Source organism: Macaca fascicularis, chromosome X (assembly GCF_037993035.2).
Source record: "Macaca fascicularis isolate 582-1 chromosome X, T2T-MFA8v1.1".
In the NCBI taxonomy this organism is placed as follows: domain Eukaryota; kingdom Metazoa; phylum Chordata; class Mammalia; order Primates; family Cercopithecidae; genus Macaca; species Macaca fascicularis.
In genome coordinates, this window is record NC_088395.1 from 47,518,155 (window position 1) to 47,662,333 (window position 144,179).

The 144,179-nt window shown below is 44.5% G+C and overlaps 2 protein-coding genes, 1 long non-coding RNA gene and 1 pseudogene across 28 annotated transcripts in view; 3 read left to right on the plus strand and 1 right to left on the minus strand.

Moving 5' to 3' along the window:
• Positions 1-19,087: 19,087 nt before the first annotated feature.
• Positions 19,088-61,274, minus strand: ZNF41 (zinc finger protein 41). 23 transcript variants are annotated; one of them, XM_074029957.1, is made up of 5 exons: positions 61,188-61,274; positions 42,518-42,864; positions 29,842-30,008; positions 29,491-29,586; positions 19,088-23,630 (listed from the first exon to the last, which is right to left on the minus strand). In XM_074029957.1, exons 2-5 carry the CDS (start codon positions 42,673-42,675, stop codon positions 21,586-21,588), a joined length of 2,466 nt encoding a protein of 821 aa, XP_073886058.1. In that variant the 5' UTR covers positions 42,676-42,864; positions 61,188-61,274; the 3' UTR covers positions 19,088-21,585. The 23 variants fall into 23 exon arrangements, with proteins under 23 accessions (XP_073886058.1, XP_045239488.2, XP_073886051.1 ...); XM_045383553.2 differs by having other exon boundaries at positions 19,188-23,630; positions 29,842-29,968; positions 42,604-42,770; XM_074029950.1 differs by having other exon boundaries at positions 19,188-23,630; positions 29,842-29,984; positions 42,604-42,770.
• Positions 52,952-53,123, plus strand: LOC123571496 (small nucleolar RNA SNORA51; annotated as a pseudogene).
• LOC123571053 (uncharacterized) lies at positions 60,751-68,081 on the plus strand. 2 transcript variants are annotated; one of them, XR_012430319.1, is made up of 2 exons: positions 60,751-60,840; positions 67,048-68,081. It is a non-coding gene; the product is annotated as an uncharacterized lncRNA (long non-coding RNA). The 2 variants fall into 2 exon arrangements; XR_010584391.2 differs by lacking the exon at positions 60,751-60,840 and adding an exon at positions 61,370-61,414 and having other exon boundaries at positions 67,048-67,139.
• A 72,315-nt stretch (positions 68,082-140,396) lies between these two features.
• The window catches only part of ARAF (A-Raf proto-oncogene, serine/threonine kinase), a 10,921-nt gene continuing 7,138 nt past the window's right edge, over positions 140,397-144,179 (plus strand). For all 3 annotated transcript variants that reach the window (XM_065538529.2, XM_005593428.5, XM_074029958.1), the window contains exons 1-3: positions 140,397-140,454; positions 142,093-142,247; positions 142,411-142,514. In XM_065538529.2, the coding sequence (XP_065394601.1) occupies positions 142,152-142,247; positions 142,411-142,514 (200 nt within the window). In that variant the 5' untranslated portion in view covers positions 140,397-140,454; positions 142,093-142,151. The remainder of the gene's footprint in view (positions 140,455-142,092; positions 142,248-142,410; positions 142,515-144,179) is intronic.

Here is a 144,179-nt window from a genome sequence, read left to right on the forward strand (position 1 = left end):
GCACCATCACGCCTGGCTAATTTTGTATTTTTAGTAGAGATGGGGTTTCTCCATGTTGGTCAGGCTAGTCTCGAACTCCTGACCTCAGGTGATCTGCCCACCTCAGCCTCCCAAAGTGTTGTGGATACAGGCGTGAGCCACCTCGCCTGGCCTAATTTTTGTATTTTTAGTAGAGATGGGGTTTCGCCATGTCATTCAGGTTGGTGTCGGACTCCTGGCCCCAAGTGATCTGCCCACCTTGGCCTCCCAAAGTTCTGGGATTACAGGCGTGAGCCACTGGGCCCAGCCTGTAATGTTTTCATTCTTATTATGATGCTTGTACACTAATTTTTAGTGTGAACATCTCCCCACTGACAAGTAGCAACATTTCAAAGACTTCTGAGGACAGTTATTCTCCCGGTGATAATGTGCCTGTTTTCACATTCTAAAGTATTGGGGGTTAGGACTTCAATGCATCTTTTGGGGAGACACAGTTGAACCCATAACAGTTCCTCAGTATGCAGTCCTCACATGATAAGTCTCCAGGTTTAAAAATCTCTACTGGGCTCGGCACAGTCTAATCCCACCACTTTGGGAGGCCAAGGTGGGAGGATTGCTTGAGACAAGGAGTTGGAAACCAGCCTGGGCAATAGGGAGATCCCCATCTCTTCAAAAAGTAAATAAATGAAGATCTGTACTATTGCCAACTATTGCCAAGACTATAACTTGCAAATCCCTAAGCCCTTGGTAAACAATTATCTTAAAGAGCCCCCTCTCCTCAGTGTGACATATGTCCTCTTTTACAAATACCCAACTGGCAAATACTAACTGTATTAGTTTTCTTTTTCTTTCTTTCTTCCCTTTTTCTTTTCTTTTTTTTTTTTTTTGAGACAGAGTCTCATTCTGTCACCCAGGCTGCAGTGTAGTGGTACAATCTCAGCTCACTGCCACCTCCGCCTCCCAGATTCAAGCAATTCTCATGTCTCAACCTCCCAAGTAGCTGGGATTACAGGCACGCACCACCACACCTGGCTAATTTTTGTATTTTTAGAGATACGGGGTTTTGCCATGTTGGCCAGGCAAGTCTCAAACTCCTGGCCTCAAGTGATCCGCCCTCCCAAAGTGCTAGGATTACAGGCATAAGCCACCTCGCCTGACCAACTGTATTAGTTTTCTATTGATGTATAACAAATTACCACAAACTTAGCAGCTTAAAACAATACCCATTTATTATCTCACAATTCTGTAGGTCAGAAGTCCAGGCAGGTTGTATTGGGTTCTCTCCTTAATGGTCTCACAAGGCCAAGGTCAAAGTATTTGTTACCCTGGACTCTTATCTGGAGGTTCTCAGAAAGGACCCACTTTTAACCTTGTTCAGGTTATTGGCAGACTTCAGCTCCTTGCCGTAAGTAGGACTGATATCCCCATTTCCTTGCTGGCTGTCAGCCAGTGGCTGTTTTCTGCTCCTAGAGGCTGACTGAGTTCCTCACCGTGTGGGCCTCTTCATCTTCGAAGCCAGCTAGGACGTGTCAAATGCTTCTCATGCTTCCAATCTCTCTGACTTCCTCTTCTGCCGCCAGCAGGAGAAAATTCTGCTTTTGTGATGGACTCATGTGCTTATATTAGGCTCACCTGAATAATCTCCCTATTTTAAGGTCAACTGATGAGCAACCTTAGTTATATCTGCAAGATCCCTTTTTTATATAATGTAATATAACCACAAGTGAGATCTCATCATATTCACAGATTCTACCTGCAATCAAGGAGTTTATATAGGGGTGAGGGATATGGGGGCACATTTCTAGAATTCTGCCTACTGTGGCCACTTCTGAGCCTTTCCTTTTCATGAATATCCCACCGACATATCCCCACTGATGACCCCCTGACTGGCAAATATCCCCTTTCAGAGATATCTACCCATTGGCAAATCTTTCATTCACGAACCTGTTGCGGAAAAAAAATCACCCCATTCAAAAACATCTATCAAAATATCCCATTCATGACGCCTCTTAACAAATCTCCCCATTTAGAAATAAGCACATTGACATACGGCCTATAGATGACTTCCACTGAAAACTCTTGTTAATAAACGCCATTTGGCGTATTTCTTATTTGTAATTTCTTTCTTTCTTTCTTTCTTTCTTTTTCTTTTCCCTCCCTCCCTCCCTCCCTCCCTCCCTCCCTCCCTCCCTCCCTCCCTTCCTTCCTTCCTTCCTTCCTTCCTTCCTTCCTTCCTTCCTTCCTTCCTTCCTTCCTTCCTTCCTTCCTTCCTTCCTTCCTTCCTTCCTTTTGAGATGCAGTCTCAGTCTGTCACCCAGCCTGGAGTGCAGTGGCGTAATCACAGCTCACTGCAGTCTTCACCTCCCGAACTCAAGTGATCCTCCCGCCTCAGCCTCCCAAGTAGAAAACAGGACACAATTGAGAATAGTCTATCAATCAATAAACTGACCCAGAGCTGACACAAATGTTAAAATTAGTAGACAAGGATATTAAAAGTTATTGTAACTTTTGCATGTGCTCACAAAGTTAGTAGAGACATGGGAAATGTTTGTAAAAGACCCAAATCAACTTTATAAGACTTCTACTCCTGGGAAAATGAGGTAGATGCATTTTTTTCTGTTCCTCCCACTAAGTACAACTAAAAATCCTAGATTGATGTTTCTAAAACAAACATAAGAAGATTCTGGGCTGAGCGCAGTGGCTCACACCTGTAATCCTTGCACTTTGGGAAGCTGAGGCAGGTGGATCACCTGGGGTCAGGAGTTCAAGACCAGCCTGGCCAACATGACGAAACCCCGTCTCTACTAAATATACAAAAAGTAGCCGGGCGTAGTGGCAGGTGCCTGTAATCCCAGGTACTTAGGAGGCTGAGGCAGGGAGAATCGCTTGAACCCGGGAGGTGGAGGTTGCAGTGAGCCAAGATCACACCACTGCACTCCAGCCTGGGCAATGGAGTGAGACTCCATCTCAAAAAGAATAAAGTAAAATAAAAATAAAAGTGTGGCACTTCCCCCTGCTTGGCTCCTGCTCTGGCTATGTGTTGCACCTGCTCCCCCTTCGCCTTCTGGCATGATTGTAAGTTTCCTGAGGCCTCCCCAGACGCTGAGCAGATGCCAGCACTATGCTTCCTGTACAGCCTGCAGAACTGTGAACCAATCAAACTTCTTTTCTTTTTTTTTTTGTTTTTTAGACAGGGTGTTGCTCTGTCACCCAGGCTGGAGTGCAGTGGCATGACCTCAGTTCGTTGCAATCTCTGCCTCCCGGGTTCAAGCAATTCTCTGTCTCAGCCTCCCAAGTAGCTGGGATTACAGGCACCTGCCACCATGCCCAGCTAATTTTTGTAGTTTTAGTACAGATGGGGTTTCACCATCTTGGCCAGGCTGGTCTTGAACTCCTGACCTCGTGATCCACCCCCTTGGCCTCTCAAAGTGCTGGGATTGCAGGCATGAGCCACTGCACCCTGTGCTAATTTTGTATTTTTAGTAGACATGGTTTCACCATGTTTGTCAGGCTGGTCTCAAACGCCTGACCTCAAGTGATCCACCCACCTTGGTCTCCCAAAGTGTTGGGATTATAGGTGTGAGCCACTGTGCCTGGCCTTCCTCTTCTTTTTATCTTTAAAAAAAAAAAATATATATATATATATATATATATATATAATTAATTAACTGAATGCTTGCCACAATCTTCCTCTTATAAGGACATCAGTCCTATTGGATTAGGGCTCCACCCTTTTTTTTTTTTTTTTTTTGAGACGGAGTCTCGCTGTGTCACCCAGGCTGGAGTGCAGTGGCGCGATCTCGGCTCACTGCAAGCTCCGCCTCCCGGGTTTACGCCATTCTCCTGTCTCAGCCTCCGAGTAGCTGGGACTACAGGCGCCCGCCACCACGCCCGGCTAGTTTTTTTTTTTGTATTTTTAGTAGAGACGGGGTTTCACCATGTTAGCCAGGATGGTCTCAATCTCCTGACTTCGTGATCCACCCGCCTCGGCCTCCCAAAGTACTGGGATTACAGGCTTGAGCCACCGCGCCCGGCCAGGGCTCCACCCTTTTAACCTAATTTAACCCAAATTATCTCCTTCAAGGCTCTATCTCTTTCAGTCACATTGAGGGTTAGGGCTTCAACATATGAATTTGAGAGGGCACAATTCAGTCTGTATCAACAACCCTCGACTGGGTGTGTTGGCCCACGCCTTTAATCCCAGCACTTTGGGAGGCCAAGGCAGGTGGATTGCTTGAGGTCAGGAGTTCAAGACCAACCTGGCCAACAGGGTGAAACCCCGTCTCTACTAAAAATACAAAAATTAGCCGATCATGGTGGCACATGCCTGTATCCCCAGCTACTTGGGTGGCTGAGAAAGAAGAATCGCTTGAACCTGGGAGGCAGAGGTTGCAGTAAGCCAATATCATGCTGTTGCATGATATTGCAACATGATATTGTTGCAGTAAGCCAATATCATGCTGTTGCGTGATATTGCAACATGATATTGCAACATGATATTGTAGCATGATATTGGCTACAGAGCCAAACTCCGTCTCAAAAACAACAACAACAACAACAACAACAACAAAAAACAAAAGAAAAACACAAACAAAAAGCTGGGGGCAATAAAGGCATGAAGGGCTAATGTACACGCCTTCACAATTGTGTGCTCACCATCAAAATGAGGAGGGCCAAGGGAGGGTCTCCACCAGATGGATTCATTCGCTTTATAGAAGGATCTGGGGAAGAGGAAGTCAGAAGGGATGCTGGTACAATATACAGTTTCCTCCCACACTACCCCATCTTTCTGTTTTCCCCTGCCTGACACAGTAGTGTCAGGACCAGAACTGCAACTGTCGCTTCCAGAAGCAGGGATAAACCCTAACCAAGAAACTTTAACTGTACTTTTACATGTTTGTGTCAGAAATCCTAAGGGCTTGATATAGTTTGAATATTTGTCCCTGCCCAAATCTGTTTTTTTGTTTGTTTGTTTTTGTTTTTGTTTTTTTCAGTAGAGACGGGATTTCGCTGTGTTGACCAGGCTAGTCTGAAACTCCTGGGCTTAAGTGATCCAGCCACCTTGGCCTCCCAAAGTGCTGGGATTACAGGCGTGAGCCACCACACCAGGCCTCAAATCTCATGTTGAAATGTAATTGCCAGTATTGGAGGTGGGGCCTGGTGGAGGGTGTTTGGTTCACGGAGGTGGATCCCTTGTGGCTTGGTGCTGTCCTCACCATAGTGAGTGAGTTCCCCTGAGATCTGGTTGGTAAGTGTGTGGCATCTCCCCATGCCATGCTGTCTCTTGCTCTCCTGCTCCCACCAGATGAGACGCCTGCTCCCGCTTTGCCTTCCGCCATGATTGGAAGCTTCCTGAGACCTCCCCAGAAGCTGAGCAGACATCAACACCATGCTTCCTGTAAAGCTTGTAGAACTAGACCGGGTGTGGTGGCTCACACCTGTAATCCTAGTACTTTGGGAGGCCAAGGTTGGGCAGATTCCTTGAGCTCAGGACTTTGCGACCAGCCTGGACAACATGGTGAGACCCCATCTGTATTAAAAATACAAAAAAATAGCCAGGTGTGGTGGTGTGCGTCTGGGTCCCAGGTACTTGAGAGGCTGAGGTGAGAGGATCGCTTGAACGCGGGGATTGGAGGTTGCAGTGAGCCGAGATTTCACCACTACCCTCCAGCCTGGATGACAGAGTGAGACCTTGTCTCAAAACAAAATGAAACAAAACAAAAGCCCACAGAATTGTGAGCCAATTAAACCTCCTTTCTTTATAAATTACCCGGTCTCATGTATTTCTTTATAGCAATGCAAGAACAGCCTAACACAGGGCCTGATGTGATAGACTGCACCTTCACCTCATCTGGCAAATTAGGGTTGACACTGAATGTATGCAGCTGTGTTACCTAATGACTGAGGTAGCCCACTGGTTCCATACCTATGTAACTATACCCTACATGGATGGGGGTAGACCGAGGCGGAAGCATTTGCTAGACTGGTATTGCTGCTGATAATCTAGACTAGCACAGAGGCTGAACCTAATGTCCCTTCCAAAGGTGGAAAAGTAGGGTCAAATTCAACCATAAATGGAGAGAAAGAGGAATGGTACCTGAGAGTAAAAGAATGAAGAAGTGTGTTGTGCAATAAGAAAAGTCATTACACTGATGCCCTGAAAGAGGCTGAGAATAAGAGGTGACTTTATTTATTGGCTCAGTTATACCGGATATCTGAAAGAATGAAGTGACCAGGCATGGTGGCTCAAGCCTGTACTCCCAGCACTTTGGGAGGCTGAGGTGGGAGGATCGTTTGAGGTCAGGAGTTCAAGACCAGCCTGGGAAACCTGGCGAAATCCCATCGCTACAAAAATTACCAAAATTAGCCAGGCATGGTGGTGCATGCCTGTAGTCCCAGTTACTCAGGAGGCTGAGGTGGGAGGATTGCTTGAGCCCAGGAGGTTGAGGCTGCAGTGAGCTGAGATTGAGTCCACTGCACTCCAGCCTGGGCAACAGAGCAAAACTCCATCTCAAAAAAAAAAAAAAAAAAAAAAGATTGAAACCCTGTGTTGCGAAAACTAACCTCAACATGTATAACCTAACAAGGTTGATGCCTGTAAACCTCAGTGGCATTGCTCTGGGAGATTAACTGGACCAACTGTTAACGGAACTCCACTAAATGTATTTTTTGACTCTTACTCTGCAGGTTACATTTACTACTATAGCATGATATAATGTAACACTGGCATTGTTGCTAAGATCATAATATCTACATTGATGGTCAAACATATTGGTAAGTTGAGTTAAAGCCTTTTCAAGATATAATACTAATAGAAAATGACTGCCTTGTGGAAAAACTGGTTTTGGCTAACCATCAGCTAATTTCTATGCTAAATAGTTTTTTTTTTTAATTTTATTTATTTATTTATTTATTTATTTATTTATTTTAAAGACGGAGTCTCACCCTGGAACTCTGGAGTGCAATGGCATGATCTCGGCTCACTGCACCCTCCACCTCCTGGGTTCAAGCGATTCTCAAACCTCAGGCTCCCAAGTAGCTGGGATTACAGGCACACGCCACCATGTCGGGCTAATTTTGTGTTTTAGTAGAATTTCACCATGTTGGCCAGGCTGGTCTCAAACTCCTGATCTTGGATAATCTGCCCGCCTTGGCCTCCCAAAGTGCTGGGATTACAGGCGTGAGCCCCCACGCCCAGCCTGCTAAACAGTTTTATACAAGTTTATATAAGATACAAATAGAAGGAGATCAAAGAGGAAGAATAATCAAATTAGCCACCGGCCTAGCCTCTAGTGAATTGTTGAACTTGAGGGTCTTGGAGACCTTTGAGTTGGTGTCAGAAGTGGATACAGTCTTGTATGGTGATTATTCCCTCTAACTTTTGCACAAGGTAAACATACAAACATCCATTTATTGTCCATAGACTAGCAATTAACAATAAGAAATTGAACTTAAAAATGAATACCACACAATAAAGTGGAAATAGAACAATACCAAGTAAAACAGCATAAAAATATGAAATATGTAGGGAATAATTTGTCAAAATATGTGAAAGATCTGTACACTGAAAAATACAAAATATTACTGAGATAAATTACAGAAATGGAGAGGGGGCTGGGCATGGTGGCTCTTACCTGTAAGCCCAGTGCTTTGGGAGGCTGAGGTGGGAGGATTGCTTGAGGCCAGGATTTTGAGACCAGCCTGGGCAATATAGCAAGATGCCCATCTCCACAAAAAATAATTTTTAAAAAATTAGCCAGGTATAGTGGCACATGCCTGTAGTCCCAGCTACTCTCAAGGCTGAGGCAGGAGAATTGCTTGAGCCCAGGAGTTGGACGCTGCAGTGGGCTATGATCATGCCACTGTACTCCAGCCTGAATGACAGTGAAACTCTGTCTCAAAAAAAAAAAAAAAAAAAAAAAAAAACCAAAAAAAACCAAAAACAGAAAAGAAAGAAAGAAAGAAATGGAGAGGCATCCTGATTTATGAGTCAGAAAATTCAATATTGGCCAGGTGCAGTGGCTCACGCCTGTAATCCCAGCACTTTGGGAGGTCGAGGTGGGTGAATCACCTGAGGTCAGGAGTTCGAGACCAGCCTGGCCAACATAGTGAAACCCCATCTCTATTAAAAATACAAAAAATTAGCTGGGCATGGTCATGGGCATCTGTAATCCTAGCTACTTGGGAGGTAGGAGAATCGCTTGAACCAGGGAGGTGGAGGTTACAGTGAACTGAGATCACGCCATTGCACTCCAGGCTGGGCAACAAGAGTGAAACTCCATTTCAAAAAAAAAAAGAAATCCAAAAAAAAGAAAACTCAATATTGTTAAGATTTCAATTCTGGTCAGGTGCAGTGGCTCACACCTGTAATCCTAGCCCTTTGGGAGGCTGAGGTGGGTGAATCACTTGAACCCAAGAGTTTGAGACCAACCTGGGCAACATGGCAAAACCCCATCTCTACAATAAATACAAAAGTTAGCTGGGCATGGTGGTTCACTCCTGTAATCCCAGTTACTCAGGAGGCTGCGGTGGGAGGATCATCTGAGCCTGGAAAGGTTGAGGCTGCAGTGAGCTGAGATCAAGTCACTGCACTCCAGCCTGGGCGACAGCGAGACCCTGTCTCAAAAACAAAAAAAGATTTCAAATAAATCTCTCCAATTGATCTATGGATTCAAACCAATCCCCAAAAAAATCACAGCAGCCTTTTTTTTTTTGGCAGAATTGGATAAACTTATCTTACAATTCATATGGAAATGTAAAGGATCTACAATAGCCAACACAGCTCTGACTTTATTAAATTTACCTACTTGTGCAACCGTCACTACATTCAAGTTCTAAAACATTTATGTAGTCCCAATAAGATCTCTTTTGCTATTTTTTTTTTTTTTTTTGAGACAGGGTCTTGGTCTCTCACCCAGGCTGGAGTGCAGTGGAACGATCACGATTCACCACAGCCTCCACCTCCTGGGCTCTAGCGATCCTCCCACCTCAGCCTCCCGAGTAGCTGGGACAGCAGCCATTATGTATCACCATGCTCAGCTAATTTAAATTTTTTTTTTAATAGAGACGGGGTCTTGCTTTGTTGCCCAAGCTGGTCTTGAAGACCTGGGTTCCAATAATCCTCTCACCTCAGCCTCCCAAAACACTGAGATTTTAGGCGTGAACTACTGTGCCTGGCACCTGGTGTTAATTTAGTTAATATCCATTAATTGCAATTCCCACCTTCAGACAACCACTAATCTACATATCACTATAGGTTTTTTTTTTTTTTTTTTCTTAGAAGGTCTTGCTCTGTCGCCCAGGCTGGAGTGCAGTGGCACGATCTCGGCTCACCACAACCTTCACCTCTCGGGTTGAAGCAATTCTCCTGCCTCAGCCTCCTGTGTATCTGGGATTACAGGCACACGCCACCATGCCTGGCTAATTTTTGTATTTTTAGTCACTTAGTATGTTTTTGAGGTTCATCTCTGTTGTATTTCCCAACATTTTATTCCTTTTTCTTGGTGATTGTACCACATTTTGTTTATTCATTTGCCAATTGACAGGCTTTTGGGTTCTCTCCTTTTAGCTAGTTTGAATAATGCTGTTCCAAAGATTCAAGTGCAAGTGTTTGTGTGAACATTTGTCACATTTCTTTTGGATAGATATCTCGGAGTAGCACTGCTGGGTTGTATATATGATCAACTTTCTTTGTTTTTTGAGACAGTCTCGCTCTGTCACCCAGGTTGGAGTGCAGTGGCGTGATCTCAGCTCACTACAACCTCTGCCTCCTGGGCTCAAGCGATTCTCATGCCTCAGCCTCCCAAGTAGCTGGGACTACAGGCACCTGCCCCATGCCCAGCTAATTTTTGTATTTTTTAGTAGAGACGGGGTTTCGCCATGTTGGTCAGGCTGGTCTTGAACTCCCAACCTCAGGTGATCCACCCACCTTGGCCTCCCAAAGTGCTGGGATTACAAGTGTGAGCCACTGGGCTCGGTTAAATTTTTGATCAATTTTCTAAGAAGCTGCTAAACTTTTCCAAAGTGGCTATTACATTTTACATTCACAGCAGAAATGTATGAAGGTTTCTTATTCTCCACATCCTTGCCAACATTTCTTATAATTGACTTTTTAATTACAGCTACTTTAGTGAATATCAAGTATTTCATTGTATTTCATTGTGGTTTTAATTAGAATTTCCCTAATGACTTATGATGCTATGCATCTTTTCATGTGTTATAGGTTGTTGTTGTTTTGAAATGAGGTCTCTCTTTGTCACCCAGGCTGGAGTGCAGTGGCTCCATCACAGCTCACTGCAGCCTCGATCTCCTGGGCTCAAGGGATCCTTTCGCCTCAGCCTCCCAAGTAGCTGGGACTACAGGCTTGTGCCATTGAGCCCAGCTAATTTTGTTTTTTTTTTTTTTTTTTTGAGACGGAGTCTCGCTCTGTCACCCAGGCTGGAGTGCAGTGCCCGGATCTCAGCTCACTGCAAGCTCCGCCTCCCGGGCTCAAGCCATTCTCCTGCCTCAGCCTCCCGAGTAGCTGAGACTACAGGCGCCCACCACCACGCCCGGCTAGTTTTTTGTATTTTTTAGTAGAGACGGGGTTTCACCATGTTAACCAGGATGGTCTCGATCTCCTGACCTCGTGATCCGCCCGTCTCGGCCTCCCAAAGTGCTGGGATTACAGGCTTGAGCCACCGCGCCCGGCCCCAGCTAATTTTTAAATTAGTTTGTGTAGAGCCAGGGTCTCGCTTTGTTGCCCAGGCTGGTCTCGAACTCCTGGGCTTGAGCAATCTTCCTGCGTCAGCCTCTCAAAGTATCATGTGTTTATTTGTATATTTTCTTTGGTGAAATGTTTTTGCAATATTTTTGCCCATTTAAAAACATTTTGGAATTTTCTTAATTTTTTTTTTGTTTCAACAATGAAAGTAATATGAACCATTTTAATAAAAGGGGGGATTTAAACAGTATAGAAATTGGCCAAGCATGGTGGCTCACATCTGTAATTGCGGCACTTTGGGAAGCTGAGGCAGATGGATCACCTGAGGTCAGGAGCTTGAGACCAGCCTGGCCAACATGGTGAAACCCCGTCTCTACTAAAAATACCAAAATTAGCTGGGCCTTGTCGCGCGTGCCTATAATCCCAGCTACTCGGGAGGCTGAGGCAGGAGAATCGCTTGAACCCAGGAGGCGAAGGCTGCAGTAAGCCGAGATCACACCACTGCACTCCAACCTGGGTGACAGAGCAAGACTCCGTCTAAAATAAATAAATAAAAAAAATAAGACAGTATAGAAATATATAAAGAGAAGCACTTCCTTCCTCAGCGCATTTGCATACTCTTCCCATTAACAGTCTGATATGACTTTCCAAACTTTTCACTGTGCATTTATAGAAACAAACATCAAAAACTGTGTTTGTTGTGTGTTTTTACATAAATGAGGTCTTGCTGCGCATACTATCTTGTAATTTGGTTTTTCCTCCTGGCAATGTTTCTTCGTTAGCGTCACTGTGCACCCCTGCCATATGGATGTGCCCCAGTTTCTCAACCAATACCCAAGTTATGCATTCAGGATGTTTCCAGTTCTTCTCTACTACACGCTAAACACTTTGTTTTCTTATTCTTCTGGTATAAGGTATGCCACACTATTCTCATCCTCTAGTGACTGAGGAGGAGTCTCAGCTCAGAGAGGACTAGGACAGACCAGGATCGCTCAGCAGGACCCTAGCAGGCAGGAACCTGACCTGGCCAGAGACATGCCTGCTTGGAGCTGAGCGGGTGGCAAGGCAGGCAGGGGCCTGCAGGAATATCTGCCTGGGACAGAGTGGGCGTGAGGGGCGCAGGGGCAACCTGGCATTTCCCTGCCCTATGCACTCCCTTTAGCCTCAGCATGGGGACACTGACACCTACACCCATCCTCTGTTGCCCATTTTTTAACTGGGTTGTCTTCTTTTTAAATTCTTTTAATTAGAGACCAGGTCTCCCTAATGTTGCCCAGGCTGGTCTCCATCTCCTGGGCTCAAGTGATTCTCCTGCCTTCACCTCCCAAATTGCTGGGATTACAGCGTGAGCTACTGCGCCCAGCCTGAGTTGTGTTCTTTATAGATTCTGGATACAAGTCCTTTATCAGATACATGATTTGCCAGTGTTTTCTCCCCGTCTGCGTTTTGTTTAATCTTTTTTTTTTTTTTTGAGACAGAGTCTCGCTCTGTCACCCAGGCTGGAGTGCATTGGTGTGATCATAGCTCAATGCAGCCTTGAACTCCTGGGCTCAAGCGATCCTCCCGTCTTGGCTTCCCAGAGTGCTGGGATTACATGTGTGAGCCACCGCACCCGGTCAAATTTTTGCTTTAATGTCTTCTATAGTACTGGGTCCTGTCAATGTTTTAGGAGGTTTTTTCCTGTTTTTGGAAGGATTCTTGACTTCTGATCTTGGTGTTGATGGTAGTGAGTCATTTTCATCTCGTTTGATTTTTGTGCATTTTTGGCTGGAGTACCTCGGATAGATTTCTCCACTGGGGCTTTTTCTTCAGTTTCCTCATTATGTTCATCATCTTCATCATCTTCCTCATCATATTCATCAGTAGCAAGTTTCAGTTTTTTAATGTGGAAACTTGCTACGGCTCCCGGGGCAGATTCCTTTCCAGACAGACTTAGGGATTTGACATCCTCCTCTTCATCTGACTCCTCCACAGCTGCTAAGTGGTACTAATATGCATAGGCCCTAGACCACACTTCAATTGTAAGACAACAGCCAGTGTTATTTCCAAGCCCCCAAGAGAAGCTGTTGGCTGTACAAACATTTGCAAAGTTGCCAGTGTTACTTTTTTTTTCAGAGACAGTCTTGCTCTGCCGCCAGGTTGGAGTGCAGTGGCGCGACTGTGGCTCACTGCAGTGAGTGGCATTACCTTGGCTTACTAAAACCTCTGACTCCCAGGTTCAAGCAATTCTCCCGCCTCAGCCTCCTGAGTAACTGAGATTACAGTCACCCGCTACCGCGCCTGGTTAATTTTTGTATTATTAGTAGAGATGGGTTTCACCATGTTGGCCAGGCTGGTCTCGAACTCCTCGCCTCAGGTGATCCATCTGCCCTCGGCCTTCCAAAGTGCTGAGATTACAGGCATGAGCCATTGTGCCTGGCCAACCAGTGTTACTTTTAATTGGACTGCTTTCATATCCATTGCCTCTGCTTCAGCAATGTGCAATTCACCCTTTGCACCAGCCTCTAAACTGTCCTTTCTGAAAGATAACTGGTGCTCATTTTCATCATTATCCACTTTAAAGTGATCAATCTTTGTCTGCCTTTAGTTTGCAACCAAAAAGATACTTCTGGGAGCTCAGGGGGCTCATATCCATGTCCACTGAATCTTCCATGGGGTGGTGGCATGCACTTAGATGGGAGGGAAGGTGGATGGAGCTAAATGGCTACTGTTCCAGAGAACGGCCACACAGAATTACGTCGGTGCAAGCTACTTTGATTCAATTTTGAATGTTGGCTGGGTGCACACACCTGTAATTCCAGCACTTTGGGAGGCTGAGGCAGGTGAATTGCTTGAACTCAGGAATTCAGACCAGCCTGGATAACATGATGAAATCCTGTCTCTACAAAAAATACAAAAATCAGCTGGGCGTGGTGGCGTGTGCCTGTGTTCCCGTCTACTTGGGAGGCTGAGGTGGATTACTTGAACCCAGGAGGTTGAGGCTGCAGTAAGCCTGGTGATCACCCCACTGCACTCCAGCCTGAGCGACAGAATGAGATACTGTCTCAAAAAAAAAAAAAAAGTTCAAACAGCCTTGAATCACTGGATTAAACCTCACTTAGTCATTATGTATAATTCTTGATAGGTTGCTAAATTTAATTTGCTAGTTTTCTCGTGATGTGTTTGTTTGGCTTACATCTCAGAGGTCTCTTAGGTCTCAATACTGGCTTCATAGGGTTGTAGAGTGTTCATTCCTCCTCTCTCTTCTGAAAGATTTTGTAGTGTTGGTATTATTTCTCCTGTAAATGTTTAATAAAATTAATCAGTTAAACTATCTGGCTTTGGGTTTTTCTTGTGTGAACAGATTTTAACTTACTTATTACAACTCTTTTCATATTTTCTTTCTTTCTTTTCTATTTCTTTTTCCTTTTCTTTTTTTTCCTGAGACGGAGTCTCCCTCTGTTGCTAGGCTGGTGTGCAGTGGCGAGATCTCGGCTCACTGCAACCTCTGCCTCCTGGATTTAAGCGATTCTCCTGCCTCAGCCTCCCGAGTAGCGGGGATTACAGGCGCCTGCCACCACGCCCGGCTAATTTTTGTGTTTTTAGTAGAGACGGGGTTTCACCATGTTGGCCAGGATGGTCTCAATTTCCTGACCTCATGATCTGCCCACCTCGGCCTCCCAAAGTGCTGGGATTACAGGCATGAGCCACCACGCCTGGATCTGTCCACATTTTCTATGACTTCTTGAGTCAGTTTTGATAATTGGTGTACATTTACAAATTTGTCCATTTTGTCCAAGTTGTCTAATTCATTAGCATAAAGTTTTTATAGAATTATCTTGTCATCCTTTTCCTTTCCATAGGGTCAGTGGTCTTGCCTCCTAATTTTGGTGATGTGTCTTCTCTCTTCTTGGTCCATCTAAATATTTGTCAATTGTTTGATCTTTTCAAAGAATCAACTTTGGTTTCACGAATTTTCTTTATTGTTTTTTAAATTTTTCCATTGCAATGATTTCCATTCAAATCTTTATCATTTCCTTACCTCTGCTTGCTTTAAGTGTAGATTGCTACATTTCTACATTCTTTTTTTTTTTTTGAGACGGAGTCTTGCTCTGTCGCCCGGGCTGGAGTGCAGTGGCCGGATCTCAGCTCACTGCAAGCTCCGCCTCCCAGGTTTACGCCATTCTCCTGCCTCAGCCTCCCGTGTAGCTGGGACTACAGGCGCCCGTCACCTCGCCCGGCTAGTTTTTTGTATTTTTTAGTAGAGACGGGGTTTCACCGTATAAGCCAGGATGGTCTCGATCTCCTGACCTCGTGATCCGCCCGTCTCGGCCTCCCAAAGTGCTGGGATTACAGGCTTGAGCCACCGCGCGCGGCCCATTTCTACATTTTTAAGGTGGGAGCTTAGATTATTGGTTTCAAATCTTTCTCCGTTTTTCTTTTCTTTCTTTTTGAGACAGAGTCTCGCTCTGTCACCCAGGCTGGAGTGCAGTGGCACAACCTCTGCCTCCTGGACTCTAGTGATCCTTCCGCTTCAGCATCCCAAGTAGCTGGGACTACAGGCACGTGCCACCACGCCTGGCTAATTTTTGTAGAGACGGGTTTTGCCATTGTTGCCCAGGCTCATCTCCGGCTCCTGAGCTCAAGCAATCTGCCCGCCTTGACCTCCTAAAGGGCTGGGATTACAGGCAGGAGCTACCGTGCCACCCTCTCCTTTTCTAATATAGGCATTTAAAGCTATACATTTCCCTTTAAGCACTGCTTTAGTCGTATTCCATAAATTCCTGTATGTTGTTTTCATTTTCGTGCAGTACTTTCTAATTTCCTTTGTGATTTATTCTTGATTCATGGCTTATTTAGAAATGTGTTAAATTCTGGCCGAGCCCGCTGGCTCACGCCTGTAATCCGAGCACTTTGGGAGGCCGAGGCGGGTGGATCACCTGAGGTCAGGAGTTCAAGACCAGCCTGACCAACATGGTGAAACCCTGTCTCTACTAAAACTACAAAAATAAGCCGGGTGTGTTGGCAAGCGCCTGTAATCCCAGTTACTCAGGAGGCTGAGGCAGGAGAATTGCTTGAGCCCAGGAGGCGGAGGTTGCAGTGAGCCGAGATCAGGCCATTGCACTCCAGCCTGGCCGACAGAGCGAGACTCTGTCTCAAAAACAAAAAACAAAAAACAAAAACAAAAACAAAAACCAAACGAAACAAAACAAAAATGTGTTAATTTCTAAATATTTGTGGGTTTCCCCAATTTCATTCTCTTGTCGATTTCTAGTTGTTATAGTAAGAAAATATATTTTGTAGAATTTAAGCCCTTTAAAATTTTTTGAAACATGTTTTATGGTCTAGCATAGATCTATGCCTGGAGTGTGTTCCATATGTGTTTGAAAATAATGTGTATTCTGCTGTTGTTGACTGCAGTGTTCTATTGATGTCAGCTAGGTCACATCAGGTTTATGGTGTCCAAGTCTTCTATATCCTTGATGATTTCATTTCCAGTTGTTCTACTAATTCCTGAGAATGGTTATTGAATTCTCCAACTGCTATTTCTGAATTGTCTATTTTTCCCTTTGTTTCTGTCAGATTTTTGCTCTGTGTGTTTCGAGGCTCCTTTGTTAGAGGTGTGTGTGTATATATATATACACACCAGGTCCCAAATTGACACCAGGGTCTATGTGGACACTCAGGTCCCAGATAGAAAACAGGCCCAAGGTGGACACTAGACTGGACATCAGTCTAGTATATATATATATATATATATATATATATATATATATATACACACACACACACACACAGTTTTATAAATATATATTAAATATATTTTTAAATAAAATAAACATTTATATAAAATTTTATACATTTATATAAAATTTAAAAATATATTTTTCTGATGAATTGACCATTGTATCATTATAAAATGACCCTTTTGTGTTTAGTAACATTTTCCAACTAAATTTCTATTTTGCCAGAAATCAGTATAGCCACTCCAGCTCATTTATGTTACTCTTTGCATGTTAGATATTTTTCTATCATTTTACTTTCAATGTATTCGTAACTTTGAATCTAAAGTGTGGCTTTTATAGGTAGCATACGGTTGGATCCTCTCTTTATCCTAATTTGAGAGCCTCTGCCTTTTGATTGGAGAATTTAGTCAATTTATTTCTGGTATAATTATTGATATGGTTAGATTTACATCTGCCATTTTGAGATGTTTTCCTTAGTTCTTATATCTTTTTTGTTCTCTTTTTTTTTTTTTTGTTAGATATTTTATTTTATTTTTTATTTTTGAGACAGTGTCTTGCTCTGTAGCCCAGGCTAGAGTTCAGCGGCACTATCATGGCTTACTGCAGTTTCTAATTCCTGGGCTCAGGCGATCTTTTTGCTTCAGCCTCCTGATTAGCTGGGACTGCAGGCATGTACCACCACACCTGGCTATTGAATACATAAAGACACCAAGTCTTTATCTATTAAATGCAACATGTGGACATCCTCAGAGACAGTTTCTAGTGGACTGGTACTTTTTTTTTCCTGTGTATGGACCAGAATTCTCTGTGTGTGCAGTTTGTTTTGCATGTCTCATAATTGTTAAAAAGTTGACACTATAGATAATATATTTTAGTAATACTGGATTATGATCCCACCCTCCACAGTTATTATTTTTGCTGTTGTTTTTTGTTTAGGGACTTGTGGGGACTAATTCTGTAGTTTTTTTCTTCCCTCAGTGTGCAGCTACTGATGTCTCTTAGTTTTTTTTTTTTTTTTAGACGGAGTTTCACTCTTGTTGCCCAGGCTGGAGTGCAGTTGTATGATCTCCGCTCACTGCAACCTCCACTTCCCAGGTTCAAGAGATTCTCCTGCCTCAGCCACCCATGTAGCTAGAATTACAGGCATGTGCCACCACACCTGGCTAATTTTGTATTTTTAGTAGAGATGGGGTTTTACCATGTTGGCCAGGCTGGTCTCGAACTCCTGATCTCAGGTGATCTGCCTGCCTCAGCCTCCCAAAGTGCTGGGATTACAGGTGTGAGCTGCCACACCTGGCTGGTTTTTAAATAATTCTTTCTGTTTTTATACCTGGCTTCCTTGGGGTCACCTGTGGGTCTGCATAGCTTATTTTTATCCAATGATTGCTTAAAAGTTGTGGTTATACACCTCAAACCAGTATGGCTTCCACTAAGGGGGTAAATGTGTGAGTTTGAGTACACATATTAAGTTCAGGCTGCTTGTAAGCCTGTGCTGGCATTCATTTCAGCTTGCATAGGGTCTCACATTCATCCAGGGACCTGATATTTTGTGGTCATGTACACAGCCTTCCACATCCTCATGCATATGCGTGGGCTTATCAATTCCCACTATTGCTGTCTTATTTTCCATATCCCCTTAATTTGTTGTCTGGTCTGCTGCTCACCCAAACAATGCTGCAGCCTCAGGCAGTTGTGAGGTTGGCCTTCCCCAGTTACTTGCTACCAACATTGTTGTTGTTTTTGACAATACCCCTAAGCATGGAGCTTTTCTCTGGAGCTCAGAGTCAGGTCAGCTCCCTCCATTTACAGTGAGGCTTCCATTCCTCATGGCTACCATGCCCACAGAGCTAAGGACGGGAGCAGCTCCAAGTAAATGCCACAGACCCCACTATTCTTATCAAGGTTTGGTAGTTTTTCCATCAATAAACACTTTTCAATTTGACACATGCTTTTGGTGAATTGCCAGCGTTCTAAAATGCTCATTTTTGACCATTTAAAAAATGTTTTATAGTTGCTTTTGGGGGAGGGGTTTTGATGAGCTCTTCACCCTACCATTCCAGAAGCTCTACCTCTGGACAAGTGATTGTTTTTTTCTTTTTTAAGAGACTGGGTCTCACTCTGTCACCCAGGCTGGAGTGCAGTGGTGTGGATCATAGCTCCCTGCAGCCTCTAGCTCCTGGGCTCAAGCGATCCTCCCACCCTAGCCTTCTGAGTAGCTGGGACTATAGGCATGCACCACTACCTGGCTAATGTAAAAAAATTTTTTTTAGAGACAGGATCTTGCCATGTTGCCCAGGCTGGTCTTGAACTCCTGGCCTCAAGTGATTCCCCCCTCATCAGCCCTGCAAAACACTGGGATTACAGGCATAAGCCACCATGTCTGGCCTGGACAGGTGACTTTTGACAAAAGTCAAAATATTGAGAAAGGGTATTTTTAAACAAATGGTGTGGAAACATTTGAATATCCATAAGCAAAAACAAAACAAAAACAAAAAAGAGCTTGGATCCATATTTCACACCATATAACTCAAAATAGATGCCAGACCTGGATGTAAAACTTAAAACCTTTGGAAGAAAACACAGGAAAAAAATCACTGTAATCTTTGGTTAGGCAAGGATTTCTTAGATACAGCACTCAAAGCACAACCCAGAAGTGAACAAATGGAAAGACTGGACTTCTTCAAAATGAGCAGTTGTGTTCTTCAAAAGACACTCTTAAGAGAATGAAAAGACAATCCAGAGACCGGGAGAAAACCTTTGCAAGGATAATGGACTGATAATGAAGTTATACCCAGAATATATTTTTAAAAACTCTCAGTGTTCAACAGTAAAAAAAACAACCCGGTTGATAATGGGCAAAAGATTTGAACAGACACTTCATCAAAGATTCTCAATAAAACATGATCAATATTATTAATCATTAGGGCAATGTAAATTAATATCACAATATCACTTCACATGTACTAGGATAGCTATAATAAAAAAGACTGATAATAATAAGAGTTGGTAAGGATGTGAAGAAACCGGAACCCTCATACATTGATAGAATGTAAAATGGTACAGTCATGTGAGGAACAGGCCTAGGTCTCAGGTCTCAGCCATCACTCATCTAACCTGGGGAGATACTACAATGGTTTGGAGGACAAGAAAATAAAAACGAAAATCTGTTTGGAGGACAAGAAAAAAAAAAACGAAAAACGAAAACTGACATATCACTATATGCCCACCACTAATAGCTATAGTAAAAAAGATGGAAAATGCCAAATGTTGGCAAGTATGTGGAGCACTAGAACTCACATACTGTGTTGCTGGGAGTGTACATTGGTACAACCACTTGAAAACTGGTTTTATAACATATAGCTGAACATATGGATACACTTAGGTACATACCTAACAGGAATACACACATATGTTCACCAATACACAGCAGCACAATTCCTAATAGCCCAAGCTGCAAACAACCCAAATGTCTACAAACAGTAGAATGGATAAATTATATTGCAGCATATTCACAGAATGGGATACAACATGACAATGAGAATGAATTATCTACAACTATATGCAACATATGGATGACTCTCACATACATAACGTGAATGACAGAAGACAGATGCCAAAGAGTATATTGCTCAATTATATGATATATAATTGTTTGGCTCAATTTATATAAAATACAAAACAGGCAAAATGAATCTATGCTGTGAGAAGCCAAGGTAGTGTGTACCCTTGGGGGCTTGCCCGGAAGGGAAAGTGGGGAAGGCTTCTGGGGTGTGGTCATGTTCTGTTTCTTGACCTGAGTATGTTCATTTTTGAGAATGCATTGAGCTGTATGTTTATGATATATGCATTTTCTATATACAGTTGAATAAAAATATTTTAAAATAAAATAAAAATACAATTGCATGCTAGAAAGAAAGTTCCTTTTTATGAGTGTTGTAAAAAAAAGTTTAAGGGAAAATGAGAAAGTGTCTATATATCAGTGTTAAAAAAGAGCAGTGATCTTTCTTGAGAAGTCTTCCAGTTATTCAACTATGATAAACTGTAATTATGTTTTAGAATAACTAATTGCAATGCAACATGACTTTATCCCATAGCAGTCTACACAAAACTACCCTTAATGTGCATGTAGGAAATGAAATGAATATACCTTAACCAAATAGGAAGAAAAACAAAATATTAGGAAGTGAAACCTAATTTTTCAACCATTCTTTTTCAAACAGGAATCCCAAGGAAAGCAGGGGTGTTGGTGGGTGAGCCTGAAAATCTAGAGCGCTGTGGATCAGTTCCATTGTTGTAGGGTCAGTTACTGAGGGGATAAGGAATCTATGGCCTGCAGCTTATGCAAATGACAGCTTTGGGGAAACAGGTTAGAAGGCATGCATACCTCTTATAGGGTATGACTCACCTGCTCTCCCAGCAGGGGATTAATAATGAGACAACTACTACCTTTATATGTCTGTATCATTCAATGACTATGTTTCTGTAACACAGGCTAGAGCTAGGCCTAATTTCCCAATTCATAAAGTTATACCTTTAAATTTAAAAATTCTGTTGCACTTAAAATACATATACCATGAGGACTTCCCAAGGGAAGGGAAAAAAGTTTTTCATGGGAATCTTTTCTGTGACTGAAGTGCCAATGATCACAAAAACAGATATCTGCATTCCCAAGTAGATTTCCTGCCTTGATGTCAGTGCCCTGCCAGTGTTTGGACAATGAAAACTCTTCTCCCCAACCTAGAAATTTGAAAAAGTGTTTCCCAGTAGTGAGTACTTTTATGTCCCCGGATATGCTGAACTAATCAGTACTGAATTTAAAAAGTTCTTTATCCAAAAAGTGAAGCATAGGAGATGACAAGTCATCTCCTCGGGTCTTAATTCTACTATTTCCAGAAGCTCAAGAGGTCTGTATGAATCATGTCACCAAACATGACTATCGCTCAAATGCTTTCTCTAAAGGCTCTTCCTATGCGTTGAATTGCATATACACTGTGGTGATGCAGGAACTTGTCTTTCCAGTGGACTGAAGGATACTTGGCTCTGTTTGCCCTCAGTTCACTCAAGCCTCAGTCTCATATCCATTTCCCCCTGCACAACAATTGCAGCATCAGGCCTTCCTCGTCCCTACTATTAGATACCTGATGCATACCCAGTTGTGATTTCCAGGTGAAGATTTTCTCAGTCACTGGCTTTATAGCGTTTTTCTCCACTATGCGTTTTCTGGTGTTTAATGAGATTCGATCTGTCGGTAAAGGCCTTCTGACATTCTGTACAAGCATAAGGTTTCTTTCCTGTGTGAATTATCTGATGCATACTTAGTGTGGCTTTCTGGATGAAAGCTTTCCCACATTTACTACATTCATAGTGTCTTTCTCCAGTATGAGACTTCTGATGTATATTGAGGCGTGACTTCCAGGTGAAGGTTTTCCCGCAGTCACCACATTTATAGGGTTTCTCCCTAGTGTGGATTTTCTGATGCGTTATGAGATTTGATCGGTCAGTGAAGGCCTTCCCACATTCAGCACATATATTGGGCTTCTCACCTGTGTGGATTTTCTGATGCACACGGAGTTGTGACTTCTTAGTGAAGCATTTCCCACAGTCGCTGCATTCATAAGGCTTCTCTCCAGTATGGATTCTATGATGCGCAATGAAGTGTGATTTCTGGATAAAGGCCTTCCCGCATTCAGGACAAACGTAGGGTTTCTCTCCTGTATGGATTCTCTGATGCACACTTAGTGTTGATTTCTGGATAAAGGCTTTCCCGCAGTCCTTGCATTCATAGTGTCTCTCTCCAATATGAGATTTCTGATGTATTTTGAGGCGTGACTTCCATATGAAGGCTTTTCCACAGCCATTGCACTTATAGGGTTTCTCTCCAGTGTGAGTTTTCTGGTGTTTAATGAGATTTGACTGGTCAGTAAAAGCCTTTCCACATTCAGCACACATATAGGGTTTCTCCCCAGTATGAGTTTTCTGATGTGTGGTGAGGTTTGTCCTGTGAGTGAAGACCTTTCCACATTCTGTACATATATAGGGTTTCTCTCCGGTGTGAATTCTTTGATGCACATGGAGTTGTGACTTCTTAGTGAAGGATTTCCTGCAGTCGCTGCATTCATACGGCTTTTCTCCAGTGTGAATTCTCTGATGTGTGTTGAAATGTGATTTCTGGATGAAGGCCTTCCCGCAGTCAGCGCATACATAAGGTTTCTCTCCTGTGTGGATTCTCTGATGCATCCTGAGTGCTGATTTTCTTGTGAAAGCCTTCCCACATTCATTGCATTCATAGTGTTTCTCTCCGGTATGAGTTTTCTGATGTATACTGAGGTCTGAGTTCTGGGAGAAGCCTTTTCCACATTCACTGCATTCATAAGGTTTTTCTCCTGTATGAATTCTCAGATGTCTAAAGAGGTCTGATCTCTGGATAAAGGCTTTTCCACATTCACTGCATTTGTAGGGTTTCTGGCCGGTATGAATTTTTTGATGTGTAACGAGGCTTGATTTGAAGGTAAAGACTTTTCCACATTGAGTACACAGATAGGGTTTTTCTGCTGTATAAACACTCAGATGTGCATCAACCTGGGGTTTCTGGGGGAAGACTTTGTTGCTCTTGTCACATTCACGGGACTTTTCTCCAGCATGAATTCTCTGATGCTCAAACAGATGTGACTTCTGAGTGAAGCCTGTTACACATTCAGTACACACATAAAGCTTCTCCTCAGGATGAATTTTCTGATGGTAGGTGAGAGCTTGTTTGTGGCTGAGATGTTTTTCATAGTGATCATGTTCACAGGAATTTGCTCCTGTCTTAGCATTCTCATTCTTAGTAGAGGAAGGGCTATGGGGGAAATTGTTACCATTTCCAAAAATCTTGCCAAGGTTCTTTGTTGCACTGTTTCTACTATGATTATGTAAGTTTAAAGTATGCTTCAAAATTGTGTCACAGTTACGGAGTCTTTTAATTGAAGGAACAAACTTGGTAGTCACATGAATTATTTTTTCAATGTTTTTACGTTCATAGCCCCTCTCCTTAATCAATACTTTCACATGACTTAAAAGGTTATTCTGGTTTTCCTGACATCGCTCTAACTGGTCATTATCTTGCCACAGTGCTTCTAAAATAGAACACAATGAATCTTCTCCTATGGGTTGATCAAATCTCTCACAGTGGAAGAAAATTTCTCCAGGAATTCCCTGTTGCTGCATTTTCTCAATAGCCTCACCTAAAAAGAAAAAGAAATGAAAATGACACAAAGAACAATTAGCAGAGGCTACAGGGGACATGTAGTTCAGACAAGATGAACACAGATAAATGGAAGAGCCCACAGAACAATATAGTAGCAATCATGTAGCAACACAACATTTTTATAGAACACTTAATAAATGCAAAACAACTATATACCATTTATGATGCACAGGGACCGTTACAAGTGCTTTACATGAAACAGCTCATTTAATCCTCACTAAACCCTATGAGGTAGCTACGATTATCAATTGTTTTACAATTGAGAAAACAGGCACAGAGAAGTCATGCAACTTGCTGAATATCGAATAGCTAAATAAGTGGGAGAGATGGGATTTGAACCCTCGGAGTCCAGCTCCACTATGTAAGAGGCCTAGATTGTGAGTAGAGTAACCAGAAGAAACTGCAGCCTGTGAAGGGGAAGCCTGGCATGGAAGAAATATTTCAGAAGGTATGTTCTTAATACATATCAGCTTCACCACTTTACTAAACTCCCTGCTTCTTCTTCCTTTTCCCTCTATACCATTATGAGTGGAGCTCTTCAAATTTAATGTGAATTTGAACATTAAATCTATATGCCTCAAACACCAATTTCTTTATATCTATAGGAAAACCAGTTGCAACACGCCATCCTGACACAGACAAACAGTAAATAGATATCTGCACTCCAACTCTATAACCAGCTGCAAGTTTCTTTTTTTCTTTTTTTGTTTTTTGAACTGGAGTCTCGCTCTGCAGCCCAGGCTGGAGTGCAGTGGTGCAATCTTGGCTTACTGCAACCTCCGCCTCCCGGGTTCAAGCGGTTCTCCTGCCTCAGCCTCCCGAGTAGCTGGGATTACAGGCGCCTGCCACCACACCCAGCTAATTTTTGTAGTTTTAGTAGAGACGGGGTTTCACAATGTTGGCCAGGCTGGTCTTGAACTCCTGACCTCAAGTGATCTGCCCACCTCGGGCTCCCAAAGTGCTGGGATTACAGGCGTGAGTCACTGCGCCGGCCCCAGGTGCAAGTTTCTATTGGTTCCAGGAATACATGCTTATAGCAAGAAGTATAAAAGAGGAAAGGAAAAGCTATCTGTGGCAGAATCTGCAGGCCCTCCCCTGAGATCTATTCTCCCCATCTTTCACAGGAATAGAATGTGGCTGGGACTTAACATCCACTGGCCTCACTGCGTTCTCACCAGTAGAATACGAGCAGAAGTGATATATGCTACTTGCAGGCCAGCCTTAAGACAGTGGGCAAATCTCCTCTATTTCCTCTTCCCTCTTCCCACTGGACTCCACAGTGACCCATCATTAACCAGGTAGGTGACAACGATGCCCCAGGAGATGCCAGAGGAGTGACTTAGAACATGGTCCCTGAATGACCCGTCAGGATTAGAGTTAACTTATTGAACTGGACCCATTCACCTTAGAATTTTCATGTAGGGGAAGATATACATCTATATTTAGCCTCTTGTTTTGTTCCTCCATGCATATCCAAAACGTATTGTCTTTCTAAATATTAGTTCTAATTTTGGTATACTTCTAGGGTGCTTATGTTTGCTATGAATTTGTAAAGCAGACACTGTACCATTCATATTGATACTTAGTTTGGCACAGTTTTATAACAGAAAGGACAAATACACAAAGGGTGAGAGTGTTAACATTTCATGCAGTCATCTTCCCTTTCCAAATATAATGTATGTTCCTTTGAATTCCTCTGAGCAGACACTTGAAAATTTCATCTGAAAGAGAAAAAATCTCCTCCTCTGCCTCTATCCCCAAATTCAATAAATTCATTTACTAAATATTTTCTACATGCTCCACTTCAGAAAAGTGAAGAATAAGTGTGCTGGTTATCAATGTTTTGCCTCTCAGTTCCAAATTCACCCTTCCTTGCCTGCTCAACAAAAACGGATCTGGCCCCATTTACCCTGATGTGATTATTACACATTGTATACCTGTATCAAAATATCCCATGCAGGCTGGGTGCAGTGGCTCTTGTCTGTAATCCTCAGTACTTCGGGAGGCCGAGGTGGGTGGATCACTTGAGGCCAGGAGTTTGAGACATGGAAAAACCCCATCTCTACTAAAGATACAAAAATTAGCTGGGCATGGTGGTATATGCCTGTAATTCCAGCACTTTGCGAGGCTGAGGTGGGCGGATCACCTGAGGTCAGGAGTTTGAGACCAGCCTGGCCAACATGGCAAAACCCCGTCTCTACTGAAAATATAAAAATTAGCCAGGCATGGTGGCATGCACCTGTAATCCCAGCTACTCAGGAGGCTGAGGCAGGAGAATCGCTTGAACCCGGGAGGTGGAGGTTGCAGTGAGCTGAGATTGCACCACTGCACTCCAGCCCGGGTGACAGAGTGAGACTCTTTCTCAAAAATAAAAAACTCCAAAACCCCCAAATATCCCATGTACCCCATAAATATATATACCTATGTACCCATAAAAATTAAAAATTTAAAAAGTGGATCTCAGTCTCTTTAAATATTTTTTTCTTCTGCCAGCTGGCATGATATTAAACTTTGTCAGTGTAAGATGCTAGAGAGACACTGCAGGAGGAGGGAGGCTTGCTTCCTGGTTCTAGGGTGCTCACTCAACAGGCTCATCCAGCAGAGGCAGCCTGTCCAGCACCAGGCTCATGTAGTGTGGGCATCTTTGCCAACACTTGGCTCCTGATGCACATGTAGTGTCCCCAGTACCCAGAGCTCATGGTCTTCTCTAGAGCTCGGCTCCTGCAGTGTGGGTGACTTCTCCAGCACCCAGCTCCTGCAGCTCATATGGATTCCCAAGCACCTAGTTCCTGCAGGCCCCCGCAGCACTGTACAGTCAGCAGCACCCAACACCCCCTAGTTTACTCTCAGATGATCTGTAGTGGAATAGCTCCAGTGAGTCACCTCTGTATCAACAGTTTTCTCGGGAATCCTAGAGGGCAGGTTTCCAACAAGTTCCACCAGGACAGCACCATAGCAAGTATTCTACCTGTCTCAAGCCATGGTTGTGCCCTCCCTACAAGGTCTGAATCTCATCCCTGGGAAGTAGGGAGCCTCTTCCTTGGGTACTCGCTCACAACCCTAGAAGAACCTGCTGTGCTTTCTATCTGCTATTCCTTTATTCTTCAGAGTTTCTTTTTTTGCTAGCAAATCCCTCATTATTCCAGTCCCACGGCTCACTGCAACCTCGACCTCCTGGGTTCAAGTGATTCTCCTGCTTCAGCCACCCGATAACTGGGATTACAGGCGTGGGCCACCATACCCAGCTAATTTTTGTATTTTTAGTAGAGATGGGGTTTCACCATGTTGGCCAGGCTGGTCTTCAACTCTTGACCTCAGGTGATCCACCTGCCTTGTCCTCCCAAAGTGCTGGGATTATAGGTGTGAGCCACCATGCCCGGCTGCAAAGAATCTTTATGTTAACCACTCTCTGTTCCCATTAGTCTGTGGTTTCTCCCTTGGTAAGACCCTGAGTTATACTATAAGAAATAGGCTCTTCATGTATGCATATTTCAAAACATCATGTTGCACTATATAAATACATACAATTCTTTTTTGTCAAATTAATAGATTTTTCTATAAAAAGAAACAGGCTCTTTTTTCTTAAAATTTTTTTTTTAAATAGAAATGGAACCTTGTTGTGTTGCCCAGGCTAGTCTTGAACTCCTGGCCTCAAGTGATCCTCCTGCCTCAGCCTCCCAAAGTTCTGGGTTTACAGACGTGAGCTACCACACTCAGCCTGAAATAGGCTCTTAATTCCAGAGACCTTCTGAAAACATAGAGGTAAAAGCCTCAGTTACCCTATATGCTAAAATCCTGTGATTTTCTCAGAATTCTTGTGCGATGGAGGATGAGAAAAAGGAAAGAGCCATATAGGCTGGAATAATTAAGAGCCATTTTGTGAGACAGGTGAGAACTGATCACAAGGTGGAAAATGTCTCATCTGAATAGAGCACAGAATAAACAGTCAGATTCAGGGAGGACTATCAGATATGGTCAACGTTAACAAATATTAAAAATGGAGTTAAGCAGAGGTTACAGAAAATATACAGATATGAGTTGAATTGGAAATATGTGGCCATGTTTTTTTATCTCCTTGAAAGAAGAGTTTAATTGTTATATACTAGGTAATGGAGAACAATTGTAGGTTTGTTTCATAATGCTCATGACAAGAGAAATAGAATGTTTTAGGTAAAGATATCTGTCATTAGCATCTAATATGAAGTAGTAAAAACAATGGAATCAGCAAATCAAATCAGGAATAGAATAATTGCAATTCAGGCAGCAGAAAATATGGAGCTGGCTGGGCGCAGTGGGTCACACCTATAATCCCAGCACTTTGGGAGGCCAAGGCAGGCAGAAACACTGAGGAAGCCAGAACCCTTGTACAGTGCAGCTAATCTGAGAATAATATGGTGGTACTCAGTCCTATTCTGGATGAGATACTCCATGATTAGGCGCAAATCCTCTCTTCTCTACACATCCCTGAGAAATTCTCACACCCTGTAAGGAAATGTTTATGTAGAAGTTGATTGCAGAATTGTTTGTATTAGATGGGACTTGGACACAACGCCCAGCATCCATGACTAGGTGAGTGGTTAAGTATGATGTGGTGCTGGGGACATTGTGAAATACTATGTAGCAATTTAAAGAATAAAGTCAGACAAACATACTAAAATATGGAGAGACCATAGGAATGAGTGGGAAAAAAAAGGAACAGAATTGAGAAACATAGTATAATGTGTTTTATATATACTAAAAATACATACTCATAAACCAATACTTCAGGCTTTAAGAGAATATCACACAATTTCAAGGTTCAAACACATTAGACCAGCTGCTCATAGGAGGAGGCATAAAGAACGGATATGGAGAATTGGAATAAAAGAAAAGACCTGGCTGGGCGTGGTGGTTCATGCCTGTAATCCCAGCACTTTGGGAGGCCGAGGCGGGCAGATCACCTGAGGTTGGGAGTTCGAGACCAGCCTGACCAACATGGAGAAATCCCATCTCTACTAAAAATACAAAATTAGCCGGGCGTGGTGGCACAGGCCTGTAATCGCAGCTACTAGGGAGGCTGAGGCAGGAGAATCGCTTGAACCTGGGAGGTGGAGGTTGCGGTGAGACGAGATTGTGCCATTGCACTCCAGCCTGAGCAACAAGAGCAAAACTCCGTCTCAAAATAAATAAATAAATAAATAAATAAATAAATAAATAAAAATTAAAATTAAAATTAAAAGACCTATAATCCCAGCAAAGACCTATAATCCCAGCACTCTGGGAGGCCGAGTCAGGCAGATCAGTTGAGCCCAGGAGTTCGAGACCAGCCTGGCCAACTTGGTGAAATCATGTCTCTACAAAAAATACAAAAATTAGCTGGGCCATGGTGGCGTGTGCCTGTAGTCCCCACTACTTGGGAGGCTGAGGTGGGAGGATCACTTGAACCTGGGAGGTGGAGGTTGCACTGAGCCGAGATCATGTCACTGCACTCCAGCCTGGGCAACAGAAATTTTAAAACACTTGGATGTACAAGAAAAGACTAAGATGGGGGGCAGGGGTAGAGTAGGAAGAACAAAAAGGTACTAGATAAGACAGGGTGGTATGTGGTACAGAGTACAGAGACTAGAGATAGTTCTCTTGCCAAAAGGCCAATCAAAGAAGACAATAATGTGGCAAGGATCATACATGGAAACGGCATTTAGGTATTTGAGGGCTATTGTCAACTATCTCCAATTGACTCCAAAAGTTTAGAACTTTCAAGATGGGTTATCTTCAGAATGTTTCAAAGGCATCAGGTTTTCCTAGGGAAAGTGAGACTGACTTCCATGTCCCTGTCTGTCTGGGTCACACCCACTCACCTGAACAGCTCTGATGTGGGGCTTCCCCCGCCAGCGTCCATGGCCCCTCTCCTTGCTCCAACTTGAAGGCGGCCTCTGACTTGGGAACTTGGTACCCTGTTAACAGGACATGAAAAATGATTGGGTCCAGCTGACTGGATTTCAGGGGCCTTTCACTGACAGTTTCCCTTCACTTTTCAGAAAAATAAACACATTTCACTGGGAACAGAGTAATAATCACAGAGGTGAAAAGGAACTGAATCCCAGACACATCCAGGATGACACCATCACATAGTTTAGGTGTCGGGCAGCACTCAGCAGCTGAGAATGGAAATACCCTCACTAGCAGATGCATAGGGCGGCTGTGCTTACCCACTGAGAGCAGGTGGCTGTAGTTCTCTAGTGTCACATCCCAGTACAGGCGTCTCTGGGCAGGATCCAAGTGCTGCCACTCCTCCCTGCTGAAGTCCACAGTCACATCCTCAAATGACACTGAAGCCTGTAACGACACAATCCTGTTCAAGGCAGCATGGTCAGCACTGGGGGATGGAAGAAGGTAGATAGCAAGCTGTTTTTAATGCTTTTTACCATAATGTATCATGTAGGGTTTTCACTAAGTACCTAGTTTTGTATTTTATTTTGTGAGAGTTAAAAAACTTATTCAGGCCGGGCGCGGTGGCTCAAGCCTGTAATCCCAGCACTGTGGGAGGCCGAGACGGGAGGATCACAAGGTCAGGAGATCGAGACCATCCTGGCTAACACTGTGAAACCCCGTCTCTACTACAAAATACAAAAAACTAGCCGGGCGAGGTGGCGGGCGCCTGTAATCCCAGCTACTCCGGAGGCTGAGGCAGGAGAATGGCGTAAACCCGGGAGGCGGAGCTTGCAGTGAGCTGAGATCTGGCCACTGCACTCCAGCCTGGGCGACAGAGCAAGACTCCATCTCAAAAACAAAAAACAAAAAACAAAAAACAAAAAAACTTATTCAAGTATCTTGACATTTGTTGTGTACTACATTCATTAGTTTATTCATTCATTCTCTTTTCAAAATGAGGATTTTAAATGAGCTCTCTTTAAGTCCTCTAGCTAACTTAAAAACAAGATACTGGCCGATTATGTGTCAGATGATGTGCTAGGCAATGGTGATAAAGAGTTGAGTAAAATATAAAGCAACTTAAAGACTTGGATAACCAACAGAAGAAGACACAAAGGGAGCTTTAGGAATTTGGAAGAAAAGTATAGGAGGTATAAGGTTAGACTTCATAGAGACAGTGGGGCGAGAGTTATCTAGAAGGGAGAAGCATGAGCAAAAGTATGGAGAAAGGGAAATAGAAAAATACATGGTGGATTCTGAGAACTGCAAGTAGTTCCATATAAAGGAAAGGAGTCTGTGTAGTATATTGAGAAGGTGACTATGAGGAAAATCCAGTAGAGATATACTAACATCAGAACAAGGAACAAGTCTTTTTTTCTAATAGAGAATGGACTGCAATTTATATGCAGGAAAAGACATGATCGTAATTGTGTGATTTCAAACAGTATTCAACATGCATCACGCTGGGCACGGTGGCTCACTCCTGTAATTTCAGCACTTTGGGAGGCCGAGGCGGGTGGATCACCTGAGGTCAGGAGTTCGAGACCAGCATGACCAATATGGTGAAGCCCCGACTCTACTAAAAATACAAAAGTTAGCTGGTCGTGGTGGCACACACCTGTAATCCCAGCTACTTGAGAGGCTGAGACAGGAGAATTGCTTGAACCCGGAGGCAGAGGTTGCAGTGAGCCGAGTTTGTACCACTGCACTTCAGCCTGGGTGACACAGAGTGAGACTCCTTCTTAAAAAAAAAAAAAAAAAAAAAAAGGATAGATCACGAGGAATGTTTGAAATGGGTGAGTCCAGATCGATCTGGAGATGCACTACAGAGTTTATGTGAAAGAATAAGACAATCTGGACTTAAGGCAGTAGTTGTCATGGGCAAGTAAAAGAAGGTGTTGGCGGGCGTGGTGGTTCACGCCTGTAATCCCAGCACTTTGGGAGGCTGAGGCAGGCAGATCACCTGAGGTCAGGAGTTCGAGACCAGCCTCGCCAACATGGCAGAACCCCCGTCTCTACCAAAAATACAAAAATTAGCCAGGCATGGTGGGTGTCTGTAATCCCAGCTACTCAGGAGGCTGAGGCAGGAGAATCACTTGAACTCAGGAGGCAGAGGTTGCAGTGAGCTGAGATCATGCCACTGTACTCTAGCCTGGGTGACAGAGTGAGACTCCATCTCAAAAACAAACAAACAAATAAACAAAAAGAAGGTGTTGATACTGTGTTTTAAAGAGGCTGAATTATGGGAGTGAGAAAAAGAAAGAATTCTAGGGCAATTCTCAGTTATTGGTTTTGTACAACCATGCAGAGGGTGGTGTTACATACTGAGAGGGGCTAGTAGATTAGGAAGGGAGTGGGGAAGAGAATGAAACATAATGTTACATTTTGTCCATGTTGAAATAAAGGTGAAACAAAGAATGAAACATAATGTTACATTTTGTCCATGTTGAAATAAAACATGCAGGGAGTTATACAATAGGATGTTGGGCTAGAATAGAGGTAAGATCTGGGAGTTCTCATATAGAGCTGGGAAACAGATGAGATGGCCCAGGAAGGGCACACAGATAGAGAAGATACAAAAACCATCTCTTACAGACCATCTCTAAACCAAGTGTATTTAAGTCAGAAATCAGTAATAAGATGAAACTTTTCAGAAATCATCATTTTAAAGTTTAAAAATACAGTTCAAAATAACTGATCTTCTAAGAAGATACACTAAATATCAATGTAATCAGTACATGTAAGAATTTATTGGATTAAGAAATGGTAACTAAAGTGGAAATTAGGGTCTTCAGTGCTTATATTACAAAAGAATAAAGTCCAAAATTCCATGCATTAAGCATTGAAATAAAGATGTTATAAAAATAACAATAGAGGCCGGGCGCGGTGGCTCAAGCCTGTAATCCCAGCACTTTGGGAGGCCGAGACGGGCGGATCATGAGGTCAGGAGATCGAGACCATGCTGGTTAATACGGTGAAATCCCGTCTCTACTAAAAAGTACAAAAAACTAGCCGGGCAAGGTGGCGGGCGCCTGTAGTCCCAGCTACTCTGGAGGCTGAGGCAGGAGAATGGCGTGAACCCGGGAGGCGGAGCTTGCAGTGAGCTGAGATCCGGCCACTGCACTCCAGCCTGGGCGGCAGAGCGAGACTCCGTCTCAAAAAAAAAAAAAAAAAAAAAAAAAAAAAAAAAAATTATTTTGTATCTTGTTTTCAGAGACACAGTCTCACTTTGTCACCCAGGCTAGGGTGCAATGGCACAACCACAGCCCAATGCAGCCTCAACTACAGGCGTACGCCACCATACCCTGCTTCGTTTTTTTTTTTTTTTTTTTGTATTGTGTAGAGATGGGGGTCTCCCTAGGTTGCCTAGTCTGGTCTAGAACTCCTGGCCTCAAGTGATCCTCCTGCCTCAGCCTCCTAAAGCAGTGGGATTGCAGGCGTGAGTCACTGTGCTCGGCCTGCCAGGACACTCTTGAATAATTAAAGCAATGTGGGAGGACATGCTTTACAAGACCTCAAGACTTACAAAGCAATGGAAATTTAAGACATTGTTGTCCTGGTGCTAGGACAGACAAATAATCCATTGCAACAGAATATAGAGTACAGGTCGGGTGCAGTGGCTCACACCTGTAATCCTAGCACTTTGGGAGGCTGAGGCATGTGGATCATCTGAAGTCAGGAGTTGGTGACCAGCCTGGCCAACATGGAGAAATCTCGTCTCCACTAAAAATACAAAAATTAGCTGGGCGTGGTGGCACGTGACTGTAGTCTCAGCTACTTGGGAGGCTGAAGCAGGAGGATCGCTAGAATCCAGAAGGCGGAGGTTGCAGTGAGCCGAGACCAGGCCACTGCACTCCAGCTTGGGCGACAGAGCGAGACTCAGTCTAAAAAAAAAAAAAAAGTCAATTCCAAGGCCAGGTGCTGTGGCTCATGCCTGTAATCCCAGCACTTTGGGAGGCCGAGGCAGGAGGATTGCTTGAGTCCAGATTTAAAACCAGTCTGGGCAATATGGCGAGACTCTGTCTCTACAAAAAAAATAAAATATATAGCACATACATAAAAATTAGCTAAGTGGGGTGGCATGCACCTGTAGTCTCAGATACTCAGGAGGCTAGGTGGGACGATCTCTTGAATCTGGAAGGTGGAGGCTGCAGTGAACCATGTTTGTGCCACTGTACTCCAGTCTGGGTGACTGAGTGAAATCTCATTTCAAAAATATATATAAATTCCAGATGTATTATAGACTTAAATGTGAAAGGCAAAAACTATAAAGCCTTTAGAAGATAATACGGATGGCTATCTTCATGACCTTGAATTAGGAAAATAGTTCTCAAACATGAACCATGAAAATTGATAAGTCTTTCTACAACAAAGCTTAGAACTACTATTCATTTAAAAGACAGCATTAAAAGAGAACAAAGGCAAAGTCACAGAGTAGAAGATATCTCCAACATACATTATCAACAAAAGGCTCAGAGCTAGAAGATGTAAAGAACTTGTACAAACCAGTAAGAAAAAAAGAGACCACCTAGTAGAAAAATGGGTGAAGCATTCATTTTACAAAAGAGGAAATCCAAGGCTTTAATAAACGAATAAAAAAAGATTTAACCTTCTTAGTAGCAAGGGAATACAAATTAAAACCACAATGGATACCACTACACAACCTCTAGAAAGTCTTAAATGAAAAAGACTGATAGTACCAAGTGTTGAAGAGAATATGGTGCAAGGAGAACTCTCATATTGCTGATGGAGGAGGTAGGAATTGCTACAATCACGCTGGAAAGTATTTTGGCCCTAAGTGGCAATGTTGAAGACATGCAAGCAATATGACACAGTGAGTCCACTCATGGAAATATATACACCCACGTGGAATATATGCACATGTACAACAGGAGATGCATTCAAGAATATTTCTAGTGGCATTATTCAAAATATATATAATATTTCATGATAAAAAGGTTTAAAAACAGTGATTTAAAAAATCAGTATTCAAAAAAATCAGTATTCAATATATGTACAGTATCTATTGTCTTTGTAAAAAAAATATTAAGGATATTTTCTTTTTCTTTTCTTTTTTTTTTTTTTTTTTTTGAGACAGGGTCTTACTCTGTCACCCAGGCTGCAGTGCAGTAGCTTGATCTTGGTTCACTGCAACCTCCACCTCCTGGGTTCAAGTGATTCTCCTGCCTCAGCCTCCCTAGTAAGCTGGGATTACAGGCGCCCACCATCATGCCTAACCAATTTTTGTATTTTTAGTAGAGACAGGGTTTCACTATGTTGGCCAGGCTGGTCTTGAACTCCTGACCTCAGGTGATCCACCCGGCTCGGCCTCCCAAAGTGCTGGGATTATAGGCTTGAGCCACCACGCCTGGCCAGGATATTTTCTTTTTTTCCTTTTTTTTGTTTTTTGAGATGGAATCTCACTCTGTCGCCCAGGCTGGAGTGCAGTGGTGCAGTCTTGGCTCACTGCAACCTCTGCCTCCTGGGTTCAAGCAATTCTTGTGCCTCAGCCTCCTGAGTAGCTGGGATTATAGATGCCTGCCACCATGCCTGGCTAATTTTGTATTTTTAGTAGAGATGGGGTTTCACCATGTTGGTCAGGCTCGTCTAGAATTCCTGGCCTCAAGTGATCTGCCCACTAGACTCCGAAAGTTCTGCTATGACAGGTGTGAGCCACCATGCCTGGCCTCTTTTTTTATTTTTTTGAGACAGGATGTTGCTCTGTTGCCCAGACTGGAATGCAGTGGTACAATCATGGCTCACTGCAGCCTCAAACTCCTGGGCTCAAGGGATCCTTCCTGCTTCAGCCTCCTTAGTAGCTGAGACTACAGGTGCACACCACCGTGCCCAGCTAATTTTTAAATTTTATTTTTACTTTTTTAAAGAGATGGTGGTGGGGGAGGGTATCTCACAGTGTTGCCCAGGCTGGCCTCCCTCCTGGGCTCAAGCGACCCTCTTGCCTCTTAAGTAGTTGGGATTACAGGCATGAGCCACAGCCCCTGGCTGTAAAAACTTTTATTATATGCACTGGGAGCTGGTAGACAAAAAACCACTTCACCTGTCTCTCCCTCCCTGGAAGTCATGAAGGTCACATTAACAATGCCACATTCACATGCACAAACACCATGCCAGGCATTACAAGCATTGACAGATGCAACAGAAATACAGACAAGGTACACTGCCCTGTTTGGTCCCTTCCCCCACCAAAATAGAAGCTTTGGACTCCACCATGGCTGGGAAGGAATGTGTAGGGTGGTGAAAGAGGGCTCTGGAGAGATTTGGGGAGAAAGCTGATAACACAGACACACCCAGATTCCAGCCTCACCTGCCACATATGAAAAGGTGTCATTTTTCTGGGCAGTATCTACCATGGAGGATGGTGTGTGTCCCTACCACCACAAGGACTCCTACAAGGACTTCCTCATACTAGGTAAGGGCCCCCATCCCAGAGCCTAATGGCTCTCCAGCTAGTCATGCAGCTATGTCTCCATTCAGGGTCATCTCAGTCCCAGCACATTCTGCACCCTCACCCCTGGGAGTATACTCTGCTGCCAGGACTGGCTGCCGACTGCCCAGTCTGTCCCTGATCCCTTAGGCACCTGCTCTGTCCCACCCTGCAGCTGGCTGGGGGCTCAGGCCTCCTGCTTCAGGGCTGCTCTCACTCCTGCCTCAGGATACTTCTGTCACCTCCTGGTGTGATCTTGCCCTTTCACTCTGCCCCAGGCCTAGCAGAAGGGCTTCCAGGGCACATAGGAGCATGGCTGGAAGTGAGCCTGGGGCGAGGGACCCAGCTGCTCTGCAGGTTCCCCCTGGGCTGGGGGCGCCCTGGTCTTTGCAGGATAATTTTCTGGGTGGCCCTGGACCAACCCAGTTGTCTCCTCTTTCTTGCTTGCAGTTCTCAAGAATAACTGTAGAATGTGCTGGAAATGGAACATCGTGAGCTGTGGAGGGACTAGTCCAAACAGGAGAGAGAGCTGGGGGCTCTCCTGGAAACAGGATGTCCAGTGCTTTAGCCCTGAACGTTGGGTTGTCCTAGGGTATAAAACCCCACGCGGGCTGCTTTCTGGGATCCCTCAGCTGTGGCGCAAGTGGGGCATGCGCAGATGAGACTCCAGCTGCACCGAGCAGCTTTCATGAGCCTTGGGGGACCAGCTTGCAATGAATCGTAGGCTTTTGCTGTCCCTGACTGCCTACCTGTAAGTAATAAGCCTGCTCCCTGTAACTTGTGTGCATGGGTGTTTCTGTCTCATGGGACGTAGACAAGCTGGTAGCCAGTACGCAGAGACCCTGCTTCGGTCTTTGTGAAAAAAACATGAAGGATATTTTCTTTTTTTTTTTTACTTTTTTGAGACAAGGTCTTGCTCTGTTGCCCAGGCTGGAGGGCAGTGGTGCAATCATGGCTCACTGCAGCCTCAAACTCCCGGGCTCAAGGGATCCTTCCGGCCTCAGCCTCCTGAATAGCTGAGACTACAGGTGCACCCCACCATGCCCAGCTAATTTTTAAATTGTATTTTTACTTTACTCCTCCCTGTCCATCTGAGTGTTTCCTGTTCCCCGGGACTGTTCTCTGTGGCCCTGCAACTGTTCTTCCCTCCTTCTGGCTTTCCCCCGCTTCCCTTGTTGCTTCCTGTACAGCTGTTTTCTGCCTGCCCAGATCTGTCCCTGCTCCCTCTGCTGGTTCTTGTTCCCTCTGACTTTTCCTTGGTCCCTCTCTTTCCTATTCCCTCTAAATGGCTCTTGTTCCTTCTGAGTACCCCCGTTCTTTTATTGCTTTCTTTGACTCTACCTGGATCCCTCTAACTATTCATGCCTCCTGTTTCTTGTTCTGACTGCCCTGTGCTCCCTTTGTTGTCCCTCCAGCTGATCCTTGTTCTGTGGCACCATTCTGATTGTGTGCTAGTCTACCTGACTGTTCCCTGGTCCCTAAGGGCCTTTCTTGTTCCTTCCAGCTGTTCCTGGCTCACACAGACTGACTGCTGTTGGATTCTGCTGACTAATCTCTAGTCTCCTGATTCTTCCCTGTCCTTGGACAGTTCCTTGAGTATATTTCTTTCTTTCCATTCTTTCCTTCCCTTCTTCCTCTTCTTTCTGAGACGGGGCGTCACTCTGCCACCCAGGCTAGAGTACAGTGGCACAATCACAGCTCACTACAGCCTCCACCTCCCGGGCTCAGATGATCCTCCCACCTCAGTACCACCCTACCTGGCTAGTTTTTTTGATATATATATATATATATGTGTGTGTGTGTGTGTGTGTGTGTGTGTGTGTGTGTATATGTAGACATGGGGTTTCACCATGTTGCCCAGGCTGGTCTTGAACTCCTGGCCTCAAACAATCCTCCTGCTTTGGCCTCCCAAAGTGTTGGGATTACCACCGTGCCTGGCCATTGAATAATTTCTACTATGCTCTCCCGTGATGTTCACGCATCTGGTCCGTGGACCACACTTTGAGCAGTGCCTAACTAGCTAGCTTATGCCCTTACCCATTAAAATGCACTACTGCGTGTTCTATGCCACGGCTGGATTCTGTACTTGCACTGTCTCCATTACTCACATTACATTTAACTATTGGCTGGTTCCTCTGATTCCTTCCTGGGTAGGGTGGCCAAGTGTCTCAGTTTGCCCAGGAATGTTCCTGTTTTAGCACTGGAAGTCCCATGTCCCCTCAGTCACAGGCAAACCAGCATGGTCCTGGGAACTCTGGCTGTTTCCCAGCCTCTCCAACTGTGCCTTCACGCCAGTAACTACTGTTTGGGCCCTCGGGCTGTTAACTCGCTTCAGTTATACCATTCTTTCTGGTTCTCCTCTGGTCTCTCTAGCTGGCCACTGGTCAATCAGGCTGCTACCCCACACTGGATACATGTTTAATGCTCACTTGACCTGTTCCCTAGTTCCTCTGGTTACTTCCCAGGGCCTCTGGTGGATCCTCAGCCCCAAGCACATTTTGGCTGCTCCCTCTGGCTGCCCCCCAGCCTCAGTGACCGTTCCTTGCTCCAGGTGTTCCACAGTACTCTAGGCCATTCTACAGCTTCAGAGGTTCCACAGTACTCTAGGCCATTCTACAGCTTCAGAGGCTCTTCTCTCATCTTTCCACCTGTTCCACGGACTCTGTCCCTTCCCTGATCCCTCTGCCCATTCTACAGCCTCAGCAATTGTCTCCTGGTTCCTCTGGCTGCAATCCATTCTCTGGGTCATATTTCCCATTTCTTGTTCCCTAGTATCTCTGTCTTTTGCCTATACCCTCAAGCTCTCTTCTAAACCAAGAACTGCTTCCTGGTTCCTCGGGAAGTTGCTTGTCCCTCAGGCTCATACCCAGTTCCTTGGATATGTCTGCTTTTTCCATTTTATCTGATTCTTCTGCTTCCTCACCCCTCTGGATACTGACTGCTCTGTCTGGCTGCTTTCTGGTTCCTCTATTTCCTGGTACCTCCTCCTATTTCATGATCCTTCTCACTGTTCTTTAATCCTCGGCTCTTCCCTGCTCCCCAGTGATTACCACTTCTCCAGCCTCAGCAACTGTTTCTTGGTCTCTGGCTCCAGCGTCTGACTCATGTCCTGCTTGTTTCATTATTCTTCTACCTGTATCCTGGACCCGTTGGCTATTCTTCATCTCTAGTAAGTGCACCATGGTCCCTGTTCCTTATTCCCTTGTGGCTCCCTCCAGCTCTCTTTACCTTACTGATCCCTCTGCTTATTCTCCATCTTCAGCCACTGTTTCTTGGTACAACTGGCTGCTCCTCAAACCCTGGGGACATTTTTATTGGTTCCTAGGTATCTCTGCCTATACCCTGCTCCCTGATGTTTAATGAAAACACCAAGACCCTAACCAATTAAATAAGTCAATAAATAATATTCCCCCCAGGGTCTCAGTCATTTCCATCTCTTCTTGAGGTGGGTCAGAGATCTGTGGTTAGGAAGGAAGAGATGAATGGAGAAATGTGCCTTTCAGAATCGTTCTTCTAGAAATCCCCACTGTTGGCTGGGCAAGAGGCCATGTGCAAGAGTGGGGAGGACCACATTGTCATGGCCCTAATCTGTGGGTCCGTGACTGACATGACTGAGCAGAGCTTAGACAAGGTGGAAGTGTACTACTGTCGAGCACTGATTCACTTGCTATTTAATGCCCCTATACCTTTGACTGAAAAATATAATTTCAATGACTTGGCAGAAAGATGTATTAATTTATTTACTTATTTATTTATTTTGAGACAGAGTCTCGCTCTGTCACCCAGGCTGGTGTGCAGTGGTGTGATCTTGGCTTACTGTAGCCTCAACCTCCTGGGCTCAAGTGATTCTCTCACCTCAGTCTCCCAAGTACATGGGACTACAGGTGCACACTACCACACCCGGCTAATTTTTGTATTTTTGTTGAGACAGAGTCTTACTATATTGCCCAGGCTGGTCTCAAACTCCTGAGCTCAAGCGATCTGCCCGCCTTGGCCTCCCAAAATGCTGGGATTACAGGCATGAGCCACCATGCCCAGCTGGCAAAAAGATTTAAATGTAGGAATTTTATCATAGTAGTTTAATCACAATAGAAAACCTCAAATACCCTAAATGCACATTATTAGTGGACTGGTTGTAGGGGGATGGGGAGACACTGGTCAAAGTATACAAAGTTTTTGTTAGAGGGAATAAGTTTTTGAGACCTATTCCAGTTTGGTGGCTAGTTAATAATGATGTAATGTTATTTCAAAATTGCAAAGAGAGCAGATTTTTTTTTTTTTCTTTGAGACAGAGTCTTGCTCTGTCGCCCAGGCTGGAGTGCAGTGGCACGATCTCGGCTCACTGCAAGCTCCGCCTCCCGGGTTCATGCCATTCTCCTGCCTCAGCCTCCCGAGTAGCTGGGACTACAGGCACCCACCACCACGCCCGGCTAATTTTTTTGTATTTTTAGTAGAGACAGGGTTTCACCGTGTTCGCCAGGATGGTCTCGATCTCCTGACCTCGTGATCCGCCCACCTCGGCCTCCCAAAGTGCTGGGATTACAGGCGTGAGCCACCTCACCCGGCCAAGAGCAGATTTTAAATGTTCACATCATGAAAGAAATAAGTCTTTGAGGTAATGGATATGTTAATTAGGTTGATTTAAATATTCTACAATGTATACAAATATCAAAACATCACATTGTACCCCATAAATATACACAATTATTATTCGTCAATTAAAAATAAAATTTGCGGGGCATGGTGGTGACTCACGCCTGTAATCTCAGCACTCTGGGAGACCAAGGCAGGAAGATTACTTGACCCCAGGAGCTTGAGACCAGCTGGGTGTGGTGCCATGTGCCTGTAGTCCCAGCTACTTAGGAGGCTACAGTGGGAGGATCGCCTGAGCCCAGGAGATTGAGGCTGTAGTGAGCTGAGATTGCAACACTGCACTCTAGCCTGGGCAACAGAGGGAGACTGCCTCAGAGGAAAAAACATTAAAATAAATAAATAAAATTAAAAAAATAGCAAACTGGCTAAATTATGGGCATCATAAGTGTATAAAGAAAAATACTTGCTGCCTAGCAAACCATGTTAAACTGCCCAGTTAAAAATGAGGTAACCAAAGAGTATGATTCTGTTTTAAAACTTTAGCTATATATGTGTATGTGTACAGTATGCATGCACACTCAGGCCCCACATGTATACTCACACACATGCACACATGCACACACAAAGGAAAAAACCACTGAAAGGAAATACAGCTAAATGTTAACACTGGTTAGCTTTGGGTAATGTTGGAACGACAAGTAATTTTTTAGTTTCTTCTATTTGCTAAACTATACTTTCTAATATTTTATTATGAAGTTATAAAATGACCAAAAAAAATAATATTTACAAGTTTAATGTTATCCTAATGACCACATGACCCTGAGCCCCTGAGACAATGAACCCTTCTAGAGTCAACAGCATCCACAGGCAGGTCTGAAAGGAGGGAGCTGTCGGGCAGGGTCTGGCTCGCTCGTGGTCCTCCTCGGCTTACAGAATCTCAATGGGAACTCTGATCTGAACGGGAGCTCTGAGCAGGAAACCTGATCTCAGCTGTGGTGCGGTGAGGGTGGAAGACACAGTCAGGAGACCTGACTCCAGTCTAGTGTTGTCACCGCCAACCTGAGAGGCCTGGGCGAGTCATGTGTCTTCTGGGGCATTTTATTCATCTTTTTTTTTTTTGTTTTTGAGACGGAGTCTCACTCTGTCACTCAGGCTGGAGTGCAGTGGTGTGATCTCAGCTCACTGCAACCTCTACCTCCCAGGTTCAAGCGATTCTCCTGCCTCAGCCTCCCAAGTAGCTGGGATTACAGGCATGCGCCACCAAGCTCAGCTAACTTTTTGTATTTTTAGTAGAGACGGGGGTTCGCCATATTGGTCAGGCTGGTCTTGAACTCCTGACCTCAAGCAATCCACCCGCCTCAGCCTCCCAAAGGTGCTGGGATTATAGGCGTGAGCCACTGTGCCTGGCCATTTTATTCATCTTTGAAAGGAGGAGGGAAAGCCAGAAGGGTTCCAGAGACTATGGTGGTCCTACTACCCTGCCAGTCTCTAAGTTCCAAAGAAAAAGGATTTTTCTCTACCTAAATCAGGATAGAGGAGAAACTGCCAGATCCCCAGAGACCCGGGGGAAGTGGGCACTGGTGGGGATCAGCTGACGTCTATAAAGAGCCGACAGAGAGGGAAGGGTTGGTGCTGGGGTGGGGGATGGAGTCTCCCTGGCTATGGATAGTGGCTGCTTCCACCTGGACCTCACCCTCATTTGCCCTGCAGGGAGCTGCCCCCACTCCCTAGGTTGTGGGGCTCACCCTCCACATCCTCCCTCTCCTCTAGTGTAATCAGCCACATTACCCTGTCCACTGAAACACGTGGGGCTCTGGATGTGGCCGCATCAGTCAAGTGGTGCTCACTCTCAGTGGGAGGACCCTGATCTGTCTCCAGGGCAGCAGGTCTGGAATCTGCCGCTTCCTCTGACTCACCTGCTCCTGCCCTGAGGCCCTGGGGACAGGTCAGGGTATCTCCTCACTGAATGAATTACTGCCTCTGGGGTCCTCTCCCTCCTCACCTCACATGAGCTGCCACGTCCCTCTGCAGCCACGACCGGGTACCACGGGGGAGAGTCCCCATTAGCTGCCATGTTCACGCTGGGCCTCAGCCCTCAGGCTCTCCTGCTGACAACCCCACTCTTTCCCAAGCTGGAAGCTGAGCTGGCGTCTGCGGACTCAACTGGAGCTGCTGGGGCGAGGCAAGCAGGAGTCAGAAGGAAGATCCTGCAGTTTCCACTAAGGAGCCTGGCCCCCAGACTCTGCAGAGGCTCCAAGAAACCCTGGAAAGACAGTGTCCATATGGTCATCACTCCACGTTCACCCACAAATATTTTCTGGTAGTGCCCAGGGGAGGCTCACTGTGCTGGATGCTGCAGAAGAGAAAAGTTCGGTAAAACCCACACCAAGTATTAAAGCAAAACATGGGGAAAATTCACAAGATCTGGTGTAAAATGAATGAGCATTTGTATTCAAGCTCTTCTATGTTCTAGCTAGAATCTGAGGAAGTCACTTTATGTGAAGTTTCTTCATCTTAAAACAGGATGAAAATACTTATCTCATAGGGTTGTTAGAATTAAACGAAATGATGCTTCTACGCACACCTACTTGGTACCTGGAACATGCTCAACTCATTTTAAATAGTGCTATTATTACAAGGTGCAAGGCATGTTTTATTAGGTACCTCATTTAATTTTCACACTCATCCTGTGGACTAGGCATTATTATTATTACTAATCCCATTTACCATCAGATAGAGCTGTTCAGAAATATTAAGAAATTTGCCCCAAGATCACTCAGATGAGGGAGAAGGACAAGGATTCAAACTCAGGTATGCCTGGCTCCAAAGCATACTTTCTTAACTACTGAGCCATTTGGTACTCTATTCAAGGCAGAATCACAATAAACACTGTGGTTCCTGCTACCTTCAAAGTGCTCTGGCTGAGCAGTGACCATGCCACTTGAGCATAAACTGAGCTTCTGTGTAATTCAGTGTACATTCTATGCAAAGAACAGAGCCCACCCTCTTCTGTCAAAGATGAAAACTCAAACTTGTCCCTTCTCTTCTGCAATTCCCATCAGGCCCTGAAAACCAGCAGGTCTGCACAGGCTCCTAAATCCCTATAGCCCACAGTGCTTAACAAAAACTGTGTACCAAATGGTGTCATCAACTGGTTTCCACAGGCTCCTCAAATTATCACCAACCCAGGCAGCACACCATCAATAGGATCAATGACTCCCATAAAACCCTCAGTAATAGAAGTTCCAGTTCATCACAGAGCAACTCACACGGTACTATAATAACCAATGTCCATAGGTCCCAATCCAGGACTGCCACAGGCCCCCCAAAACTGACTTGTAATCCCTGTGAATCCCAGACTTGCAATCATTCACCACCTTAGCACCCCAATCAATAAACTCTCATGGACTGAATCGATGACCTCAGATACTGACATTTCCAACACTTCCAGGCAGAACCAACACGTCATTTACAAGGAAAAGGGATCACAGTGGCACTAGATGTATTTGCAAAAACAGAAGCCATGTTAGAAGAAAACTCTACAAATTATTGCGAGAGAAGGTCTGAGATCCAAGAATTCTAAACCCACCCTAGCTAGATACCATTCTATTGTCAGAGCAAAAGACAATTTTAGACATAAAAGCATTTCTAGCATTTTATGCCAATATTCCAATCTCAGGAGAACACTCAAGGGAATAGTCTAAACAATGGTAAACGGAATAGAAACAAAAAACCTCAAAACAGGAAAGCAGTTTTGAGATAGGATTCTTGCAATTGATATATAATTACATCTGGATAAAGAAAAGCAATGTAATTGGGCATCTGTAGTAAATAAGGCTGTTACTATTAACTATGTGGAAATTTAAAAATTCCCTGGCCGGGTACGGTGGCTCACACCTGTAATTCCAGCACTTTGGGAGGCCGAGGCGAGCAGATCACGAAGTCAGGAGATCAAGACCATCGTGGCTAACACTGTGAAACATTAAAAATACAAAAAATTAGCCGGGCGTGGTGGCATGCACCTGTAGTCCCAGCTACTCGGGAGGCTGAAGCAGGAGAATCGCTTGAACTCAGGAGGCGGAGGTTGCAGTGAGCCGAGATCATGCCACTGCACTCCAATCTGGGTGACAGAGACTGTCTCAAAAAAACACAAAAAAACAAACAAACAAAAAAATTCCCTGGGAAAATTTACTGAACAAAATGAGAAGAAGGCAAATTACAAATTTCCACGGGCAGATATCGGTACAATATTATTTGGATTTAGTAATATAGAAAAGATATACAATCATATTTGTAAGGAAGGTAAAGGCAACTACTAACAGAAATTCATTAAAAAAATCAAAATTCCAAACAATCAAAACTCAAAAGTAATAAAAACCTAAAAGAGGATTAAGAGAAACATGAATGAGGCCAGGCACAGTGGCTCACACCTGTAATCCCAGCACTTTGGGAGGCCAAGGCGAGCGAATCACAAGGTCAGGAATTCGAGACCACCCTGGCCAACGTGGTGAAACCCCGTTTCTACTAAAAATACAAAAATTAGCTGGGTGTGGTGGTGCATGCCTATAATCCCACCTACTCAGGAGGTTGAAGCAGGGGAATTGCTTGAGCCCAGGAGGCGGAGGTTGCAGTGAGCCAAGATCTTGCCACTGCACTCCAGCCTGGGTGACAGAGCGAGACTCCATCTCAAAAAAAAAAAAAAGAGAAACATGACCAGCCAGGCACAGTGGCTCACACCTGTAATCCCAGCACTTTGGGAGGCCAAGGCGGGCGGATCACCTGAGGTCAGGAGTTTGACACCAGCCTGGCCAATATGGTGAAACCCTATCTCTACTAAAAACACATAAATTAGCCGGGCGTGGTGGCAGGCGCCTGTATTCCTAGCTACTTGGGAGGCTAAGGCATGAGAATCGCTTGAACCCAGGAGGCGGAGGTTGCAGTGAGCCGAGATCGTGCCATTGTACTCTGGCCTGGGGGGACACAGTGAGACTCTGTTTAAAAAAAAAAAAAAAAGCAAATGAAAGATAATAGGAGAAAAAAGGAAAAAAATAATAGGAGGCATAAAATCAAGTATGTTAAAACAAAATGATGAAGATGTGAAATGAAGCACTTGATAGAAATACACCATATCATTGATCATTCTTTCCTTTATGGTTGGCATGCATTATGTCTTGTTAGGAAACCTTCGCCTACCTCAGGGTCATGTAAAGGTTTTATCATTTTAGCTTTCACATTTAGATCCACAGTCCATCTGGGAAGGATTTTAGCGTGTGGTATATGTTAGAGTCAAGATTCATTTCTTTCATACGGAAGCAAGATAATCCAGCACCATTTATTGAAAAGCCTACCCATGTCCAGGCACAGTGGCTCATGTCTGTAATCCCAACACTTTGGGAGACCGAGGTGGGAGGATCACCTGAGCTCAGGAGTTCGAGGTCAGCCTGGCCAATATGGCGAAACCCTATCTCTACTAAAAATACAAAAATTAGTCAGGCATGGTGGCAGACGCCTATAATCGCAGCTACTCGGGAGGCTGAGGCAGGAGAATCGCTTGAATCCGGGAGGTGGGGGTTACAGTGAGCTGAGATCTCACCACTGCATTCCAGCCTGGGGGGATAGAGTGAGACTCTGTCCCCAAAAAAGAAAAAAAAGAAGACTATCCTTTCTCCATTGCTCTGTAGTGTCTCCTTGTGATCATATATGTGGGGGTCATTCTTGAACTCTGTATTTTCATTAGTTTATTTGTCTATTCTTGGACCAGTGTTATAGTCTTAATTAATGTGCTTTATATTAAGTCCTGATAAAGGATACCTAAATTGGACTACATTAAAATTAAGGACTTCTGTTAATCAGAAGATAAAATTAAAAATGTAAAGGCAAATGCTACAGTGGGAGAAGGTAACTGTAATACCTATATTTGACAAATGATTAATATCTCAAATATATCAAGAATGTCTAGAAATCACTAACAGCCACAGAAAAAGGGCAAAAGGAACAGGCATTTCACAAAGAAAATATCCAAATAGCAAATAAGCTTATAAAAAGATGCTTGACTTCACCAGTTAGCAAGGAAATAGAAGTTCAACTATAATAAGATAATCCTCCACACAATCCTCCATATCTACAATAAGATAATCCCACTAGAAATTGCCAAAATGAAAAAGATGGGAAATAAACAAGAGCAGGCAAGGATGTGGAGCAGCCAAAACTCAGATTGCTTGTTAGGAGCATAAACTAGTACATAAACTTTGAAAAACTGTTTGGTAGTCTCTATTAATGGTGAATACATGCAATATCCTATGACCCTGCTGTTTGACTCCAGTTCTCTCTCACTCAAGAGAAATGCAAATATATGTTTACTAAAAGAGATGATAATGTTCATGGTAGCTTTATTCAAAACTAAAAATTATGTAAATGCCCATCAACATCAGAATGGATAGACAAGTTGTGTTATATTTATGCAAGGAAATACTATACAGCAATGAGAAAGAATAAATTGCTATACTCAACATGCATGAGTCTCGTCCCATGAACACTCTGTTAAGCTAAAGAAGCCAGACTCAAAAGAGCAATGAAGCAATGCCATATGATTACGTTTATATACATTTCAAAAACATGGCTTCTTTTTTTTTTTTTTTTTGAGACAGAGTCTCGCTCTGTCTCCAGCCTGTCGTACAGTGGTGAGATTTTGGCTCACTGCAACCTCCACCTCCCGGGTTCAAGTGATTCTCCTGCTTCAGCCTCCCAAGTAGCTAGGACTACAGGTGTGCGCCACCATGCCCAGCTAATGTTTGTATTTTTAGTAGAGATGGGGTTTCACCATGTTGGGAAGGATGGTCTTGATCTCTTGACCTTGTGATCTGCCTGCCTCAGCCTCTCAAAGAAACATGGCTTCTTTAAAACTGTTTTTTTTTTTTTTTTTTCTTTTTTTTCAGAAGGAGTCTTGCTTTGTAGCCCAGGCTGGAGTGTAGTGGTGTGATCTCGGCTCACTGCAACCTCTGCCTCCCGGGTTCAAGCGATTCTCCTGCTTCAGCCTCCCAAGTAGCTAGGACTCTAGGTGTGCGTCACCATGCCCAGCTAATTTTTGTATTTTTAGTAGAGATGGGGTTTCACCATGTTGGGCAGGATGGTCTCGATCTCTTGACCTCGTGATCCACCTGCCTTGGCCCCCCAAAGAAACATGGCTTCTTTAAATTTTTGTTGTTGTTGTTGTTGAGACAGAGTCTTGCTCTGTCACCCAGGCTGGAGTGCAGTGGTGTGATCTCCGATCACTGCAACCTCTGCTTCCCGAGTTCAAGCGACTCTCCTGTCTCAGCCTCCCAAGTAGCTGGGATTACAGGCGCCCGCCACCACGCCCGACTAATTTTTATATTTTTAGTAGAGACGGGGTTTCACCATATTGGCCAGGCTGGTCTCGAACTCCTGACCTCGTGATCCGTCCGTCTCGGCCTCCCAAAGTGCTGGGATTACAGGCATGAGCTACTGCACCTGGCCTTACAAAAAAAAATTTTTTTAGAGACGGCGTCCTGCTCTGTCACCCAGCCAGGAGTGCAGTAGCACGATCATAGCTCACTGCAGTTGCACGATCATAGCTCACTGCAGCCTCAAACTCCTGAGCTCAAGTAATCGTCCTGCCTCAGCCTCCTAAGTCGCTGGGACCATAGGTGCATGCCACCACACCCAGCTAAAAAACATGACTTCTTGAGAGATAGTAACATTTCTTCATCTAGGTGGTGGCTATGCAAGTTTGTCTGGTCTGTTAAAAAATCATCAAGCTAAATATGTACAATGTGTGCACTTTTCTGTATTATGTAATATTTCAATGAGGATTTAAAAGCTATACAATTTACTAGGCAAATACCAAGAAAATGAAAGGAGGTCTGAAAATATAATTATCGTGGGGGAAATTAAGGTCCAAAGCATTCAACAGATTAACAAAAAAGGGGAATATATTTTAATAATAATAAAAGAAACAATAAAGAAGTACTAACTAGCATAAGCCCTCAGGATCATTCAACACATACAAATAAAACCAGCACAAATGCATTAAACCACATGAAGTCTTAAAAGTCATATTTGTTTTTGTATTATATTTAACAAGTGTTGCTATTAAGGTTATGCCAGTTTTTAAAAGGAACTCAGGAAATTTATTTTTATGTGTTAAAATGGCATAGATACTATCTTCTTTAAAGCTTAGCTATAAACACATTTAGAACTGGTGCCTTTTAAAAATGGCACATTTTAACTATTTTCCTTTCTTTGAATATTGGTCTTTACCAAATGTTGGAGAGGACTCAGAGAAACTGGATTCCTAACACATTGCCAGCAGGAATGTAAAGTGGCACAGCCACTCTGGAAAACAGTTTGGCAGCCTCTTTAAAAACTAAAATACTTACCACATGATCCAGCAATTCCACTTCTTGGCATTCATCCCAGAGAAAGGAAATCTTATGTGTACACAAAAACCTGTACACGATTGTTCATTACAGCTTTATATGTAATAGCCTCAGACTGGAAACAAGCAAAATGGCTCTCAATAGGTGAATGGCTAAACAAACTGTGGTAAATCTATAATATGGAATACTACTCAGCAACAAAAAGAAATGAATTATTGTTCTAGTAACAGTTTGGATGGTTTTCAAGGACATTATGCTGAGTGAAAAAACCAACCTCAAAAGATCACACACATTGGGCCAGGCGCGGTGGCTCACACCTGTAATCCCAGCAGTTTGGGAGGCCCAGGCGGGCAGATCACCTCAGATCAGGAGTTTGAGACCAGCCTGGCCAACATGGTGAAACCCCATCTCTACTAAAAATACAAAAATTAGCTGGGTGTGGTGGCAGGCGCCTGTAATCCCAGCTACTCAGGACGCTGAGGTGGGAGAACTGCTTGAACCCAGGAGGAGGTTGCAGCGAGCCAAGATTGTGCCACTGCACTCCAGCCTGGGTGACAGAGTGAAACTCCGTCTCAAAAAAATAAATAAATAAATAAAATAAATCACAGTCTGTATGGTTCCATTTATATAACATTCTCAAAATGGCAAAACTAGAGAGATGAAAAACAGATGGTTGGTTGCCAGGGGTTAGGGATGGTGGTGGGAGTAAAGACTATAAAAGGTCTGGGCACAGTGGTTCGTGCCTGCAATCCCAGCACTTTGGGAGGCCAAGGTGGGAGGATCGCTTGAGGCCAGGAGTTTGAGACCAGCCTGGGCAACATGGTGAGACCCTCATCTCTACAAAAAATTTAGAAAGTAGCCAGGCATTGTGGCATGCGCCTATAGTCTCAGCTACTCAGGAGGTCGAGGCGGGAGGATCACTTGAACCCAAGAGTTCGAGGTTGCAGTGAGTGATGATGGTACTACTGTACTTCAGCCTGGGTAACACAGTGAGAACCTGTCTTAAAAAAAAAAGACTAGGCCGGGCACGGTGGCTCACACCTGTAATCCCAGCACTTTGGGAGGCCGAGACAGGCGGATCACGAGATCAGGAGATTGAGACCATCCTGGCTAACACGGTGAAACCCTGTCTCTACTAAAAATACAAAAAATTAGCCAGGCGTGGTGGTGGCGGGTGCCTATAGTCCCAGCTACTTGGGAGGCTGAGGCAGGAGAATGGTGTGAACCCAGGAGGCGGAGCTTGCAGTGAGTCGAGATTGCGCCACTGCACTCCAGCCTGGGTAACAGAGCGAGACTCCGTCTCACAAGAAAAAAAAAAAAGACTATAAAGGAGTAGTAGTTCTGTATCTTGTGGTGGCTGTTACATTAATCTATGCACATGACAAAATGACGTAGACTATGCACACACTAGGCTTGGTGCAGTGACTCACACCTATAATCCCAGCACTTTGGGAGGCCGAAGCAGGTGGATCATGAGGTCAGGAGTTCGAGACCAGCCTGGCCAACACAGTGAAACCCCGTCTCTACTAAAAATACAAAAATTAGCCGGGCATGATGGCGCATGCTTGTAATTCCAGCTACTTGGGAGGCCAAGGCAGGGGAATTGCTTGAACCCGGGAGGTGGAGGTTGCAGTGAGCAGAGATCACACCATTGCACTCCAGCCTGGGCAACAGAGCAAGACTCTGTCTCAGAAAAAAAAAAAAACACAAAAAAACAAAAAAGAACTACGCACACACCTTGTACCAATGTCAAATTCTACATTTTTATATTGTATTGTGATTTTATAAGATGTAATCACTGGAGAAAACTGGGTGAGCGTATACAGGGCTCTGTGCTATGTTTGCAACTTCCTATGAATCTATAATTATTTCAAAATAAAAAGTTTAAGAAAAATCATAATTATGCCAGGAGATTTTATTGTATCTCTTCTATGATATAATGGATCAAGTAAACAAACAAACAAAAAGCAAGTAAAGCAGATTTGAGAAATACAATCAACAAGCTAGGCTCAAGACACATAACTTAACTTTACCTAATGAATATACTCTCTTCTCTTAGACCCATGGCATAGTTTACAAAAATTTTTTAAAATAATGTAACTTGGACTCGAAGAAAAAATCTTTTTTTTTTTTTTTTTTTTTTTTTTTGAGACGGAGTCTTGCTCTGTAGCCCGGGCTGGAGTGCAGTGGCCAGATCTCAGCTCACTGCAAGCTCCGCCTCCCGGGTTTAGGCCATTCTCCTGCCTCAGCCTCCGGAGTAGCTGGGACTACAGGCGCCCGCCACCTCGCCCGGCTAGTTTTTTGTATTTTTAGTAGAGACGGGGTTTCACGGTGTTAGCCAGGATGGTCTCGATCTCCTGACCTCGTGATCCGCCCGTCTCGGCCTCCCAAAGTGCTGGGATTACAGGCTTGAGCCACCGCGCCCGGCCAGAAAAAATCTTGATACATTTAAAAATTAGAGTTTTGGCAGGCTAAATTGACTATAATCCTGTAAAATCATAGATAATAAAACGACAAACTACCAAATCCAGATTTCGATGAAGAAATATTCTCTAAACATATACAAATTGAAGATGGCATTTGATAACAAAATTTTAGACTTCATAACAAATCTTGAGACATAGCTAAAGGTATATTTAAAGAATATTTTATCTTTGGCTAGAGTCACAGAGGAAAAAAAGAATATTTTGGCCAAATTATTTTTAATGTTTAAAAATAAAAGCTAAAGGTAAATGAACTAAATGTTCAATCTATTAAAAAAGAAAAAAGAAAAAAAAAAAAAAAAAAGGCCAGGTACGGTGGCTCATGCCTGTAATTCCAGGACTTTGGGAGGCCGAGGTGGATGGATCACTTGAGGTCAGGAGTTCCAGACCAGCCTGGCCAGCATGGTGAAACCCTGTCTCTACTAAAAAAACAAAAATTAGCCAGGCATGGTGGCACACACTTGTAATCCCAGCTACTCAGGAGGCTGAGGGGGGAGAATTGCTTGAAACTGGGAGGCAGAGGTTGAGGTGAGTCGAGATTGTGCCACTGTATTCCAGCCTAGGCAACAGAGCAAGACTCCATCTCAAAAAACAAACAAACAAACAGACAACAACAACAAAAATTAGCCGGACTGCTTGAGCCTAGGAGGTGCAGGTTGCAGTAAGCCGAGATCGCACCACTGCACTCCAGCCTGGATGACAGAGGGAGACCTTGTCTCAAAAAAAAGGAAAAAAAAAGTCAGGGCACAGTAGCTCACACCTGTAATCCCAGCACTTTGGGAGGCCTACTGGGCGGATCACGAGGTCAGAAGTTCGAGACCAGTCTGGCCAACACAGTGAAACTCCATCTCTACTAAAAATACAAAAAATTAGCCGGGTATGGTGGTGTGCGCCTGTAATCCCAGCTACCCAGGAGGCTCGAAAAAAAAAAAAAAAAAAGAAATTAAAAGAAGACAACAAAATATTCATGAGAAACCTGATCAAGGTAAAAGAGAAAGGAAATATATATATATGTATAAATATATATATATATTTCTATATATATCCACACACATCAGAAGCATGCACACAGTTTTAGGAATGAAAAAAGAAGCTATTGCCACAGGTATGGAAATGATCAAGGTAAATTAATGAAGCATTATGCACAAATGCACAAAAACGTAACATCCCTAGCAAACATACACTATCAAAATTAATCCCCCCCACTAGAAATCTGTAGAGCAATAATCAGAGAAAATAAAATAGTTAAAAATTGCCATTTCAAAAAAGGCATTAGTTCTAAATGCATATCTAGTTGAACTTAAGAGAATGTCTATGCTATTTTAACACATAAAAAATGGAAATCTCCTGATTTCCTTTTAATACCTGGCATAACCTTAATACCAACACTTGTTAAATATAGTAAAAACAAGAAAACTATAAGCAAATTTTTTATAGTGGCAAAAATTCTAAATAAAATATTACTAACTGAGGCCTCCTGGTGCTTACCACAGGCTGTGTTCTGACACTGACTGCATAGAAAAAGAAGGGGGCCTGCCTTCTCTGTTCTTATATTGACTGTACAGAAAAAGAAGAGATCCTACCCTATATACGTCTCTGCCTAGGCCCTAGTCCTGGTCTGAACTGTGAATGGGGGGCCATGGAGTTGAAGAAAAATAAAAAAATACATTACTAACTCAAATACGACCATGACTCATAAGAAAAATTGCCCTTGACCAACAGAATTACCCCAGGAAGGCAAGGATGGATCCGCCTTATATATCAGTATCATTCATTACAACAACCAATTTAGGAAAGTAACACCATTAGGCTATTACATCAAAAAGGCATCTGACATAATTCAAGAGCCATTCCTAAGAAAAATACAAATCAAGATAGGAACATATGAAAACTATAAGGACACCATTGGGAAAGTGAAAAGACACAGAGGCTGGGCGCGGTGGCTCACGCCTGTAATCCCAGTACTTTGGGAGGTCGAGGCAGGCGGAGCACTTGAGGCCAGGAGTTTGAGACCAGCCTGACTGAAATGGCGAAACCCTGTCTCTACTAAAAATACAAACATTAGCTGAGTGTGGTGGTGCGCACCTCTAATCCCAGCTACTTGGGAGGCTGAGGAAGATTGCTTGAACCTGGGAGGCAGAGGTTGCAGTGAGCCGATATGGCACCACTGCGCTCCAGCCTGGACAATAGAGTGAGACTCTGTCTCAGAAAACAAACAAACAACAACAACAAAAAACCCCCACAGAATGAAGGGAAATACACGCAAATCACATATGTGACAAAGGACTTCTATCGAGATTATCTAAAGAACTCTTACAACTTGATTAAAACAAAGACAATTCAATTTAAAAATAGGTCGAGGATTTGAATAGATATTTCTTCAAAGAAGATATACAGATGGGCAATAAGTACAGGAAAAGATGCTCAACATCAGTGGCCACTGGAGAAATGGAAATCAAAACCAGAAGATACCACTTCACACCTACTAGGAAGGCTAGAATTAAAAAGACAATAAACGTTAGCAAGGATGTGATAAACTGGAACCCTCATACATTGCTGCTGGAATATAAAGTGATGCAGCCATTTTGGAAAATGGTTTGGCAATTCTTTAAAATGTTAAACATAGAAGGCTGAGCACAGGGGCTCATGCCTGTAATCCCAGCACTTTGGGAGGCTGAGGCAGGTGGATCGCTTGAGTTCAGGAGTTTGAAACCAGCCTGGCCAACATGGTGAAACCCTGTCTCTACTAAAAGTACAAAAATTAGCTGGGCGTGGTGGTGGGTGCCTGTAATCCCAGCTACTTGGGAGACTGAGGCAGAAGAATTGCTTGAACCCGGGAGGTGGAGCTTGCAGTGAGTGGAGTTAGCGCCACTGCACTCCAGCCTGGGTGACAGAGTGAGACTCCATCTCAAAAAAAAAAAAAAAGTTAAACATAGGGGTATGCCATGTGATCCAGTGAAGGAGTTAAAAATATGCCACTCTGGCTGGGTACGGTGGCTCAAGCCTGTAATCCCAGCATTTTACGAGGCCAAGGTAGGTGGATCACCTGAGGTCAGGAGTTCGAGACCAACCTGACCAACATAGAGAAACCCTGTCTCTACTAAAAATACAAAATTAGCCAGGCGTGATGGTGTATGCCTGTAATCCCAGCTACTCGGGAGGCTGAGGCAGGAGAATCGCTTGAATCTGGGAGGTGGAGGTTGTGGTGAGCCACGATCGCACCATTGCACTCCAGCCTGGGCAATAAGAGTGAAACGCCATCTAAAAAAAAAAAAAAAATACACACACACACCACTCTGGAATACTGGCTATTTTGAGTCACAGGCGCTTGAAAAGCAGCAGGTGCAGGAAGATCATGCTGACCTTCCCTTTGTTTCTTAAAAGTGGGAGATGAAATTCCCATGTGAAAGATGCCCTCGCTCTACTAGAAGGAACGCCACATTCTTTTTTTGTTTTTGTTTTTGAGACAAAGTCTCGCTCTGTCGCCCAGGCTGGAGTGCAGTGGCGCAATCTTGGCTCACTGCAGCTTCTATTTCCCGGGTTCAAGCGATTCTCCTGTCTCAGCCTCCTGAGTAGCTGGGACTACAGGCACGCGCCACCATGCCCAGCTAATTTTTATATTTTTAGTAGAGATGGGGTTTCACCATGTTGGCCAGGATGGTCTCGATCTCCCGGCCTCATGATCCACACACCTCGTCCTCCCAAAGTGCCGGGATTACAGGCGTGAGCCACAGCACCTGGCCGTTTTTGGAGACAGAGTCTCGCTCTGTCACCCAGTCTGGAGTGCAGTGGCACGATCTCTGCTCACTGCAACCTCCGCCTCCCCAGCTCAAGCAATTCTCCTGCCTCAGCCTCCCAAGCAGCTGGGATTACAGGCGCCTGCCACCACGCCCAGCTAGTTTTTGTATTTTTAGAGATGGTGTTTCACCATGTTGGTCAGGCTGGTCTCAAACTCCTGACCTCAGGTGATCCACCCACCTCGGCCTCCCAAAGTGCTGGGATTACAGGCGTGAGCCACCGTGCCCAGCTAGAATGCCACATTCTTACTATCAAGGTCAGGAAATTGAGAGCAAGACAATTACGTACAGATCTTATGAAAAATAACTTTTTTTCTTGGAGAAATAAGCCAAAAGAAATTTTAAAAAACTCTTATGTTTTAAGCCTCCCCACATAACTGAGTTGCTTTTTCACAACTTAAGTATTCTTTGTCCAATCCAGTATATAAGTGATTGACTCTAACTACTACTTTGGGTCTTCATTTCTTTATGAAGGCGCCTGTGCCACATAAAACTTGTATTAAATAAATCTGTACATTTTTCTCTGTTGATCTGTCTTATGTCAATTTAACTTTCAGGCCCAGCGAAAAGAAATCCTAAAAGGGAAGAGGTAAATTTCTACCTCACTCCTTATACCAGTCATTCCACTCCTGGGTATCCACCCAAGAGAAATGAAAACATATGTCCACACAAAAACTTGTACGCAAATGCCCATAGCAGCATTATTCATAATAGCTAAAAAGTGGAAACAACCCAAATGTCCATTGACTGATGAGTGGATAAACAAAATGTGGTCCATCCATACAATGAAATATCATTCAGGAATAAAAAGACATGAAGTGCTTCTAAAATAAACAGATAGAAACATATAGTAGAATGGTGGTTGCCAGGGGCTGAGAGGAGGGGGTAATGAGAAGTTGCTATTCAACGGGTATAAAGTTTCAGGTATACAAGATGAATAAGCTCTAGAGATTGGCTGTACATGGCACCTGTAGTTAACAGTACTGTACTGTGCACTTAAAAATTTAAGAGGATACACCACGTGCGGTGGCTCACACCTGTAATCCCAGCACTTTGGGAGGCCGAGGCAGGTGGATTACCTGAGGTCAGGAGTTCGAGACCAGCCTGACCAATATGTTGAAATCCTGTCTCTACTAAAAATTAGCCAGGTGTGGTGGCACACACCTATAGTCCCAGCTACGTGGGAGGCTGAGGCAGGAGAACTGCTTGAACCTGGGAGGTGGAGGTTGCAATGAGCCGAGATTGCGCCACTGCACTCCAGCCTGGGTGACAGAGCGAGAGACTGTCTCAAAAATCAAAACCAAAACCAAAACAAACAAACAAACAAACAAACAAAAACAAAATTTAAGAGGGTAGTTTTCATGTTAAGTGTTCATACCACAATAAACAAAATAATAAAAGGAATAAGGTCCTAATACATGCTATAACATGGATGAGCTTTGAAAACATTAGGCTAAGTTAAAGAAGACAATCATGGCCGGACACAGTGGATCATGCCTGTAGTCCCAGTACTTTGGGAGGCCAAGGTGGGCTAATTACCTGAGGTCAGGAGTTCAAGACTAGCCTGGCCAATGTCTACTAAAAATACAAAAGCTAGCCAGGCGTGGTGGTAGGTGCCTGTAATCCCAGCTACTTGGGAGGCTGAGGCAGGAGAATTGCTTGAACTCGGGAGACAGCGGCTGCAGTGAACTGAGATCTGGCCACTGCACTCCAGCCTGGGTGACAGAGTGAGACTCTGTCTAAAATAAATAAATAAGACAATCATAAAAGACCACATATTTTATGATTCCATTTATATAAAATGTCTAGAATAGACCAATCTACAGAGACAGGAAGTAAATTAGTGGTTGCCTGTGGCTAGGGATGAGGGTTGGGAATGAGGAATGATTGCTAATGGGTACGATGTTTCCGTTTGGGGTGATAAAATATTCTAAAATTAGATTATGATGATGGTTGCACAATTCTGTGAATATGCTAGGAACTGCTGAACTGTAAGCTTTAAATGGGTGAATTTTATGGCAGATGAATGATATCAATAAAGCTGTTAGAAAAAACAATCATAGCTAGTAAGTGCCAAGCAGGGTTGCAAAGTCAATATCTGGCAAGGGGTAGGTATTCAATAAATGTTTACTGAATAGATTGATGAATAAATAAACACCTTTCACATTCAAATAAAAAATGCCCAAGTTATTTTCATTAACATTAGCAGCAAGATAGCAAATACCCTCTATTAAATGTCACTCAACATTGTTCTGAAAGCTCTAACTAGTGCAACAGAAGATGAGGTGATCAGAATAAATATTTGAGAGAAGAGACAGTATCATTTTTAATTGGATGGAATATGGTAGCTAGGAAAAGTAAGACTATAAAAAGCAACTAGATTCATATGAGAATTTGGTAATTGGACTGAATACGAAATAAAATTATAAAAATAGATTTTCCCTATGGAAATAGAAAAAAATATGCTATTCACAATGATGATAAAAACAAAGGTAAAATATCTAAGAATGAACTATTAAAAAAAAAAAAAGGTGCTGGACCCATAAGAAAACTATCAAATATTATAGTTTTAATGGTTATTTTTGAAACTAGATAAAATAGTTTTAACATTCATGTGGAAGAAAAAGGCCGGGAGCAGTGGCTCATGCCTGTAATCCCAGAACTTTGGGAGGCCGAGGCAGGCGGATCACAAGGTCAGGAGTTCAAGACCAGCCTGGCCAATATGGTGAAACCTCGTCTCTACTAAAAATGCAAAAATTAGCTGAGCAGGGTAGCACGCGCCTGTAGTCCCAGCCACTCGGGAGGCTGAGGCAGGAGAATTGCTTGAACCTGGGAGGTGGAGGTTGCAGTGAGCCGAGATTGCACCACTGCACTCCAGCCTAGGCAACAGAGAAAGACTCCATCTCAAAAAAAAAAAAAAAGAATAATAATAAACGCACAAGAAAATTAATGAAAGCAACCAAGAAGAAAGCGAGGGAGACTAGTTCTGTGTGATATTAAAACTATTTCTAAAGTCAATATGATTTTTTAAAAAGGAGAACTAAACAGTTCAGAAATAAAACAATACACATTTGGGAACTTATGTGACAAAAGTGGCATTTAATTGAATTAGAAAACGGTATTCATTTAACGGCTGGTGCTGGCAAATTAGGTATCCAAATGGAATATATGAACTGATTCCATCTCACACCATACACCAAAATGAATTCCAGTTAGATTAAAATTTAGCTTTAAAAATTGAAACAATAAATATATTAAATATAAATTTAAGGCATATTTGTTTGAACATGAAATGAGGAGAAGTCACTAGGCAAGACAATACACTCAGAACTTGTAAAGGAAAAAGGCAGATATATCTTCATAGATGATTTTTAAAAAATCAAAGGTGAAGACATCTTTCAAAAGTCAAAATCCAGAGATAGAGGAAATATAGTTACAATACAGGTTAATATTCACAAATTAGTAAGAAAGACAAACCACCTAAAGGAAACAAAGGGCAAAGGACATGAAAAAGTTTAAATATATATTTCAATGGCCAATAAGAATGAAATAATGTTCAGCCACTAGTTGTCAGGAAAATGTACATCAAGGCAAACTAGATACCCTTGTGTTTGGCCCTCAGAATGGGGAAAATAAAAAAAAAAAAAATCCAGTGCGGAAGAGGATTTTGGAAGAAGTCTTTTTATATGTTGCTGGTGGGAGTTCCAACTTTACAAAAGTTTTGGAAAGTAGTATGGTGGTATGTATTGAACTTAAAAGCATCATTCCTGCACGTAATGATCACTCAGGTGACAGCCTCTAACCACAATTTAGAAATCAGTAACAAAGATGTCAATGTTTTGGGAAATCAAAATCTCATATTTAAATAACCCAGAGGTAAGAGTGAACATTGCAACTGCAATTAGAAAACATTAGAAGGAAACTATAGTGGAGATGCTACATATCAAAACTTGTGGGTTGGATGCTCATGCCTGTAGTTCCAGCACTTTGGGAGGATGAGCTGGGAGGACTACTTGAGGATTGCTTGAGGCCAGGAGTTCAAGACCAGCCTGGGCAACATAGCAAGACCCCAATCTCTACCAAAAATTTAAAAATTAGCTGGGCAAGCCTGCCTATAGTCCCAGCAACTTGGGAGGCTGAGGTGGGAGGATCACTTGAGCCTAGGAGGTTGAGACTGCAGTGAGCCATGATGGCTCCACTGCACTCCAGCCTAGGCAACAGAGAGAGATTCTTGTATCTTAAAAAAAAAAAAAAAAAAAATCAGCCTGGGCAACATAGTGAGACCCTGTGTCTACACAAAATAAAAAATTAGTGGGTGTGGCAGCACATGCCTGTAGTTCCAGCTACTTGGGAAGCTAAGTTGGGAGGATCGACTGAGCACAGGAGGTTGAGGCTGCAGTGAGCCATGATCGTGCCACTGCACTCCATCTCTGGGCGACAGAGTGAGACCCTGTCTCAAAACAAAACCGAACAGCAGCAACAACAACAACAACAACAACAAAACATGTGACATGGAGCTAAAGAGTTCTTAGAGAAAAATTTATAAACTTAATGTTTATATTATAAAATAAAATGACTGGATAATAAGAGATAAGCATTCAATTCAGGACTTTAAAAATGAGAACAAAAGAAAAAAACAGAAAAGAAATAACGAAGTTAAGGGCAGATATTAATGACAGAGAAACAAAGACACAGGAGGACCAACAAAGTCAAAAGTAGGTTTTTGAAACAACCTCATCTCACACCTAAAGACCACCTATCACTGACCCCAGGAAGCTGCATATCTGATTCCACAGCCCCCCATCACCAGTCCCAAATAAACGCATCACTCACCCGGCAGAAACCTTGGTCAATCCCCCAATAAACCCCATCCTACACCTCACAGACCTCCAGTAGTCACCCCGCACAGCCCCTTCTCACGCCACGGACTTCTCATCACTCATCTCACATATACCTTATTACTCACCCTAGAGACCCTGTATCACTCACTCCACAGACCCCCTTATCATTTACTCCGGTGTCCCCAACACTCATCCTACAGGCTACCCATCAATTTTCTCTAGTGACCCATCACTCACCCACAAACCCCAATCACTCTCTCTGCACCTCCCTATAAATGACCCCAGAGAAGCCTCCTCACCCCACTGAGCATCATCGAGTACAAAATCCATGTCATAACATCCCCATAATTATCTCAACGCTTGATCCATGTCTTAACATCTCCATAATTATCTCAATGCTTAAGTGGCCCTAAGTCCGTCTGTTAAACTCACTCCCAGAGCCTTAAGTCCTGAAAACTGCTTCGAGGGACCCCGGCGCTTCTGGACTTGATCTGCACATGCTTAGTGTCAGCTCCGAAGCGGCCGCTCGCCCACAATTACACCTGGTGCCCTTACACCGCGCCGGTGCGTGCGTGCGTGCGTGCGCGTGTGCGTCGAAGGAGAGGCGGGCTTTCCAATTTCCTGCAGCGACTGTCAGGCAAGGAACATGGCTGTCCCCTTGGGAGTGTCTCTACGGGAGCCGCCATCTTGGAAGGGTGATCACTTCTGCAGCGGAGCCCACGGTACTCTACTCGATATACCCCTGTGGGATTTTCCAGTGGCCGAGGCACTGGGCCATGGAATGTACCACCAGGCTTCTCCCCTCCGCCGCAGCCTCTAGGAGTCAGTCGCCTTCGGGGCGCCTTACCTCTTCCGCCCTCAGGGTGCACTCGGCCTCAGGCCGTCCCCACCGGGGAGCCTCCGCCTCTTTAAATAGCGCCCAGCCCCCACCCCCAGGAGCAGGTCCCGAGACGCACCCGGCCCCGCCCCCGCCCCCGCCCCCGCCCCCGACGCCGCACTGCTCTGTGGGACGCGGCGACCCCTCTCCCGCCGCGGCCGGGACCCCGCACCCGCCCCGTCCCGAGCCCACCTGGCGGCCCTGCTGGCTACAGCTCCGACCTGGGCCCAGGCCGGCTGCGGGAAACGCCCGGCGTCTCGGCTGTCACCGAACCTGTGCAGTTGCCGCAGGGGGAGTCGTGCGTGTCAGATTTAGGCCAGGAAGCGGAAGTCGCCGGCAGCGAGAGTTTAACCTCTGTGGGCGCGGAGGGTTGCGGGGATTCAGCGCCCGGGACCGTGGATCTGTGCAGGGAGTCATAGGTGTGTGTGACATCAGGGGTGGAGTATTTTGGCTCGTTTTCACAATTCAGTCATTAGCCTTTTTGCTTTCCTCCTGGAAGCATTAAAGTTGAAGTTTTCTTCTAAAAATCCAAGTTTTGATTTGTTGTATTAGTTCGGATTTGATTTTTGTTCGTGTTCGGTTTCAAGTGTTGATTTGTAACTCTCCCCCTACACACGCCTTTTGACCCCTGAGTTATTTATTTTTTTATTTATTTTTTATTATTATTATACTTTAAGTTCTAGGGTACATGTGCATAACGTGCAGGTTTGTTACATATGTATACTTGTGCCATGTTGGTGTGCTGCACCCATCAACTCGTCATTTACATCAGGTATCACTCCCAATGCAATCCCTCCCCCCTCCCCCGCCTGAGTTATTTAAAAGTCCATTGTCGGAGTGGCAAACATCCTCTGAGACTCAAAGGGCAAGGCCTTGGGCGCTTTATTCCGGTTGCTCCAGGAATGTGGGAAAGCAGCGGAGTTTCATTCTAGGGGAAGGAAACAAAGGCGGCCGAGTGCCAGCTGCACGTTTGGTGGGCTTTGGTCATCAGGGGTGGACATGCTGCCCAACGGAGCTGTCGGCAGGTTGACCCAGCTTGGTCCATCGCGTCCTGTTCTAGGAATCGATTAGTCAAAGAAGGAATTTAGAGGGACTGCAGAAAATGTTACAGGTCTTAACACCGTTTTGCGTTTCCGCAAACGAACAAGAAGTTAATCCCTGTGTTAGTGATTTCTAAGCCCATTTGCCTTGTGGCCCAAGAATGTTGAGCTTGAAATTTGATGAAACTTGCCTTAAGGCTCAAGTACGAGGCCAGCTTTCAAAAATGGTTTTGTGTCTTGATTGAAAACACTGTATCTTCTAGTTGTTGGGTTTATCGTACTCTACGGCTCTATCGGTTCAAGCTTGTGTGTTGGGCCTTTTAAAATGTGTGTTTCCTGATAATTCCCTTTAGCTTGTCAACTGGGGGTAATGGGGGGGGGAGAAAGAGAGAGAGGAGAGAAAGAGAGACTGTATTGTCAAATTTTTCCTTGTGCTATTCAATTTTTTTGCTTCCTATGTTTTGAAGTTTTATTAACTGCAGGTAACGGTGTTTCATTACTGAATAGATATAGCCAAATTCCTTCCCCCAAAAGATTATATAAAGTTTCCTAGTCCTACCAGCAAAATCATTAAGTTCATTAAGGCAAATCCCCTCCAGCGCTGGATGTTGATGCTGTCTTTAATTTTGTATTTTTCTGACTACTTGTGCAATTGAGGATTGTTTTGGTCTGTTGGCCATTTGGCTTTTCTCTTTTGCAGATGTTCATATCCTTTGTCCAGTTTTCTCTGGGGTGATTTGTCCTTTTCTTATCAATTTGTAAACAGTGTACAAATTACATTGTACACTAGGGATATTAACAGTCTGTCAGTTACACTGTACATTAGGGATATTACATTAGAGATATTAACATCTTTGTCCATTAAGGCTATTGACCATCTGTCAGTTACATTGCAGTATTTTCCCCCAAACTCCTTTTGTCTTTTGCATTTTATGTTTTTTTAAATGTGCAATTAGAAAAATTTTATGTGGGCTGGGCATAGTAATCCCAGCACTTCGGGAGGCTGAGGCTGTTGGTCACCTGAGGCCTGGAGTTCGAGACCAGCCTGACCAAAATGGTGAAACCCCATCTCTACTAAAAATAAAAAAATAATAATAAAGAATAAGTAGCTGGGTGTGGTATCTCTACAAAAAAAAAAAAAAAAAAAAAAAAGCCAGGTATAGTGGTGGTTGCTTGTAATCCCAGCTACTTGGGAGGTTGAGGCAGGAGAATCGCTTGAACTTGGGAAGTGGAGGTTGCAGTGAGCTGAACTCACACCACTGCACTCCAGCCTGGGTGATAGAGCAAGACTTCATCTCAAAAAAAAAAAAAAAAAAAGAAAGAAAGAAAAATTGTATGTGTAATATGTAACTAGTGAAATGTAGCCTCTGATCAGATATGTCTAAACTTTCTTTTTATGGCTTTTGTATATCCCATCTTGCCTAGTTTCCCTTCCCTATTCCAGATAGAAAGATAATCTTAACATTTATTTCAGTGTTGTTATTGCTTTAGTTTTTTTTCTACTTTAATCTAATTGGAATTTACTGTGGTATATGGTATGAAATCAAGATCAAGCTTGAACAAGAAGCCTGTGTCACGCTTTTTTCTGTGTCAAATAAAATCAGAGACTTTAATTAGAAAGACAGGCTATTGCAAAAGGGAGAATGCTCCCAGCTCAGAAACCTGAGAGCATCTTGAAACCAAACAGAAAAAGGCTTTTCTTGTACAGGATAGGGAGGCAGGCAGAGATAAGCAGAATCTGTGGAAAGGAAGCTGCACAAACAAGGGGGAATGGCCAGTGGGGTCTGCCAGGAAATTGTCCCACTGTGGTCCGCCTATTCCCAGGAGAAGCTGAGAAGCAGGGTCCGTCGGGAGGGGGGGAATTTCGACTTTTTTTGATGCTTGCCCAGGCTTAGGGGCAAGCAGAGTTAGGAGCTTGTAGGAAAGAAGCCTGGTTCAAGTTTGGCTAAAGAGCATTTCGTTCTGATTGATCAGTGGGGACAAGCAGTTAGGCTTGTCATCTATGAGGCAAAGAATGGGAATTTGGAGAGTGGGTGTCAGGGCTTCTCAGGTAAACAGGGGACATCCGTGACTTCTAAGTCATATGGGGAAGGATGGTTCTTTGCAGTAAGCCATTTTCCAGAAAAGCCATTTTCCCTTTAGAGTAAGGGGATTTTTTGACCTGCACTGCTCACCAGGCTGAGGTAAAATTCAGTATTGTCAGTTGGCACCATTTATGAAACACACCACCTTGTACCCACAATTCAGTCATATAAGGTCACAAATATACTTAGCTTGACCTGAACTCTATTTTGTGTCTGTAATCTATTTGATTTCAAGGGATTTTTGTTCTTGCAAATTTATTTTCTAGGAATTCTCTGAAGTTTAAAATCATTTAATCAAGTTTCAAAATGAATGCTACCAACCCGTCCCCCAACCCCCCCAAAAAAACCCCCAAAACACAACAAAACTAAATTGTTGTGGCTGGGCGAGGTGACTCACGTCTATAATCCCAGCATTTTGGGAGCCCAAGGCGGGCAGATCACTTGAGGCCAGGAGTTTGAGACCAGCCTGGCCAATATGGTGAAACCCTGTCTTTACTAAAAAATATAAAAATTAGCCACCCTGGTGGCATGCACCTGTAATCCCAACTTCTTGGGAGGCTGAGGCAGGAAAATTGCTAGAACCCAGAAGATAGAGGTTGCATTGAGTAGAGATTATACCACTGCACTCCAGCCTGGGCAACAGAGTGAGACCGTCTCAAAACAAAAACAAAAACAAAAACAAAACAAAACAAAAAAAACCTCAACTATTGCTGGGCAAGGTGGCTCACACCTGTAATCCCAGCACTTTGGGAGGCCCAGGCAGGCGGATCACTTGAGGTCAGGAGTTTAAGACCGGCCTGGCCAACATGGTGAAACCCTGTCTCTACTAATAATACAAAAATTAGCTGGGCACAGTGACACACGCCTGTAATGCCAGCTACTCGGAAGGCTGAGGCAGGAGAATTGCTTGAACCCGGGAGGCAGAGGTTGCAGTGAGCCAAGATCGTGCCACTGCACTCCAGCCTGGGTGACAGAGCAAGACTGTCTCAAAAAATAAAAACCATAAAAACAAAAAAAACTAAACTATTATGCTTTTGATTGGAATTATATTTACATTAATATAATAGTTAGGGAGATGTAATGTTTTTATTACATTAAGCCTTTCTTTATATCTAGGGATTTGATGTGTCTGTTTGATTATGTCTTATATGCTGCAATGATATTTATAATTTTCTAAATCCATCATCTCTTTATCTTTTTTGGTTAAATTTATTTTTGTATATTTATATTTTTGTTGTCATTAAGACTTATTTTTGCTAGTCCCATCTGCTTACTGCTAGTATAGGAAGAACCTATTTTTATAATTTTCTCTTTTATTTTTATTTTTTGAGACAGGATCTTGCCTTGAAGTTCACTGGCATGATCACAGCTCACTGTAGCCTCAACCTTTCAGGCTCAAATGATCCTCCCTCCTCAGCCTCCCAAGTAGCTTGGACTACAGGTGTGCACTACCAGACTCAGCTAATTTTTGAATTTTTCTGTAGAGATAGGTTCTCCCTGTGTTGCCCAGGCTGGTGTCAAACTCCTGGACTCAAGTTACTCTCCCACCTCAGCCTCCCAAATGGCTGGGACTACAGGTGATAATTTTATCTTGTATCCAGCTCCTTATCAAAACTATCTACCTATTCTGGTAGCTTCTCAGTACAGTTTTTTCTTAGGTTTTCTAATGGTACAGTCATATCCGATATAGATAATATTCCCTATCTGACATTTGATATGATTATTTCTTCTTTTTTCACTGTATTAACTGTCTAATAAGGTAGCCACTAAGCTCATTGGCTATTTATTTTATTTATTATTATTATTTTTTGAGACAAGGTCTCACTCTGTCACCTAGACTGGAGTGTAGTGGCATGATCTCTACTCATTGCAGCCTCTACCTCCCAGGCTCAGGCGATCCCCTCACCTCAGCCTCCCAAGTAGCTGGGACTACAGGCATGCACCACCACGCCCAGCTAATTTTTGTATTTGTAGAGACTTGGTTTCGCCATGTTGCCCAGACTGATCTCAGACTCTTGACCTCAAGGGATCCACCTGCCTTGGCCTCCCAAAGTGCTGGGATTACAGGCATGAGTCACTACACCCAGCCCCAGTCTCTTTGTTTTAAATGTGCTTGTAGGCTGGGCGCGGTGGCTCATGCCTGTAATCCTAGCACTTTGGGAGGCCAAGGCGGGCGGATCACCTGAGGTTGGGAGTTCGAGACCAGCCTGACCAACATGGAGAAACCTTGTCTCTACTAAAAATACAAAATTAGCCGGGCATGGTGGCAGATGCCTGTAATCCCAGCTACTTGGGAGGCTGAGGCAGGAGAATTGCTTAAACCCATGAGGTGGAGGTTGCAGTGAGCCGAGATCACACCATTGCACTCCAGCCCGGGCAACAAGAGCAAAACTCCATCTCATACACACGCGCGCACACACACACACACACACACACACACAAGTGCTTCTAGTAATTAACACATAACTTTTGTTTTATAACCCAATTTTACAGTCCCTCTCTTTTATAGGAGAACCCAGTCCATTCAGTTTATCAGCGATATGCCTGTTTTTGTGTGTTCCATTAGACTTCGTTTCCTTTTTTTTGATTTTGTTATTGTTACCACCTTTTCAATTTCCTTACATTTGTTGGCTCTGTTAAGCTTCTGTTTATTCCCCTTCTCCCTCCCTTAGTAATTTGGAAGTTCTGTTCTGCTTATCAATTCTTCTGGTGATTATCTTTCTATTCCTTATAAGCATAATTCACGTTTTCTCTGTTGGTAGATTAAGCACACACATGGGCACACATACACACACAGATGTGTTACTGGCCTTTACTCCTAATTTCTCAGGAGAATGAACCATTTAGAATGTTTTTACCTCTTCATTCTACCCTCACCCAAAATTTCTGTTCTTTTCTGAGATAGTTTTTTTTTTTTTTTTAAATTAGAAGAGACACTGGAAACATGATGGCAGCAGCGTAGTTTCCACTCTCTTGTTATGCCAGCATACAGACAGAGCAACCAGATGACAAAATCAAAACTCATGGACAACATTTATGGTGGGGCCAGTGGACACAGTGTCCCCAGTGTGGCAGATTTTCTGCAGATAGGGCTGCCAGCTGTATTTCCAACCCTGCACGAGTTTGCCACCCTCCCATCAAGACATGGAGCCTATTTTTTCATCCTTTGTGTCTGGGCTGGCCTTGTGTTCCATTTGACCAATAAGGTATGGTAGAAATGGCATTCTGGGACTTCTGAGCCCAGCCTTAAAAAACATTGAACTTTTGCTTTAGTGAGAGGAGAACCTAGATACCCTGTAAAGAGGTCTGTGCTGTCCTTCTGAAGACAGAGGTCCTGGAGGATGAGACACCTTTTAAAAATAGGTCATGCAGTGCTATCACGGCCACCCGGCTAGCTCAGTCGGTAGAGCATGAGACTCTTAAATATAGGCCATGTACATAACTGAGGCCCCTGCTGGCAGCTAGCACTGAGGTCCCAGTCATGTGATGAAATTATCTTGCATCCTCCAGTACCATTCCAACTTCCCCAGGCATCATATAGAGAAGAAACAAGTCTGGGCGTGGTGGTTCACACCTGTAATCCCAGCCCTTTGGTAGGCTGAGGCGGGCAGATCATCTGAAGCAGTGAAGCAAGGAGTTTGAGACCAGCCTGGGTAGCAAAGCAAGACCTCATCTCTACTAAAATATATTAGCCAGGCACAGTTGCACATGTTGGTAGTCCCAGCTACTCGGGAGGCTGAGGCAGGAGAATTGCCATGCCCAGGATTTTGAGGCTGCAGCGAGCTAGGATCGCACCACTGCACTCCAATGGTCAACAGGACAAGATCCCACCTCTAGGAAGAAGGAGAAGGAGAAGGAGAAGGAGAAGGAGGAAAAGAAAAGAAAAGAAGAAGAAAGAAGAAACGAGCCATCCCCACTGAGCCATGCCCAGATTCGTGAGCAATAAAATAGTTATTAATCCACTAAGTTTTGGTGTGGTTTATTTACACAGCAATAGATAGCTGAAATATCCATGAATATCAAAATACACATGAGTAAGGACAAGTCACCAACAGCCACAACAACTTCATGGTACAATTATCTGTATAGGAAAAAGCAGGGGGAAGTAAGCAGCATTTGCCAGACCTGAGAACACAATACCAAAACAGCCAGTGGGCATGACAGACCAACTTGAATTCAGCAGCTGAAACTGAGAGGAATTTTGCAAAATTCAGCAACAAGTGAGTTTGAGGGGTCTGCAGGAAGGTTGGAAGGGGTTGGAGCAGCAGACTATAATAATTCCTATGAACTCCTTTTTTTTTTTTTTTTTTGAGACTGGATCTTGCTCTGTCACCCAGGCTGGAGTGCAGTGCCATGATCTTGGCTCACCTAAGCCTCAACCTCCCAGGCTCAAGCAATCCTCTCCCCTCAGCCTCCCGAATAGCTGGGACTATAGGCATATGCCATCACACTGAGCTAATTTCTTAAATTTTTAGTGGAGATAAGGTCTAGCTATGTTGCCCAGGCTGGTCTTGAACTCCTGAGCTCAAGTGATCCTCCTGCCTCAGCTTCCCAAAATGCTGGGATTATAGGTGTGAGCCATCATGCCCAGCCTTCTATGAACTCTTAAGACTGACTGTGCTTGGGGGTTCCCAGGACCAACTTCAGGTTCACTGATTCACTATGAAGGACTCAGAATTCAGCAAAGCTGCTATACTGATGGTTATAGTTCATTAGAGCAAAAGGGTAGAGACTTAATTCAGCAATGGAAAAGGGCACATAGGGCAGAGTCCAGGGGAAACAAGGATCAAGCTTTGGGTTCTCCCTTCTCAGTGGAGTCATACGGCCAGTGCTTAATTCTCCCAGCAAGATGTGGGGTAACATACATGAAGTATTACCACCCATGGACTCTCACTTGAGCCTCGGTGTCTGTGGCTTTTATTTGGAGTCAGTTTCAGGCATGGCCAACTACCTGTGTGGTTGACCTTACTCAGTCCTTCCAAGGTTCATGCCGATACTGCACAGCCCAAGACTCATATCAAAAATCACAGCTATCTGGCATGGCTCATACACTCAAGTAAACAAAGGTTTCTTAACAGGCAGTATATTTCAAGGGTTTAGAGCAGTGGTCCCCAACCTTTTTGGCACCAGGGACCAGTTTTGTGGAAGACAATCTTTCCATGGACATGGGGCAGAGGGGGATGGTTTCAGGATGAAACTGTTCCATCTCAGATCACCAGGCATTAGATTCTCATAAGGATGTGCAACCTAGATCCCTTGCATGCGCAGTTCACAATAGAGTTTATGCTCCTATGAGAATCTAATGCTGCCACTGATCTGACAGGAGGTGGAGCTCAAGCAGTATCACTCCCTTGCCTGCTGCTCACCTCCTGCTGTGCGACCCAGTTCCTAACAGGCCATGGACTCGTACTGTGTGTGGACTGGCAGTTGGGGACCCCTGACTTACAGGTTATATCCCAGGAGCTGGGGCAAGGGCCAAACCTTTCCTTGGAATGCACAAGGTTTAAACAACCCAGACCTCCTAAGTTAATTCTTTACCGTATGATGATATTACCAGGGCTCTTTTCTAGGACAGCAGACTACACTAAGAAACTGCTGGGAGTGAAACAAAAATTGAGCAGGATAGGGCAATAGTAAATGTAATTTTTTTGTTGTTTTTTCCGAGATGGTCTCGCTCTGTTGCCCAGGCTGGAGTGCAGTGGTGCAATCACAGCTCACTGCAGCCTCATCCTCCCCAGGCTCAAGTGAAACTCCCACGTCAGCCTCCAAAGTAGCTGAGACTACAGGTGCATGCCATCACAGCTGGCTAATTTTTTGTATTTTTTTTGTAGAGATGGGGTTTCACTGTGTTGCCCAGGCTGGTCTCAAACTCCTGGGCTCAAGCAGTCCACCCACCTAGGCCTTCCAAATTGCTGGGATTATGGGCACTAGCCACCGCACCCAGCCTCTCATGTTTGTTTTGTTTTGTTTTTATTATTATTTAATTGACAAAAATTGTATGTATTTATGGTATTAATAGAGGTAGAGGGAATAAACAGTCTTTCTTTCTTTTTTTGAGACAGGGTCTTGCTCTGTTGCCCAGGCTGGAGTGAAGTGGCATGATCTCGGCTCACTACAACCTCCACCTACCAGGTTCAAGCAATTCTCCTGCCTCAGCCTCCTGAGTAGCTGGGATTACAGGCATCCGCCATCATGCCCGGCTAATTTTTGTATTTTTGTAGAGACGGGGTTTTACCATGTTGGCCAGGCTGGTCTTGAACTCTTGACCTCAGGTGATCTGCCCTCCTCAGCCTCCCAAAGTGCTGGGATTACAGGCATGAGTCACCACGCCTGGCCAAAACAGTGTTTCTCTTAGCCTAACACAGCCAACACAACACCTCTGACATCAGATTCTCCAGTGGATACCACCTGGGTGTCCTCTAATTCAATTCTGACACTCTCTGAAAATACTACCATTAGAGGGCTCAGTACCACAAGACTGCCCCCACTTCAGATGCCAATTGTAAGTCCCAGGTTGTGACCTACACATCTGACCAACCAACTATAAATCAATGACCCCCTCTTTGGGTTCAATTAACTTGCTAGAGCAGCTCCTAGAATTTAGGGAAACACTACTTACATTTACCTATTTATTATCAAGGATATTACAAAGGATGCAGATGAACAGCGGATGGAAGAGATGCATAGAGTGAGGAATGGGGGAAGGGTTGCAGAGCTTCCATGCCCTCTCTAGTCATGCCATGCTCTAGGAATCTCTCTGTGTTCAACTATCTGGAAACTCATCCAAAGCCAGTTCTTTTGGGCTTTTATGGAAACTTCATTATGTAGGCATGATTGGTTATATAATTGGCCATTGGTAATCAAGTCAACATTTTGCCCATCTCCTCTCCCCAGAGTTCATAGTGAGTCTGCAAGTCTCAATCCTCTAATCATGCCTTGGTCTTTCTGGTGACCATCCGCCATCCTGAGGCTATCTAGGGGCCACCAGTCATCATCATCTCATTAGTGTAAAAAGTCACTCATCACTCTGGAGATTCCAAGACTTTTAGGAACTCTGTGCCAGGAAATGGGGAATGTATTAGACTGTTCTTGTACTGCTATAAAGAAATACCTGAGACTGGGTAATTTATAAAGAAAAGAGGTTTAATTAGCTCACAGTTCCACAGGCTGTACAGGAAGCATAGCAGCTTCTGCCTCTGGGGAGGCCTCAGGAAACTTACAACCATGGCAGAAGGCGAAGGGGAAGCAGGCATGTCTTAATATGGCCAGCGCATGAGGGAGAGAGGGTGGAGGTTGCACACACTTTTAAACAACGAGATCTTTTGAGAACTTAGCACCAAGGGGATGGTGCTAAGCCATTCATAAGAAACTGTCAAGCTGGGCGCGGTGGCTCAAGCCTGTAATCCCAGCATTTTGGGAGGCCGAGACGGGCGGATCACGAGGTCAGGAGATCGAGACCATCCTGGCTAACACGGTGAAACCCGGTCTCTACTAAAAAATACAAAAAACTAGCCGGGCGAGGTGGCGGGCGCCTGTAGTCCCGGCTACTCAGGAGGCTGAGGCAGGAGAATGGCGTAAACCCGGGAGGCGGAGCTTGCAGTGAGCCGAGATCCGGCCACTGCACTCCAGCCTGGGCGACAGAGCGAGACTCCATCTCAAAAAAAAAAAAAAAAAAGAAACTGTCTCCGTGATCCAGTCACCTTCCACCAGGGCCCTCTTCCAACATTGGATATTACAATTCAACATGAGATTTGGGCAGGGACACAGATCCAAACCATATCAGGTGATGAAGACCAAATATATGTATCTTCTTATAAATCACAATATCACAGGTGCACAACATGATGTTATGAAATATGTATACATTGTAGAATGGCCAAATCAAGCTAACTAACATATACATAACCTCAAATGTTTATTTGTGGTGAGAACACTTAAAATCTACTCTCAGCAGTTTTCATGTATACAGTACATTGCATATTAGTCTGTTTTCATACTGCTATAAAGAACTGCCTGAGACTGGGTAATCTGTAAAGGAAAGAGGTTTAATTGACTCACAGTTCCGCATGGCTGGGAAGGCCTCAGGAAATTTACAATCATGGCAAAAGGTGAAGGGGAAGGAAAGCACCTTCTTCACAAGGTGGGAGGGAGAAGAAGTGCCGAGCGAAGGGGGAAGAACCCATAATAAAACCATCAACTCTTGTGAGAACTCACTCACTATCATGGGAACAGCATGGAGGAAACTGCCCCCATGATTCAATTACTTCCACTTGGTCTCTCCCTTGCCACATAGGGATTACGGGGATTATAATTCAAGATGAGATTTAGGTGGGTGCACAAAGCTTAACCATATCAATTGTTATTAACTATAGTCACCATGTTGTACAATAGATCTCTTGAACTTGTGTATTCATTTCCTGTGGCTATTGTAACGAAATACCTTAAACTTGGTGGCTTGAAACAACAGAAGTTTATTTTCTCACAGTTATAGAGGCCAGAAGTCTGAAATCAATATCATTGGCCCAAAATCAAGGGCCCTGCTCCCACCAGAGGCTGCCAGGATTCCTTGGCTTATGGCCACATCACTCCAACCTCCGCCTCTGTAGTCACATTGTCTTCTCTTTTGTGCCATCTCCTTCTACCCCTCTCTTATAGGAACATTTATTATTGCATTTAGGGCTCATCTAGATAATTCAGGTGATCTTCTCATGGCAAGTTCCTTAACTTAATCACATCTGCAAAGTCTTTTTTTTGGCCAAATAATATAGCCAAATATGCCAAATTATGGCCAAATAATATATCTTTTAGGGAGTCATTATTCAACCTACACAATCCACTCTGGGGTTCCCAAACATTGATGTTCATCCCACACAAAATACATTCACCCTATCCCAACACCCTCAAAAGTGTCAACTTATTACAGCATCAACTCAAGTTCAAAATCTTAGCTAAATATCATCAGCTCAGAAGTCTCAAATCTCATCATGTAAATCAGGCTTCGGTGAGACTCTATGGCAACCCAGGGTATAATTCCCCTTCATTTGTGGACCTTGCGAAACAAGAAAATGAGTTATCTATTCCCAAAATACAAGCGTGGGACAGGCATAGGATAACAGTTATACACATTCTCATTCTAAAAGGGAGAAAAATTGAAGGAATTAAGAAGTCATAGTTACCAAGCCACTTTGAAACCCAGCAGGGGAGATTCCATTAGGGTTCAAGGCCTTGAAATAATCCTCTGTAATTCGTGAATTGACACTATGGGCCCAAAACTCCATCCTTGGAGTCATTCTTCCTTTTAATTGAAGGGTAGTTCAGGTTTAAAGCTTAGTAGTTTTATTGCCTGAAGAATCCTTGGAATCTGGAAGCCTTCCTTCATTTCATTCCATCTCTGTCTCTCAGTATAAGCTGGCAATGTTTCTGCTGGCATAACATTCTTTGAAAACCTTGTGGATCTCCTGTATATATCACAGGGATTCACACCATCAGGCAAGAGGGCCTTCCACAGGCTTTTCCTTGTTAATCCCATCTCTACTCCTGGCTTCTGCTGTGAAGATTGAGGGGATCCATGAATTACATGCCTAATCTCTTCGGTAGTAGCAAAAGGTTGCCCAGCCATACCTTTGTTCTTCTCTCCAGAGCATGCTTTCCTAAACCCAAATGTCCTAATTTTAGTAGCTTTGGCAACCTGGATAGGCTAAGAATTTCCCAAATTATCAAGTCCTGATTCTTTCTTTTTCTTTTTCTTTCTGGTTTTTTTTTTTTTTTTTTTTTTGAGATGGAGGCTCACTCTGTTACCCAGGCCGGAGTGCAGTGGTGCAATCTTGGCTCACTGTAATCTCCGCCTCCCGGGTTCACGTAATTCTCAGCCTCCCGAATAACTGGAATTACAGGTATGTGCCACCACACCCAGCTAATTTTTTATATCTTTAGTAGAGATGGGGTTTTGCCATGTTGGCCAGGCTGGTCTTGAACTCCTGACCTCAAGTGATTCTCCCTCCTTGGCCACCCGAAGTGTTGGGATTACAGGCGGGAGTCACCGTGCCTGGCCCTGATTCATTTTTGCTTAGCAGTTCTTCCTCAGTTTGTCACTTTCCTTTCACATTTTACCATAAGCAGCCAGAAAAACCAGGCTGCACTTCAACACTTTGCTTGGAAATCCCCTTAGCTAAATATGCAAGTTCACTGCTTATAAGTCTGCTTTTAATATAACTGTAGGACACAATTAACTTAATTGCCAAGTTTTCTGTCACTTTATAATGATCACTTTTCCTATAGTTTCCAATAAGATTTTCCTTCTCAGCCCTCACCAGCAGCACTTTTAATAGTCATATTTATACTAACATGCTTATGATGATACATGTCTTCTCTAAGATGATATAGACTTTCTCTACTATCTTCTTTACTTCTTCTGAGTCCTCACCAGCAGTGCTTTCAACATCCATATTTCTACTAACAGGGTGTTTTGGGTAATCTAGGAGTTTTCTATAATGTTTCTCAACATTTTCCAGCCTCCACTTACTATCTAATTACTCTATTCCAAAGCCACTTCCACATTTTTGGGTATTTTTTACAGCAACACCCCACTTTTGCTACCAAACCAGTTTCCTATTGTTAGTGTAACAAATTACCACAAACTTGGTGACTTAAAACAACAGAAATTTATTTGTTCACAATTCCAGAGACCAGAAATCTAAAATCAGTATGGCTGGGCCAAGATCAAGGTGTTGGCAAGGCCGTACTCTCTTCATTCCTTGGCTCTTCCAGCTGCTGGTGGCCACTGGCATTCCTTGGCTTGTGACCACAACACTCAAATCTATGCCTCTGTATTCATATTTTCTTCTCCTATTTGTGTCATCTTCCTCTACCTCCTTCTTATAACAACACTTGTGATTGCATTTAGGGCCTATGTTAATAATCTAGAATAATCTCTCCATCTCAAAATCTTCAACTTAATCACACCCCAAAAGTCCTTTTATCATATGGTAACATACACAGGTTCCAGGAATTTCTCTTGGGGAGTCATTATTTGGCCTACCTCAATAAGGGAAGAGACTGTCTAAATAAAAGTGGGGGAACAGAGCCAAGAACAAGCTTCCGTAATTTTTAGCACTATGCAAAAACAACAGAAGAGGGAGCTCTGACATTTGAAAAGCTACCCTGAACCCCGCCTCCTTCTGAAAGTTCAGGAAAACTAATTTGATATAAAGAAAAGCAATGGAAACATACAGAGGACAAATCCCATACAATATTGCTGTAAGAATAAAAGAATAAGGGGTAGAATACCATTCTTGGACGCAATGAAAGAATGCCAAAAACACATGCTCACAGAATGGATCAAAATTATAGCCAACTATTTTGAACAAGCTAAACAACATTAAGAAAATGATGTAAGACAATGAAAGAATAACATAAATAAGAACTAGAAAAACTCAAGTTATGATAGATCTCAGAAAATATTTGGAAATAAAAGAAAAAATCTTTCAGAATAGAAAATTAAACTGCAAAGAACACAGAGCAAATAAACATAACACATGATGGCTTAAAAGAAATAGAAGGTGGAAAGGAGGAACATATTTTTTAAAAAGCGAAAGAATAGTATTTGAGGACAAATGACAAATATCAAAGTTAGAAAAAGAAGATCCAATTCATATACCCTAGGAGTCCTTGAAGAAAACAAAGACAAAAGGATGAAAACAAATACTAAAAACTATAATTCAAGAAAACTTCCTGGAATTAAAAACGAATTGAAACTACATATTGAAAGAGCACATCAGACTTCCTTTTGCTTCTGGTCAAGATGGAGTTACAGGAACCAGATTTACTCTTTCACTTGAAACAATTACAAAAATGATAAAATATATGAAACAATGGGGCTGGCCGTGGTGGCGCATGCCTGTAATCCCAGCAGTTTGGGAGGCCAAGGCGGGCAGATCGCTTGAGGCCAGGAGTTTGAGACCAGCCTGGCACATGGCAAAACCCCATCTCTACTAAAAATACAAAAAATAGCCGGGCAAGGTTGTACACACCGGTAGTCCCAGCTATTCGGGAGCCTGAGGCATGAGAACTCCCTGAACCCAAGAGGTGGAGGTTGCAGTGAACCGAGATTGCGCCACTGCATTCCAGCCTGGGGGACAGAGTGAGAGCCTGTCTTGAAAAAAAGAATTTAAAAAAAAAGAAAAAAAGGAAAAAAAAGAATGCAGTTCTGAAAAATATCTCAAGCACCAATCAGGTTTTGCAATAGTGATGTTATCAAAAGGAGCAACTGGAGTGGTCAGGAATCTTGTGACCTCCGGCAGCATGACTTCTAAACAGGAATTTCTAATCTTGTGGCTAATTTGTTAGTTTTACAAAGGCCGTTTGGTCCCCAGGCAAAAACGGTGTTTGTTTTGGGAAAGGCCTGTTATCATCTTTGTTTCAAAGTTGAACTATAAACTAAGGCTGGGCACAGTGGCTCATATCTGTAATCCCAGCACTTTAGGGGATCGAGGCAGGTGGATCACTTGAGGTCAGGGGTTTGAGACCAGCCTGGCCAACATGGTGAAACCCCATGTCTACCAAAAAATAAAAAAATTAGCCAGGCATGTTGGCACACACCTGTAATCCCAACTACTCAGGAGGCTGAGGCAGGAGAATCGCTTGAACTTGGGAGGCAGAAGTTGCAGTGAGCTAAGATCACACCATTGCATTCCAGCCTGGGTGACAGAATGAGACCCTGTCTCAAAAAAAAAAAAAAAAAAAAAAAAACACTTATAAACTAAATTTTTCCAATAGTTAGCTTGGCCTAGCCTATGCCCAGGAATGAACAAGGGCAGTTTGGAGGTTTGGAGGTTAAGGGCAAGATAGGGTCGGTTAGGTCAGATCTCTTTCACTGTCATATGTTTTTTTCAGTTATAATTTTTGCAAGGGCATTTCAGTATTGTTATTCAGAGACTGGATAATGTGGGTGCCTAGAAAGGGATTAACAGAGCAGGCCTGAGACTGTTATGCTGAGAAAAGCTCGTTCTTAAGGTTTGCCCTTGGCTGGTGTCTGGGAACTTGGATTTCTGGAGGGTTCCCACTTTTCCCTAACTGATAAGGGTGTCTCACTGTGTCTACGTTGTGCTGACAGTCTGGTTTATGCTGGCCATCTGCCTCCCTTCTGGGAGTCTGGAATATTAGTGCACACTAGGCAGAGGGCACCTAGTGCCTAACTCCCAATAAAAACCTTTGACACTGAGTCTCTAATGGGCTTTTCTGGGCAGAAACATGACATGCTTGTTGCTGCATTTTTCATGCTGGGGGAGGGTGCACTATGTGGGAGGCTTCCTGGGAGGGAAGAAGAGGGAAGAGGGATGAGAAAATCATGCCTGGGTCGCTATGGAGTTACCTATGGTATAAAACAGCAGCTGAGCTGCTTGCTATCTCTTATGAGAGGTAAAAGTTACCCTTGGCATTTGAAAATGATAAATCCAGCCATAGACAGTTGGCTTGCTGGATCTTCTGGCTGCTTTTGGCCATGCTGGCTAAATATAGGAAGAAGTGCAGCTCAAAGGATGACTTTGGTTTTTGTTCTCTCCTCCAACTGGGAGGAAAAAGGGCCCAAACATTCCCCTCAATGACCTTCCTATGCACTAAAGACAGGCCAGGCACAATGGCTCATGCCTGTAATCCCAGCACTTTGGGAGGCTGAAGTGGGCAGATTGCTTGAGGTCATGAGTTTGAGAACAGCCTGGCCAACATGGTGAAACCCCGTCTCTACTAAAAATACAAAAATTAGCTGGGTGTGGTGGCACGCACCTGTAGTCTCAGCTACTCGGGAGGCTGAGGCAGGAGAATGGTTTGAACCCGGGAGGTGGAGGTTGCAGTGAGCCGAGATCGTGCCACTGCACTCCAGCCTGGGTGACAGAGCGAGACTCTGTCTCAAAAAAAAAAAACAAAACACAACCGACGAAAAGACAATAACAGTTCATTGGAGTTGCTCTCTCTTCTAGGTGGGAGGGGGAAGGGTCAGAAAATTTCTGAAGGCAGGCTTTGGGTGGATCAAGAATGTTCGAAGTTTGCATTGCTCGCTCCTCCAAGTGGAAGAAAAATATTTAAATCAGTTCCCAGGGCTGGAGCAAGGCTTTAGATAAACCAGAGGGGGAGCAAGTAAAAAACATTCCCCCCAAACAAGAAAACCACTCCAGCCTTTTCTACAGCTTAGTAGCTGCCTCTGCAACTCAAAGCCCTACTTACACTGCAACCTTCATCTCTGGCAGCTGTAATGTTAACCTTGTAAATGCTGTGTGGAAACTAAAGCAACTCCATCTTGGATGCTAATCCACCATGTTGACTTCAGATTAACTCCAGTGCAGGAAGGCCTCTCAGATTTCCAGTCTAGCTATCTTTCCTTGTGTAAAAGCACATACTTACCGTAAATCCTGCCCTTAGGTTAAAATAACCTCAATGTGATTGTTCTTCAATTCTACACATCACTTCTGAATCACCCCTTCCCTATGGTATATAAGCCCTGAGTCTGGGGAATGATGGCACAGGGATCCACTTTCTCCTCTTATCGCTGCCTGAGACGCAGACATGGCTTCTGTTTGCAAGTCCCTATTAAATGTTTCCTTCTAAGAAATTAAAATTGGATATGTCAGCCTCTTTCTTTGGCCTCTCAGCTTCCTTGGACTTTGGGGATAGGTTTGTATAGACCTGTTCACTGTGGAACATGCTGATTTTACAGTTAGGGGTTTGGGGAAAACAGAGGGGAATGTTTTATCAAAGGCTTTGTATTTTGTGGCTGTCGCATCTGGGTGTATGATAAAATCTGATGTAAAATGTTATCTGCTTTATTTCATCAATGTTAGACAGATCATCCTGATAGGGAAAGCTGCAAAGGAAAAAAAACAAAAACAAAAACAGTGTTAGTGGATCAGAGCTCCCTTGCTTTTTGCTGCTTGTGGGTGGATTGCAATTTAAACTCTTTGAGGACTGGAAACAGAACAAGTCTCCATAGCCACTGATTTTTGCCCACTGGAGCCTCTGGAAAAAGGGAGAGAACAGAAAAAGAGAGGCAATCCCCAGGTAGAAACATGCTTTGGGAGTTTTCAAAAACAGCTTTTAGTTTGTCAGTGTGCTCTTGCTGCCATGAACTGCCTGACCCATAAAGGCTAATGGTTTTCAGCCTGCTGTGCATATATTTGAGTAGGTCTATTTTGCCTCTAAAATGAACAAGATAAAAAGGACATTTAGAAAAGTCTTGTTTGTCACTTGGGCTTGGAACACAGCTGTCTGGCTCTTGTGTCAGCTTTGCTGCTACTGAAGGAAAGCCAGGGGCTTTTTAAAAATCCCAGATTCATAGATCCTAATTGCCTGTGCCTGCTTCTGAGCTGAAACTTGATGCTGTCTTCTGCAGCTGTTTCAGCCTTGTGGTGAGCTGTGCGGAACTGAAGGCTCGTATCAAAGAACAGGACTCAGATTCTGAATTGTTGCCCATTTAAGACAGCCTCTATGAGGCTATAAATGACGAAAATACAGACGCTGACCAGCTGTCTGGGTCACATAAAAATGCCAACAGGAAAGGGTGTGTTCTCATGAGACCATCTAAAATTGGGTGGCTGAATGGCTCTAGATTTCTGATACAGAGACTAATTGCATTCCTAACTTGTGATTTATCTTGAAAGCTTCAGGTCGGGGAAGGACACATAACAGGGAATGTGACCCCTTCACCTACTTCACACAGATTGGACTGGTGCCCCTCTTTGAGATGTCTCATTGCTGTTGACTTGTTGCATCATTCAGCTTTCAGGATTAGATGTAGTTTGTGCCAATGGACTGATAGCCTGACTCTGTTTCCCTCACCTTTCTTTTCTTTTCTTTCTTTCTTTTCTTTTCTCTCTCTTTCTTTCTTTCTTTCTCTCTCTCTCTCTCTCTCTCTCTCTCTCTCTCTCTCTTTCTTTCTTTCTTTCTTTCTTTCGACAGGGTCTCACTCTGTCACCCAGGATGCAGTGCAGTGGCATGATCATGGCTCACTGCAGCCTCGACCTCCTGGGCTCAGGTGATCCTCCTACCTCAACCTCCCGAGTAGCTGGGATTACAGGCTCGTGCCACCCAGCTCATTTTTTTTTTTTTTTTTTTTTTTTTTTTTTTTTTGAGATGGGGTTTCGCCATGTTTTCCAGGTTGGTCTCAAACTCCTGAGCTCAAGCAATCCACCCACCTTGGCCTCTCAAAGTGCTGGGATTACAGGCATGAGCCACTGAGCCTAGCCTACTACCCTCACCTTTCTCCTGGTGCACACATCTTAGTAAAACAGTTTGATTATTCAGTGCAGCTGTCCCCAGCAAGAGATTGATTTTTTTTTTCCCCCTAGGCTGCTCACTGGGTAAATGATGAGGAGGAAAGGAATGGGAAGTTAATGAAAACCCATTTTGAAAAAATTGGAAAGTTCAGGATTCTTCCTGACCAATTCCTGGACATGATGTGTCTTTCTGGTTAAATTGTATAAAAATATTTCCCTGGAAAAGTGTTTCTTTCCCTCTAGCATATAACCCTTCCAGACAAATGGTCTGGATGATAGTAAAATGATTGGGAAATATGAAGTCATGATTACTGAATGAGACTCACTGATTTTGTAACAATGGAGGAAAAAGAAAAGCCCAGAGAGGTGCCGGGGTGTAGAGAGAGTATTAATGATCTTTGTTTTTTCAGAACGGCTCCTGGCAGCTTTCCCCTCTTTCTGTAGAAGAATGCCCCATGTTTCATTTCCAAGCTGCTGTGAGTGCTTTGAATGTAAATTGGCTGCTGAGCCTCTGATCACCCCTGACAGCACTGACTATGACACAGCAGGGGTGGCACCTGCTCCTGTGCTTTACCAGCAGAACACCTGCAGGTGCCATCCACATGCATGAGAGGGATGAACTGATGTCATGGATAAGCAAAACTGAGAGAACCTGACTACCTCTGGGCAGTCCCGCTGAAACCAAGGACCAAACTGAATTATTTGGAAAAGACTCGGTGGGAGTTATCCCCATGGGAGGCCACACTGGGAACCCTGTTAACCTGCCCCGGCTGACTGATGTATGCCCTGCTCAGGGTACCCGAACAATTGTAAACTCTTGGTTTCCAGGGCTATCACGTGTTCCCTCTGGGATTGTACTTGCGTGTGCAACCTAACCATCCTGACACTGCCTCAGCCCAGAAGACACTGACATCAGCTTCAGTTTACTGGCCAGAGCGGTGCTGAGCCTGAATTGATGTGACAGGCTAGGCAAAAAGGGGTTAATACAGAAATGTAAGGAAGAAGCCTCCTGACTCACAAAGATGAACTTTTGTGGTTAATGGATTTTTTTTTTTCTTTTTGTGTGTGTGTGTGTGTTTTGAGACAGTGTTAGTGTAGTAGCGTGATCAACTCACTGCAGCCTCAAACTCCTGGGCTCAAGTGATCCTCCCACCTCAGCCTCCCAAGTAGCTGGGACTACAGGCGCATGCCACCATGCCCAGCTAAATTAAAAAAAAAATAAAATTTGTAGAGATGGGGGGTGTATTAAGATTCTTTTAGAGGGACAAAACTAATAGGATATATGTAAATATATAGGTTGTCTGCAAGCTGAGGAACAAGGAAAGCCAGTCTGAATCCCAAAACTGAAGAACTTGGAGTCCAGTGTTCAAGGGAAAGAAGCATCCAGCACAGGAGAAAGATGGAGGCTAGCAGGCTAGGCCCATGTTGCTCTTTTCTGGTTTTTCTGCCTGCTTCATATTCGATGGAAGCTGATTAGATTGTGCCCACCAGATTAAGGGTGGATCTGCCTTTTCCAGCCCACTGACTCAAATGTTAATCTGTTTTGGGCAACACCCACACAGACACACCCAGGATTAATATTTTGTATCCCTCAATCCAATCAAGTTGACACTTAGTATTAACCATCACAGGGGGTCTCACTATGTTGGCCAGGCTGGCCTCAAACCCTTGGGCTCAAGCAATCCTGCTGCCTTGGCCTCCCTGAGTGCTGGGATTACAGGTGTGAGCCATTGTGGCCCACCTGGAATTTGTTTTAACGGGCTAAATCCAGGACCCCTGGAGGGTATAAGTGAGGTTAAATCTGCAGGGTGGTCTCACCTGGCTGCATGGGGTCCTACTGATAATTTTGCTGTGAAGATGCCAGGGCCAAGGGGTGGACTAAGCAGAAGGGGGTTAACATAGCAGTCCTGTAACTACTATCCTTTGAAAGTCCTGCTTACAAGCTTGGCCCTTGGCTGGCCACTGGGAACTTGGATTTTGGGAGTATTCCCAGAATTCCTTAACTGATAAGGATGGCTTACTGTTCCCAACCTGTTTGTGCAAACAGTGGTTGCTGCTGATCACCGGCTTTCATTCTGGGAGCTGGAATTTTGGTAAGCACTAGGTAGAGGGTGCCTAGTGACCAGCCCGCAATGAAACCCTTGAGCACCAAACCTCTAATGGGCTTCCCTGGGGAGAAGCATTACACATGTGTTCCTGGATTTTTGTTGCTAGAAGGATGGCTCTGTGCAAGCCTCCTGGGAGGGGGAGACAGCATGAGGAGGCCTGTGTACAGCATCCTTCACACACTGCCTGTGTCTTTTTACCTTGGCGATTCTGTCACATATCCTTTTGCTGTCATAAACCTTAGCTGTGAGGATAATTATATGCTATGCTCAGTGCTGTGAGTTCTTCCAGCAAGTCACTGAACGTGGGGGGTGGTCCTGGGTCCCCCAACAGAATGGGGTAAAGTAAATTAATAATTATGAGATATTCCAAATCTATCATCCCTGCATCTTTGAGAACTTGTAGTTTTGTTGTGAAAGAAATGGAATACAGGTCGGGTGCGGTGGCTCATGCCTATAATCCCTGTACTTTAGGAGTCTGAGGTGGGTGGATCACCTGAGGTCAGGAGTTTGAGACCACCCTGGCCAACATGATTAAATCCCATCTCTACTAAAAATACAAAAAATTAGTTGGACATGGTGGCGGCTGCCTCTAATCCCAGCTACTTGGTAGGCTGAGGCAGGAGAATCGCTTGAGCCCCGGAGGCGGAGGTTGCAGTTAGCCGAGATCGTACCACTGCACTCCAGCATGAGTGACAGAGCAAGAATTCGTCTCAAAAAGCAAGCAAGAAAGAAAGAGAATACAGATACAATATAGAAGAGCTTAAGAAAAAAAAACAAACAGCTGTATTCCTGAATTTGACTTGGAGATATCAATATGATCTCACGAGAGTTTATTTTTAAAAAGTGTGCACACACACACACACACACACACACACACACTTTATAGCGCTGTCTGCTGAAAAGGCCTACAAACAACAACCAACACAGCAGTAATGAGCAACCCTGGCACCCAAATTGTGGCCTTGACGTTCCATTTCCCATGAAAAGGAATCAGTACCAGATCTGGTGCTGGAAATATATAAGATAATCCTGGAATCTTGTCATAAGAGCAGATAGTGAGAAAGCTGTTAATATCTATCAGGGTCAAGTCAAAAGGATGTGGGGACCAGCTCCAGGAGTTTCTCATGGGCCGTAGATGAGACAATTTGAGCTTCAAGAAGTTAATAAATGCAATTTGACTGAACCCTGCCTAATATGCTTAAATTCATGAGTTCACAATGATCTTTTTAAAAATAGTTACCTTTGGAGAATGATAGGGAACCAAATCATTTTCTTGAAAACTGATAAAGGGACAAAGAATAAAGCATTTATGTTGCCTTTCCTAAATAAACTGTAGTATCAGTAACCAAATGATAAATGAACAAAAGCATCTCTATAAAAGTGTTGCAATTAATAAATGAAAAAGAATTGTTGGTTGGAATTTGTATTATCATCATTTTGCAACCACCAGTGAATTTCATGGATCTTCTAGGCATTGAAGCATCTCAGCTGCTAACATCACAAGAGTGACAACCAGATATTCTGTGCCCCCTGATGAGAGCACATGCCACCACCTGTAGTCTTGATAAAGGAATTAAGCTTGAACCAGATCTGGCCCCTTCCTTGACCTGCCAATTTGCAGGAAACATGGAGTAAAGAGAAATATATTGCCATGCGCATGCAATCACCCAGATCCAGGCTGTGAAAAATCTAGATTTGAATGAGGACCTTGAAAGTAAAAGAGACTTTAAAAATTAATCATTTTTTTTCATGAGCAAGACTAATGTATAATGTTTGAGGATGTACACTTGGGTGATATAATTACAAAGAAATGCAAGGAAGTAATTACTACAAAGTCAAACTCAAGGTTGGTGAGTTGAAATTGGATGGGGCTTCTGGGGTGGCTGGCAAAGTTCTTTCTTGAATTTGGTGGTTGTTACAAAGGTGTTTGCCTTGTAAGAACCAGTTAAGCTATACTTTGGTGTTACATGGCTTTATGTAGCTATATTTTATTTTACTTTAATAAAAATAAAGTCCTGAGCTATTATTTTTTTTTTCCTTATAGTAGAAAATATTTATTTCAAATGCCCAGTCATGGCCGGGCACAGTGGCTCACGCCTGTAATCCCAGCGCTTTGGGAGGCTGAGGCGGGAGGATCATTTGAGATCGGGAGTCCGAGACCAGCCTGGCCAACATGGTAAAACCCTGTCTCTACTAAAAATACAAAAATTAGCTGGGCATGGTGGTGGGTGCCTGTAATCCCAGCTACTCAGGAGACTGAGGCAGGAGAATTGCTTGAGCCCGGGAGGCGGAGGTTGCAGTGAGCAGAGATCGCACCATTGCGCTCCAGCCTGGGCAACAAAGCGAGACTCTGTCTCAAAAAAAAAAAAAAAAAAAAAAAAAAAAAAAAAAAAAAAAAAAGCAACAACAAACCCAAATGCCCCGTCATCATCCATTTAGATTCAATTGTATGCATATGTTGCAAGAGTCACTGCTTGATATTGTTTTATTACTAGTTTGAGATTTCTCTTCTAAAGTGAGAGAACTTTGTTGATTATTTGCCTTAAGTCTAGAACATGACTGGTAAATTCTCTATACAGTATTCTTTGTCGAAAAATATCTTTGCACTGACTGATAAGAATGTTCATACTTATTTTTAAGATGAAGTGAAAATGAAGCAACTTTTTAATAGTCTCATGCCTAAAAAGAGGAAGAGCTGGAATTGAAACTGTCATTAATTCTACCCAGAATGTCATTGGTATTTCCAGTATTCCATCATGACTAAAATCTAGAGTTAATTCTCACTGAACTTTGTATACTGTATTGTATGTAGCATAGTAGCCTATGTCAAATTTACCAGTCAAATATATCTTTTAAACGTTTTAATTGTGGTAAAACATACACAACATAAAATTTATCATCTTAACCATTTTTAAGTATATAGTTAAGTAGTATTAAGTATGTTCACATTGTTGTGCAACCGATCTCCAGAACTTTTTCATCTTGCAAAACTGAAACTCTGTACCCCTTAAACAACAACTATTCATTTCCCCTCCCCAGCCCCTGGTAACCACCATTCTACTTTCTGTCTCCATAAATTTGACTACTTTAGGTACTTCATAAAAGCAGAATCATACAGTAGTTGTCTCTCTGTGACTGGCTTATTTCTTTTAGCATAATGTCCTAAAGGTTCATCCCAGTACAATTTTTATTTTATTTATTTTATTTTTTTGAGCCACAGTCTCACTCTGTCACCCAGGCTGGAGTGGAATGGCAGGATCTTGGCTGCAACCTCCACCTCCCCGGTTCAAGCCATTCTGCCTCAGCCTCCCAAGTAGTTGGGATTACAGGCACCCGCCACCACGCCCGGCTAATTTTTGTGTTTTTAGTAGAGATGGGGTTTCATCATGTTGGCCAGGCTGGTCTAGAACTCTTGACCTCAAGTGATCCACTTACCTTGACCTCCCAAAGTGCTGGGATTACAGGTGTGAGCCACCTTACCTGGCCACGATTTTCTTTTCTTTTTTAAGAGATAGTCTCACTATGTTTCCCAGGCTAGTCTCCAACTCCTGGCCTCAAGTGATCCTCCTGCCTCAGTCTCCCAAGTCATTGGAATTACAGGCACAAGCCACCATGCCTGGCCACAATTTTATGGGGACACTTTACCAAGTTCTTCCCTTCTGGGAGGGAAAGAGGCCCCACCTTGCTGGAACCACAGCTCCACAGATGGCAGAGGAGGGTTCCCCTCCCTCAGAGTTGTGGCGCCTATGAGGTGCCATTTGGCCACTGCCATGGCTACCATGAGATTGCTTAGGGGCCTGGACACAGGAGACAAGAGAAAATAAAATACTGGGGGATTTTCATACTCTCTCTGACCCCTGGAAGTTCTCTTTCCTATTTCTCAAGCCAGAACTAGAGGGCTTCCCTAGATCTCTGACTGCACCATAGTGCTCACTTCTGGGCTTCAATCTGCCTTAAGTTCAGGCTGGAGAATACTGGAGGGGGAAAAAAAGGTGAATACTACATTTCAGTGCTACTGCAAATGTTGATCTTCTTCCTCAGTCCTCCTGCTATTTACTTTTTGAGCCCTGAAATAGCTGGTTCTGGTATTTTGTCCAGATTCTGCAACTGAATGAAATCTGTGAAGTCTGTCTCCCCTGCAAGGTGTAGCCGCTGATGTCTCTGCTCAGTTATTTTTTCTTGTTTTGTATCCTTAAGGCTGGCTTTCTAGGGGTCATCCCCTGTCTGTACAGCTTGGTGTTCAACCAAAGATTGATCAGAGGTTGTGTTCAATCATGTCAAGCCATCTTTGACTTGCTTTTACCCCTGGGGAGCACATTCAAACCTCAGGCCTTTTACAAGCCCGACCTGGCTTTTACTTTCTGCCAGGCTTGCTCATGTCTCTGTGCATCTACAGGCTCAGTAGGTCATGGATATGGAGGTGGTTTGAGTCTGCTCTGATCCCTGCTACCCATGTGCATGGTCTCCAGCAGCGGCAGTGAAGCCTGTTGTTTTCGCGGCCTCCCTTGCCCTGGTTGAACCGTGACACTGACAAAGCTGGAGGAAGGATAGGAGCCACACTGGGAAAAAGCCCACCATAGACTGCACTGTTCTGAGCCAAAGTTGAGTCGTTTTGATGAATAAAACACCTCTCAGATTGTACTTATGCATTCAGCTGAATTCCAGAATACTGAAAGCGTTGCTTTTGACACTTTTCCCCAGCTTTTAGAGTTGCCTTCCAGGGAAAGGACTTGCCAACCTCCTTACTCCCTCATGCCAGAAGCACAATCTGCCTTATGTTTTTTCTTTTCTTTTCATTTAAAAAAAAAAATTTGTTTAGAGGCGGGGTCTCACTGTGTTGCCCAGGCTGGACTGGAAGCAATCCACCTGCCTCAGCCTCCTAAAGTGCTGGGATCACAGGCGTGAGCCACCACGCCCAGTCATGCCTTCTATTTTATACAAGCAAAAAGAATAGAAGAAAGCAGCTTACCTGCCACCAGCCCCAAACCTCACTTTAAAATCAAGTCAGTGCACATGGCCAAGGATGCTTGTCTCTTCACAGACATCCTCAAAATGAAACATCTGCTGCCTGCCAACAGCATGATGAAGACTCCAAACTTTCCCATCAACCACATGCTCTCCCAGAATACATCACTCCATCATTATCTTCCTCTGTATTCCAGAACTGAATTCTCATGACGATTAACCTCCAGTCACTTCCCCAAATTGGAACGTGTAGGGCAACAGTGAACTGCATAACCAGACCTAACATGCTTACGAAAACATCTCCCACTTTTTCATTTTCAACCTCTCCATTGCAAGTATTCCCATCCTGAAGCTTGGATATAGCTTTATTTCATACATATATCCAATCTGAGATCCTCTTTCATTATTAGGTGAATTAAATCATTTATATTCAGTGTGAGCTTTTGGCCTTCTCTCTACAGCAGTGAGTCTTTTTTTTTTTTTTTTTAAATGGAATGAAGTCTCACTCTGTTGCTGAGGCTGGAGTGCAGTGGTGCAGTCTTGGCTCACTGCAACCTCCACCTCCTGGGTTCAAGCGATTCTCCTGCATCAGCCTCCCAAGTAGCTGGGATTACAGGCATGCACCACCACACCTGGCTAATTTTTGTATTTTTAGTAGAGACGGAGTTTCACCATGTTGGCCAGGCTAGTCTCGAACTCCTGACCTCAGGTGATCTGCCTGTCTCAGCCTCCCAAAGTGCTGGGATTACAGGTGTGAGCCACCATGCCAGGCCGAGCTATGAGTCTAGCGGTGAGTCTTAACAGGGGGCAGTTTTGCCCCCAAAGGGACATTCAGGAATATCTGCAGACGTTTGTTTTGATTTTCACAATGAGGGAGCGGTGATGCTACCAGCATCTGGTTCGTAGAGGCCAGAGATGCTGCTAAACATCCTACAATGCACAGTCTGCCCCACCCACCACAAAGGAGTTGTTATAGATGTTAAAGAGTCATATATTCTATTTCTCAATAATTATCTCCTAGAGGTGCAATCGTTGACCTTTCTGGGCTGTGAATCACTGGCCCACTACACATGCTACAAATCACCTCCATAGAACGCTCCATTTTCTGACTTCCAAAGGCTCCTAATCACTGCTTCACATGCTCAGCAACACTGACCCCAGGATCTGGTATTGATTAACGAACACTGATCCATAATCACTTCCATCTACTGTCCCCCAGAAACCCACTTGCTTCATCCCCAAACCCCTTAATTATGAACACTTAATCACTAAGAGGCATAGATTTCATAAGACTAAGGCCCCACCCAGACCACATAGAGCAAAAACAACCCCACAGGCACTAGTCATGTGGCCCCTAACCACTGACCCCTAGAGCACCCACATCCCAGAAGCCTACCAGTCACTATCTTGTAGCTTGGAAGTTGTCACTCCCAGCCTCACAAGAAAAAGAGCTGAACAAACTGAAACACGACATCTCTTCCCAGATTTGTCAGACAGTTGAGGGCACAGGGCAAACTGACACTCTGAAAAAGCAGAAAGACAGCAATACAGAGAATCACAGCTTACCAGGAGCAGGCATGAGTAGGAAAAGGTAAACCAACAGATGAACTGTTGGAGTCTGAGCTGCTCTCAACTACTGGACATGAAGTTCCTCTTTCCCCTCATCCCTGCCAGAACTTGGCATGATCTACCTCTCCAATTTATGGCATGTGTAATCTGGCAGGTGTAAATAAGTTGATTACATCATGTTTCCTTTTTTTTTTTTTGAGACGGAGTCTTGCTCTGTTGCCCAGGCTGCAGTGCAGTGGCACGATCTTGGTTCACTGCAATCTCCACCTCCCAGGTTCAAGGGATTCTTCTGCCTCAGCCTCCTGAGTAGCTGGGATTACAGGCACCCACCACCATGCCCGGATAATTTTTATATTTTTAGTAGAGACAGGGTTTCACCATGTTGGCCAGGCTGGTCTCAAACTCCTGGCCTCAGGTGATCTGCCCACCTCAGCCTCCCAGAGTGCTGGGATTACAGGCATGAGCCACCGCACCCGGCTGCTAAGATGTTTCTTAGCGTTTCTCTGTGAATCGCATGTCACATGCTTTGCCTATTTTTCTATTGAAGTTCCTAGCTTTTTGCTGTGGCAGCTGATTTGTAGGAGTTCCTTGTATATGCTAGATATTGTTCTTGGTTGGTGTTAGACACTTAAAAGATCTTCTCCTAATTTTTTGTGTATCGATTAACTTTATCATTTCCTTAACTGAGCAGAAATCCTACTGTAATGTAATGATATGTATCATATTTTTGCCTTATACATTGTGTATTTATAATTTTCTTTAAGAAGTCCTTCTGGCCGGGCGCGGTGGCTCAAGCCTGTAATCCCAGCACTTTGGGAGGCCAAGGCGGGCGGATCACGAGGTCAGGAGATCGAGACCATCCTGGCTAACACGGTGAAACCCCGTCTCTACTAAAAATATAAAAAACTAGCCGGGCGTGGTGGCGGGTGCCTGTAGTCCCAGCTACTCGGGAGGCTGAGGCAGGAGAATGGCGTAAACCCGGGAGGCGGAGCTTGCAGTGAGCTGAGATCCGGCCACTGCACTCCAGCCTGGGTGACAGAGCAAGACTCCGTCTCAAAAAAAAAAAAAAAAAAAAAAAAAGAAGTCCTTCTTTGCCACACCTAAGCAGGGCTTTAAAAAATACAAATTTGGTTTGAATGTGTGCAATGTACATTAAAGACGTGTATAGGGGCTCAACACCCTATAGTGCAACCCTATAGGGCAACCCCAATAAAGTCACTTTCGCTTGATGACAACAGTAAATTCCTCCCCTGTGGAGAGACTGTTAGACTTGCAGCGTGGCATATGCTCACAGTAGAGGCACAGTGGAGGTTGGTTCTGCAGTGAGAAAAGAGACACCATCACCCCTCTAAGCCCATTCTCAGGTTGGATGATACACTCAGGAATGGGGGTGCATCTAGGAGTTACTCAGTTTCCCCAGATCCTTACCTAAGTTGCAACGAGTCTGATTTCCTGTGGCCCTGAAGACAGGACCAGAGCAATTTCTCTGTACTGAGCTCCCCAGACCTAAGACCACACCATTCCCTGCCCCACAAACGCCAGCAGTCTCTTTGCCCAACCCGCTGTAGGGCTATCTTCTCCACCTAATATCATGCTCACGCTCAGTAACAATTCCTTTAAAAATCCTATAGAGAAGACAAAGGTGTATTTTTTCCCCATTAGGACAGATCAATAATATACGACATTGACAAGGGTGTCAGAAAGTAGTTGCTCTCACTCTTGCAAGAAATGAGATTGGTAAAAATATTTAGGAGGGAAATGTATCAAGAGCCATCCTCCATCCTTTTTTTTTTTTTCCAGGAATGCGGCTGGTCTCAAACTCCCAGGCTCAAGCCTACCAAAGTGCTGAGATTACAGGCCTGAGCCACTGCACCCAGCCAAGACCCACCCATTTAAATAGCTGCATACTATCCCATCATGGCACATGCAGTCTGCACCGTGATTCACTGAATCATTCCCCTATTGAATTTTCCCCCATTTACTATTTCAAAGAGCTGCACTAAATATCCTTGGACATATATCTTCATTTACTTTCTCCGATATTTCTAATGATAAAATGCAATATCCAGGCATTGCAAATAATTAGAATACAAAAAGATAATTTATAATTCGACCTCTCAGACTTCATCATTGTTAATGTTTTTGTGTGTGTCTTTCCAGTGATGCCTAGACTCGCCAACATTATTCTAAAAATCTCTGGTATTATTTTGAAACCTACCTTAAAAAGTGTTTATTATTTTTATTATAAATACTTTCAAACTTATATAAAAGAATAAATATTAGTAAAATAGGCCCTCATGTATTTATCACTTAGCTTCAATAATTATCAATATATATCTAAAATAGTTTTATCTGTACTTCAGTTCCCCCAATGAAATATTCAAAAGTAAGACCCAGATACCATATCATTTTTTTTCTTTTTTACTGTGCTCAAAATTATATAAGATAAATATTTACTATCTTAGCCATTTTTAAGTGTACAGTTCAGTAGTATTTATTATATTCACACTGTTGTGTGACAGATCTGTATTTTTTCATCTTGCAAATCTAAAACTACACCCATTAAACAACTCTCCTTTCCCCTCCTCTCAGCCCCTGGGAATAACCATTCTACTTTCTGCTTCTATGAGTTTGACTACTTTAGATACCTTATATAAGTGAAGTCATCATAATCATACAGTGTTTATCTTTTTTTTTTTTTTTTTGAGATGGAATTTTGCTCTTGTTGCTCAGGCTGGAGTACAATGGCATGATCTCGGCTTACTGCAACCTCTGCCTCCTGGGTTCAAGAGAGTCTCCTGCCTCAGCCTCCCAAGTAGCAGGGACTACAGGCACAGGCCAACATCCCTGGCTAATTTTTGTATTTTTGGTAGAGACGGGGCTTCACCATGTTGGCCAGGCTGGTCTCGAACTCCTGACCTTAGGTGATCTGCCCGCCTCAGCCTCCCAAAGTGCTGGGATTATAGGCATGAGCCACAGCACCCGGTCCAGTGTTTATCTTTCTGTGACTGATTTGTTTCACTTAGCATAATGTCCTCAAGGTTCATCCATGTTGTAGCATGCATCAGAGTAGCTTCCTTTTTAAGGATGAAGAATATTCCATTGTATGGATAAACCATTTTTTATTTATCTATTCATCCATTGATGGACGTTGCTTCCATCTCATGGCTCTTGTGGCTAATGCTGCTATAAGGCTGGGCGCAGTAGCTCATGCCTGTAATCCTAGCAGTTTGGGAGACCAAGGCGGGAGGATTGCTTGAAGCCAGGAGTTTGAGACCCGCCTGGGCAACATAGCGAGACTCAGTCTGTATGAAAAATTAAAAAATTAATCAAGTGCAGTGGTGCATGCCTGTGGTCCCAGCTACTAGGGAAGTTGAGGTTGGAGGACTGCTTGAGCCTGGGAGTTTGAGGCTGCAATGAGCCATGATCACACTATTGTACTTCAGCCTGGGAAAAAAATACTGCGGCTATGAACATGGGTGTGCAAATATCTCTTCAAGACTCAGCTTTCAATTCTTTTTGATATATGCTCAGAAGTGAAATTGATGAATTATATGGTAGTTCTATTTTTATTTTTTTGAGGAACCTCCAAACTGTTTCCTATCAGTTGCAAAATTTTACAGTCCCACCAAAAGAGCACCAGACTTTCAATTTCTCCACATTCTCACCAACACTTGTTATTTTCTGTGCCTTGTCTCCTGCCCCTCTGCAAGTAACAGGAAATACTAGAGACAGAGGCCCAGCCATTGACTAGCACCTTAGTCAATGCCAGGCCCTGACTCATCCCTCCATTTATTCCGGTCACAGTGACAAGATGAAAGAGAAAGGACACATCAGGTGTGGAGAACACAGGAAGAGAGGTCCTGACTGGGGAGGACAGTGAGGGGAATTGAATGGGGGGGAGCTTCCATTTCTCACCTCTACTCTCTCAGTTTCACTGTGAGACAGAGTAAAACCCTGTCTTAAAAACAAAACAAAACAAACAAAAACAAACAAACAAAGAACAGGCGGGGTCGGGCATGATGGCTTATGCCTGTAATCCCAGAACTTTGGGAGGCCTAGCTGGGAGGATCACTTGAGCCTAGGAGTTCAAAGCCAGCCTGGGCAACATAGTGAGACCCTGTCTCTACAAAGAATTAAAAAATTATCCTAGTGTAGTAGCATGCACCTGTGGTCCCAGCTACTCAGGAGGCTGAGATGGGAGGATTGCTTGAGCCCAGGAGGTCGAGGCTGCAGTGAGCTGTGATTGCCCCACTGCACTTCATCCTGGGAAACAGAGCAAGGCCTTGTCTCAAAAATTAAATAAATAAATAAAATTAAAAAAAATAAAAAGAGCTCAAATAAACTGAGACAGAGGTTGAAACAATGGTTACAATGGGTAGGGGGTGGAGGGGAGAGAAAATGGGGAGATGAAGGTCTGAGGATACAAAATAGCAGATACATACGATTAACAAGTCCGGAAGCAAATGTACAACATGAGGACTAAAGTTAATACAATTGTATTAGGGATTTTTGCTAACTAAGTGGATTTCAGCTGCTCTCCTCACAGAAAGTAACTGTGAGGTGATAGATACTATGTTAATCTGCTTCGCTACAGTAATCATTATAGTATCTACATGTATCTAGTCATATATGTATCCCATGACATCATGTTGCAAACCTCAAAGATACACAATAGCATTTATTTTAAAATAAAATAAAAATAGACTGGGTGCGGTGGCTCACGCCTGTAATCCCACCACTTTGGGAGGCCGAGGTGGGCAGATCACTTGAGGCCAGGAGTTCAAGATCAGCCTGGCCAACATGGTGAGACCCCGATTCTACTAAAAATACAAAAATTAGCTGGGTGTGGCAGCAAGCACCTGTAATCCCAGCTACTCGGGAGGCTGAGGCAGGAGAATCGCTTGAACCTGGGAGGCGGAGGTTGCAGTGAACCAAGATGGCGCCACTGTACTCCAGCCTGGGTGACAAAGTGAGACTGTGTTTCAAAAATAAATAAATAAAAATAAAAATAAAATATACACTTAATTTCAAAGTGTGTAATATACTTTGTAGTCACTTCCGGGCACTGCCTAGGCTAAAAGTCACTTCCACTTGGTTATATTGGACCCAGGATGGTGAGGAATTTGCATTCAGCCCTGACCACGTGCTCCCCACATGGATGCAGGAGGACAGATTTGTCAGGCAGCACCGCTGAATGAAGACTTGGCATCTTCCAGCCCAACGTGAAGACAGCTCTGTCATCCTTCTAACTGACTAGGTTAGGAAGAGTGATTTACAGCTCTGGCTACCATAGGCCTGAGACATATCTCCTAACAGAGGTGCTGGAAGGTGCCTTTTCCCCCTAGAACCCACTTGCCTGCCTGGTCTGGGGACCGTGGGGACCTGGGCTCCCTGGGGGACAGGGCAGAAATGGCAGTAAAATAAATGGAGGGAGTAGAGGTGAGAAATAGAAGCTTCCTCCATTTGATTCCCCTCACTCTCCTTCCCAGTCAGGACCTCTCTTCCTGTGTTCTCTGCACCTGATGTGTCCCTTCTCTTCCAGCTTGTCACTGTGACCAGAATAAATGGAGGGATGAGTCAGGGCCTGACATTGATCAAGGAGCTAGGAGGGAGGGTCTGGGCCTCTGTCTCTAGTACTTCTTGTTATTGGCAGCAGGGCGGGAGATAAGTCAGACCCCTGCATTCAGCTGCTAGACAGGTGGCTGAGAGGAAGTCACTGAAGGGACCAAGAGGTGACATTTGTCATTTTCTCTCCTGCCACCAGCTTTCTTTGGCTCACATTTCCACCCTATGTCCTAGGCTGCCCTGACATTCAGCCCTGCTGCCCTAGTCCCCTCCAGGACTTCTATCCCCACCCATCCACTGTACAGCAAATTCTGATCCAGAATATATTCGGATGTGAAACACCATGTGTTCTTGATCTTCGATCTCTAATTGCCATGGTTAAGATAGAAATGGCATTCTTGAGGCTCATCTATTTGAGAGAAAGAATCTAATCTGCAGCTGATTGTGGCTCTGCCCTTCCCCATCTCCATTTCTTGATAATTGTTAAGATAATGTAGAATGTGGGATTCATATAGTTATCAATATACTGTTTTATATAATAATCTTTTGATCCAGTCCGGGCAACATGGTGAAACTCCATCTCCACAAACAAATATAAAAATTAGCCGGGTGCAGTGGTGTGTGTCTGTTGTCCCAGTTACTCAAGAGGCTGAGGTGGGAGGATCACTTGAGCCCAGGAGGTAGAGGTTGTGGTGAGCCAAGATGACACCACTGCACCCTAGCCTGGGTGACAGAGGGAGAGACCCTGTCTAAAAAAAAGCAAAAACAATGACAACAACAACAACAACATGTTGACCAAAGGTTACAGTTTTATAACTGGATGGATATATATTTTTTTGAGACAGGGTCTCACTCTTTGGCCCAGGTTGGAGTGCAGTGGCGAGATCTCAGCTCACTGCAACCTCTGCCTCCCGGGTTCAAGCAATTCTCTTGCCTCAACCTACCGAGTAGCTGGGACTACAGGCCTGCGCCACCATGCCCAGCTAATTTTTGTATTTTTAGTAGAGATGAGGTTTCCCCATGTTGGCCAGGCTGGTCTTGAACTCCTGGCCTCAAGTGATCTGCCCACCTTGGCCTCCTGAAGTGCTGGGATTACAGGCGTGAGCCACTACGCCTGGCCTGGATGCATAATTTTTAAACCATAATTATGTTTCTGTTTTGTTTTGTTTTGTTTTTTTAGAGATGGGGTCTCACTCTGTTGCTCAGGCTCGTCTTGAATTCCTGTGTTCAAGCGATCCTCCCACTTCAGCCTCTCAAAGTGCTGGGATTACAGGCTTGAGCCACTGCTCCTGGATTCATAATTATGTTTAACCTGCTTCATTTCTCACTGCCAGGCCCAGCAGTGTCCAATAGAAATATAACGTGAGCCACCTATGTAATTTTAAATTTTCTTGAAACCACTTTATAAAAAGTAAAAAGAAACAAGTGAAATTAATTTTAATCATATATTTTATTTAACTCAATAGATCCTAAATTGTATCATTTCAGCATGTAATCAATATAAAAATATTAATGAAATATTTTACAATCTGACCCAACAAGCTGGTAGATCTGACATGAAAAGGTGTCTACCCATTAGGATGGCTATAATTAAAAAAAAAAAAAAGAAAAGAAAATAACAAGTGTTGGTGAGAATGTAGAGAAATCGGAACCCTGGTGCACTGCACTGTTGGTGTGATTGTAAAATGGTGCAACTGATATGAAATAGTTTAGAGGTTCCTCAAAAAATTAAAACTAGAACCACCATATAATCCAACAATTTCATTTCTGAGTATACATCAAAAGAATTGTGCCTGGCAGGGTGGCTCATGCCTGTAATCCCAGTGCCCTGGGAGGCTGAGGCAGTGGGTGGATCGCTTGAGCCCAGGAATTCAAGACCAGCCTGGGCAACATGGTGAAAGCCTGTCTCTATAAAAAAAAAAAAAAAAAAAAAAAAAAAAAAAAAAAAATTAAAAAGCTTGGCAGGCGTGGTGGCATGTGCCTGTAGTCCCAGCTACTTGAAAGGCTGAGGCAGGAGGATCTCTTTTTTTTTTCTTTTTGAGACAGAGTCTCGCTCTGTTGCCCAGGCTGGAGTGAAGTGGCATACTCTCGGCTCTCTGCAACTTCGCCTCTTGAGTTCAAGCGATTCTCGTGCCTCAGCCTCCCTAGTAGCTGGGATTACAGGCGTGCGCCACACGCCTGGCTAATTTTTATATTTTTAGTAGAGACAGGGTTTCACCATGTTGGCCAGGCTGGTCCCAAACTCCTGACCTGAGGTGATCCGCCCACCTTGGCCTCCCAAAGTGCTAGGATTATAGGTGTGAGTCACTGCACCCCACTTTGGGAGGATCTCTTGAGCTCAGGAGATTGAGGCTGCAGTGAGCCAAGATTTTGCTACTGCACTCCAGCCCGGGCAAGAGTAAAACCCTTTCTAAAAAAAGAAGAATTGAAAGCAGAGTCTTGAAGAGATATTTGCACACCCATGCTCATAGTGTTATTTTTATTTGAGACAGAGTCTTGTTCTATTGCCCAGCCTGCAGTGCAGTAGTGCAATCTTGACTCACTGCTGCCTTGACCTTCTAGGCTTAAGGGATCCTCCCACCTCAGCCTCCTGAGTAGCTGGGACCACAGCCACACACCACAACACCAGACTAATTTTTAAATTGTAGAGACAAAAAGTCTTACTATGTTGCCCAGCATGGTCTTGAACTCCTGGGCTCAAGTGATCCTCCCACCTAGACCTCCCAAAGTGTTGGGATTATTGGTATGAGCCACTGTGCCTCCCCCACATTTTTACGAGACAGTGTCTCATTCTGTCTCAAAGTGAGACTGAGGGAATAGAGGTGAGAAATGGAAGCTCCCCGCATTTGATTCCCCTCACTCTCCTCCCCAGTTAGGACCTCTTTTCCTGTATTTTCTGCACCTGATGTGTTCTTTCTCTTTCATCTTGTCACTGTGACTGGAATAAACGGAGGGATGAGTCAGGGCCTGGCACTGATCAAGGAGCTAGAAGAGAGGGCTGGGCCTCTGTCTCTAGTACTTCCTGTTACTGGCAGAGGGGCAGGAGACAAGTCACAGAAAACAACTTTCCCAAAATAAAGTGTTGACGAGAATATGGAGAAATTGGAACTCTGGTGCACTGTTGGTGGGATTGCAAAATGGTGCAACCAGGCTGGCGCAGTGGGTCATCCCTGTAATCTCAGCACTTTGGGAGGCCGAGGTGGGTGGATCATTTGAGGTCAGGGGCTCGAGACCAGCCTGATGAACATGGTGAAACCCTGTCTCTAGTAAAAATACAAAAAACTAGCTGAGCATGGTGGTGGGTGCCTGTAATCCTAACTACTCCGGAGGCTGAGGCAGGAGAATCGCTTAAACCTGGGAGGCAGAGGTTGCAGTGAGCGAAGACTGCTACTGCACTCCAGCCTGGGTGACAGAGCCGGACTCCATCTCAAAATAAAATAAAATAAAATAAAATAAGATAAGATAAGATAAGATAAGATAAAATAAAATGTGCAACCAACAGGAAATAGTTTGGAGTTTCCTCAAAAAATTAAAAATAGAACTACCATATAATTCAGCCATTTTACTTCTGAGTATGTATAAAAAAAGAATTGAAAGCAGGGCCTTGAAGTGATATTTGCACACCCATGTTCAGAGCAGCATTACTTTTTTCTCAAGCTGGAGTGCAATGGTGTGATCATAGCTCACTGCAGCCTCAAACTCCCAGGCTCAAGTGATCTTCTTGCCTTGGCCTCCCAAGATGTGGGGATTACAGGTGTGAACCACTGTACCCGGCCTGAGCTCTTTTAAAAATATTCTACATATAAGTGAAGTCATGAAATATTTTTCTGCCTGTGTCTCTAGCAAAGCTATCCTTCAAAAATGAAGGGGAAATAAAGTTTTTCCCTGACAAAAAGAAGATGACAGAATTTATCACCACTAGACCAGCCTTAAATGTGGATTTCTAAACCTTGCTAGTCAGTTTGCCAATATTTTAACTTATAGTTGTGGCATTTTAATGTCTATTTTATTCCATAAGATGTATTGGGTACCAGATGTGTGCCTGACACATGGTTACCTGCGTGTCTTTTTATTTCAATTCCATATTTTACACTAAAAGCTTCTAGGCCTATCTCTACTATCCAGGTCCCCTGCACTCTCCATTAGGGTGCTGGGGCCAGGGCTCAGGTGCCTAGATTCTCCTGAGAACCATCAGCCAGGGAGGAGGAGTTGGGAATGGAAAGCTGCCTTGTTTGTCTGGTACATATGCATATGTAGTTACTGGGGAATTGTAGTTACTGGGAAATTAAATCAGGGCCAACGCGTGCATTTTTCTAATATGGGGATAGATTTCTTCAATTCATTAGATCAATTGAGAGATTCTTAACTGTTTTGGACAGAGAAATGTTGACAGGAGTTTATTTCCAGAGGCATATTGAGTAAGATTTTAGGTCTGTGGTGTATATCAGGGTGGGGATTGTTAAGGAAAAGGGATATCTGGGTATTAGGGGAAGGGGAGCACAGACGTGCAGGATAGACCCACAGGCCTGGGTGACATCTGGACACCACCTTACCAAGGAGCCCCCGTGCCCTCCTCAAGCCCTGCCCAGTTCCTTTTCCTGCCTGGCCACAGCCTGGGATGTACCTGGCTTCCCTTTATCTATAAAAAGGAAAGGCTTCAATTTATTCTAATATGAATTTATGCACATTCTACAAAGGCATTACCACACCTGCAGAAAACCATTGTTCATACTTGGAGGTAGTTTTGATGATCATTCCTACTCTGTGTATAGTTCACATTTTTACATGGAGATTTCTGTGTGTGTATCCCGCATTTTTCGCTTTAATAGTGTATGAAACAATGAGAACACTTGGACACAGGAAGGGGAACATCACACATCGGGGCCTGTCGTGGGGTGGGGCGAGGGGGGAGGGATAGCATTAGGATGCATACCTAATGTAAATGACGAGTTAATGGGTGCAGCACACCAACATGGCACATGTATACATATGTAACAAACCTGCACGTTGTGCACATGTACCCTAGAACATAAAGTATACAAAAAATAGTATATGAAAATAATTTCCCATGACATTACATAGTCTTGATAAACAATTTTTCAAATGGTTCCATAATATTTTTAAGGAGACTGTCTACCTGGGTTTCTTTAATTTCATATTCCTTGTGGCTTCAGATGTTTCCTTTTTTAAGGATAATGCTTGGGTATCTTTACACACGCACGCGCACACACACATCCATCTCTCATCCATCAATCTGTCAAGAGAAGAGGAGGATGGAGAAGATGGAGGAGGTGAGGGAAGAGGAAAGGAGGAGGGCTGCTCCTTCACGTCGTGAGCGCTGCGGGTGGTTGCGGAGCCGGGGCGAACACCACCGTGACCGCGGCTGCAAAGGCTGGCCCCGCCCTCTGACTGCGGACTACGCGGCTGTGCCAGTGCCGCAGTGGCGCTGGGCCTTGGCCTCCGGCGGTCTCTGGCGCCCCCTGCTGTTCGCATTGTGAACCTGGGCCGAGCCGGCTGCCCCCGGTCCTGGCTCCTCGCTCCTCTCTGCGCCTCTTCCTCCGTTTTGCTTCCCCGCAGCTTTTGCCCCGCCCCCTTCCCCTGCCTCCTCCTGGCCCTCCGCGTGTTAATTTAGGGGCCCTAACCCGGGGAACCTCTCGCAGAGCCAGCTGCTGTCGTTAGGCCTGGGTGAGTGAGCAGGACGAGAGGGCACGGCTGGCGACGGAGCCCCTCCCGGCGCTGCGGCGGGAGAGGGGGTTCAGCTCGAGTTGCCACCTGGACTCGCCGGACCCAGAGGTCCTCTTTGGGGTTCCCGGTCTCCCGCTCCCCGTGCTCCTGGGAGGAGATGCCGAAAACGACCGAATCTGGGTGCAATCGGGGTGGCGCACAACCGCGCCCCCCCAGTCCCCTCCTGCTGGCGGAGGAAGTGGGACTCGAGGGCCAGAGGTCTCTCGGCCTCCTGATCCAGGGACCTGCCATTCCCTGGCCCAGGACCCCGGGAATACCCGAGGATGGCACCTCGACGCGGCAGGAAAACTGTTCAGGAGGCGGCAGAAGGGCCTGTGGGGGACGGGAGGCAGCCACCTCCCCGTGTCCTTCGAACCCTTTGCTTGGGCTGCCGGGCATCAATACCCCAACTCATCCAGCCCCCTCTCTTCAGAATAACCTCAAAACCCAACCGGGCTCCTGGCCACAGGGCCTTCTCTTAGTCCAACCACCAGGCTGAGTGAATCCTTGTGGGGCCAGGAGTGTCCTCAGTGACCATCCACAAACCCGATATCAAGTCACTCCAAGTGGGATCCAATTAGCATCCTGTCTCACCCGGAATCGCCACTTACCACACCTCTGTCTGCCTCTGTTTGCTTGGACCCGGCCATCTCTCCTGTAGTCCCAGACTAAGGACTGGACGGCCCGACCCAAGCCTCCCACGAATGATTTCAAGGAAGGAGATGCCCTCCAGCAGCAAGACATGAGGATTGATTCCAGGCCTCACCCAGCTGCTGCCCCAGGGACCCCACAGACTTCCCAAGCAGAGCCAGTTCCCTGGGAGGGCTGCATGGAGGAGGACAAGACCTGCAAACACTGAAGCCCAGGAGTTTCAGCCAGGGCACTGATTCATTCACAAAGCTTAGATCTCAGATCTTGGACACATGACTGAACTTGACAGTCTCAGGATCCACACACATTTTCCATTTCTTCCTCCTCTTCTTTCTTTCTTTCTTTTTTTTTTTTTCTTGAGACGAAGTCTCGCTCTGTCATCCAGGCTGGAGTGCAGTGGTGCGATTTCTGCTCACTGCAACCTCCGCCTCCCAGGTTCCAGCAATTCTCCTGCATCAGCCTCCTGAGTAGCTGGAATTACAAGCGCCTGCCGCCTCAGCCGGCTAATTTTTTGTATTTTAGTAGAGACGGAGTTTCACCGTGTTGTCCAGGCTGGTCTCAAACTCCCGAGCTCAGGCAATCCACCCGTCTCGGCCTCCCAAAGTGCTAGGATTACAGGCGTGAGCCACTGCGCCTGGCCTCCATTTATTCTTCTATCCACACATTCACCAATTACAGTCATCCTTCAGTATCCAGGAGGAATTGGTTCCAGGACCTGCACAGATACCAAAACCCACGGATACTCACACCCCAGATATTAAATAGTGTAGTGGTTGCATGTAATTTACTACACACATCCTCTCACATACTTTAAACCATCTCTAGATAACTTATAATACCTCATACAATGTAAATGCTGTGTAAATAGTTGTTGTACTGTATTATTTTATTTGTATCATTTTTATTTTATTGGTTATTTTCTGAATATTTTCTATCTTTGGTTGGTTGAATCTGAGGATGCAAAACCAGGCATCCTCAGAGGGTCCAAACCTCAGAGGGTGGACGGGATGTTAGTCTTGGTATTTGGGATGAAAGGCGAGTGAGAGGGCATTCAGGGCAGGAAAGAAAAGAAAGAAAGGAAGAAAGAAAGAAAAGAAAAGAAGAAAGAAAAAAGCTGGCATTACAACGGAGTGCAGTCAGGGACCTTGGGAGGCCTGCCAACAGCACATGCAGAAAAGCTGGGAGCGCTGGGGCAAGTTGCTCACCTTTACCTGAAGGGCAGAAGGGGGCGGCCAGCAACGCTGCTGCCAAGAAGTCACCTTAGAATTAGGCTGTGGGGCTGGGCGCTGTGCCTCACGCCTGTAATCCCAGCACTTTGGGAGGCCGAGGCAGGCGGATCACTAGAGCTCAGGAGTTCGAGCCCAGCCTGGCCAACATGGTGAAACCCCGTGTCCACTAAAAATACAAAATTAGCCAGGCGTGGTGGTGGGCACCTGTAATCCCAGCTACTCGGGAGACTGAGGCAGGAGAATTGCTTGAACCTGGAAGGTGGAGGTTGCAGTGAGCCCAGATCATGCCACTGCACTCCAGCCTGGGTGACAGACATACTCTATCTCAAAAAAAAAAAAAAAAATTAAAATTAAAATTAAAAAAATAAAAAACAATTAAGCTGTGGGATGTGAGAAGCGATTTGCCAAGTAGACGAAGAAGGCTGACTGGGAGCAGGAGAGGTGGGTGGGGGGCAGTATCTGGAGCACAGAGGACAACAGGAGGAGCGGAGGAAATGTTTGCTCAGACTGGTGTTTGGGAAGGTTGGCCACTGGCACTGTGTGTGCGAGGGGGGACCTCAGGGAGTGAAGGTGGGTTAAGGGGGAGCTCAGACTGGTGTGGAGCCCTAACATGGACATCTATGATCTTTCTGCCTTTAGAGGGCTGGTTTTCACCAAGTTTTCACTCTCACTGCAACCCAATGACAATGTTTAAATATTCTGGGTGAGTCATTTGTTAGGATTTCTGCAAAAGTATTTGATTTGATCCATTTGTGAATCAAGTTGGTCCTTCCTTCCTTCCTTCCTTCCTTCCTTCCTTCCTTCCTTCCTTCCTTCCTGCCTGCCTGCCTGCCTGCCTGCCTGCCTGCCTGCCTGCCTGCCTTCTGTCTTGCTTTGTTGCTCAGGCTGGAGTGCAGTGATGCAATCAGAGCTCACTGCAGCCCGGAACTCCTGGACTCAAGCAATCCTCCTAGCTCAGCCTCCTGAATAGCTAGGATTACAGGTGTGCGCCACCATGCCCAACTAATTTTTTTATTTTTTGTAGAGATGGGATCTTGCTATGCTGCCCAGGATGGTCTTTTTTTTTGAGACAGAGTCTTGCTCTGTTGCCCAGGCTGGAGTGCAGTGGCACAACCAGTGGTTCATGGCAGCCTGAACTTCCTAGGCTTAAGTGATCCTCCCATCTCAGCCTCTTGAGTAGCTGAGACTACAGGCATTCACCAAATGCCTGGCTAATTTTTTATTTTTTGTAAAATAAAAAATTAGATGGGGTCTCGCCATGTTGCCCAGGCTACTCTCGAACTCCTGGGCTCAAGAAATCCTCCTGCCTCAGCTTCCCAAAGTGTTGGGATTGCAGGCATGAGCCACCGTGCTTGGCCACCAGACTGGTCTTGAACTCCTGACTTCAAGTGATCCTCCTGCCTCGGGATTGCAGGCGTGAGCCCCTATGCCAGGCTAAGTTGGTGCTCTTTCTTTACGGATTTTTTTGCCCCCAGGAGAGGCTGATAGCTACCCAGAGTTCTGCCTGTCAGTTTCGAGGTCTCATCTGGTCAGTGACTCACAAGCTCTCCAGCTTCCCAGCACTGCTGAGTGGAAAGTGTCTTCCTGTCTTTTCCCCTGCCCCAGGCCCGGGCAGCATCCGGGTAACTGTGGGACTGAGGTTGGAGCACGTCAGGCCCATGGAGCAGGTTAGCACTTCGAGAGTTTCTGCTTTTCCTCAGAATCTGAGGTACTTCTTGGTAATGAGGTAGAGCCCAACCTCCTTAAAAGTGACATTGTTCCCATACACGTTTAACTGATCTTGAAGGTGGCAACAAGGGGCAGAGGAGGAAGGACTAGCAGCGCCAAAGGCCCTTGAAGCTTCCCTCATGGCCTTTGGTCCAACCGTCAGGTGCCATGCTTACCAGTACAGTTTGCTACCATTTCTGTGTTTGAATAAAGTTTAAAATGCAGTAGCTTTTTCTATAAAGACAAATAGACAAAACCACCATCTGGAAGCAAGGAAAATAGTTAGGAAATGAACATCATAATCCAGGTGAGAGGGGATGAAGACTTGAATTAAGGCAGGAGGTGTGGGGAGGCAGATGCCACATACTCTTTTGCAAGCTTCTTGTGAACATCGAATTGGATAAACTGCGGAAAAGCAGCTGGCATGGTGCCTAGCATACAGTAGGCATCAAATAAGTGCTGGGTTGCCACCCACCCCCTCCTTGAGGAAAGTTCTGTCAGAAAGCAGGCCCAGGGGTGTTCTCAGCAGAGAGAAGCCAGGATGAAGGCTTTGTTCCAGCTCCTCGGAGACTGTGGGTCTGACCCCACACGCCTGGCAGAAGTGCCTCCATTTTAACTGCCTTGGGCCTTCCTGACCACAGTGTGAGCGACCATAGCCCCGTGGCAGGCTGGTACTTGGGGCCCTTCCCCTCCTCTCACTTGTGGAGAGTCAGTCCAAAGTTGGGCCTGTGTGGCCACATAAGCGCTCCATCCTTGTCTTCTCTCCTTGGTTCTTCCCTACTCACCACCACCCCAACCAACAAGAAAGGAAGAGAAAGGTCCCACCCCACATATATTGCCTGTCCCACTGTTGGATAGGGAAGGAGGCGGTAACACTCAGTGTGACCCCTGTGCAAAGACAGTCCCTCCACACCCTGAGTTGGTGCCACACCATCAGCTCTGCAGCGGGCACTTTCAGCTCCTGCTGCTCCTTTGCCACCAGGCCTGGGGTTTCCCTGTTCTGGGGCTCAGTCCCGTGCCTGTCTTGTGAGGCTCTGGAATTACAGGGAAGAAGCAGCGGGCTTCTCTGTGCTGGAGGGCCCCGTGTCACAGTGGCCCAGGGCCAGGCCAGGACATGACCACTCATGCTGCAGCTAAGAGTAAGGGCTCATCATTTCATCTGGAAACATTGACCTGTTTCTTCATTTTCCCCTTTAACTATATGGCCACAGCAGGATTCCTGGGCATAAGGGCATAACCCTCCTTGAGGTTTTTTTAATTCAGCGGCCAAATTGCTTACCAAGTGAGTTGTTTTATTCTAAAAATCCTACATTATACTCCATTTTAGCACTGGGTGTCATTATTTCCTTTCTTTTTATTGAGACAGGGTCTCAGCCTGTCACCCAGGCTAGAGCACAGTGGCGCAATCTTGGCTCACTGCAGCCTCAGCCTCCCCCAGTTCAAGTGATCCTCCTACCTCAGCCTCCTGAGTAGCTGGGAATACAAGCGCCACCATGCCTGGCTAATTTTTTGTTTTTTGTTTGTTTGTTTTTTGGTAGAGATGGGGTTTCACCATATTGCTCAGGCTGGTCTCAAACTCCTGGGCTCAAGTAATCCTCCCACCTTGGCCTCCCAAAGTGTTGGGATTATAGGCATGAGCCATGGCACCTGGCCGAGTATCATTATTTCTAAAAGAAACTAGCATAGAGGCCAGATTAAGTGGCTCACACCTGTAATCCCATCACTTTGGGAGGCTGAGGTGGAGGATTCCTTGAACCCAGGCATTCAAGACCGGCCTGGGCAACATAGGGAGACTTCATATCTAGAAAAAAAAAATTTATATATATATAAACTTAGCTGGGCATGATGGTGCATGCCTATGGGCCCAGCTACTGGGGAGGCTGAGGTGGGAGGATCGCTTTAGCCCAGGAGTTTGAGGCTTCAGTGAGCTATGATTGCACCACTGCACTCCAGCCTGGGCTACAGAGCAACCTGTCTCTACTACGAATACATTTTTAAAAAGTTGCATCGAACGAATAAGAATGAACCAATTGAAGGAAACACAGAGGAATTTTACGAACAGAGAGACCAGCAGGAATCAAGCAGGGACATGAACCAGCACCAGGTGGTGAAGAGACCATAAGCAGATCAGTGAAAAGGCTGAAATGGGAGGGGGCTTCAAAGATGGGACAGTTAGGACGGACCAGGATAGGAACAACTTTGACTCCACTTGAAGGTGCATGGGCCACTTTTTGGAGGTGAGGAAGAGCCACCGAGTGGCTTTCAGCAGGAGAACAGGGGAATATTTCTCTTTGGATCTGGTATCCCTGGCTGCAGTTTTGAATGACTGGGAGACAAGCCAGCAGAGAAGGATGGATTAATCTGCTCAGGCTGCCATAACAACCTACCACAAACTGGGGCTTCCATGACAAAAATGTCCTGTCTCACAGTTCTAGAGGCTACAAGTCTGAGATCAAGGTGTTGGCAGGGCTGGTTCCTTCTGGGGATTGTGAGGGAGAAGCTGTTCCAGGCCTCTCCTCCAGCTGCTGGTGGTTGCTGGTGATCTTTGGCCTTCTGTGGCCTATAAAAGCATCACCCCATCTCTGCCTTCATCTTCGCATGGCATTCTCCCTGTGTCCGTGTCTCTGAGTCCAAAGTTTCCCTTTTTAAGGCCAGGCATGGTGGCTCACACCTGTAATCCCAGCACTTTGGGAGGCTGAGGTGGGCAGATCACTTGAGGTCAGGAGTTCGAGACCAGCCTGGCCAATATGGTGAAACCCTGTCTCTACTAAAAATACAAAAATTAGCCAGGCATGGTGGCACGTGCTTGTAGTCCCAGCTACTCAGGAGGCTGAGGCAGGAGAATCACTTGAACCCGGGAGGCGGAGGTTGCAGTGAGCTGAGATCATGCCACTGCGCTCCAGCCTGGAAGACAGAGCCAGACTGTCAGCTCCACCACCACCAAAAAAAAAAAAAAAAAGCAAAAAAACGGAAAAAACAAAGTTCCCCTTTTTATAAGGACACCACTCAGACTGGTTTAGGGCCCACACACCACTGACCTCATTTTAACTTGATTACCTCTGTAAAGACCTTATCTCCAAATAAGGTCACATTCTGAGGCACTGGGTATTAGGACTTCAGCATGTGAATTTGGCGGGGGGAGGGACACAATTCAACCCACAACAAAGGGGGAGAATAGATTAGGAAAGTAGGACTTGAACTACAGTCACAAAAGACAGACAAAATAGAGGGCCTAGGCCAGGCGCGGTGGCTTCCACCTGTACTCCCAGCACTTTGAGAGGCCAAGGCGGGCGGATCACTTGAGCCCAGGAGTTCCAGACCAGCTAAGCCAACATGGTGAAGCCCCATCTCTACTTAAAATACAAAAATTATTCAGGCCTAGTGGCACGTGCCTGTAATCCCAGCTACTCGGGAGGCTGAGGTGGGAGAATCACTTGAACCCGGGAGGCGGAGGTGCAGTGAGCCAAGATCTCGCCACTGCACTCCAGCCTAGGTGACGCAGTGAGACTCCATCCAAAAAAAAAAAAAAAAAAAAAAGAGAGAGACTAGAACAGAATCATTTGAGGATATAAAATCCACAAGTCTTGTTATTTCATGAAATGTGGGGGAAGGAGAGTTCAACTTCTAGGTTTGAAGTACTTGCATTTCAGAGTTATTTAAGTGTTAGGACCAGAGGAGGAGAATGAGAGAGGAAGGTAGAGAGGATTGGACTGTAAGGTGACAGATCATTCTAGATATATCGAGCTTGAAATATCTGTGGGACATTCCTATAGGTGAAACAGGAGAGAGATCAGAATCCTAAGACATGTTCGGTAGTGAGAAATGTGTAGATAGAAGTTTAAAATAATGAGCAAGCACAGACACAGTGGCTCACGCCTCTAATCCCAGCACTTTGGGAGGCCAAGGAAGGTGGATCGCTTGAGCCTAGGAGTTTGAGACCAGCCTGGGCAACATGGTAAAACCCTGTCTCTACAAAAAGAACAAAAATTTAGCTGGGCATGGCGGTGTATGCATGTGGTCCCAGCTACTTGGAAGGCTGAGGTGAGAGGATCACCTGAGCCTGGGAGGTCGAGGCTACAGTGAGCCAAGATCGTGCCACTGCACTTCAGCCTGGATGACAGAGTGAGACCCTGTCTCAAATAAAATAAAATAATGAGCAAGGAGGTAATTGCCCAAGGAAAGCGAGTAGAGAGAAGACAGAGGGTCAAGAACCAAAGGCTAGGGAACCCTCAGGTATCAGGGCTGTGCTTAGTATCAGAAGTTTATTTAAAAATTCCAAGCCGGGCACAGTGGCTCATGCCTATAATCCCAGCACTTTGGGAGACTGAGGCGGGCGGATCATTTGAGATCAGGAGTTCAAGACTAGCTTGGCCAACATGGTGAAACCCTGTCTCTGGGGGCCGGGCGCGGTGGCTCAAGCCTGTAATCCCAGCACTTTGGGAAGCCAAGGGGTGGGGGGGTGGATCACGAGGTCAGAAGTTTAAGACCAGCCTGGCCAAGATGGTGAAACCCGTCTCTACTAAAACTACAACAATAAGAAAGGCACAGTGGCAAGCGCCTGTAATCCCAGCTACTTGGGAGGCTGAGGCAGGAGAGTCACTTGAACCCAGGTGGCAGAGGTTGCAGTGAGCCAAGATGATGCCACTGCATTCCAACCTGGGCAACAGAGTGAGACTCTGTCTTGAAAAAAAAAAAAAATTCCAAAGAGGAGCCAACTTTCCATAGGAATGTTTGATCTGTGAGAACATGAATGCTGTCTGATTTGTTCACTGCTAAATACTCAACTACCTAGAACAGTGCCTGACACAGAGTAACAGTTCTATAATAATAATTGTGGCCGGGCGCGGTGGCTCAAGCCTGTAATCCCAGCACTTTGGGAGGCCGAGACGGGCGGATCACGAGGTCAGGAGATCGAGACCATCCTGGCTAACACGGTGAAACCCCGTCTCTACTAAAAAATACAAAAAACTAGCCGGGCGAGGTGGCGGGTGCCTGTAGTCCCAGCTACTCGGGAGGCTGAGGCAGGAGAATGGCGTAAACCCGGGAGGCGGAGCTTGCAGTGAGCTGAGATCCAGCCACTGCACTCCAGCCTGGACCACAAAGCGAGACTCCGTCTCAAAAAAAAAAAAAAAAAAAAATTGTAATTATTATTTTTATTATTTAAGATGAGGGTCTCACTGTCACCCAGACTGGAATGCAGTGATGCAATCACGGCTCACTGCAGCCTCCAACTCCTAGGTTCAAGCAATCCTCCAGCCTCAGTCTCCCAAGTAGCTAGGATTACAGGTATGCACCACCACGCCGGGCTAATTTTTAAATTTTTTGTAGAAATGCGGTTCCACCATGTTGCCCAGGCTGGTCTCGAACTCTTGAGTTCAAGTGATCCTCCCACCTTGGCCTCCCAAAGTGCTGGGATTACAGGCCTGAGCCACTGCGCCTGACCAATTCCATAATTATTTGATGAATAAAATGTTGAATGAACTACTCAAAGAGAGGTGTATGAAAAATCAGGAGTTCATTGTCCCAGGAGCCATGGAAGTGATATCACCTCTACCATGTCTCACTTCAAAAATATCATTTTATGTTACTGATTGTAGTGACTTTAAAATTAGCTACTCCTAAAAGGTTTTTTTTTTAAACTTGCTTTGTAACATCATCATAAAAACTTCAGCACTTCAGCAAAAAGCCCGGGCAACAAAGTTAAACCCTGTCTCCACAAAAAGTTTTGAAAAATTAGCTGGGCATGGTGGTGTGCACCTATAGTCCCAGCTACTTGGGAGGCCAAGGTGGGAGGATCACTTGAACCCAGGAGTTTGAGGCTGCAGTGAGCTATGATTGCACCATTGCACTCCAGCCAGGATGACAGAATTGGACTCTGTCTCTACTAAAGAAAAAATAAAATAAAAGCCAGACATGGTGGCATGTTCCTGTAGTCCCAGCTACTCAGGAGGCTGAGGCAGGAGGATCGCTTGAACCCAGGAGTTGGAGGCTGCAGTGAGCAGTGATCCCACCACTGCACTCCAGCCTAGGAAATAGAGAGAGACCCTGTTTCAAAAAAAGACCAAAAAAATTCAACAAAAAGTATTTGTTCATGGTGTTGGAATAGATGTTATTAATATATTAGATATTATTCTTCAAATGCAGTCTTACATGTTAATCCACAAAAATGATCAGATAAATAAAATTACTATATACTGCTTTACATGAATGTTCATAGCAGCTTTATTTGTAATAGATAAAAATGAGAAATGATCCAAATGTCCATCAACAAGTGGATAAACTGTGGAACAGCCATACAACGAAATACTACTCAGCAATAAAAAAGAAAGAATATTGACACACACAATGACACTGATGAATCTCAAAATAGTAATGCTGCATGAAAGAAGCCACACAAGAAAGTGCATATACTGTATGATTCCATTTATATAGAATTCTAGAAAGTGCCAGTGAATCTATGGTTACAGAAAGCAGATTGGTGGCTGCCTGGCAGACGGCGGGAACAGAAAGGGGCAGAATGGATTACACAGAAGCAAGGAAACTTTTGGAGGTGAAGGATATGCTCGGTATCTTTTGTTTCTTTCCTTTCCCTCCCTCCCTCCCTCCCTCCCTCCCTTCCTTCCTTCCTGCCTTCCTGCCTGCCTGCCTTCCTTCCTTCCTTCCTTCCTTCCTTCCTTCCTTCCTTCCTTCCTTCCTTCCTTCCTTCCTTCCTTCCTCTTTCGAGATGGAGTTTTGCTCTTGTTACTCAGGCTGGAGTGCAATGGCGCGATCTCGGTTCACTGCAACCTCCGCCTCCCAGGTTCAAGCAATTCTAATGCCTCAGCCTCCCAAGTAGCTGGGATTACAAGCGTGTGCCACCACACCCGGCTAATTTTGTATTTTTAGTAGAGATGGGGTTTCACCATGTTGGCCAGGCTGGTCTTGAACTCCCGACCTCAGGTGATCCGCCCTCTTTGGCCTCCCCAAGTGCTAGGATTACAGGTGTGAGCCACTGCGCCCGGCCATGTTCACTATCTTCACTATGGTGATGGTTTCACTGATGTGTACATCAAACTTATCAAAGAGTAACCTTTAAATATATATAGTTTATCATATGTCAAGTATACCCCAATAAAGATGATTTTTTAAATGCGTGTACCCAACAAAAGATGCAGGCAAAATACATTTCAGAAAATATGGTCAAAGCAAGTTTATTACCAACAGACTATCACTAAACTAACTTATAAATGGTGTACTTGAGGCAGAGTGACAGTAATACCACAGGAAAGGTTGGAGATGAAAGGAAGATGAAGACCAAGAAATAGACAAGCATGTGGGTAACCGTTATCACCCATTCTGTCCAATATTTTACTGAAGGTCTTAACTAGGGCAGGAAGAAAAAAGGGGGATATAATAGGTGTAAGGATAGGAAAAAAGGAAAAAATACTGTGATTTTCAGAAGTTATGATTGTCTATACAGAAAACTGAAGACTCTACAGAGAAAGTTTTAGAAATGAGAGACTTCAGCAAAGTTGCTGTAATATAGGCTAGATATCTCAAAATCGCTTGCATTCCTATACACTAGAAATAAACATTTAGAAAATATAGTTGAGGCTGGGAACAGTGGCACACGCCTGTGATCCTAGCAGTTTGGGAGGCCAGGGCAGGAGGATTGCTTGAGCCCAGGAGTTCCAGACCAGCCTGGGCAACATGGTGAAACCCAATCTCTACAAAAAATAAAAAAATTAGCTGGGCATGGTGGCACACACCTGTGGTCCCAGCTTTGGAGGCCGAGGCAGGAGAATTGCCTGCACCCAGGAGTTGGAGGCTGCAGTGAGCTGTGATCATGCCACTGTGCTCCAGCCTGAGTGACAGAGTCAGACCCTGCCTCAAAAAGAAAAAAAGAAAAGAAAAGAAAAGAAAAGAAAAGAAAAAAAAGATCAGTGGTTGTCAGGGGCTGGAGGGAGGGAGGGATGAATAAACAGAGCATGGAGGATTTCTAGGGCAGTGGAACTCTTCTGTATGATACTATAATGGTGGAAACATGCATTATACATTTGTCCAAACCAAACCCAAACCACAGAATGTAAAACACCAAGAGTAAACCCTAAAGCACACTATGGACTTTAGGTGATAGTGATGTGTCAATGTTAGTTCACTGATTGGAACAAATGTACCACTCTGGTGAGAGAGGGTGATAGTGGTAGAGATTGTGCATGCGTTGAGGAAAGGGATATACGGGAACTCTCTATACCTTCTGCTCAATTTTGCTGTGAACCTAAAACTGCACTAAAAAGTAAAAAATACCATAGCATCTACAACAGCAGCCAAAAACATAAGGACCTAGAAATAAATCTGGGAAGAATGATGGCAATAATTATAGTGATTACTGTGGCCTGCACCACTCCAAGTATTTTATGTACATGTCTAATCCTCAAAGCCGTCCCATGAAATCAATACCATTATTCCCAATGCTATCATTTGGCCATAAAAGTTGATTCTGGAGACAAGTGCCATTTTCCCACAGTCAAACTCCTAAACAGAGCCAGGCCTTGGATGCATGCACTTGTCTCCAGAATCAACTTTTTTTTTCTTTTTTTTTTTTTGAGACGGAGTTTCGCTCTTGTTGACCAGGCTGAAGTGCAATGGCGGGATCTCGGCTCACCACAACCTCCACCTCCCAGGTTCTAGCTACTCTCCTGCCTCAGCCTCCTGAGTACCTGGGATTACAGTCATGTGCCACCAGGCCAGGCTAATTTTGTATTTTTAGTGGAGATGGAGTTTCTCCATGTTGGGCAGGCTGGTCTCAAACTCCCGACCTCAGGTTATCTGCCCGCGTTGGCCTCCCAAAGTGCTGGGATTACAGGTGTGAGCCACCATGCCCAGCCCAGAATCAACTTTTATGGCCAAATTATAGCATTCTGTGGAAAGATAGAGAAGGAGAACTAAGCAAATGGAGAGAGTTACACCACATTCCTCCATGTGAAGAGTCAATATCAGTAAGATATCGAGTCTCACTGGATGAATCTTAGATTCAGTGCCATTTCAGGCAAAGTTTTCAAAAGATTTCCTGAGGAACTTCACAAGTGGACTTTATTTATTTATTTTTTTGAGACGGAGTTTCACTCTTGTTGCCCAGGCTGGAGTGCAATGGTGTGATCTCGGCTCACCGCAACCTCCGCCTCCCGATTCTCTTGCCTCAGCCTCCTGAGTAGCTGGAATTACAGGCATGCGCCACCACGCCCAGCTAATTTTGTATTTTTAATAGAGAAGGGGTTTCTCTATGTTGGTCAGGCTGGTCTGGAACTCCCAACCTCAGGTGATCCGCCTGCCTCGGCCTCCCAAAGTGCTGGAATTACAGGCGTGAGCCACTGTGCCCGGCCCACAAGTGGACTTTAAAATTAATCAAGAAGCGTAAAGGCCTAAGACAGTTCTTAAAACAAGTGAGGTAGAGGAAACTGCTCATAAGATTTCAGATTTATTATAAAGATGTAGTAACCAAGCAGTGTGATATTGTTGAAAGGAAACACAAACATCCCAAGGAAGGAAAAAGGGGAGTACCCAGAAATAGACCTGTCTAGAGCCACTGATCTTATGACAGAGATGGACAGTAGGTCAGTGGGAAAGCACGGATATTCACATAAATACCTGGAACAATCGGGTATCTATGAGGGAAAAATGTAATAGGACCCCTACTTTGCACTTTAATTTTAATTTAATTTAATTTTATTTTATTTTAGAGACAGAGTATTGCTCTGTCACCTAGGCTGAAGTGCAGTGGAACAAACATGGCTCACTGCAGCCTCAAACTCCTGGGCTCACGTGATCCTCCTGCCTCAGCCTCCAGAGTAGCTGGGATTACAGTCAAGCATCACCACACTCAGGTAATTTTATTTAAAATTTTTGTCTGTAGAGATGGGGGTCTTGCTATGTCACCCAGGCTGATCTTGAACTCCTGGCCTCAAGGGATCCTCCTGCCACTGGGATTACAGGTGTGAGCCATCACACCTGGCCCCTACTTCACACTTTACATACCAATCAGTTTTAGAGGGATTGAAACGCAAATGTGAAATATTTGAAATATCATAGAAGAAATTGCAAGGGAATAGCTTTATAAACTCAGGGTAGAAAAGAATTCCTTAAATTAGATATAACCACACCAACTGCCTAGGAAAGAATAATCTGATTCATCTATATTCAAATTAAAAAGTTTTGTTAATCACAACATACCATTTTTTAAGTGAAACATACAACCCACGGAATGTTATTTGCAATGAAACCAAGAAAGCGCTAATCTCTGGGATATATATTGAGAGGAATAAGGCACATGGCATAAGAACACATATGCTGACACCATTTATATAAAGTTTAAATACTTGTAGAAATATTTATATATTTGTACTATATATTTAGTATATAGTATATATGTTATATACTATATATACTAGTACATAATATACATAACTTTAGTTATATATATAAGTATATAAAAATATATAGAATATATATATTTAGACTTCAGTATAGAACTGGGCCAGTGGGAATGTCTAGCCAAGGAGCAGTGTGAGGGTCCTTGGGTGGAAATTGCTAAGAGGAAACATCAGGGGTAAGGGGCGTTCTGGCTAAACCGACCTAACAGGATTCTTGCTGAAGGCAGGCCAGGGGAATCAGACATCACACATCACCTGGGGGATGGTGGAAGATGAGGAACCAGATCAGATAGCAAGGGTGATCAGAGATTGAGGATAATCAGACACGGAGGATGGAGGGTTCATGCCACACTGACTTAGCCGGGCTCTTTGCTAAAACTGGGTTTTACAAGGAAGTGCGCAGATGTGCCAAGGAGAAGTTTCAGGGGCCTGAGTAAAATTTGGTCAAGCAAAGAATCTTCGTCAAGGGCACCCTCTGCACACCCAGAGTGCCTGGTGGCCAGTTCTCCTAATTCCGATTTCGCTAGGAACTGCAAATCTTCCAGCCCATCTCATTTTCAAAACTGCAGATAATTTTATGAGGGCTTAAAGGACAGGACCTGTATCAGGTGCCTAGATGGTTGCTGGCATTTTACGTTTTTGGTTTTTGTTTGTTACTTAGAGATAGGTTCTCTGTTGCCCAGGCTGGAGTGCAGTGGTGTGATCATAGCTCACTGCAGCCTCACTTGCTCATTCACAGAGCCTATCCCCCTCCCCGAGCAAACTAAGGCATCCATTGGTGCAGCTCTGAGCTCTCTCAGGATCCCTCTAGTCTGTAGTTGGCCAAGTGTGATCCCAACCCCAATGTCAAGCCCATACCTTCATAGCGACCAGTGTCAGCCTAATGGGGGCCTTGGGTGCTGCAAAGAGGTGCACTTGCTGTCACTAGAGGTATGTGTAACCTTGTCTTTCACACACCTTCTATTAGGAAAAGCTGAGTGTTGCAACCCAAGGGGCATGAGGAGGGTATCTCCTAGCCCCCACCATGGTTTCTAAATCACACTAAAGGGCTGGGCTCAGTGGCTCATGCCTATAATCCCAGCACTTTGGGAGGCTGAGGCAGGTGGATCACTTGAGGTCAGGAGTTGAAGACCAGCCTGGCCAACATGGTGAAACCCCGTCTCTACTTAAAAAAAAAGCACGAAAATTAGCTGGCTGTGGTGGCACATGCCTGTAATTACAGCTACTTGGGAGGCTGAGGCGGGAGAATCACTTGAACCCGGCAGGTGGAGGTTACAGTAAGCTGAGATCGTGCCACTGCACTCCAGCCTGGGTGACAGAGCGAGACTCTGTCAAATAAATAAATAAAAATAAACAAACAAATCCCATTAAAGCATACAGAGCCTCATGGAGAAATGGCTGCTTCCAGAGTTGGGGTAGGGAAAGACAAGATGAGCCTGGAACATTTTGTGCCACAGAGTAAAGAAGTACTCAAAGAACGATGGGCCCATGTCAAAATAATACAGGAGCCAGTTAGAAGGGACTCTCACTAGGCCAAATCTGGAGAAAATAAATACATAATTACAGGACTTCCAGTCCTGGCCAGGGTGGCATAGTCCCATTCCTCCTGAGTCCTCCCTCTTATAACTAAAAATCCATGTACACAACCCAACAAACAAGCAAAGGAAGACTCTGAAAGGTGGGAAGAAGGTGAACTGCCTAGTGACCTCGGGACTTGAGGAACAACATGGCAGCGAGTTTCCTCAGCTCCCTTACTGCCTCCCACATATCCCGGACAAGGAGCTACAGAAGCCTCCTGGGCTCAAGCAATCCTCCCACCTCAGCCTCCCAAGCGCCTGGCACCACAGGTGCATACCACCACACCCACTAATTTTCTATTTTTTGTAGATATGGGGTCTCACTGTGTTGTCCAGGCTGGTCTTGAATTCCTGGGCTCAAGAGATCCTCCCACATCAACCTCCCAAAGTGTTGGGATTACAGGCATGAGCCACCATGCCCGGCCCCAATGCAATTCTTATCAAAATGCCAGTGAAATTTTTTGCAGACCAACTTATTCTAAAATTTACATGGAATAATCCACATAAAGTGGATCATATGGTGGAAGGAATCACTTTACTCAATATTAAGGTTTACCATATAACCACAGTAATCAAGACAGTATGGTATTGGAGAAGGGATAGACACATAGACCAATGGAACAGAATAGAGAACCCAGAAATAGACCCATACCAATGTGCCCAACTGATTTTTTTGATTTTTATTTTTAATTTAATTTAATTTAATTTTTTTTTTTTTAGACACAGGGTCTCACTCTGTCACCTAGGCTGGAGTGCAATGGCATGATCACAACTCACTGTAGCCTTGACCTCCTGGACTCAGGCAATCCTCCCACCTCACCCTCCTAAGTAGCTGGGACTACAGGTGTTTGGCACCACACCTGGCTATTTTTTTTTTTTTTTTAATTTTTGGTAGAGATGGGGTCTTGCTATGTTGTCCAGGTTACCAACTGAGTCTCACTCTGTCACCCAGCCTGGAGTGCAGTGGTGTGATCACAACTCACTTCAGCCTTGACCTCCAGGACTCAGGTGATCCTCCCACCTCAGCCTCCCAAGTTGCTGGTACTATATGCACACACCACCATGCCTGGCTAATTTTTTTATTTATTGTAGAGACGGAGTTTTGCCATGTTGCCCGGGCTGGGCTGCCAACTGATTCTTGACAAAGGTACAAAAGTAATTCAGTGGAACAAATAATGCTGGAGCCATAGGACATCCAATAGCAAAAACAAACAAACAAAAACCAAAAAAGGAACCTGCACCTAAATCACACTTAGTACAAAAATTAACTCCAAATGGATGGATCATTGACTTAAATGTGAAGTGTAAAACTATAATGCTTCTAGGGAAAAACCTAGGACAGTATCTTTGGGATTAGGGCTAGGCAAAAAGAATTTAGAAGACAAAAAACACAATTCATAAAAGGGAAATTTGATTATTAGAAACTTTTGCTCTGTGAAAAGACAAGCTATAGGCTGTGAGAAAATATTTGTAAACGACATATTTGACAAAAGGCTAGTATCTAGAATATAAAAAAGAACTCTCAAAACCCAACAGTAAAGAAGCAAACAATCCCTTTAGAAAATGGGCAAAAGATGCAAAGAGACATTTCACTGAATGGAATGTACAGATGGCAAATATGCACATGAAAAGATGTTCAATATCACTCACCATTAAGAAAATGCAAATTAGGCTGGGTGTGGTGGCTCACGCCTGTAATCCCAGCACTTTGGGAGGCCGAGGTGGGCAGATCACCTGAGCTCAGGAGTTCGAAACCAGCCTGGCCAACATGGTGAAACCCTGCCTCTACTAAAAATAGAAAAATTAGCCCAGCATGGTGGTGTACACCTGTAGTCCCAGCTACTGGGGAAGCTGGGGCAGGAGAATTGCTTGAACCCAACAGGCAGGGGTTGTAGTGAGCCAAGATCACGTCATTGCACTCCAGCCTGGGCAACAGAGTGAGACTCCGTCTCAAAAAAGAGAAAAAAGAAAAAGAAAAAAAAAGAAAAGAAAATGCAAATTAAAACCACAATCAGTTATCAGTCATACATACTTATCAGAATGGCTAAAATTTAAAAAAAAAAAATACAGTGACAATGCCAGATGCTGGCCAGGATGCAGAGAAACCAGATCACTCATGCATGGCAGGTGGGAATATAAAATGGTCCCTACAGTCTGGCAGTTTCTTACAAACTAAACATGCAATTACCATATAACCTAGCAATTGCACTCTTGGGCAGTCATCCTTGAGAAATGAAAACCTATATTCACATAAAAACCTGTACATTAATGTTCATAGCAGCTATGTTAGAAATAATGAACGACTGGAAACAACCCAGACATTCTTCAATAGGCGGATGGTTAAACAAACCATGGTACATCCATACTGTGGAATACTATTCAACAAGAAAAAGGAACAAGATGGGCTGGGTGCAGTGGTCATGCCTGTTATCTCAGCACTCTGGGAGGCCAAGGTGGGTGGATCACTTGAGCCCAGGAGTTCGAGACCAGCCTGGGCAACATGGCAAAACCCCGTCTCTACAAAAAATACAAAAATTACCCTGGTGTGGTGGTTTGCACTTGCAATCCCAGCTATTTGGGAGGTTGATTGAGGTGGGAGGATCATTTGAGCCTGGGAGGCGGAGGTTGCAGTGAGCCATGATCGAGCCACTACGCTCCAGCCTGAGTGACAGAGTGAGACCCTGTTTCAAAAAAAGAAAAAAAAAGGTACAAAATGTTGATACATGCAACAACTTGGATGAATCTCCAGGGAACTATGCTGAGTGAAAAAAGTCAAATCCAACAGGTCACATATTGTATAACTCAAGTTCTATAACAGTCATGAAATGACAACATTCTAGAGATAGAGAACGGATTAGTGTCAGGGATTAGGAACGTGGAGGGGATAGATGGCAGGCACAAGGGTAGCAGGTGTGGTTGTGAAAGGGCAACAGGAGACATCCCAGGGTTGTGTCAATGGCCACATCCCGGTTGTGATATTGTGCTGTTGTTCTAGAAGGTGTCACCATTGGAGGAAACTGGGTGAAGGGCACATAGGATCTCTCTGTATTATTCTTGCGATTGCATGGGAATTGACACTGATCTCAAAATCAAAGTTTTAAAAATGTGCAGCTCACCTAGGATGATTGTGTAACTGGTTTAGACCATGGCTACATAGAAGTAACCAGAGAGTGGTGAGAACAAGGTGGGGCAGGAAGGAATCTTCTGGATACAGAAGAGAACAACAAGCAAGAACATGGTGGTGGGAGCCACACTGTCTGGGTTCGAATCTTGGCTCTGGCCCACACTTGTGCTGTGGCCCTGGCTAAGTTATTGCCTTCCTCCGAGCCTCAGTTTTCTTATCTGTGAAATGTAGGTGAGTTCATATGTGGAATTGCTTAGGACAGCACCTGATACAGAGCTAGCACTCAAGGGTTTGTTATTCTTTCTATCATTTCACCTAGGAAGGATGTGCTCAACTGGAAATGCTAGGTGGACTTCTTAGAGTAACATCGTAAAATCCATCATGTGAATGTTTAGCTCATGAGAATTTCACTCTTCATGCTCTGGTGTAACTAACATATATTTTACATACTCACTTGTATGACTATTCAGATCTGCTGCAGTACTTCATTCTTCACTATCCCAATTTATGTGATGAAAAGAATATAAATTTTTTAAAATAAAAAATAACCTATAACTCATAGAATAAAATAGGGAACCATGAGTCCATACTGATATAAATACATGAATGCATTGAAAATTTGATGAGGAACAGGATGTTTACAAGATCTCAAAGTGCCTTTCCGCAAACTACTGATTTTTTAAAATAATTTTAATGTATAATGTTATCATTTCAACATGTAATCAATATAAAAGTTGAGATAAGGCTGGGTGCAATGGCTCACATGTGTAATCCCAGCACTTTAGGAGGCCGAGGTGGGTGGATCACCTGAGGTCAGGAGTTCGAGACCAGCCTGGCCAACATGGTGAAACCCTGTCTCTACTAAACCTACAAAAATAATTAGCTGGGCATGGTGGTGGGCACCTGTAATCCTGGCTACTTGGGAGGCTGAGGCAGGAGAATTGCTTGAACCCAGGAGGCAGAGGTTGCAGTGAGCCGAGATTGTGCCATTGCACTCCAGCCTGGGCAACATGAGCGAGACTCTGTCTCAAAAAAAAAAGATGGTTTCCCTTATATCTTTAGGTCTTCGATGTGAAGCCTCCTGTGTCACATAAAACAATAATCAAATAAATTTGTCATGCTTTTCTCTTGTTAACCAGTCTTTGTTATAGGGATGTCAGTCATGACTCTTATGATGAGTAAGGAAAGGGATCATCCTCTTTCTGCCCCTACACTAATTTACAGGAAAATAATTATTTTCCTTATCATATATATATAAATTATTTGTGATTAATATATTCAATGTAATATATGAGTAGATGCAGCTAAAGTGTCTGAGAATAGTTTGTTTCATCATCAAAGTGATTCAAAACTATTCAGTAATGTTTTTACCCAACACTTTTACCCAATAAATAGCTAAAAAAAAAAAAAAAAAAAAAAAAAAAAAAACCCTACATATTACAGTTATTTCCCTTCCATTCTGTTTGCTCAAAGCCAGAGAGCAAAATTTACTGGTATTATTAATTATTTTAAATGGCTCTTCTCTTACAAACTTAATATGAAGGCAATGAAAGGCTTTCTCTGCCTTTCCAACTTGGAGTTTTTGATGCCAAAATAGCATATATCAGGTTTTTTGTTTTTTTTTTTGTTTTTGTTTTTTTTTTGGGACAGAGTTTTGCTCTTGTTGCCCAGGCTGGAGTGCAATGGCGTGATCTCGGCTCACCACAACCTCTGTCTCCTGGGTTCAAGTGATTCTCCTGCCTCAGCTTCCCGGGTACCTGGGATTACAGGCATGTGCCACCAGGCCAGGCTAATTTTGTATTTTTAGTAGACACAGGGTTTCACCATGTTGGCAGGCTGGTCTCAAACTCCTGACCTCAGGTGATCTGCCCACCTCGGCCTCCCAAAATGCTGGGATTACAGGCGTGAGCCACCATGTCCACTCATATTTCATAATTTCAAGGTGGTGTGGCTTATCTCTATTCACAAAATATCCTGGCATTGTTCTGTTTTTGTACTGATTAGCTTAATTGCCTGTTCTATGGCATTTTCTTCCTCTACATCTTACTACTTAAAAAGTGCAGATATAGGCTGGGTGCGGTGGCTCACGCCTGTAATCCAAGCACTTTGGGAGGCCGAGGCAGGTGGATCACTTGAGGTCAGCAGTTTGAGACCAGCCTGACCAACATGGTGAAACCCAGTCTCTACTAAAAATACAAAATTAGCTGGGGTGGTGGCGCATGCCTGTAATCCCAGCTACTTGGGAGGCTGAGGCAGGAGAATTGCTTGAACCCAGGAGGCGGAGGTTGCAGTGAGCCGAGATCGCGCCACTGCACTCCAGCCTGGGCAACAAGAGTGAAATTCCGTCTCAAAAAGCAAAACAAAACAAAAAGTGCAGACATTTATTTTTACTTATTTATTTAAAATTTTTCTTTAGCGATGGGGTGATATAGTTTGAATATATGTCCTTGCCAAAGCTCATGTTGAATTGTAATCCCCAGTGTTTGAGGTGGGGCCTGGTGGGAGGTGATTGGGTCATGGGGGCAGATCCTTCATGGCTTGGTGCTGTCCTCATGATAGTGAGTGGGTTTACTTCAAGAGATATTTGGTTGTTTAAAGTGTGTGGCACCTCCCCACCCTTTGCTCTCGCTCTGCCATGTAAGATACCTGTTCCCACTTTGGCTTCCGCCATGAGTAAAAGCTCCTTGAGGCCTCCCCAGGCTCCTTCCTGTACAGTCCTGTACAAAACTGTGAGCCAATTAAGCCTGTTTTCTTTATAAATTACCCAGTCTCAGGTATTTCTTTATAGCAATGCAAGAATGGCCTAATTCACGGACAGAGTCTCCCTCTGTTGCCCAGGCTGGTGTAGTGGCTCCGTCTCGGTTCATTGCAACCTCTGCCTCCCAGGTTCAAGCAATCCTCCTGCCTCAGCCTCTGGAGTAGCTGAGATTACAGGTGCTAGCCACCATGCCCAGTTAAGTGCAATATTTAAAGGGTTCTGAAATTTTTCTTCCTTTGAAAGCTTTCATTAACTGAGAACTTCAAAGTGCTATTTTCCTGAGAAAGTCAAATAACTTTCAATTATTTCTAGGGTCCCCTAGTAGTTACGTGGGGAAATAAAAAAGAAAATTCAATATCTATCTTACTCCTCATGCCAAAGTAAATTCCATCTGGATAGAAGCTTTAAATGTAAAATAAAAAATCAAAATAAAACCAATCAACAAACTTGGGAGTATTACATTAAAACAAGGGATTTTTTTTTTTTTTTTTTTTTTTTGGAAACAGAGTCTTGCTCTGTTGCCCAGGCTGGAGTGCAGTGGCTTCAGCTCAGCTCACTGCAACTTCCGCCTCTCGAGTTCAAGCAATTCTCCTGCCTCAGCCTCCCAAGTAACTGGGACTACAAGTGCCCACCACCGCGCCCAGCTAATTTTTTTTTTTTTTTTGTGGTATTTTTAGTAGAGACGGGGTTTCACCATGTTGCCCAGGCTGGTCTCAAACTCCTGAGCTCAGACAATCCACCTGCCTCGGCCTCCCAAAGTGCTAGGATTACAGGTGTGAGCCACTACGCCCAGCCAGGGAAAATATTTTTATAATTGACAAATTGGAAGTCATGAAAAAAATTGATGAATTAGGCCCCCTAAAATTTTAATTCTTTGCCTGTGCTTTGGTACATTTTGCTGATCTTATACCAAGATAATTTTTTTAAGGAAAATGAGATCAGTGAGTACTTGCTCTGCAAGCTATTTTTATTCACTTGGCAATAAAATAATGGCATCTTTCCAAGTGAGTTCATTTGTTTTAATGGATGTATTAGTATCTCATTATATAAAAGTCTATATTTAGATATTACCCTCTTCTCTTTTGTTAATATCTTAACTAACTGGGTTATATGAGGAGCAAAGAATGAGCCCACACCAACACCAACACCAACCAGTAACGTCTAAAGGTTCTAATCGAAGGGTTCCCAGCACCTAAACCAATGGTTTCACGACATTCTCTGCTTCAACATGTAGCTAGAGACAAGTGATTCTGAGAAGAAAACTGCCGAATCACAGAACAATTTTACACTACTCCAGGTGGATAGAAAGTTTAATATTTAAAAACACGAGGCTGGGTGCGATGGCTCATGCCTGTATCCCAGCACTTTGGGAGACCGAGGATGGAAGATCACTTGAGCCCAGGAGTTTGGGACCAGCCTGGGCAACATAGAGAGATCCTCGTCTTTACAAAGATAATAAAAAAATATTAGCGAAGTGTGGTGGTGCACACCTGTAGTCCCAGCTACTGGTGGGGGAGCTGAGGTGGTGGTGGGGCTCCAGTTGGTGGGGGGGATGTTGAGGTGAGAGGATGGCTTGAGCCCATGAGTTCAAGGCTGCAGTCAGCTATGACAGCGCCACTGTACTCCAGTCTAGGTGACAGAGCGAGACCTTGTCCCAAAATAATAATAATAATAATAATAATAATAATAATAATAAAACAAAAAACAAAAGTTCATTTAGATTTTGAAGATAATAAACTTATGAATGTTAAAAATTACACAGTTTTCTTTCCAGAGTGATGATAAAAGTGTACTATTTGAGTCATTAACTCTTTTTTTTTTTTTTTAAGAGAGTCTCTGTCGAGCAGGATGGAGTGCAGTGGCACGATCTCAGCTCACTGAAACATCCACCTCCAGAGTTCAAGCAATTCTCTTACCTCAACCTCCGGAGTAGATGGTATGACAAGTGTGCACCACCACCCACCTCAGCCTCTCAAAGTGCTGGGATTACAGGCGTGAGCCACTATGCCCGGCCCATTTTAGTCATTAACTTTTAAAAATAAACTTCACACATCAGTACATCTCAGATGTTTATAACAAAAAGGAGGGTGGACGTGTGTGTAGGGGGGTGAGCTTTCTGATTTGACCACCTCAATATTGTATCTGCCAAGCAGTTTCCAACTTGTATCAAGTCAAATGAGTACTTAGTTGTTTTCTTTGGTTCTTGGAATATTTCCCCTACATTCTCCATGGCTTGGTTCTTTCCAGAAAATTCCCTGGATGGAATTTTCCACATAGCCCAGCAGAGGGCCCCGTATTCTGAGTGACAGTCAGGCATACACAGAAGACACTGCAGACACCAGTCAGCAAATCAGGAACGAGAATTTCTCTCCTCCCACACTCCAGCCAAAGGGCTCTCAGGTTCCAGTTGCAGCCGGTCAGCTAACGACTGACGGTGTCTGCGCTTCCTTTTGGTCTAGAAACTACAAATAGTTTCTAAGAATACCCAGTGGCTCTGGAAAAGATTTCCATCATGTGAATGAGCCTGCACGTATTTTATATTACAGCTTTTACTCCCCTCAGATTCCTATTCTCATTTTAAAATGTATTTAAAAGATACAGAGACATATAAAGGCTTCAGAAAAGAAATGCATTAAAAAGGAATATATCGCAACGGTAAATTACTAAAGAGATTATGGCTTATTTCGCTCCATTCTTTAATTTCCCAGATTTTACACCATTATTGTGTTTCCTTTGTTTTGAATATTCTCTTTTCAAAAAGAGAAAATATAGTTTGAAAAAGCAGCTGAGTGCGGTGGCTCATGCCTTGAATCCCAGCACTTTGGGAGGCCGAGGTGGGTGGATTATTTGAGGTCAGGAGTTCAAGACCAGCCTGGCCAACACGGTGAAACCCTCTCTCTACAAAAATACAAAACTTAGCTGGGCATGGTGTCAGGCGCCTGTAATCCGAGCTACTTGGGAGGCTGAGGAACGAAAATTGCTTGAACCTGGGAGGCGGTGGTTGCAGTGAGCTGAGATCGTGCCACTGCACTCCAGCCTGGGCGACAGAGCGAGACTCTGTCTCAAAAAAAAAAAAAAAAAAAAAAAAGAAAAAGGAAGAGACAGGAAGTAAATATATGTCTAAAAAACACTTGGAGCAATTTTTAAAAATCTGTATTAAAAGAATTTTTAGAACACAAGTGGGTGCTTATGTGTAAAATACTATATAAGACAGTGATTTATTTAGCCTATATATAACTGATCATTTTAACCCTTGTAGCCAAAAAGTAGAAGCACCCACTTATGTGCAGAGGGTACAGATATCTTTTCCAGAAAGAAATGAAAAAAAGTGCACCATGAAGTGCCGTTATTTTTATCTTGATTTCAAGGAGGAGGAGGAGACCCTGTCTGATGACTTTCTGTCATTAAAGTATATTTTGAATGAAAGGATCATTTACCCATTTATTCCACAAATATTTAGAGATTCGGGTACTTTTCATATCATGAACTCCCCAACCCTCTGAAGAAAAAGGGACCTCATCTAGATCACAAGTCCTTCTTCTTAGGAAACTGGAACTGTTACTATCACTCCAACCCCAGCTGTCACTTGGCTAAGCTCCACTCATTCTTTGGTCCTCCAACTATTCTTCAGGGAGATCTCATCTCCCTGGACCTTAACTGGCCTCTGCCCTCTGGGCATTGCCTTCCTCAGTACCCGTGGATGGGCCCAGTCATCAAACCCATTGCAGACACGGAGGGCTTCCCTAAACTGCGAGTGCAAAGAAGGGCCAGGAAACCCTTGAGTCAAACCTGCTGACATGGAAGGCCTATGTACATATATGTGGACATACAGAATAAGTATGTTTGTAGGCATTCTTTAGCTCCAAGATAGGGGATTTCTTGTCTTTTCCACCATATTTTATTTTGCATTTTAAAATGCTTATTTTGTGCCAGGCGCAGTGGCTCATGCTTGTAATCCCAGCACTTTGGGAGGCCAAGGCGGGCAGATCACTTGAGGTCAGGAGTTTGAGACCAGGCTGGCCAACATGGTGAAACCCCATCTCTACTAAAAATACAAAAATTAGCCAGGTGTGGTGGCAAGCTCCTGTAGTCCCGCTACTCGGGAGGCTGAGGCACAATCTCTTGAACCCAGATGGCGCAGGTTGCAGTGAGCCAAGATCGCACCACTGCACTCCAGCCTGAGCGACAGAGCGAGACTTTGTCTCAAATAAAATAAATTAAAATAAAATAAAATAAGGCTGGGCGTGGTGGCTCACACCTGTAATCCCAGCACTCTGGGTGGATCATGAGGTCAGGAGATCGAGACCACCCTGGCTAATATGGTGAAACCCCATCTCTATTAAAAATACAAAAATTAGCCAGGGGTGGTGGTGTGTGCCTATAATCCCAGCTACTTTGAAGGCTGAGACAGGAGAATTCCTTGAACGTGGGAGGTGGAGGTTGCAGTGAGCCAAGATCATGCCATTGCACTCTAGCCTGGGTGACAAAGCGAGACTCTGCCTCTAAATAAATAAATAAATAAATAAATAAATAAATAAATAAAATCCGCTTATTTTGAAATAATTTCAAACAGAAAACTTGTAGGAATAGAACAAAGAACTGTATATCTTCTATCCAGATTCCTCACTTGCTAAAATTTTACCCTGTATGCTTTTGTTTAGAGATAGTCTCCCTGTGTCGTCTAGACTGGGGTGCAGGGGTGTGATCACAGCTCATCGCAGCCTCAACCTCCGGGGCTCAAGAGATCTTCTCACCTCAGCTTCCCAAGTAGCTGGGACCACAGGCAGGCAATCACCACACCCAGCTAATTTTTAATTTTTTTGTAGAGACAGGATCTTGCTCTGTTGCCCAGGCTGGTCTTGAAATCCTGGGCTCAAGCAATCCTTCCACCTTGGCCTCCCAAATTGCTGGGATTACAGGTGTGAGCCATTGCACTCAGCTGCTAGTTTTCTTAATTAAAAGTGATGTAGGTAACCTGTAAATAAAGGATTAAAAATTTAGATGTTCTAAAATAGACAGAAGAAATTAGCTATTAAGCCATGAAAAGACTCAGATGATATTTAAATGAATATTGTTAAGTGAAAGAAGCCAGTTTAAAAGGTTAAATACTGTGATTCCAAGTATATGACATTTTTGGAAAAGGTGAAACTAATGAGGGAATAAAAGATCAGTGGAAGGCTGGGCACGATGGCTCATGCCTGTAATCCCAGCATTTTGGGAGGCTGAGGTGGGAGGATCACTTGAGGCCAAGACTTCAAGACTAGCCTGGGCAACATAGTGAGACTCCATCTCTATAAAAAATAAATAAATAATTGGTGGTTGCTTGGGGTTCCAGGGAAGGGATGGAAATTTTTAGTTTTATTAATAACTTGTAAATATTAATATATGTGGTATGTGGCTTCTATTTGGATTCTTACTTCAGGACCTGCTAGGGGTGGGCTTGGAATATTGCATAGATGGGCCGGGTGCTGTGGTTCACGCCTGTAATTCCAGCACTTTGGGAGGCTGAGGTGGGCGGATCACGAGGTCAGGAGTTCAAGACCAGCCTGGCCAACATAGTGAAACCCCATCTCTACAAATACAAAATAATACAAATACAAAAATACAAAAAAAAAATTAGCTGGGCATGGTGGTGGGCGCCTATAGTCCCAGCTACTTGGGAGGCTGAGGCAGGAGAATTGCTTGAACCTGGGAGGTGGAGGTTGCAGTGAGCCAAGATCACGCTACTGCACTCCAGCCTTGGCGATAGAGCGAGACTGTCAAAAAAAAAAAAAAAAAGAACATTGCATAGATGTTCTTCTTAAAGAAAAGCAAGTTTGAAGGAACTTGTTCCACCAGATGTCAGAGCATATATAACTTAGCACAGCGTGGTACTGCTGCAGGGATAGACAAGCAGATAAATGAAGCTGGATGGAAGGCACAGCAGCATGCCCAGCATGGACCCTTGGTCTGTGATCAAGGTGTTATTACAGAGCAATGGGGAAGGGCAGACCTTTCAAAACAATGGTTCTCAGCTGGGTGAGGTGGCTCATGCCTGGAATCCCAGTGCTTTGGGAGGCTGGGGCAGGAGGATTGTTTGAGGCCAGGAGCTCAAGACCAGCCTTGGCAACATGGCAAAACCCTGTCTCTACAAACAATAAGAAAATTACCTGGCTGTGGTGGCGTGTACCTGTAGTCCCAGCTACTCAGGATCCTGAGGTGGGAGGATCACTTGAGCCCAGTTGTTCAAGGTTATAGTGAGCTATGATTGCACTACTGCACTCCAGCCTGGGTGACAGAGTGAGATCCTGTCTAAAAAGAAAAAAAAAAAAAAAAGGCCGAGCGCAGTGGCTCACGCCTGTAATACCAGCACTTTGGGAGGCAGAGGTGGGCGGATTACGAGGTCAGGAGATCGAGGCCATCCTGGCTAACACTGTGAAACCCCGTCTTTACTAAAAAATACAAAACAAAATTAGCCGGGCGTGGTGGCGGGCGCCTGTAGTCCCAGCTACTCGGGAGGCTGAGGCAGGAGAATGCCATGAACCCAGGAGGCGGAGCTTGCAGTGAGCCGAGATCGCGCCACTGCACTCCAGCCTGGGCGACAGAGCGAGACTCCGTCTCAAAAAAAAAAAAAAAAAGAAAAAAAGATTCTGAGCCCAATTGCATATCTATAGGGAAAAAAAAACCACTAAAATTCGTTCCCTATTGCACACTATCCACCAAACATCACCTCACAGGATATTATAGATCTGAACGTGAAAGGCAGAACTAGGCCCAGCATGGTGGCTCATGCCTGTAATCCCAGCACTTAGGGAGGCTGAGATGGGGGAATCACTTGAGCTCAGGAGTTCAAGACCAGCCTGGGCAACATAGTGAGACCTCATCTCTACTGAAAATTAAAAAATTAGCTGGGCCTAGTGGCACACACCTGTAGTCCCAGCTACTCAGGAGGCTGAGGCACCAGAATCGCTTGAACCTGTAAGGCAGAGGTTGCAGTGAACCATGACTGCACCACTGCACTCTAGCCTGGGTGACAGAGTGAAACAGTATCTCAGAAAAAAAAAAAAAAAAAGAGAGAGAGAGAGAAAGAAAGAAAGAAAGAAAGAAAGAGAAAGAAAGAAAGAAAGAGAAAGAAATAAAGAAAGAAAGGCAGAACTAACTATAAAGCCTTTAGTAAATAATGGAGTTTTTGTAAATGAATATAAAAAGAAGAAACGCAATGGAAAAGAATAACTATCGGCAACTCACAATGAAGGAAGTTCAGATGACATCTAAACATGTGAAAAAGGGCTCTGTCTCATTAGAAACAAGGAAATTGCACATTAAAACCACAATAAGATTGTCAAACATGATTGGGAGCGGGTGGTTCACGCCTGTAATCCTAGCACTTTGGGAGGCCGAGGCGGGTGGATCAAGAGGTCAGGAGATTGAGACCATCTCGGCCAACATAGTAAAACCCCATCTCTACTAAAAATACAAAAATTTGCTGGGCGTGGTGGCACGTGCCTGTAATCCCAGCTACTCAGGAGGCTGAGGCAGGTGAACTAGGGAGTCAGAGGTTGCAGTGAGCCAAGATCGCACCACTGTACTCCAGCTTGGCAACAGAGCCAGACTCCATCTCAAAAAAAAAAAAAGATTGCCAAACATGTAAAAGTCTGATGGAACTGTCAATAGGTGTATTGTCATTGGAAACAGCTTGGCGATATCTATTAACTTTAAAGATACACACTCTCTGTCAGCCAGAGATGCAAACACATGTCCAACCAAGCCTAAGGAGGCATCTCTTTACTATGTGGGTCATGCCCGTGCAGGATTTCTCTAAATATTTTAGTTGGTGCACAGATCTTAAACCCCAGTCATTTGACCTGTGGGAGCCCATTTCTAACATCCACAAGCTAATAACAAGCACTAATGTTGCAAATGAAAAGACATTTAAAATGCTCATTTTACAAATTATCAAAGCCTCCAGTGTTGCATGGTAGATCAACAACCATTAGCAGCCTTCCACAGTGAGACCTTTCTTTTTTTTTTGAGACTGAGTCTCACTCTGTCACATAGGCTGGAGTGCAGTGCATGATCTTGAGTCACTGCAACCTCCGCCTCCCGGGTTCCAGTGATTCTCCTGCCTCAGCCTCTCGAGTAGCCGGGATTACAAGCATGAGCCACCATGCCTGGCTAATTTTTGTATTTTTAGTAGAGACGGGGTTTTACCATGTTGGCCAGGCTGGTCTCGAACTCCCGGCCTCAAGTGATCCACTCGCCTGGGCCTCCCAAAGTGCTGGGATTACAGGCATGAGCCACTGCGCCCAGCCTACAGTGAGACCTTTCTGATCAAATGTTAGCTCACTGTCCAAGGTTAGGAACTCCCAATTAGAATGACTTGTCCTCAGGTGTCAATTAAGACCAACCTACCTGAGGTAGACACTCTGATGTGCCTCCTGGATCCCACTTCAAGCAGGGGCTTGTTTTCCCAGCACTGGCAGTGCTGTGAGCAGATAGCTCTCAGTTGCCAGCCCCTTCAGGAGTGGCCTTAGCTGCAGAAAGCCTCCTTGTGCAAGGGCATACCCTTCCCAGGGCAGCCTACATCCATAACTGATCAATGAGGGGATATGAAGGCCTGGTCACCTTCAGCCAGCTCAAGAAATCTCTGATGGACCTAGCTCCAGAGCTTTCCTGAAGGATCATCCAAGGCTGTGCTAGGGACTGTATCATAGCTGTATGGTCCCTCTGTCCAATCCTACCTCTTCCGCTTCCTTTCACATGCATTGATAGCAAGAATGCTCGCTAGTAAACAGTCTGTGCGCTCAACTCCATCGCAGAGCCGGCTGGTTAGAGAAACCAAACTCCCAGCACTTTGGAAGGCCAAGGCGGGTGGATCACTTGTGGTCAGGAGTTCGAGGCCAGCCTGGCCAACAGGGTGAAACCCCATCTCTACTAAAAATACAAAATTAGCCATATATGGTGTTGAGGGCCTGTAATCTCAGCTACTTGGGAGGCTGAGGCAGGAGAATCGCTTGAACCCAGGAGGCAGAGGTTGCAGTGAGCTGAGATCATGCCACTGCACTCTAGCCTGGGTGACAGAGCAAGACTCCGTCTCATCTTTACTAAAAATACAAAAATTATCTGGGCCTGGTGGCACGCACCTATAGTCCCAGCTGCGCAGGAGATAGAGGTCGCAGTGAGCCAAGATCGCACCACTGCACTCCAGCCTGGCCGACAGAGCAAGACTCCGTGTCAAAAAAAAAAAAAAAAAAAAGAGGCTTTGAGGCCAGATGCAATGGCTCACGCCTATAATCCCAACACTTTTTGGGAGGCTGAGGTAGGAGGATCGCTTGAGCCCAGGAGTTTGAGATCAGCCTGGGCAACATAGGGAGACCCTGTCTCTACCAAAAAAAAAAAAGTAATCGTGGTGGGGGGTGGCACGTGCCTTGTAATCCCAGCTACTCAGGAGGCTGAGATGGGAGGGTCACTTGAGCCCAGAAGTTTGAGGCTGCAGCAAGCCATGATCGTGCCACTGCCCTCCAGTCTGGGTGACCAGAGTGAGACCCTGTCTCAAAAAAGAAAGAAAGAAACTTTGGCCAGAATTATATCATTACTTTGAGAAAAGCACCCAAGGTATTGGTTTTGCGGATTGTGCAGTCATTAAGAAAAGGAACAGGCACTTCTGCTTCTAGCCAAAATCAAGTAACAGGGACCAAATGTAACTTCCCATCTGAAACAGCCAAAAAATCCCAGACTATATAAGTGAAACAAAGGTTTTAAAGACACTGGATATCAGGCAATGAAGGACAGTGGCCCCTGAGAAATGGGAAATAAACAAGGTGAGCCCTATGACTGTCCCAGCTCACTGCTGTGATAAGGGATAGAGTTTCCAGGCCATAGCACAGGGAGGAGGAATTGAGGTAAAACCTGGTAGACTTCTTGAATCGAAGAAATTTTTTTGTCATAATATTGTACTATAGTTTTGCAATATGTTATTATGGGGGAAACTTGGCAAAAGGATACACTAATTTCTCTGTGTTCTTTTTTTTTTTCTCAATGGGAACGTGGGGGTGGGGACAGGGTCTTGCTCTGTTGCCCAGGCTGGAGTACAGTGGTATGATCACACCCACTGCCGCCTTGACCTCCTGGGCTCAATCGATCTTCTCACCTCAGCCTCCTGAGTAGCTGGGACTACAGGTGTGTGCCATTGGGAAAAATACACTGTATTAACACCAGTGGGAAGAAAGCTGGGGTAGCTATATAAATATCAATTTAGATTCCAGAGCAAAAAAATATGGAAAAGAAGGCCATTCCATAATGATAAAGCAGTCAATTAATCAAGAGAACATAACAATGCTAAACACTTATGTACCTGGCCAGGCGTGGTGGCTCACACCTGTAATCCCAGCACTTTGGGAGGCCAAGATAGGTGGATCACCTGAGGTCAGGAGTTCGAGACCAGCCTGGCCAACATGATGAAACCCCGTCTGTGCTAAAAATACAAAAATTAGCCAGGTGTGGTGGTGCATACCTGTAGTCCCAGCTACTTGGGAGGCTGAGGCAGGAGAATCGCTTGAATCCAGGAGGCAGAGGTTGCAGTGAGCCAATATCACGCCACTGCACTCCAGCCTGGGTGACAGAGTGAGACTCAGTCTCAAAAAAATAAAAATAAAATAAGACACTTATGTACCTAAAACAGAGCTTCAAATTACATGAAGCAAAGCCAACAGAATTGCAGGGAGAAATAGGTTTCAATTCCCCTCTTTCAAAAGCTGATAGAGCAAGTAAGCTAAAAAAAAGTCGACAAGGATTTAGTTGATGTGAACAACATTGTATTAGTTTGCTAGGGCTACCATAACTAAATACCACAGACTGAATGGCTTAAACAACACAAATTTATTTTCTTCTAATTCTAAAGCTGGAAGTTCAAGATCAAGGTGTCAGCAGTTTTTGTTCCTCCTGAGCCCTTGCTCCTTGGCTTACAGATGGCCACCTTCTTGCTGTGTCCTCACATGGCCTTTTTTTCTGTGCACTTGTGCCCCTGCTGTGTCTTTCTCTTCTTTTTTATTGGGGGGGGGCGGGGGTTCAAGTTCTCACTCTGTCACCCAGGCTGAAGTGCAGTAGTGCGATCATAGCTCACTGTAACCTTAAAGTGTTGGGCTCAAGTGATCCTCCCACCTCAGCCTCCTGGGAAGCAGGGACCAGAGGTGCACACCCCAATGCCCAGCTAATTAAAAAAAAATTTTTTTTGTAGAGATGGGACCTCACTATGTTGCCCAGGTTGGTCTTCAACTCCTGGCCTCAAGTGGTTCTCCCACCTCGCTGCCTAAGGTGCTGGGATTACAGGCATGAGTCATTCCACCCCACCTCTTCCTCTTCTTTTTTTTTTTTTGAGTTTTGCTCTTGTCGACCAGGCTGGAGTGCAATAGCGCGATCTTGGCTCACTGCAACCTCTGCCTCCCAGGTTCAAGTGATTCTCCTGTCTTGGCCTCCCATAGTGCTGGGATTACAGGTGTGAGCCACCACACCCAGCCTTCCTCTTCTTATAAGAACACCAATCCTATTGGATTAGGACCCCACTATTATGAACTCATTTAACCTTAATTTCCTCTTTTAAAGGCCCTATCTCAAAATACAGTCACACTGGGGTTAAGGCTTCAACATATAATTTTTGGGGAAACACAATTTAGTCCATAACAAACACTACTGACCAGCACTGGCTGACCTGGGTACCTGCAGGCCACCAGGATTGCTAAAACATCTGTCAATGTTGTGACTGAACCTTCTGAAATGAAACTAGCCTTCATTTTGGATTCTTGGAGTGTTTATTCTTGTGTAATCTTATCAGTGTCCTTGAACTTGGGTCATTCAACAAGTACTGCCAAGGGACATAGATATTTGCTTTGATACTTTAATAGTTTCAATGGTGATGACAGTGATAACAGGAACAGCTAATAAGTACTACAGTCACTACGCATCAGGCATTCTGTAAAGTTTGATGCAGATTAGTTCACAGAATCTTACAAGAACCCTATGATGAAAATACTTTTAGAAAATACTAAAGATGTTAAAGCATATAATCAGTTGACTTAAAGTTAAAAAAAATTCTAAAGATGAAACTGAGACACCAAGAGGAGAAACAGCTTGTCCAAGGTCGCACAGTTATTAATACATAGCAGGACCTGAGGATATTCATACACTCTAACTAGGTAAGTGGTCAAGTATTAAGGCATTCTGGGTAACTTCAGAATTGATTTTCTCATACCACATGATAGTAGGCAACATTTACATGGGTGACAAAAACTATTGCAAGTTATTTTATACTATATACAGAGAGGACTACATATGCATATTATATCAATAATGACACAGCAAAGACAACATGTGGTTCACTTGTCCAGAAAAAATGAAAATTATTTGGAGTATATTCGAAATTTCGTTTACAATCATTTTATAAATTGAATCAAAATTTATTAAATATGGATGATGTAAACCGACAGATATTACACTTTTTTTTTTCACCTACGATGGGTGGTGAAACCCATGGTGGGTCAGTGTATATGTGCTTAGAATAAATGTGTAAACCTTGAGAAAATTTTTACAAAGTGCATTTCTGATTGAAACCAAAAGTAGACATTTCAGAATTACTTGCTTGGTGGAAATTGCTTTTTATTTGTTTAATTAATTACACTTTAAAAATAATTGCTGACCATACTGAATTGCAATCCCTACCAAGGGAGCTACCAGGGAGGAAGAGAGGTGTCTGTCACTGTCTATGGCATCTTAAAGGTGGCCTGCACTGCTCAGTGTTTGTTTATGGGTTCATACTGATCTCTTTGCTTAACTATTTTCCTATTTGAGAAATAAGCATACTTAGCGCAGAATGTCCTCATCAGAGTAAATCTTTAATAATAAAATTATACGACTATTATTTGATTTAATCATGTTTTTCCACTCATCTGATCCTTGGGTTTGGAAATGGAAAATATATCAGCCGGCACTTTTTTTTTTTTTTTTTGACGGAGTCTCGCTCTGTCACCCAGGCTGGAGTGCAATGGCGCTATCTTGGCTCACTGCAAACTCCGCCTCCCGAGTTCACGCATTCTCCTGCCTCAGCCTCCCGAGTAGCTGGGACTACAGGCGTCCGCCACCACACCCGGCTAATTTTTTTTTTGTTTGTTTTTTTGTTTTTTTTGTTTGTTTGTTTTTTGTTTTTTGTTTTTTGAGATGGAGTCTGGCTCTGTCACCCAGGCTGGAGTGCAGTGGCCAGATCTCAGCTCCCTGCAAGCTCCGCCTCCCGGGTTTACGCCATTCTCCTGCCTCAGCCTCCTGAGTAGCTGGGACTACAGGCGCCCGCCACCTCGTCCGGCTAGTTTTTTTGTATTTTTTAGTAGAGACGGGGTTTCACCGTGTTCGCCAGGATGGTCTCGATCTCCTGACCTCGTGATCCACCCATCTCGGCCTCCCAAAGTGCTGGGATTACAGGCTTGAGCCACCGCGCCCGGCCTTTTTTTGTATTTTTAATAGAGACGGGGTTTCACTTGTGTTAGCCAGGATAGTCTTGATCTCCTGACCTCGTGATCCACCCGCCTCGGCCTCCCAAAGTCAGCCTGCACTTTTGTTTAATTTTATGAAAATATGGAGGTACCCTATATAACATATAATGAACTTAAAAAAAATAATTAAACAAGCCAGGCGTGGTGGCTCACGCCTGTAATCCTAGCACTTTGTGAGGCCGAGGCAGGCGTATTGCTTGAGCTCAGGAGTTCAAGACCAGCCTGGGCAACACGGTGAAACCCCGTCTCTACTAAAATACAAAATATTAACCGGACGTGGCGGCGGGCGCCTGTAGTCCCAGCTACTCAGGAGGCTGGCGCAGGAGAATCGCTTGAACCGGGGAGGTGGAAGTTGCAATGAGCAGAGATCTCGCCACCGCACTCCAGCCTGGGCAACGGAGCGAGACTCCGTCTCCAAAAAAAGAACTCTGTCGGTTAAATGGTGTGTTTTTCATAGGGATAGCACATTGAAATTACTACTCAATGAATTTTGCTAAGAAAGACTTTTTAATAAGAACAGTTAAAAAGTCATGGTTAAATTCACTTAGTTGTAAATTTCCTACACCTCTCCCCTCCAGGGTTGTATATTAAAAATCCCTTCCAGGAATGTACAGAAGTGGAAACTTCCACATTCTACTTTTATTAAGGATTTCGATAGAACAATTACTGTTGCCTCATCACTAATTTAAAAGCAACATTAAGTTCCTGGTTTGTAGCCGGTCTCAGGCCCACACACCTCCCATTGGCCACCCCCTGTTCATAGCTATTGGTCTGTCAGTGGCTCCGTGGTGAAGTAGAGCCTATCAATGCCTGGGGTATCCCAAGGCCCGCCTTCCACTGCACTGCCATTGGCAGATCTCGCTGCCTGTTGGGGGACCTGGAGCGAATCGAGGCTCCCTGGGTTGGCAGAGAGGAGCTGGTGGTTGAGCGCCCTGAGTCAAACCTGTGTTCCCGGCCTCAGAGAAATGTGCACGCATGGTCATCTCCCCGGAAATGAACAGCTGAGAGGGCGGCGGTGGGATGGGGTCCCAGAGATGGCGCTCTCCAGGCCGCAGCAGGGGCCGGCGAGGTCGGCGGCTTTGGGAAATGAGAGTGGCACGTTTTAGAGGAGGTCTCCAGGCAGGCAGGACTGCTGGGTGGATCTGGGATTCCTTAAGGAGGTGCCCATGGCCGCACCCTTGTTAAACACTTTTTATCTAACGAAGCACTCTCTCCTTTTCCCCTACGGTGAGGGCAGCCTGAACCTTAATGTCTTCAGCTATAAAAGTAGCACTACAACGGCAGTCGGCGAACACTTGAGATTTAAAAAAATTTTCAGGCATGTTTCTGAGACTTTAAAATGAACAACAATAAAAATCAACAAGTACTTTGATAGCTTTACATTTTTTTCCAGATGGATAATTACAAGGGGGATGTCAGAGAACTATAATCAGCTAGTTTGGGTTTTAATTTTTGTTTTAATACATGGTACTTCTAATGGTTTAAATATGGTGGTGATGATAATGATAAAAAATCAAGAAGGTCAGGCGCTGTGACATGCGTCTGTGGTCCCAGCTTTCTGGGAGGATCGCTTGAGCCCAGGAGGTCGAGGCTGCAGTGAGCTGTGATTGCACCACTGCACTCCAGCCTGGGTGACAGAGCGAGACCCTGTCGCAAAACCAAACCAAACCTAAATCACTTTAAAGGCCTTCATGCTTTAAAGTGTCAGGTACCTGTAAGGTACTTGGCTGAAGTGCCAGTTGAGATGGGTGTGAAGTGAGTCTATGAGTTCTTGGGGGAGAAAGCATTGCCTTTGAGTGGGCTGTGTCCCCTACCCTTCCCCTCCTTCCCCCTATCCTGCGAAAGCAACGAGCTTTTGCTGGCATTTTTCTCATCTTTTTATAAACGTTGAACGATGGAGCCAGAAGTCTGTCTTCAAATAATGCCTAGGAATTAAAGTTTTTAAACAATTTAAGTGAATTGAAATATAAAATGCACTCCCCTATTCCCCTCCCCAAAGCCCCTCACTGAGCTCCAAACAGGAGTTGTTCCTGACCCCACTGGCACTGAGGTGGTTGCCAGGACTCCTGCAGTGGGAGATGGAGATTCAGGGCTTAGGGATTTAATTTCAGAAAAAAAGAATTTTTTCAAAATAATTTCCCCAACCAGTAAGAATTTGTACAAACACAAACGTTTAGAATTATGTTTGAGGCCTTCTTTTTTTTTTCTTTTGCCACACAGTTCTTACTCTGGTATATTACACATAAAGCAAAATATATCCATTTTCAGTATAGAGTTCAATGAGGCCAGGCAAGGTGGCTCATGCCTGTAATCCCAGCACTTTGGGAGGCCGAGGTGGGAGGATCACTTGAGCCCAGGAATTCAAGACCAGCCTGGGCAACATAGTGAGACTCCATCTCTACAGAAAATATTAAAAATTAGCTGAGTGTGGTGGTGTGTGCCTGTAATCCCAGCTACTTGGGAGGCCGAGGTGGGAGAATTACTTAAGCCCAGGAAGTCAAGGCTGCAGTGAGCCATGATTGTGCCACTTCACTCCAGTCTGGGTGACAAAGCCAGACTCTGTCTCAAAAATAAAAAAAGATAATAATAAAAATAGAGTTCAATGAGTTCTGACAAATGCATACAGAACATTCCAATCACCTGCAAAAGTTCTTTAATGTACTTCCCAGTCATTCTCCCTCAAAACAACATCTAATGTGATTTCCTTCACTATAGATTAGTTTTGCCTGGTTTAGATTTCATACAGGTGGAATACAGTATTTCTCCTTTGTGTCTGGCTTTTTTCATTTGGCCCCATGTCTATGAGATTCATCTATGCTCTTCCTATATGTCAGTAATTTGTTCCCTTTCATTGCTGAGTAGTATTCCATAACCCCGTTGTTGTATTTCTTTGTCAGTTCTGTTTCTGGACACCTGGGCTGTTTCCAGTTTTTTGATATTATGAAAAAGCTAATCTGAACATTTGCATACAAGTTTTTGTGCAGATATACTGCAATAGTAGCATGTTGTAGCTGGCTCACCAGAGCAGATTTTGTGCATCTCTTTTAAATCTGGTTCAGCGACTGTCACATCAGTAGCCTGAAATAAGCCACGGGGACAGTACAAATTAGAGCCATTTTCTTCCTGGAGAGTTGGTTGTTAAACATTTACCAGCACACCATTGGACACGTGTTTTCATTTCTCTAGAGTAAATACCTAGGAGTGAGATTGCTGAATTGCATGGCAGGTCTATGTTTAATTTTATATGAAACTGCCAAACTGTTTCTAAAGTGCTTGTGCCACTTTACACTCCCAATAGCAATGTATGAAAGTTCCAATTGCTCTACATTCTCATCAATACGTAGTATTGTCAGTCTTTTTAATTTTAGCCATTGGAGTTGGGCATGGTGGCTCACGCTTATAATCCTAGAGTGTTGGGAGAACGAGACCAGGAGCTTGACACCAGCCTGGGCAACATAGTGAGATTCTGTCTCTCTAAAAATTTTATTTAGCCATTAAATGGTGAAGATTCAAATAGAAAAGTGGAGTTGGGGCCAGGTGTGGTGGCTCAAGCCTGTAATCCCAGCACTTTGGGAGGCCGAGGTGGGCAGATCACTTAAGGTCAGGAGTTTGAGACCAGCCTGGCCAACATAGTGAAATCCTGTCTCTACTAAAACTATAAAAATTAGCCGGGCATGGTGGTGGGCGCCTGTGGTCCCAGCTACTCAAGAAGCTGAGTTACCCAACTGATTTTTTTTTTTTTTTTTTTTTTGCATTTTTACTAGAGACGGGGTTTCGCCATGTTGGCCAGGCTGGTCTTGAATTCCTGGCCTCAAGTGATCCGCCTGCCTTGGCCCCCCAAAGTTCTGGGATTACAGGCATCAGTCACCACACCCGGCAAGAATGGAAAGTTTTATTACTGAATAAGCACTGCACCAGACTGTGATGCACATCACAAACAATCGGCTAAAGAGGTTTCAAAGACAAAAGAAATCTCATCCGTTTATGTAACAGGCAGATACAGCCCATTACAAACATATTCTCAAACAGTAACTTGTGCTCAAGTAAGAAACTTGACAGCACCATTTGGTACACATACTTCATCCCAAATTCACCTAGTAATTGGTGCGGCTATCTGTGTTAGTTAATTGCCTTTATCCAAAGGAAAACGAAAACTCGTATCTTTATGACAAGCAGGTAATAACTTGAAGCCAGGCACGCAGATCAAATTCCCATGAAGACGGGAAGACAGGGGTGCTATTTTCATTGATGTTTACATTTCATCAAAGAGATGGCTACGAGGCTCTTAAGAAAAACATTCCGGGGTTGTAAAACTGGCAAGAGATCTAGCATTTTAAAAGACTTACATCTCAAAGGGACAGAGAAAATTTTACAGTTACAAGTTTTCTAAAGGAAATGCTCTAAGAGAGACGTCTCTCTCGACACCAGGGAAAATTCGATTTTTAAAAATTTGTGTTTACCCCACAGTACTTCCACACATTGACTGGCATCGTGCTCCATTCACCGCACTTCCCTCTTCACCTGGCCACCTGTGACTAGTTTTTCAAAATCCTAATCAACCCCATTCCTAAAGGAAGCCTCCCAGACAGAAGGCCGCCCCTCCTAGGGCCAGCCCCCCAACCCCCACCACACCAGAGACCCGCTGTCCTCAAAGGCTATGAACTACAGTCTCCTAGAGCCGGTGAACATCGCCGATCATTTGTTCTGATTCCAACCCATTTCAAAGATGGTAAAACTGAGACACAGGAAAATAATAAAAGGGTGCTTAGGGCACTGGCCCAAAAAGGGTACTTAAGGATTTCTCCGTCCAGATGCCAGAGCCCTAAGGTCAGCCCCAAATGACCTTAAAAAGTCCTGCTTTATTCGTCTATGCCACTATTGAGGTTAAAGCCCCAGGCACGCAGGTCTTGCCCCAACTGCGCCTGCGCGAGTCAGGACTTGCGCTTGCCCCCGATCTTGACGTTTCAGGCTGCCCCTCCTAATCCGGAACACGACTCACATTCCGTTGGTCTTGCCTTGACAGACGTGACCTTGATCCAATAAGAGTGGAAGGATGAGTCCCGCAGAGCCAATAACGAGAGTCCGAGAGACGGCGAAGGCGGACTCTGTGAGGAAACAAGAAGACAGGCCCAAGATGGAGGCGGCGGTGGCTGTAGCGGCGTGACAGGTGAGGGCGGACCCGGGAGGGCTCGGTTTCTGGAGCGGCTGCCGGGCACGGGCAGGGCGCCCGGACCGAAAGCTCAGCTCCAGGATGGCTGCGCCCGGGCCCCGGCGTCCCCCGCCCGGAACCGGAGGAGTGGTTTGACCCGGGGCGAGACCATCGTCGACAGCGGGGGTGGGGTGGGTAACAGGAATAGGCGGGCAAGGCTGCGGGTGATGGTTTCGCCCGCTGCTAGTGGTGGTGCGCCTGCGCAGAGCCGGAAGCCCTTTGGTAGGCGGGACCCTACCGACTGGTGCCGGGATTCCGTCTTAAACCCCCTAAGGTGTCCAATGACCTTTCCTTACCAACTGCGGGGAGTGTGTGGAAACGGGGTTCACTCCCCGGTTTCCTTATTCTGGATCAGTGTCTGACCCCCTGGGGGGGGGAGAATGTCAGGATTCTCGCCTCTGTAACCGCCTTCCATGATCCCCCATTCAGTTTACACCAGTAATGTGCCTGTGACCCCCTCACTGGTTGTCAAGGAGAATTTTGGAGCTCCCTCTTTACCTCCATTTTTCTCCCCGCAACACCATACCTTCCTTCTCCTTTTGCTATGACAGTGTCTGGTGATCCACCATTACCTCCCCAGTTTGGCTCGATGTCTGGTCATTTCCATTTCCACCCTTCTCCCCATTACAGTCCCTAGTGACACCTGTTACATCTCCCTTCCGCATAGTATGTAGTGACCCCCACCCATGAACTCCTCATCATAAAGTCTTGGGACTTCCATTAGCCACCTAACACGGTGTCTGTGGTCCTAACATCAACATTACACCCCAGGGCTTAGGGATGTCCACAGTGCCCTTTAAGGATATGTTTGGTGCAACCTCCATCTTCCCCACACTAAGGGCAATATCTCATGATCCTCTCTTTCCCATCACCCTGCCTGCGACTCCTCCCTCACCAGAGTATCTGGCACTTCCCCCGTTCTCTGTTAAAAAGGCAGGACACTTTGGGAGGCTGAGGCGGTGGATCACCTGAGGTCAGGAGTTTGAGACCAGCCTGGCCAACATGGTGAAACCCCATCTCAACTAAAAATACAAAAAATTAGCCAGGCGTGGTGGCACACGCCTGTAGTTCCAGCTACTAAGGAGGCTGAGGCGGGAGAATGGTTTGAACCTGGGAGGTGGAGGTTGCAGTGAGCTGAGACTGTGCCATTGCACTCCAACCTGGGCAACAAGAGCGAAACTCTGTCAAAGAAAAAAAAAAAAAAAACAACCAGGACATTCTGTTTGTGCTTCTTATGTACCTGACAGCTCAGTGCAGTGTGTATTGACTTCCCCATTAGTCCCCAGCACAGAGTCTTCTGTGCTCCTGTACCCTCCAGGACAGTATGCTCTGTCCCCCTTCCTTTTTCTCTCCCCGCCAACCCTGTGCAGTGAAGCTGAGACCTTGGCACTCATGAGTGAGAAAAGCAACAGGAGGGTCTGAGCAGAGGAGGAACTAGAAGGACTTCAGATGTGAGCAGGATCTCTTGGGCTGTCATGTGAAAATTAGGCTGCAGGGGGCGACAGGAGCCTGGACTTTGAATTTTATTTTGTCCCCTGCCACTTTGCTTCCAGACTCTCATTATTGGACCTCTGAATTCTGTCTGCCTTCTTGTAGGAGCCCCATGGCACCTGCCCAGCCCCACCTCAGCCCATCTTGACAAAATCTAAGGCTCCATGGAGCCACCACGGGGCCCCCCTGCCAATGGGGCCGAGCCGTCCCGGGCAGTGGGCACCGTCAAAGTGTACCTGCCCAACAAGCAACGCACGGTGGTGAGTCATGGAAGCGAAATGGCAGGGGCTGTGGATGGACCCAGTTGTAACTCTGGGATCAAAAGGGTGACAACGGTTGGGGGAGGCCTTTGCAAAAGGATGGGAACATCAACTGTGGCCTCTGTTGGGCAATGAGGACCCCTACATCTGCACATATACACAGGTGACTGTCCGGGATGGCATGAGTGTCTACGACTCTCTAGACAAGGCCCTGAAGGTGCGGGGTCTAAATCAGGACTGCTGTGTGGTCTACCGACTCATCAAGGGGTGAGTGTGGCAGCCCCACGCCCACCCACTGGGTGCCCCACCTCCCATCCCCTCCTCAGTCATTTGATTCCTTCTGTTCTTTATCACAGAGTCTTCCATTAGTCTTCCCTTAGTCTTTAGTCCCCCCTTATCTGCAGGGTACGTGTTCCAAGACCCCCAGTGGATGCTTGAAACCACAGATAGCACCGAACCCAATTGCTATCAGCCGGAACATGTTTCTATTCTTGTCTTCTACCCATAAATGTAATGCCTTTTCCGTCTTAACTAAGCATGTATCATGCACTCCGGCCATCGCTTTTGCAATATGAGGTATGACGTCAAAACTAGCATGAATTTATTTTTCCTTCTTCACAGTTCCAAAGATGGAAGATTCGGCCGGGCATGGTGGCTCACGCCTGTAATCCCAGCACTTTGGGAGGCCGAGACGGGTGGATCACAAGGTCAGGAGATCGAGACCATCCAGGCCGACACGGTGAAACCCCGTCTCTACTAAAAATACAAAAAAAAAAAAATTAGCCGGGCGTAGTGGCGGGCGCCTGTAGTCCCAGCTACTCGGGAGGCTGAGGCAGAAGAATGGTGAGAACTCAGGAGGCGGAGCTTGCAGTGAGCCGAGATCGCGCCACTGCACTCCAGCCTGGGCGACTGAGCGAGACTCTGTCTCAAAAAAAAAAAAAAAAGATGGAAGATTCTTTCTTACAGTAGATCTCAACAACCTCAGCATATGATTTTCTTTGCTTTCAAGTCAAGAACTTTTACCTTTTTGCCTAAAGGAAGCACTTTACAGCTTCTCTTTGGCATGTCCGAATTGCCACCAACACTACTGTGCTTTGGGGCCATTATTAAGTAAAATGGCGATCACTTGAAGACAGCCACTATGATATTGAGTCAGTTGTTTGATAACTGAGCAGGCTACTGAGTGATGGGTGGTAGCATAAACAGTGTGAATCTTCTAGATAAAGGGATGATTCACATCCTGGGTGGGATGGTGCAGGATTTCATCATGCTACTCAGAATGCACGCAATTTAAAACTTATGAATTGTTTATTTTTGCAATTTTCAATTTAATACTTTCCCACCCGGTTGACCACAGGTAACTGAAACCGTGGAGAGTGAAACCACAGATAAGGGAGGACTACTGTAGTTCAAGTAATCTATGAGTTCATCCATCTTTTGTTTTGTTACTTCATTGGTTCATTGGCCTGTAAGGTCAACCAACTCATTCTCCCCTGGACCCCAAGTCCTCACCCTGGTCCATCACTTCCTCCCAGATTTCATCTATTTTGTCCTTTCACGATGTCATGACTTCATCAGCTCTCTTCTTCCTCATTTTCCCCATTCTTTGTCTGCTGAGTTGGGTCTTGCTGACCTTATTTATTCCTCTCTCGTGGGGTTCCTTAATTTTTTATGCAGTTCACACAGTGCACTTTATTTGTTGTTTCAGTGCCTCCTCAGCCCCCTTTTCGGGGGCTGGCTTAGCGCTTCTAAGATGTAGTTGTTTAGTTTCATTTGCTTCTCCCCTTCCGTTTCAGAGCATGGACTCTTCACACCGTCCTGCCTCTCATTACTCTTGTGGCCCAGGGCCAGTCATTTTATCCCTCTGAGCCTGTTTCCCATCTGTAAAGTGGGGGCAAGGATAATGACTAATTCCTAGAGTTGCTATGATGA

Coding starts and splice junctions, on each gene's coding strand:
- ZNF41 (XM_074029957.1), bottom strand. CDS start 42,675: ATGGCAGCTAATGGGGACTCTCCCCCGTGGTACCCGGTCGTGGCTGCA. Junction 29,587..29,841: donor CAGCCACCTGCTCTCAGTGG/GTAAGCACAGCC, acceptor TCCTGTTAACAG/GGTACCAAGTTCCCAAGTCA. Junction 23,631..29,490: donor CCCACATCAGAGCTGTTCAG/GTGAGTGGGTGT, acceptor TTTTCTTTTTAG/GTGAGGCTATTGAGAAAATG.